This window comes from Ciconia boyciana, chromosome 3 (assembly GCF_034638445.1).
Source record: "Ciconia boyciana chromosome 3, ASM3463844v1, whole genome shotgun sequence".
Lineage (NCBI taxonomy): Eukaryota > Metazoa > Chordata > Aves > Ciconiiformes > Ciconiidae > Ciconia > Ciconia boyciana.
This window is the reverse complement of record NC_132936.1, coordinates 119,162,675-119,275,819: the sequence shown is the minus strand read 5'-3', so window position 1 is coordinate 119,275,819 and position 113,145 is coordinate 119,162,675. Positions and strand designations below refer to the sequence as shown.

At 39.4% G+C, this 113,145-nt stretch overlaps 4 protein-coding genes across 7 annotated transcripts; 3 read left to right on the top strand and 1 right to left on the bottom strand.

Moving 5' to 3' along the window:
* Window positions 1-10,333: 10,333 nt before the first annotated feature.
* PPP3R1 (protein phosphatase 3 regulatory subunit B, alpha) lies at window positions 10,334-51,281 on the top strand. Of its 3 annotated transcripts, XM_072857402.1 has the most exons (7): window positions 10,334-10,578; window positions 31,716-31,740; window positions 33,898-33,937; window positions 43,094-43,270; window positions 45,552-45,611; window positions 46,615-46,799; window positions 49,134-51,281. In XM_072857402.1, the coding sequence occupies exons 3-7, from the start codon at window positions 33,925-33,927 to the stop codon at window positions 49,179-49,181; spliced, it is 483 nt and encodes a 160-aa protein (XP_072713503.1). In that variant the 5' UTR covers window positions 10,334-10,578; window positions 31,716-31,740; window positions 33,898-33,924; the 3' UTR covers window positions 49,182-51,281. The 3 variants fall into 3 exon arrangements, with proteins under 3 accessions (XP_072713503.1, XP_072713502.1, XP_072713504.1); XM_072857401.1 differs by lacking the exon at window positions 31,716-31,740 and having other exon boundaries at window positions 49,134-51,280; XM_072857403.1 differs by lacking the exons at window positions 10,334-10,578; window positions 31,716-31,740 and adding an exon at window positions 23,181-23,234.
* A 1,506-nt stretch (window positions 51,282-52,787) lies between these two features.
* PNO1 (partner of NOB1 homolog) lies at window positions 52,788-58,396 on the bottom strand. The gene is made up of 7 exons (XM_072857399.1): window positions 58,062-58,396; window positions 57,721-57,870; window positions 55,806-55,889; window positions 55,064-55,124; window positions 54,148-54,265; window positions 53,533-53,603; window positions 52,788-53,078 (listed from the first exon to the last, which is right to left on the bottom strand). The coding sequence occupies exons 1-7, from the start codon at window positions 58,245-58,247 to the stop codon at window positions 53,011-53,013; spliced, it is 738 nt and encodes a 245-aa protein (XP_072713500.1). The 5' UTR covers window positions 58,248-58,396; the 3' UTR covers window positions 52,788-53,010.
* Window positions 58,397-58,456: 60 nt separating this feature from the next.
* Window positions 58,457-66,693, top strand: DNAAF10 (dynein axonemal assembly factor 10). Its single transcript, XM_072857382.1, has 8 exons — window positions 58,457-58,645; window positions 59,635-59,735; window positions 60,778-60,908; window positions 61,369-61,470; window positions 62,798-62,913; window positions 63,273-63,407; window positions 64,916-65,013; window positions 65,779-66,693. Exons 1-8 carry the CDS (start codon window positions 58,457-58,459, stop codon window positions 65,984-65,986), a joined length of 1,080 nt encoding a protein of 359 aa, XP_072713483.1. The 3' UTR covers window positions 65,987-66,693.
* An 11,527-nt stretch (window positions 66,694-78,220) lies between these two features.
* On the top strand, window positions 78,221-94,063 carry C1D (C1D nuclear receptor corepressor). Of its 2 annotated transcripts, none has more exons than XM_072857381.1 (5): window positions 78,221-78,375; window positions 87,453-87,599; window positions 88,948-89,014; window positions 89,503-89,558; window positions 93,139-94,063. In XM_072857381.1, the coding sequence occupies exons 2-5, from the start codon at window positions 87,453-87,455 to the stop codon at window positions 93,235-93,237; spliced, it is 369 nt and encodes a 122-aa protein (XP_072713482.1). In that variant the 5' UTR covers window positions 78,221-78,375; the 3' UTR covers window positions 93,238-94,063. The 2 variants fall into 2 exon arrangements, with proteins under 2 accessions (XP_072713482.1, XP_072713481.1); XM_072857380.1 differs by lacking the exon at window positions 93,139-94,063 and adding an exon at window positions 92,455-93,012 and having other exon boundaries at window positions 78,222-78,375.
* The last annotated feature ends 19,082 nt before the right edge of the window (window positions 94,064-113,145 follow it).

The window sequence follows — 113,145 nt, the reverse complement described above, 5'->3', positions numbered from 1 at the left end:
AGATGTACAACAAGATAAATGTACATGTTCACTAACAAATTAACCATTTAAGCAGTAAAATGTGCACCGAATGTTACTAAAATACCAATAAACTAAAGGACTTACCACTGGGGAGGCAAGTTCTTCCTTAACAATTATACAAACCAGATACTTAATTGAACACTGCACAAACAAGATATATTGCCAAACTTGGAGTTACAGTACTGCAAGTTTTTTTTCTTTTTTTTAATTCTTATACACATTTCACTCAATGTTAACATGAATTAAAAGATGGCATAGTCCCTGGTTAAGTGGTATTTTAGTTCAGTTAAAGAACTCCCAAGAATCTAGTGCTTTATCTACAGATCCCAAGCACTTTAGAAGATTCCAACTCTTACTGCTTCAATGATGGATGTTTTTCATCTTAGTACCACAACCTTTACTGGCTTTAGACATTCTCTTCTCTTTTTTAGCACCTTCAGGGGCCTTGATCAGGTAGCAGCATTTTGTCTTTTAAAAGTCCATTTGCAGGGTCACTCAGACTTTGCAGGAACTGGGAGGCTCTGAAAGCAACACAGCTCAGATGCGGGCAAGTTTTGTTTTGTTTTAAAAACACTGCTTACTCCACACAACTATTTCAAAGGCTCCGACCTCCCAAGGTTTGCAACAGTTTTAGGCTATATCCAAAGGCTTCTGAGTGTTGACAACCAGGTTATACTGAAAATTATTTCCCTGGAGAATTAATCTAAAATATGCTCTATTTATTGCACTCAGAACAGCAGTGCTTAAAAAAAACCTAACAGTCCACACAAGAAGGGCTGTACGTTGTTCAACATGAAAGGTACATCTCCATTTATGTGTCTGAGAAAAAGAGGAAGCCTCCATACACACTGGACAAATTCTCTCACTGTACCAGATGTGGGTACATCTGGCACGCCATCGATCCAGACTGTCCTGGTCAGCAGAGGGAGAAAGGGGTTCACTTCCAAGAGGATTATACACATGCTCTTCCTTCTCCCAAACAGCAGTCCTTCTCTCTTCCCTGACCCTAAGCTAAATCCAGTAGTAACTGCCAGAGTATTTGATCAGCAGAAGACTGGGTATGTATTCCCTGGTACTGAGGCATTAATTAGTCCCTTTCATCCCAGGGTATGATTACAGGATGGAGGCAATGAAAGCTTTCAGTTGCTTGCTACTGAGGGCTCAAAGTATTGCTAGAGCTGGAGAGTTCATATCCAGCAAGGCAAGATAGTATTGATGACCTATATTTATTCTTTGCTATGTATGCCAAAATCAGTAAGTAGCCTCACCATGCCATGAGGGGTGTTTCTCAGAATGGTTTCTATTTGCAAGAGGGACAGAACAAACATTTCCCAGACATGTCCTACACTTTTAGCTCTGCTGGTTAGCAACAGGAAGGTAGCAAAATACTCCTGTGAGCACAACTCAGCCAGAAAACTGCAAATTATGTTGACCAAAAAGCCACTACAGTGTTTATTCTAGTCCAAAACTGGTGTGAGCTATAACAGGAAAAAGACACTGACTGCAGCTACACTAAGGTTTGTCAGAATGGCAGTACTGCCTCATCCACAGGCTGCTGCTACCTTGGGAATAGTGGGTCCAACAGAACTGTATACACCGCAGTAAATCTTCATCCAGTTTCAACCCATACAGTTGTAACATTATTCAGAGGTAACATGCTTATTACAACACTGAACAAGTTTCCATATATTTTTTTAATACTGAGATTTACATGCATTAAAGAGCTCTCAGAGCATTGTGAATACAGTTGTGTACTTCACCTATCTGTGTATTAACTCTCCGTTGCAATTTTACCAGCTATCCCTAAGTCTGCAGAGGGTCATGTAACAACTTCAGCTGAATGGGTAGACACTTAAAGTTGAAGCTTTTTACATGACAGTATGATTTTTTTTCAACACAAGTAGTCTCATCTCATTAGTATTATCCTGATAATCTGCACTATTGTTGTGTGACTTCTTAAACCTCTGTTTGGTTATTTATGCATAAACACACACAAAATGCCATAAAATGTTCTGTTGAGTTCCCCACCAGCTGAAAAGCATTAGAATCACTACTGGTGTTATTCTTCCTGCCACAGACAAGGCTTACAGGAGCGGGTTTTCTGAAACTAGATTTCACATTGAGGACAGCCTGGAGTATCTCTTGTTCTATGATATATGCTGCTTAAACTAGGAACAGCACATTTGAGATTATCATCCAGTGGCAAAATTGTTTGGGCTGTAGTAAAATTCCAATGGTGGCGCTTAATAGTACAAAATCTGAAGTTGTCTTCAGTGTGCAAAGCAGGCTGCAAAATAAAACTCTCAGTTTCCAGAGAGCAGGATTCTTCCCTGTTGACAGAGGGAAGAAAAATACTACTGTATGATTAAGTCACACAAAATTTCATGGTATTTACTTAGGAACTTCACTTGCATTATGCGTACCTTTTGTCTGCAGGGAGACAGAAGCAGTGGGGGAAGTCTGATATGAAAATATGAGCAAATGTCTTTATTCTGACTTTTGAAATCTCCTCTGGAAACTCTGCAGATCCTTCCAGAAAAGGAAAATCTCCATTTTATTTCTTGTGGGAGAGTTCAGCAACAACATGATTGGTCAGAAGCTAATGTTAAATCCACTGAAGTTATAAATCCATTCCACACCAGAAAGTAGATGGTACTTTGCCAAATACGTAGGAGGCAGAAGCATCATGACTTACAGCGTACCACAGTAACAAGCTGCACCCCATCCCTGGCAAGTGCCCCTTTTAATTAGGCAGTCTTTTGCAAGATGAAGGCCCAAAGACTTAAATTGCACAAGATCATTAGATTAACACAGATTAACAGCAAGTCCAGCCAAGTTATAATTCCTGTAAGGGATTCTTTAACCTCTGTGCAAAGCAAGAGCTCCTAGCAGCTGCAGCGACTCTGCACAAAAAAAGTTGTGGTCCTTCAAGTACTCTTTCTCTGAGGAAGAGGACGATGCCAGGAAGGTCTTTTTATGATTCCTTAGGTGACTGTACTATGCTAAAAGTGCAAAGACCAAGCATTTGGGGGCAGAATCTATCCCTTCGGGCATCAGGGTGAGAGGATAAAACCTAGGATGTCCAAACACTTTGGATTCAGGACCTGAACCTGCTTTATGGGAACAAAACACAGAATCCCCATCCAGCAGCGTGAGAGTAACTTCACTCTTCTACTGAAAGCAGCAGACCAGAACTGAATCTTCACCCACCACCAAAGAGCTGAGGCACTTTTCTAGTCCCGTGCTGCAGATCCAGAATATCTGAAGACTACCATGGTAAGAAAAAGGCAGTATCCAATGATGATCCAAACACTGACAGACAGGCACAGATGACAGACTAGGTGTTTTACTCCTCGAGAAGAGAGCATCACCAAAACCAGTTTCACCATGTCTAAAGTAGTCAAACCTGTCACAGCTATAAAAATACAGGTAGTATTCTATATTAACACCAAATTAGTTCCTTGGGAGTTCTTAGATGCACTTCTGAATTCCCGTGGGGGGAAAAAAAACAAATCACATCCTGTGGCAAACAGACCTAGTTGGCATATGGGGTTATACCCTCTCCTATTTCTCAAATTGAAACGACAAACCACACAGTCCTCAATATAAACTCCCAAGAAAGTCTCTGCATGGAACAGAGGCACAGAGTGGAGAATCACACACACGCGGTGCTTACCCTCAGTGCGGTCACATCTCCTCAGCTGAGGGGGCCTTGAACATTTACATGAATACATGTGATCATGCTGCATCATGTTTTCCTTGAAAACTCTAACAAGCTACTTAATTTTTCACACAGATACCAGCACTGTAAATGAAAACAGATTACATGAGCACTGAGATCATGGCAATCAAAGCTATGGAAAAAATGCACAGCTAAGATGGATGCAATTTACCATATCATACCACAGTCAGCATTTGTTAATGCAATTATTTTTATCTTCTATGACAACAAAAAGGGTTAAGACACAGAACTTCACACTACATTAAACTCCCCACAACACATACTGATATACTAAAAGGTAGTCCACATGACAGCAACATCTATTTAGATTAGTTTTGAAAGATTCAGGTTATTTACTGGTATTCAAAATTTGTCCCCAACTCAAACTGTTAGGGGATCAACAATCAAGCAATTCCCCAGTTTTGCCTCTGCCACAAGAAAAAAAAGAACAAATTAAGACCTTTGGCATTGTTTCAGTTCAGACTCTGTTGTTTCACTATTAAATTATCAGTCTCGTTTACTGCCTGAGTCATCACCTTTAGAATTTGCACTGGCCCAAACCTGAACCAGTCAGCCAACACATAGAATCACAGAATCGTATAGGTTGGAAAAGACCATTAAGATCATCGAGTCCAACCGTAAACCTAACACTACCAAGTCCACCACTACACCATGTCCCTAAGCACCTCATCCCAACGTCTTTTAAATACCTCCAGGGATGGCGACTCAACCACTTCCCTGGGCAGCCTGTTCCAATGCTTGATAACCCTTTCAGTGAAGTAAAATTTCCTAATATCCAGTCTAAACCTCCCCTGGTGCAACTTGAGGCCATTTCCTCTTGTCCTATCACTTGTTACCTGGGAGAAGAGACCGACCCCCACCTCTCTACAACCTCCTTTCAGGTAGTTGTAGAGAGTGATAAGGTCTCCCCTCAGCCTCCTTTTCTCCAGGCTAAACAACCCCAATTCCCTCAGCTGCTCCTCATCAGACTTGTGCTCTAGACCCTTCACCAGCTTTGTTGCCCTTCTCTGGACACGCTCCAGCACCTCAATGTCTCTCTTGTAGTGGGGGGCCCAAAACGGAACACAGTATTCGAGGTGCGGCCTCACCAGCGCCTAGTACAGGGGCACAATCACTTCCCTAGTCCTGCTGGCCACACTATTTTTGATACAAGCCAAGATGCCATTGGCTTTCTTGGCCACCTGGGCACACTGCTGACTCATATTCAGGCGGCTGTCAACCAACACCCCCAGGTCCTTCTCTGCCAGGCAGCTTTCCAGCCACTCTTCCCCAAGCCTGTAGCGTTGCATGGGGTTGCTGTGGCCCAAGTGCAGGACCTTGCACTTGGCCTTGTTAAACCTCATACAATTGACCTCAGCCCATCGATCCAGCCTGTCCAGGTCCCTCTGCAGAGCCTTCCTCCCCTCAAGCAGATCAACACCCCCACACAACTTGGTATCGTCTGCAAACTTACTGAGGGTGCACTCGATCCCTTCATCCAGATCATTGATAAAGATATTAAACAGAACTGGCCCCAACACAGAGCCCTGGGGAACACCGCTTGTGACCGGCCGCCAACTGGCTGCCATGTGTTTTATCACATGACCAGTGATAAAACAGGTACCACCTTAAAATAATTCAAGTGATTGTTTCCACAAGATTGAAGTTACATACATTAATAGCTCATTAATATCCTGTGCAGGCCAATCTCTACTGCCTAATCAGTTAGTGCAGGAAGATAAGAACTTCACAAGTCAGACCGATACACATATATCTCTAGCAGAGTTAAACAAAAGCAATAAGCCTTTACAACAGTGGCAGACAAGCACATCAGTGAAAAAAATCAAACACTGTACTCGTGCTTGCAGCACTTACCTCCAGTTGTTGCAAGGTCTTTGAGCAGTCGGCCCACAGCTCTTATCAGAGATCCCCAGAACAAATGTCTTCAGAAAATAGCAGCCAATTATACCAACCCTAACTACAGCTGGATGCCATCAAGAAATCTTATCAGCTGCTAGGCAAATAAGATCACTACATGAAATTATTATGCAAACAGCAGTCTCAAGAAAAATGTAACCTTTTAGTCTCAATCTTTCTTGCAAATTGTTTCCATATATTTGTTCTGCAGAGAGCTATCTGATACAGTGATACAATTACAGGCACAGGGTCAAAGATACAGAAAGCATTTTTATCCTGTTTATCCTAGCTAGAACTGGCAGTAAGTCTAGGAAATCAGAAGACCACTCTTTATAACCCAGGTAAGAAAAAAAAAAGTTTCATGCACTGATTTTCAGTCTGTGGCTTCCAGTCCTTGGGGGCCGTTAATTACCAACAAGAGCTGAAAAGGGTACCCAAAGAAATAATCCTACTATCAGGACATTTGATTTGCATCACCTTTTGCAGCAAGATCCATAGATCAGAAGCATTTACAACCACTGTTTCAGTAAATGCAGATATGCTAGAGACAACCATACATCTGCACTTGCTCTACCAATTTGAAATCCAGCATCCTGCAGTGACGCAAAATGAACCAACAGGTAACCAGAAATCACTCTATTAACCTACAGCTTCACAAGGCTTCCGTGGCCTGCGCCTTTCTTCTGGTCTCAAGGAGAGTGCTGTTCTTCATTTTCTAGGTAAAGAGAACGGTGTTCCCCTGTGTCCCTAACCCTTTCATTTTGACAGTTTTTTCAGCTGTGCCTTACTGGATCTGAAAAGTATCATTTTCCTCACCTCCCAAACCTTGGCAATTTATACACAGTCTCACAAATATGCAAGAAAAATAAGGGCAGACTCCCTTTGATTTCTTTCAACTGAAAGGACAGATGTAGGTGTACGAGTTACAAGGGGCACTTTATCTTTCCAACCGTTTGTCAGTTCTAGTCAGTATCGTATCTTTAGATTTGCTTGTTATTCTACCTGTTATTACAAATGAAACAAGATGAATAAATATGGTACATCGGTTTTACAGACATTAGAGTTCGGGATCTGCAGTAACAGGGCAATACAAACATGCTGAGAAAGGACAGTTTTCATGTCTATCTAAAAAGGCTTCCTCTTTTGCTGATTAAATACAGTTTCCCCCACCCACTGTAGCTGAAAGCACTTTCCCTCAAAGCCAGTTCATAAAAGGTGGCCTTCCTTTTTTCCTTCTAGAGCATTACAGATTTTATTTATTTTTATAAAATGCTACTGGAGCCCATAAGAACACACATACACTTAAAAATGGTATATTTTCAAGCTTTACTGCACTGTCCCAAGAGTTTACCTGCTTTGCTGGGAAAAGCTGCTTACAGCCTGTTTAGGGTCAGCGCAGAAGATTATTTAATTAGGTGGCAGCCCTCACCCTGGGTTAACAGAGAGGGGAATGCTCCATACAAATTGCATCCAGCTATGTTTGTAAGTAAGGGATGTTTATATGAAGACCAGCACAAGGCAAGACAAAGAAGGATATGCTTGGGGGATCAAAGATACATGCTATATTAAAAAACCTCAAAACTTAAGAGACAGATAAGGCATCACAAATAGCACTTTAAAAGAAGAATGCTATGAAAAGAACTGCAGCTAGAGTCCAGACACATAAGTAGGAGCACAGAAATTGTTTTCCAGACATTAGGTCAAGCACTATGCAAGCCACATCATTACTGTTAATAACACTGGAGAACCCAAACAGGTACAGAGTTTACATACCTGTTTATTTATCTGTAGCTAAACCAGCTTCCAATTACATGGAGATACATATTTATCATAGTTTGAATGGTTGTAATTATGCTGCAGAGGAGCTTTACTAAAACCAGAAACTGAGAAAACACAGCATTGTCTGAAACGTACTCTAAAAAAACCCATTCAAATATCAATATTTGCAAAAATACTAGTCAGAAATACAGCTAATATAACACAAAGTGTTAAATGCAAGTCATGGTTTTCTACAGACTCTTATCCACACACTAACAAAGGCCATCTTGCATTTTTAACTTCTTTTAGAAGTTGGATATAAAAGAAAAGCAACTTTGACACATTTGCACAACAGAAAAATGAATTAAAAATGAATTAGCTTGTCTTTGTGCTGCATCTAGAGGTTCAAAACTACTAGCAGTGACATAACTGCATTACAAGATAAAAATTATATTTTCATAAGTTCTTGGCTGTCTCTACTTAGAGCTTAAAAAGGTAACAATTAAGGTATTGTATTCCTCATTTCTGTTTATTTTAGTCCCATTACATTACGCAATAGAAATTCTAGCCATATTCAACTTCATTTAGCTGATTTTACTCCAGATTTGCATCTGCTAGATAAGGCTGCAGTGACAGGGATGTAAGCAGCAAGACTGTTTTACATTATAATTTATTTTTCTTTTGGAGATCTTGAGTTATTATTTTTTATTTTTTGGCTAGAGTCCAGCCAGTTTTAATACTAGTTTTCAGTGAAACCTAGGAATGTTTTATTCCTAGACATCCTAGCAACTAGAATTTTTTTCTTCCCTCAAAAGAAGAGTTGTCCTAGCCACCTGTATCTGTTAATAAGAAAAGGCAGGAAATTCCTTCCCTGGATCAGACCATTTTACCACATATAACCTCTCACTGCAGCCAGGCCCAGGTTCTTACCAGCAAGGCCTTTTTTTCTGATTTGCTATTAACTCAAAGCTTACAGTTATGCATTAGTGTTTGGTTTGCTTTCTTCTGGTGTAAATTATCTTTTGTTCACTACCACTTCGTTTCGCTCACCACCATGTTCTTCATTTACTTATTTTTGCTAGATTTTTCTGTGCAATCTCCCTAATCTACTCTTTGTTCTTCCTGGTCAAGCTCATCCCTTTCTGCAGATATGAAGGCATGCTGAATATCAGTTTCAGAACAGAACCTTCGTCAGTCATTAACAATTTCTAAGAACTGCATATTTATTGCCATGCTTTGCTTCAATCTTTTAGATCAGAACTTCTAACCTGTTCTTGAGCTTCGCAGTCACCCTTTATTTATCTAGTTTCCTGAGCAGGCTTCTGTACAGGAGATTCCCCATTCCTCTTAGCATTTGTGCATCAGCATTTGATTTCAAGATTTTCCAGGTTTCTCCGGGAACTCTTAAGGTAACCTTTGCTAGCCTTAGACCAGTTCAGACTTCCACAAACAGGGCAACAGTGATGAGACAGGTCCTTTTCCAGAAGGAGAGGAAGAGGAAAAATTCTTTCCAAAAGAGGAAATTACCATTTTAGACTGGAAAGCTCATGCTTGGCTATGGTCCTAAAAAATTAATCTAGTTTTAAAGTAATAATCCAGTCTTCCCTTCCCCCACAAACTAGGTTGCCATTCACCTTGAACTTGGCAGGATTGATTTGCATTTCCCTGGCAAAGTGTCTAGCTATTGTGAGCCAAACAGCAAATGCCTGAAAAACAGCATCAACGTGGTACTGAATCTTCTCTTTGGCAGTATTAGCACCACAATATTTTATATGTAATTATTATTTTCACATCACCACTTCATTTGTCACAGTGTTATGCACTGTGTCATGATGCTCCAAAATAAACACATTCAGCAGAGCGAGCACAGAAAGGGCAAAACCAGCAAAGGCAATATGAAATCAACCCATCTTTACTATTTTACTTTACCCTTGACAGAGGTTTTTAACGGTGTCATCTGGCCTCCTTAAAACTTTACAATATATAGAGATCACTCCCTGAGGGTCAGCCTTACTTATGCAAGCAGTTGCATTGCCCTAAATCTTGCCTCAAAGGGGTTACTCAAACGACATCTTTCATCTTAGTTTGCATTCAGCTGTGTCAGTCATTTTATTTTGTAAATTATCCAATGTACAAAGCATTAACTACCAGCATGAAACCACAAACATACACGCAAACACTTTTAAGAATTATCTCATCGCAGCACAATTCCTTTAGTTTTGTATAATTAACTATTAATACTACTGAAACACAATACCCTGAAATCTGTTAAGTACCAAGCACCTTCCAGCCTGGATAGCCTCTTGCAATACAACATTAAAAACCTGAGGAAAAAAACAGCCAGAACATAAGGAGAGCAGGCACCACTCAGAGCCATACTTCCAAAGGCCCACCTGTGGTGAGCTTTCTCCCTGCCTGGAGGTTTTTTTTTTCTTTTGCAGAGAGCAGAAGAAATACAAGGAACAAGCAAGGAAGCTAGCACAGCAAGGGCTCCAGCAGCACAGCTTATAAAGTGGCTGAGGGGGAATCTGCCTAAGGACAACCAGGAGCTCTGACAGCCCCTGGAGCACCGGAGGGAACCTTTCCCTGGGCAGAGGCCTAAGGGAGCAGGCACAGACACATCTTGTGGTAACATTCAACACCCAAGGCCTTACAAAAGAGACCTCCTGACAGCAAAGCAATACCTCAGCCGAGGCTCCCACGTCCCAACCTTCACAAAGCCTTCTCCCTGCTCTTAGGGAACCGAGCAGAGCACTCACAACTGCTCCCGCCTACCTACACCCCCACATCGACTCCCGCTCTCACCCCGCCGCCATTTTGTACTCCCCTCCTCTCCCTACCCTCCCCCGCCTCGCTGGCTGACGTCACGGCCGCGCCCCGCCCCCCCGCGGGGGCGGTGCTCGGCGCGGCGGGTGCCCGGATGTGGGAGGCTCCGCCCCCGCTGCCGAACGTTAGCGCCGCTCGCGCCCCCTCCCTCGCTCCCTGTGCGCCTTTGCGGGTCAGCCACAGCTACTGCCGCAGTGAGGGAAGCCGGAGCCGGTGGCAGCGGCGGGCCTGGGGCGCGGCGGCGGCGGCGGCGGCGACACCGAACACGCACAGCGAGGCCGGGGCTCGGTGGATTCAGCAGTGGGGGAGACGCCTGACGCCCACCCGCCGCCATGGTGAGGACCCTCCCTCACTTCCCCTCCCTGCAGAGCCCCTCGGCTCCCGCCCCGCCGGAATATTCCAGACCGGGCCGGGCCGCGGGGGTGGGGGGCGAGGCAATGGCCGTGCGGCCCGGCCCGACCGCCGCTCCGCCTCGCTGCTGCTGCCCTGCCTCTGACCCGTCTCCTCCGCCTCCCGCCCCCGAGCCGTCCACGTCCTCCTGCGGGCGAGCGCCTCGCTGGGCTTCCCCCTCCCTCCCTCCCTCCGGGCCGCCGCTGTGGCCGCCCCGCGCCTCTCCCTGGGGGCAGGCACGTCTCCCCGCTTCCCCTCCGCCGCCCACGGCCGCCGCTTCGCCCCCGTGCGCCCCGCTGCCTCCCCGCCTACTCCCTTCGCCGCCTCCCCGCCCTGGCAGCGCTCATCGGGCTCGATCCTTCCCTTTCTGTGTGTGTCGTGTCCCCCCCGCCCCGCTCTCCGGCACCCCCTCACCCCCACCCCCAAACGCGTTACCCCACTCCCCCTTTCCCTCAGTCCGGGGGTTCGCCCTCCCCGGCCTGCGCTTCATCTGTTTTCCAGATGTATCAGTGGCGGCCCTAAGCAAGCCCGGCATTTTGGTAGCGATGTCCTGTGGGGGGTTGTTTTGCAATCTCAGTGGGGTGTCCCCCCCGCCCTTGGTGCAGCAGCGTTTTTCTGTTCATGTGCAGACCGGAAAGCTATAATGCACGTAGCCCATGGCAGGGAGACAGGCTAGATAATATATACTTTAATTGGTCCGGGTTTAGAAAGCTGACGCTTAAAGTATGATAGGCATGTGGGTTTTGAGACTGCAAGAAGAAGGTATGTGGTATGTCCAGGTGTGTGTGTATTTGAGTTGCTCTGTTTTTTAAATCATGATGATTTAAATTCCCCTTTTGCTGCCGTAAAATTAACCCAGAGATACAGTATGGAGTCCTGTAGTATTTTACGTCGACACTAGGGGTGTCTCCTGCTTTTCACCGCTGCCAAGAAATCAACGCCCTTTTTTAATAAACATTTATTTTAGCCTAAATTATCCAGTACCCTGGCTGCAGGAAGACTCTGGCAATATTTTGGTTTTACAGCTGGAGAAATATAAGTGGTTTAAACTTTTTTGTTCTTAACCCTTTAAGAGCAAGGCCAGCTGTTTATCACATTTCGTGTTAGACCTCACAGGGCCTGGGAGCCAAAAATGGGTTTCCTTTTGTTTTTAAGCAGGGGATTGCAGTCTTTCTTTTAAAAAAATAAAGTTGTGACAGAAACTGATGCGCCATGCTCAGGCTGTCTTTGTGTGTACACTTTACTGTCTGTTAGATGTGCATTTGGAGAAATATTTTGAAATGTATAAAGCTTTGGTTTCAGTTGGGGACTAAACCAATGTGTTTACTGAATGCCTTCACGCAGTCTTGGAGTACATTAAGACTGTGAGAAAAGAAGGCTTGTGTTTTGAGAACAAGGTATTAATGAAGTCTAGACTTAAAAAGTTATGATTAGAAATTATGCCATGGTTGCAATACTTCTAATTGCTGTTAATATATAGGTGATTGTCTTCCACACAACAGTTGTGCTCATACTGCTGTTAGTTGGGTCTTCTGTGAAAATTTTGTTCTGAAGGACTTGCCTGATGAGATATGCTAACATGCATAAAGGGAAAGAAAATGTTATTTAACCGTGATGCCCATGTGTGCATTAGTGACCTCTAATTAACCTAACTTTCATGTATGATTAACTTTGATTACTTTTTTTCCTCTATTCTGTTGTAACTAAAGTTGGCCTAGCTTCTTTTGATGGTGTAATCGTGTTGATTGTTACTTCTTGAATGGAGTTTGTGTATGATCAATTGCAATGTGTAAATGCAGATGCTGGGAAAAAAGGTATGCTGGATTATTATCTCGACCTGTAAAGGTGTGTGTTTGCTCACATAACTCTCCTGGTGTTGTTACTGCTTTTCACTGTAGCTGTATCAGTATGCTGGTTCTGGTAACACCTGAACTTAGGTGCCTCGTAGTCTGAAAACCAAGCTAAAACTAAACAGCTGATAAACATTAAAAAAAAAAAAAAAATTTCTTTTAAGTTGCTATTCTTTTTACTGTCATTACCCTGTGGATGTTTTCACTGAAAGAGTTCACTTTTAATGAAGGAGCAGACCTTGTTTCAACCTTTATTAGAATAGAGCAATTCTTTTTCACAGTTTGGAGTAACATTTCTTTTGTGTTCTTACAGGACAAGAGAGCTGACAGTTATAGTGAAGAAAGAGGTGAATGTATTGTTGTGTTCATAGTAGGTAGCTTAAGATAAAACATAAACATCTAGTGAGTCAAAGAATGTAGTTCTGGATGTTTTGGTATAGCCAGTTCTAAAATAATCCATCAGGCAGAGCATAAGATGATGAGTCCATTACATAATGCTAGAAGTAATGTTGATATGCTATTTCTGTCAGAGTTGACTTAGTAAGTTTTTCCTATGAGTAGTATTTTCTAAGAAAAGGTAAATAGCACAGATAAATGCTATTAAACAGTCTTGGGTTTGGATAGATAAATTCTGTTTTCTTGGGATGGTCTTCATTCTGGTTCATATCCAGCCCTTGAGCTTTATAGTTGTAGGATGGAAGACACAGAATTCCACAGGAGTCACCCAAACCATGTTATATAGTGCACTCATCTTCATAGCTAGACTCTATTCAGTTGTTTTGACTCACTTTACTTGAGTAGTTATGCTTCTGGTGCATTTTCTCCAGCTGAAGCTGATCTAACAGTGTTTCTAAATTACTGAAGCCAAGAACCACCAAAACATTTTTTGCAATAAAGGGGAAAAAAAAAACCAAACCAGAAGACCATCTTGAATCATTGTTTACTATTTAGCAGGGAGGGTATTAAATGAGTTGGTTCTTAGGTGAATTAAAAAAACTAGTTATTCCATTACCAAATCGTAATTTCACTGCTATCATTACAAACATCTGAGTAGTCAGTTGAGTTCTGTAACAGGTGGCAGGAACTGAGAGGCACTTGCATGGTCTGTCTTGCGTCTTACAGCCTACTGGTGGCCTTCTGCCACAGGTGGAATAACTGGTCTAGGATTCAAACTGAGAAGCTCATGTGTAGGTCTTAAGAAGTATTTGGTAGGTGTATTTAAGCCAGTTTGTTTAATAAAAGATTTTATTTTGGAAGTAGTTTTCAGAGGCATAGTTTAGAGGCCAGTTTGAATATGCAAGTTTACTTTGTGATCTACAAAGAAAGATCCTGTTGATGGAGGAGGAAAGAGACTTTTTGAAAATAATTACATTTTTTCACTATTTCTGTGGTAGAAGTAGAATTCTGTCTTTATATGGTTAAACCATTAATTTAACAATAGGGAGGAATGAAAATTGAGTAGTTTAAGGGAAAATGGTTTGTGGTGGGCATACCTCAGGAACTTCAGAATATTCATCTTCTAAGGCACTAAAATGGAAGCTTTAAGGGAGTAAGATTAATAACATCTAAATTGGGTTCTTTATTCATATCTTAAAGGAGATGGGACTATTTTCTGTTGATCAGTGCCAGAAAAGGAGGCTTCAGTAATTCTGGTATTGCTGGGGAAAAAAATGAGGCAGAAATGCACATTTTGGTGCCAAACCATTTATTGGTCAGCTGCTGCCTTCTCATTTCCCTCATTTTTGTATGTCACAAAGACATACAAAAAGTTGTTAAGGTGTAGCCAGGCTGCTATAAGAAAATTATTTGTCAGTTTTGATTGACATAAAACATATGTCAGAAGAAGAAATGACTCTAGCAATGAAGATCTTACAGCTTTCTTGCAGCTGAGTGTGGAATCAGTGCTTACCTTGCAGTGTTGCAGAAGGAATAGCTTTTTTTAATTGCAGGTATGCTTAACAGTGTTCTCCTACTGTAATTCATAAATTACACTTGCATAAGATTTTTCAACATTGCTTTGATTTCCCTGCTAGTAAAAGAATTCTTTTGCTTTCCCTCCCCTTTTTTACTGCCTGTGTTTAGCTGAGTTTTATTAAAGAAAATTGTATCCTCTCCTAAAATGTTGTAAGTCTGAATAGTAGTTGAGCATGAAGCTGTTAAGACTTTGGTTTAGTTATATGAAATGGTGACCAAAAATTGTGTTCATAGGAAAAACTTTTTCGTAATTTGAGCTAATATGTGACCTCTTGAAAGCAATTTGCTCTTGATTTCCTTGCCCCTCCTCTTTCCTCCCAAGCCTGTTCTCCCTTCTCTGGGTAGTATCATTTGTGACTTTCTAATCGGGAGAAAAATTACACTGCGTTATTCTTTGTTGATCAGCAGCCAATTCATTTAGTGACATATTTCCCTATTTTACATCCTTTCCTTCTTCTGGCCTATATGTTTTTCTCTTTTCCTAAGCTTGTTTATTCCTGTGTGTTCCCTACAGAAGGACCACAGGGGCAAAGGGGGCTGGCTGTTCCCATGCTTCCTACATGCTAGTTCTTTGCCAGAATCATCAGCAGAAATAGGGAAGGTGCTACTGTGTGATGTCCTTGTCACAATCAAACTCCTCTGCTTCTGGAGGAGTGAGCACTGCAAGGATGGGGGAGTAAAGATTGAAGTGATGGGGAAGGAATGATGAGAGGCATGGATCTACATCAAAAGAGAGGGGTGAAAAGTGTTTATGCTTAAAGGTCATGCAGTTGGAACCTTCTGAGCGCAATATTGTAAGAAAATAAGTATCTTGTTTTACTTGCATGCCCCTGTTAATTAAAACAGAAAAAAGTTGAAACTCCTGGAAACTGTAAGAATTTTATTGCCTGACTTGATTATATAAATTACTTAAACTTTCCCAAATACCATAAGAGCTTATCTTGCTGTGCTCTTGTGAAGCTGGTAAATATTGTCCTTGTTCTACAAATGAAGAAGTTTGAGGTCATGGCAGGATAATAATTTATCCAAGGCCCTTTTTATTGTTTAGAAGCTAACATTAGTATGTGATGTCAGAAATGGAGAATGTGTTTGCAGCTCTGAAAATAAATAAGAAGTCTAAATCAAATTAAGTGCAACAAATTTTGAGGTCTTGGGACTGATCAGTTATTGGAGTTAGAGTGCAGCCACTAGAAAATGTGTTGTACAGTGTCCATTTGGCTTAAAGCATGTGATGCTGTGCAGTGGTTGAAAGCTTGGTCATACACTGTCTTCTTTCAACATCTTTGTAGCATTGTGTTAGCCTCTTAAAGTGACTTCTTTTAGAGATTAGACCTGGAAATGGGCCTTTTATATCCCATAAAAGCTATTCAGTTTCTTAGGTGTCACTGGCCTAAAGTAATCTTGACACCAGCAGTTTGAGAAAGATCTGCTACAAAGATTGCCTTAATGTGCTGAATGAAGTGGGACAAACTTGGATATGGATCAACATCTTTTAATCTGGAATAGGTAGATCTTTCAGTATACTGGTTTAAGTATTTTGGGAGTGTTTTCACTGCTGTTTCCCTGGATCAGTGATCAGGGAGTTTAAATGACTTGAAATTCATGATCTTGTAATGACTTAAGTACAAGACTAGAAGCAATATATTCTGCTTGACGGATGATGTAGCTAGATTATTTTGGTCACCATTTGAAATACTATATTTCCTTAGTAATATTGAATATCGACATAAGTTTAACCAGGGTTAAACTTAAACTGTGGCTGATCTTCCTATTCAGGTCTGTTTTATATAATTTGAATGCAAAAGTCTGTGGAGAGGTTTGTTTTGGTTTTTTTTTTTTAAGTTTCAGGTGTGTCTAAGAATAAAACCGACATCTTCCAAGTGAAGTAATTTTTGGAGTGACAGTCCTTTTAAATAGGAAAATTGAATCTTGACATTTTATGTAGCTTTCTAAATGTGTAAGTTGAAAATTTTAATTTGGTAACTATACTTTATTAGGCCTTTTCCGCATACAGAAAGGCCATTAAAGGGTTTTATATGTTGCTTTTAGATTGTACCTAGCACAGCCACAAGCACATTTTACTATAACTGCTTGCGAAAACTGCGTAGATGGTGCAAAACAAGCTGGAGACTATATCTGACTTGCTTGTAACTTGACAGTAAGTTGGCCCTGCTATTGATACTGTGTTCCACAAATAAGGAATAATCCCTAGCGATGTAAATAATAATCTTTAACTGTGTTAAAGTCATCTCAGAAACTCTTTAAATGCTTTGGATTAAAGGACAGCATTGCTCATGAACTGCCAATAAAAATCTTGGCTTCCAAGCTGTAAACGCGTTGTGTCAGTTAATACACTCAGGTGAATATTTGTGAAGTCTGTGTTGATGGACATTTTTAAGCAAACTGTTAAGGCAAAGAACCGGAACTCCCCCAGTAAGCTGATACTGTGCCTATTTTAAAAAGCTTATGCAGTCAGCTTGAAGTTCACAAACACTTTATATCATTGTCTAATTTAGGTAAAGTAGGACTTAAAAAATGTAGCAAGACATTTGTTAAAGAACGTCAGTCAGAATTTGGGAGGGGCAGGAGAGGGAGGGATGGGGTAACAGATAGGAAGCCAGGGTTAATATGTTTCTGGGAAGAAACCCAGTTACTGGAAAAGTGGATTCAGCTGTGATTCTCACAAAAATATAATCTTAGGATCATCTTTAAATGCTGTGGAACTTCTTTTCTTCCTCTGGTATATTTGTGACAAATGTGGAGGCTTTTTACCCTTTATTTTAAGCAGCTGGAAACTTTGAGAAGGAAGAGCTCAGCTAGAGTACCTCTCTTTCTACCCCTTCTCTCTTGTCACCCTGTGAATAGCTCCTCTGTGTACATTTATCAGGTGTTTTTGGTTTTTTTGTAATAGGTAGTAAAAGACAAAACAACTGTTGTTTCACTGCTGACTGCAAAGGTTCTGAATAGTATCACTGAAATTGGAAGAAGTCACTTGAAATTCCTTCTGCTCAATGGTACTATGGCTAGCTCTATTTGATACTGTAAGAAAGAGTTAGTTTTTTAAATTTCAGACAGTGCATTGAAAAAATCAGATTAGTGACAAATATAATTTATAAAATATGAAAGGTTAATAAGTTTGAATCCTGCGTAGTCTTGAATGTTAGAGTACAACTCTAGTGTTGGTGCAGCTGAGTTTGCCAGAGTTCAATTCTGAAAAATTCTCTTTTGAGAGGCCTTGAAAAAATGAACAGTGAGCTAGAAGGTGGCCAAATTCCCTTTCTTGGTGAGAAAACAAAAAGTCATGTGAGTAAAAGAGACTAAAATTGAGGGGAAGTAGAAGATGGTAGTTTAAGATTTAAGCATTGTATGTAATGATGTAGTAGTACTGTAATGCTCTATAGTGGGGGGCAGAGCAGCTAAAGATTCCAGAAAAATTGGGAAGAATTGGTTTGAGTGAGAGAGTGGGTGATTTTTAGCAATAGTTTTATCTTGTCCACTTTCTCAGAGGTATTGCTTAGCATCTGTGTAGTGTCATAAATGTCCTGTGAAGTCACTCCATATTACCCAGCATCTCACAAAGAGCAGTTAAAACACTTATTTTAAAGTTAGAAGTGTTCTTTGATTTGCAGTTCATATTAGACTGGTGTACAAATGTATACATCTTACATGCTGCCTTTAAGGTTTGCAAGCAGTAAATTTTTGGAAGTATAGCCTATGAAAAGATAAGATGGGAAGTAGCAGAAAGATGATAGCCTGCGGTTCTGTGGGCAGACTGTGTATATCTGCACAGTTGTGTCAGTCTTTGGGGTATGGATGCAGTTACATGTACTGCGCCTTGGACTAGGATGACTAGATTCTTGATTGTTGAGCCTCCAGAGCAACTGGTAATTATTACTGGAAGTCACTGGGGCTCTGCAGGGGTGCATCTACTTGACTTATTTTGGGACCTGTGGACCCTATAAACAGCAGTAATTTTTCTAATGCTGCTTTGTGTGTACTTTTATGCTTGCCTTTATGTACATTTACAACTTACAAAAATTTACTGCTCTTCAGGACAGCTGTTTTTAATTGTATTGCTAGTTATAGCAATTAATAAGCTTTGATTTCTGACAGGATGAGGGAATCTTCTTTAGCAAGTGCTGTGAATCTTTATCAAATAATGCTAACATAAGCGAGATTTTGGATAATTCTTCAAACATTTGACATATGATTTGTTTATAAGCTACTGAAACTGGGTTGGAATTCTAATTTAATCTTTTGAGTACCCTTTTATTAGCTTGTAGCAAAAGTGCTAGATGTCTCTATTTGATACTGAATGTTAAATATTTGCATTCCTGTACATAAATATAAGAAACAAGTAAGTTCCTGCCCTGAAGAACTTAACCTAAAATATCCTATCTTTTAAATTGCATTTGAATATTACTTCATATAATCAACTCCTGAATGGACAACACCTCAGCACTATGATTAAAAAAAAGTCAATGTTTTCTCCATGACACAGGTTGTATAAAGAAAACTGTTTCAAGATTTTGGAATATTCCATAGCAGTGAAAACCTTAATTGAAGGGAGTGTGGTGTTTTACTGTGTTTCATTTTGCTTTGCTTTGATTGGGAAGTCTGTGATAATGATAACTTGAAAACTTCGTAAATTTGCAGTGCATCTTTTTTAGAAAATAAATTCCTAATTTGCTGGAAATTCTAGAGTGCTGGAAATTCTAAGTATTCACTTAGAATGGAAGCTGGTAATGCCTGGAAGACCTGTTCAATGTTTTGTAAAATTCTTGATATTTTAATTACAAGGGTTTTGATCCCTCTGTATTGGATCACAGTGTTGGTAGGGCCTGTTTTCAAACCATATGACTCATCCTTATTCTTTACTGAATTCCTCATGAGTCCTTGAGTGGCATAAACTAAACCAGAGCTTGTTAAAATGTCTCAATTTAATAGCTGACAGCTGTAAGTTCTGATGAAGTTATTTTCCTTTTGAAAAAAAAATAGATCTAGGTATTAAGATTAGTGTTAACTGTTAAAGACGGTTAAGAATACTGGAATACAATCTCTATTTTGCAGATTCTGTATCTATGCAACAATTCTCCTCAGCATAGTCTGCTTCTTCCTTTGATTTGCACATCTTGCCCAGTTCTGCATCTTTGCCTCCTTGATTGTTTTCTGTTCTTGTCAGTTCGTGAAATCAAATCCCATTTTTGAACTGTCTTTTCCGTTTTCAGATACATGTCCTTTATGCAATTCTTTGCAATGTTCTTCAGCCTCTTTTGTGATAGATGCTGAATGACATTTTATTAATTTTCTACTTTCCTTTGTGATCTCTTTTGCTGTACTGTTTCTATTTTTTCTTTTCATGTTGGCCAGCCATAGGACACTTATCTCCCTTTTTTCAAACTCAGAGTTCCCTTTTTCTCACTAAGTGGTATTAAACTGTTTAGAAGTTTCTTAAATGGGAAGAAGGGCTGGTGACAGCATCTATTTATTTATGCAGCCTGTTTCTGTGCTCTTGTACCATTTCATTAAGTACTGTACACTGACCTGTGTGGCTTTCCTGAAACTTTAAGTCTTTGTTGGCATAGCTGATGTGAATTGGCGTTATTCTCTGAATTGGCACTTAAAATTCCCAGCTCAAGGATATTTGACTCTTTTAAACTGTTAGTAGACTGTTGTATGCTGTAGAGGTGCATCAGCTTTCTTTTCCCTCCAGGTCTTCTCAGATCCATTTAAAAAATACCTGTGCAACTGTTCCTAAAGCCTTGGCCTTTGCAGTTAACTTCTTACCGAATACACTGTTAAAATCTAAAAACTTAGGATAATCAGTTGGTAGAGAAAGATGCGCTGGTCACATTGTTCTTGAGTATTTCCAACCTGTTTCTGTGAACAGGGAATTATATTCAACTGTAGTATAGTCTTTTACACTAAGTAGTATAATGCTATTATATGATGCAGTATAATCTGTTATCTTCATTTCTAGAAATTATCTTTGCTGTTTTCTTTCCCCTCGACATATACAACTTGCAGCAGTACAGTAAACCCCCTGAAAAAATGAGGCCTTTTAAACTTATTTTATAACTGATACCAATCTCCTATTCTTCGCTTGCACAAGGCGGTGAACAGTTGTGGTGAGGGAACTTTACCAGATATGTTGGGAACAAATACATTCATTTGTATGTTTGTCGGTTGCTGTCAGAGGATAACATGCTCCGTTTCATTTCCAGCTATGTTCTCATCTTTCATATTTGCCTCAGCCTGATATATATGTGAGATATATCTGATCAGTCACAAGCAGGCCTGTAGCAGTTTCTTGCAGAAGTTAGGGAGGAGGTTTGTTTTCTCTACTGGGGGTTCTGTGACTACTGTAGCTCCTTCTCTGCTTTTGGAAAACCCTCTGCAAAGAGAAGTATTATTACTCCTTTTTAACGCTCATAGTGTTGCTGAGGAGGGATAGTGTGAAACTGATCTAATGATTACCAGTTTTCTTCCTGCTTGTAGAGTTAAGGCTTGCAGTGTTATATCTGATCTTGGTACAAGCAAAATCAGGAAGTTCAGAAACTTCAGAAGACTGAGCCACCCTTAGTTTTACTCACTTTTTTGGAGTGTCACAAATCATATTTTTAAGAGGTAGAGTTTTTGATTCTACAGATGTTGATAACACTTGCCTTTAGCTTTTTGAAAATTACTCCAAAAATAAGTTTAAATTTGCAAGCGTGCTAACAAGTACTATACCTTTAAGTGACAGTAATTTCCACAACATACTAAAGCATGTTTAAAAAAACAATGCAGAGAAAAGAAAGCCTACCTTTCATACCCCTCATCAATCCAGTGGCAAGAGTGCTTGACTGGAAGCATTACAGAGAATATAACTATTTTTTTGACTCTTTCTGTTAATTTTGGAGGGAGGTATTGAAATACCAATTAACTTGGCAGAGTTTTTACTGGGATTCTTCTAGAAAGCTGTTTGCTGAAGCACCCTAGTTCTTTTTGGTTTTATAGTACCTGGAAGTGCTGAGAATTAAATTGGCGTAATTGAAAGCAGCCTCATTAGAGTATATCTTTATATAGCAAATTATATTTCAATATGGCTTTAGGTCAAGTTAATATCTTCTTGTAAAGTAACTGTCTGTTTCTATGTAGGTCAGCCAGTGATTAATTCTCAGTTTTGCTGGACCATTGTTTTACTGCTTTGTGTTGGAGTGCAAGTTTTGAACATTGTCTGTTTTCTGGGAAGGTACTTTGGACAAAAACTGTTTTATCTCCAAATAGTTGTGGAGAAAGGGAGAAGCTGAAAGAGCTTTAATTGCCTAGTAAATATTTTACCTGTAGAATGGGTGTTTTGACTCTAGTTTTGTGTTTTCTTCATTTGACAGGCTATAATATGCTAAATAATAGCTTAAGTATAATCTGTTAATTAATAGTGACAACTGTGTGATTTTGTTCATAGTCCCTCCAGGTTCTCCGTGATGCTTGCATACTTTGGCTTAATGTTGAGAATGAAGTTTTATTTCTTTTGTACTATGTGTTACTTTATTTTTCCAAATCTGAAGAAGTTGTTCTTTCACACAAGTGTGTACCCAATTTGCTGTTTGCAGTTGCTTGAATTTTCTATGTTCATATTCACCAGTGAAAACATTCCTTTTTATTAATCAAATAATGAAATCAGAGAAGATTATAAATGGCTGATAGACAATTTATATCCATTGCTATTCCTAAGAACAAGATGAACATGATATGCTTCGGGTTTTGTTTCTCTTTAGTATCTCCTCAAGTGTAAGATGTCTTTGATTTTGAAGGAATTTGTGGTCTATTTGACACCCTACTTGTCATTTCTTTGTTATTAAGACGTTGACCCTTAACTCTGATAATCCCATGACACCTTAGTTACTTGTTCTAATCTTCAGTTACGTTATATGCTTTCTCCTATACTGTTTATTATATGCTTTTGCACTATATACTTACAAACAAAATTGCTGCCTTTGAAATGCTCTCTAAAACTCTTCAACTCCACTCTTGTTATGCACAAAGATTTATGTTTGGTTTTTTTTTTTTTTTAATTTGTCATTGATATGTCTGTTGCCTTGCAGTCTTCTCTGTATCTTCTACCTTGTTTTGTACTTGGATTACAAATTTTCTGGTTGGACAGCATGGTCTTGTTTTTGTTTTCACTAGCATGGTCTTTGTCAATGTGACAGCACAGTCATGGAGTGGATTGGTTGGGAAATGTTATTGCAGTTATCTTTAAAGTTGGGAAAGAAGGCTGCTGTGGTCTCTTTAGCTAAGGAAACTGAATAAACTGCAGTGAAGAGGTTTGTGTCGTAAACCTGGTAAGAGGCTTTGTAGGTGAAACCAGTATGTTAACATAAGTGGAACAAATAAATTAGTGTCTTGCAAGTATTTTTGTGACTTCTCCAGAAGCAATGGAGGACGAACCTGTCTCACCCCAAAGACTTTCTAATGTGAACTCTTAATTGCGTCAGAACTTACTTTGATTTAGTGGTGACAAAACTTTATTGTTCTCTTACTGAAGGTTGATTTGCTTCAGAATCTTTCTGGGAAACTCCTTTCCTTGGCTTTTGAAGAGTTCATTATTCATTTATGCACTTAAAATTACAGGGTTCTGAGAACTTTTAAGAGTGATGCAAGCTTTAGAAATGCCAGCTCTGTAGTGATTGCGTAAGTAGACTGAGTTGTTGCCTCTAAGGAGTAGTAGCTGGGAACTGCCAAAAGTGAAATGGTCTAATAGCACTCACGGAATTGTACCTTAGCTCATAAAGGTAACACTTTTGTTCCTGTGACTCTTTCAAGTTCTGTTTGCAGATTGCAGTGCTTATGCAAGTTTTTGCAATGAGACATTTATTATTTTGTATGAGTGTTTGGTTTCCTGTACATACGAGGTTTTGCTGTTCTTCAAATAAGGGAATTTGTTAGTTTTCTAAATGCGGCACAATCTTTTCTCTGCCTCACCTTATTTTAAAAACTGCGCTATGTTTTTCTCTAGCACTGTTAATTATCTCTACCTGACATTGCAAACTCTGTCAGTGAGGTCATTAGAGAGCAGAAAACTTTAATATCCACACATTACAGGTACAATAATGGAATTATGTTAAGTTTAAAGCAATCCAGTTATCCTTTAAGTTTTTACTATGTCTGTATCAAACTTGTGTAAGAGAACTTCTGGGGATAGACACATCTAGTGAATGATGATATCAGTGCTAACTGTACGCTTTGACTTAGTGGCTCCTTTTCTCCTCTAGATTCAGGAAAAGGACTTTGCAGTAAAACTGTTTTCCATCTACAATCATGCTTTCTTAAGTTTTACAAACTGTTTTCTTTAGTGTTTCTACTGGGTTCTTATGTCTCATTCTGTCTTAGGTGACAGTTTTTTTTCTTGAAGACACTTTTAGTTTATCTGCAGATGAGTAAATAGTGTTGTCTGTATGTATAGATATGTGATTAAACAAAGTACTTCATTGTACCTTCAAGGTCATGCAAGTTTAGATTTTTGCGTAAAGCTCTGCAATTGTAACAAAGTTCATATAGGAAAAGCTATGGCATTTATGTGTATGGATATAAATAATAGAATCCCTCCTATAACTGGACAGACTTTACAGATTGCTTTTTGGTCCTGAACACTTCAAATTCAAAACTTTAAAATTTGAAATGAATGTTTTTATTCTATTTGACTAGATATATGCTTTATTTTTAGATTTTCTTTAATATTAATAAAGCAAAATGTCATATTAAAGATAAAGGCTGATCCTCTTGTAATTATGCTCTTGATTCCTTTAGTTTTCCTGTCTGGTAGGGGCTTTGGCAACGGTAGCTATCTCTAATTTCAGGTTTGCTTCTTGCTTCATTGGTTTAGGGCTTCCCTGTGATATCCTAGAATAGCTACTTGACTGTGATGGCCTTAAGCCATTAATATCTCATTTTGGAGGAGACCCGTGGACAGTGGAGGATTTAAATAAAGCATAGCAGAAGTGACTGGCCAACTGCCAGCCAGAGGACAAGTGGCTTCCCTTAAAATGACTGACAGAGCTTGAGCAGAGCCATGACTGGATTAGATGGTGACTAAGGAGTAAACTGCAGGCTTTTCCTAAGACTTATTCAGTCTTTCTTGCCTCCTGCATCAGGAGGGGGGATGTGGTAGAACCTGATGGACATCTGAGAGGGAAGAATCTTCTAAAGAATCATCACTTCTTTTGTTATGAACAAATTGAATAAATGTATCCAAAATAAGGTTTTTATAGTAAGACTTTCTTTTTTTAAATGTGGTAAAGGGAATCGTAACACTTATTCTGCGTACTTGCAAGGAACAACAATGCCAGAATGCTGTAACAGCTTTAGCCTGACCTGATCTCTACTATAATCCCAAATCCGGCAATCCCCTTTGCCTTGGTTCATTATCTCTGATGTCTGCAATTTAAATGCCATGTTCAATAATTAGGTATTAATCTTTTTTTGAGTTTCTTCAGTACTGAAGGTCACAGAGTATTTTCTTTAGAGGCAGGATTAACAAATTTAGGCTACTTTGGGGATAACACATTTAAAACTTGAAATCTTCTCCTTCCAAAGGTAAGTTAAAACAAACTGTGGGTTTTTTTTTTTCCTCCAGCAGTGCCCTTTTTTGACTACAAAATGCTTGTAGCCTTCCTTAATGTTTGCTGTTGATTAGTGTTCAGGTGAGATACTGAGTTAGAATATTAACAGCAGCTGTAAGACCTGTCCCTTGTACTTTTGTAGTTTCACCTTTGAGTTAAGACCATACATAAAAACTGAGCACTGATACAAGTTCAGTGGTTTATCAGAATTATAGTAAACCTTCCAAGAAGTGTAACTGAAAGTGTTGGGCAAGAAGTTACCATAGCTTTAAGGGATGATGATTACACTCATCGGTAGGTATAGGGGAGAGCACAGTTTATGCTGTAGTCCCGGAATGGAGACTGTAACCAAAGATGAAAGTGGAATGGAAGAGTATGTTGGCAAGCTTATGTCATTGGTCTTAAACAGCTAGGTGGAATTGTAACAGAGGTGCTGAAGAGTTGTGGATGTATCATGGTGGGTAGTTGTATCCGCTTGAAAATTGTGGCTGCCAGATAATGGAAAATGCCTCCACCTCCTCAAAGGAAGCCATAAATTGATAGGACAACAACGTGTTAAGTGAATATAACTGTAAGATTTATTTTTAAATCCCAAATGAAACTCCTCCATTTTCTCTAGCTCTTTTAGATTTTATTTTTTTAAGAGAAAAGATTTAGACCTTCTAAAGCATTTGACACTTCAGTTATTACATTATCTGGGCCATTAAGAACATGCTTCTCAGGTTTTTTTCAAGTCTTGTAGAATCAACATTTGGATAATATTGCGTATGTGAAGAAAAGGTAGAGGAGAACACATTAGCAATCCCTTGGCAAATTTAGAGTTGAAAAATGTGCACATTTTTGCATTACGGTGCAAGAATTAGATGATAGCAATTTTCAGTTTCCCTCTGTTTATTGGACACGTTTGGTTTAGTGTCTTCAACATGAGGAGCTTCAAGTATTGGGTTGTAGCTGAGTCAGAGAAGTTAAAAATCATTAGAGAAATTCCTAAATAAACTAAACTCTGGTACTAGAATAAATGGCCTTCCTGCAACTTTTTTTCCCTCATGCTTTATGGGTTTTCTCAATGACCAACAGACATAGCTGGGAAAGCAAATGTGTCCCCAAACCGCTTGGAATAACTTAAAAGCAAGTTCAAGTGTGGGTTCTCTTTTTAATATTTAGGGTGCATCCTAAAACTTGGTGGCTATTGAATCCATTCCTCATCTCTGTATACCTAGGGAACTCTTACTTTTAACAGCTCATAGGAAGTACTAAAGAAATACCAAGATTTAAGGTCAATACATAAATTTCATAGTTTGCTTCTGTAGATGTATCTTGTGTTTGAAGGTCCAGGGGAAAATACTGTAATACATTACTGTAATATGCACCTTATTTCTGGTTGACTGAAGAATTAAAGGAACAAATGGTGGATACTCTTCCGTAACAATACCATTTATTCTTTTGCTAATGTAACATTGCAAGATTTATTTGGTAAAGAACATGTTCTGTGTTCTTCATGACCCCTGCCATTCTGTGAATTCAATATATGATGGCAATTCTAGCTGTTGGAGTACTGTTAATAATAGAAATTACTGATCTTAATGGGAAGTTTTACTTGAAGAAGAGCAGGAGAGCACAACTCTTAAGTACCAACAGAATGCCTGAGTCCTTTATTGTCCCACTTGTGGTCTGTGCTACTTACCTGTTACCATTACTGCTGCTTCTATGTTTTTCTTCCTTGCCTTTTCTTTCCTTTTTTTCTGTAATCCCTTGCTTTCCTGGATACCATGTAAGAATTCCTTGCTCATTTGTAACCTGTTTAATTCCTTCTGTTGTGCATGTGGACAGCCTAACGTTCACACTAAAGGGTAATGAGGTGCCCAGATTTGACAGTCCAAATACCAGAAGGGACATGCGATGGTTTCCAACTTCCAGGTACTATGTTGGACTTTTGGACAGACAGGATCATGGCTATGAAATATGTGGTGGGACTCTTGCACAGCTTTGGTTACAAAAATGAGCAGGGCATAAGCAGAGCTGAGGTTGTGAAAATTGTGTAATTGTGAAGGTTCAGTAAATTGTCGTCTTGGTTGGACTCAGCTTGGAAGTCTTGCATCTTAAATTGCTGTCATACTATTTTAGCATTAGGATTAGAAGGGCAAGGAATTAGGCTGCCCCTCAGAAGAGTGAATGGATTTGTTGATGGCCTGGAAAAATAATGTAAGATTGGGAAGTGTAGTACAGCATACTGCTAGAAGATACTTAATTTTGGAACTTACTGAATGTGAGGAGGGTGTCAGGCATTTTTATGTATTTCTTTAATTTCTTCTGTGGGTCATGATCTTAGAAGCTAGGTTGAGAATTTGGGGTCAGCAGTGAAACTGTCACTGCTCTGAAGTTGCTCAAACTTCTACATGTCTTCTAATTTAATGCCCTCTCATTTCTTGGCTTCACTTAATTCTTCTGCATCACAATATCTGACTCAACATTAGTATGATCATAAGAACCTCAGAGGTAGATTTATTCTTTTAGTATTTGAATAGAAGTCTTGTGATAGATTGCTGCTAATTCCAAAGAGCTAGTATTTGGGGGAGTTGCACACTGTGCCTCGAATACTTTTATGCAAAGCAGCTACTGAGTACCTGCTTTGTGTAAAACAATGTAAAAGTCACCAAGTTGTTTTAAATGTTATTTTTGAAATTTTGGCAGTTAGTCTGCACTATTATCAGCTCTTTAATTAAGTCCGGTCTTGTTTTCAGGTAACTGTTGTGATATCCCAATTTTAAGTAGATTTATTCTAGAGGCTGCAATGAAAAGCCTAAAAGGTGAGTTAATTACTCTGAGTCAACCACAAATGCCAAATTCCCTAGCAGTCTTATCTATGACATCTCCTTTACAAGTTTCCTTCTGTAGTGTACAAATAGATATTCCTGTTAAATACACTGGAAGATAATCAGTAACATGTTTTTCTTGATTCACAGGCTCCTCTCGGGCTAAGACACAACTTCTCTGTATTGAGTAGTTTGTTTGATGAGGGTGCTTTGTTTTTTCTAATCAGATTTAACCAAAAAAGGCGAAGTATATTCACACTGTTTCTGAATGGGGTCGGTGAAAGTGTTTTTATTGCTGCTTTTTTTCCAGTCAAACCTTGTTCCTGTTTGTCTTGTTTTAAGTCATATTTGTTGTGGTGTCTACAGAATCTTTGCATGTCTTTCATCTGTGCTCTGGTGAACTTCTTTTAGGCTTTAGTTGCTCTGTTAAGTTGCATATGAAGTGTACAAATTACAGTAGGTGAGATCTTGCATATTTTTTTCTGACCATAAGTTAATTCAGAAATTCAAATATTAAAGTGTCTTAAAGCCTCTGAGCTTTGTCTGAAATTCACTTTAACAAATATTTAAACCACTGTGGATGTGCGTGTGGCATGTTCTATTCATGCAAAGGTTTTTGCAGCCTTGATAACAAATACCATCCTTTTTAGTTTGCTATCTTGCCTGGTGGTTGTTGATGAGGAATACAGTGCCAGTCTGTGACAGCCAAAGCTCTAGTAACGTGTTAAACAAGGGCCATTAAAAAAACCCAAAAAACCAAAAAAACCACCCACAAACGCCCCCCCCCCCCCACCAAACAAACAAAAACAAAAAACCCCACCAAACAAACCAAAAAAACAGACTTCTCTTCACCAAGCTGGCAGTTCTTCATTGTTAAAGCTTTGAAAATGGCAGTGCATGGAAAACAAGCTCCAAGGAGGACTAGGAGGAGGAAGAATTCTCTGCAACAGGTAACTTTCATTAATCATTAATTTTGGTGGTACGGAGAAGAATGAGAAAAGATAGAGAAGCATTTTGTGTGTTTGTGGAAGAGGAAGAAGGGTCTTTTGAGTAGGCTCTCTTAAAATGCTGACTGCTAGCCTCTGCCATCTTTCTTAACACTCCCATTCTTTTCTAGTTGTAGTAGTGGATGATGGAAAACAGCTTTTTGTGTAACTTGAGAATTGAAGTTGATTATCTCAGTAATCCCTAGTTCTGACCCCCAGCTGACATGGCTTGGTTAACTGTTTCACTTGCACACTGTAGTTTCTTGTGATAACAAAGATAATTAGTTATGTAGAAGGTGCAGGAGCAAATGCAGGAAACACAATGTACAGCATGTTGACAACACCCCATGAGGTGCCCACACATCAAAAACACAAATGCAGAAATGTTAGTATTGTTCCGTTTCTGTGGGAAGCTTTGGTGCATAGGTGTAACAGCCAACTGCAATGTCACAGCAGTTTGCGTGTTTAAGGCCATGTACAACAAGAATGAGCTTATTACACTTCTTTGTATGTTGCTGCAGAAATTGTAGTAAATCTCAGACAACTACTCCTATACATGTACTAAACAGATTTTAGGAGACCGCTCTTGCCACTTGTTGAATTAGTTTATTATCCGACTATGGAAACAAATCAAAAGCTTTGAAACAATCTAACTTTTCAACTGTTCTAGGAGATCATTTGTATTTGTAGTCCCTCACACGCCACCTTTTGAGAACTAAATTTGAGATGAGTCCTAAGCTGACATTGTGGCATGCTGGCATTTAAACACATTTTCTGCTTTTATAAAAGCAGAAGACTAATTGAAGGCTGACACTATAATTTAAGTCTCTGAACTATTTACAAGAAGATGTACATCCTGCAGAAAAGTAACATACAATTAAACAGATCTAGAAAGTGTATTCTACTAATGTATGCCAAAGAACTGTTTTGTGGTCTGATGTTTTACTGTGCACAAGCTGTTTTGTATAAACAACTTCAGCTAAGAATTTAGCTTCTGTTGCTAGTTTTGCTAATTGCAAATTTACTTTTTTATTTTCTATCCACAGCTCTTCATGTCTTTCAGTAAGAGGAAACTTGTCAAGATAATTGCTACTATCCTACCTCGGAGGAGCACGTACAAAGCTTATCTTAAGAAGAGAGAGTGATTTAGTATTTGAAGTAACTGCCAAAGAAAGAGCAATCAAGAAACACATTTTTATGGATAATCTACAGAAGAAATAAGACTAAAGTCCATTAGTAGGTTATCCTTAATCAGTGAAAAGGCACAGCTGCTGAAAGGAGAAAAGAAAAATAATTAATAGATAATAAAATTGCAGAGAACACTTTTATTCTTAAAGGAACAAACTACATGTCATATGAACTTCTGAAATACTTTAGTGACATGGTTTGACTTCTCTCTAGTGAACTGATATTTCTGCAGTATTCAGAATTTGGTCAGCCTTCTGTTAGCAGACTCTGGACTGTTCCCTGATCTGTAATTATTTCTGTCTATGAGCCATGATTTTGCTGCTGTTTAACCAGGAATTAATTTGTAGGATCTAACAGCATTCAAAAAAAATTCGAGACTATTCTAAAAGGGTAAGGGTATTCAAAATATCTGTTGTATTCCGGCTGCTTGTTCTAATTATGTAACTCAAGAGAAGAGAGTTGAACTCCAGCAGCATGGTAGTAATACCCAGCTGCAGCTGAGGAAAGCATGTTTTATACTAGACGTAGCTGCCAAGAAAATCTGTTGTGGAGTGTTGATGCTGTACAAGCTGCATTTCTTCAACAAACCATGTGTCACTCGTTTCTAAATGTGCTAATATGGTGTATATGAGAGGATACTCTCACTTCATGTGAGGTATGCTAAATATATATCTGTCAGGAAATACTAATATTATAATGAGTTTTTTTAAGTTGGCAATCTTATGACAGTTGTATCAGAACCTTGTTACTCTACACATTTATTTGTATAAATGAACATCTCTGCATCAGAGATGAAATAGAAGATGCTGTTTGGAGATTTTACAGTGACTTTTGTCTTTACAAATGAGTATCATTTTCTTAAAACTTCATAAAATAAAAAAATATATGTCAATGCAGTGTTCTTTTGCTGAATAAGGTTTATAATTATGATGTAAAATCTTCTGTTAGTACATCCAATCACAAAGTTGTATTTTTCCAGCAGTCTTTGGAATGCTACCTAGTCCTGGTGTTAAAATTTGGTAATTCTGTGCATTAAAACTGTACAGATGACGATGTACCTGATTTTTTTCCTTTTCTTAAAGGGCTCATTTGATAATTTATGAAGTCTCATAGCTGTGCTTCCCTCCACACTTTTTTTCGTAACACATTAATGTGGATGTAGCTAGACCTTCCATCTTACTGACTACCTACCTATTCTTAAACATCAAGAAAATATTGAACCTATTTAGCACTTGTGTTTCAGGGCTTATATTGTATCTCATACAGCGTGTACACAAACTGATTGTATTTGGGGACAAATAAGTGACCTTTTTGTACTGCTGTTCAGAATACGATGAAAAATGCCCACCCCCAAGACCGTATCATGAATCTTCATTTCTGAGGATCAAGTCTTTGGTATAGAGGAACACCTTTGTGTTTGTCCTGGTCACAGCTGTGCAAACAGGAATCTTGGCATGAGTAGCTTGAACATTTATTTGCACAAAAAAAAAGGATTAAAATATCTTTAAAACAGTATACTTTTGGATTCTCCTGTGAAGATGAACACTCAGCACATCAATAGCAGGTAACTACTTTTTAAAATACCTTATTAAGTACTGTGTAGCAAATATTGAATAATCATGTAATTTTTATGTTGTCACTTACTAGATTTTTCTAATTTTTTGTAGATACCCAAGTTCCAGTCCTGGATAGGTAAGTATTCTTAACACTTCTTTTTAGCAGTGACAGTTTCACAGAAAAACTAAGCTGAAGTTTATTCACTTTTTTCTCTGCTCTCCAAATATTTTTTTTTTAGGCTACTTCATGTAGATAACTTGATTATGGCTTAGCATGTGCATCTAGATGCATAGTAAGACTCCTTATATTAATGAACTGAAAAAAAGTTATTCCTGTTTTTATTTTTTCCTGCTCAATTTTCAGAAGCATTTTATGCTTCTTTAGGCAGATTGATTTCAGTAGCCTGTACTAGAAATTAACTTTCTCCCAACACCTGAACAAGGATGTAAGTGCCCAGAACAGTCTTCTGATATAGTTATGATTGTGTATTTGTGTGTGCATGTGCATAAGTGCACTGGTTTTAATTCAACTTTCTCCTTTAATTTGCAGCCTTCCAGTCTGGTGTTTTTCTTGCCTCTTCATGACCTCGTGTCTTGAGCAGCCTAGCTGGATCCCCTGGTTCCTGTTTCTTCTTGTTTCAAAATTCTGCTTTCCACCATTTTAAATCCCCTACCCTTTTATATTCATATACATACACTAGGCTTTTACTACCTGTTTTGGTCTTCACAGTTTTTTTTCTAAGACTTTGATTGGGTTCTGTCCAAGATTTTCCATGTGGCACTGTTCTCCTGGCTTCCTCGCCACAGTGGAATAAGTTTCTCTTGTAGAATATCTCAGTCATGCTTTTGAAGTTTTAGGGACCTGATGGTCCTTGTCTACGTTTCTATTCTGCTACTTTGTCTTGCTATAAGTAGATATTGGGGAAGAAGTTTAGGCTGTATCTTTCGCTGCTCTACTTACAAAGCAAGTGTATTAACTTTTTTTAACGAAGCAAGAGAGCTTGTGGATTGTGGGGGATAAGCAAAGTGTATGTGTTCTGAAGGTAAAAAAAAAGCAAACAACCTCCCCACAACACATCTCCTCTCAGACATGTTTAGATTCATGAGATGTTTGTTCTGCCCCTTTCTGTCCTTATTAGGAAATGCAGTCGCATACTTCTAGGCTAAATGTAGTTCTTTCTTTTTTTTTCTTCTGTCAAGAAATCTCTGTATTTCTGTTCAATTTTGTATAATTTTGAGGAGTCTTTCTGTGCAAGTGCTCAGCTATGGAATACCTTACACTCCACACTGTAAGAGAATCACTGCTGAATAGATTGTGTCTTAGACTCATTCTTAAATGTGTTTTGTTTTCTTGTATAAAATACTCCCTTAAAAATAACTTTTGAAAATATTTGGTTATGAATCTCTTCAGTTATGTGGTCACTCTTTTGCTGACTGATTCTGAAAAAATATTAAGCATGTGTGTATTTTGATCTCTGGCTCAAAGTGAGGCATTTGGGAAAAAATACCAACTTTTAATTTGTGTCTTTTGGCGTTCGTGTTGCAGTAGTTGTGGATTTCAGCATGTTCAAGTTCAAAGTGACTGTACACTCAAGAGTTTTAATTTTTCTTGCTATGGCTGTTGTAGTGCAGCAAGGATTTAAAATCTTAGTTTAATTTTCCATTAAGCTACAAAACAGGAGCATATTAACACAGTACATTACAAAAATATTTAAATGTAAAGCTGTTACCTCCGAATGTCTAGTCACGTAAACCACTTTTTTGCATCACTCTTTCTGTGTGAATCCTTTTTGGGGGGAGTGGGCAGGTGGCTCTGGGGAGAAAAAATGCTGCAATTTTCTTATGCTAAGTGAGTAAGATTTGTCACGGTAATTCATAAGGACATGTCTGTTTCTGCGTATAAAATGGTCAAGCAGATTATGTGAAGTCTTGAAATTAAATGTTATTTTAACTTGAAAAATAGCATTTGCACAATATATAAGTAGTGAGTTTGATTTCTTGAGTTTAGAATATGGGATTGAAGTTCTTATCATCATGTGGGCTGCTGATATTTTCATGGGAATTCTCATCAGAGGAGGCCTCTTAATGGTTTTGTATTTCTTCGTATGTTTTGGTAACATAGACCTATCCAAATAAAGCACTGTCCATGGTTGTTGGGTTTAAAATAGATACATATTTTTAAATAACTGTGTAACTTGTATTGCCCGAGATCTTCACAGTGCTGAAACTTAAAATAGTTCCTCTAAGCTAACTTGGGAATAATTGCAACTTTGTTCTTTTTTTTGTGTTTCAGGGAAATGAGGCAAGTTACCCTTTGGAAATGTGCTCGCATTGTAAGTTTTTTAATTGTTACATTATATTGTTAGGAGGTTAATCTTATTTGGAGGTTGATATGTACAACTTTCATGTATGAATTTACTGCTTGAAAAGTTACGCAGCGTATATACTAATCAAAAGAGTAAAATTAAAAGGTGAAAATTTAAAATAATAGAGCTTTTGCTGTTAGATTGTAAAATAAAAAAAAGTCCATCTTTAAAAAAAAAAATCACCTGTAAAGATTTTCTGATTTTTTTTTTTCATTAGAATACAAAACAAACATGATAGTTTTGATGTCTGTACAGTGAGGCGTTATAACTGGTGGGGCTTTTCCATCAGTCCCAGTGCCAGTTCCTCAGAGATGTGGAACAGCTTGTGGTGCAGTATGTGCTATGTTACGAGCAAAGTATATTGCCTAAGCTGTCTTTGCACCCTCGGAGGAAAGAGAGGTTGAGGCTAAAAGAGCATTTTTTTCCTGCGTATGCTTGCAGCCAGGCATTTAGGTGAGAAGCCACTTATTGTTACTTGCTTTTGACCACGTGAGCATAAAATTCATTGCTCTGCCTCATGGGGTTAGTCTACCTTGTAAAAATAACAAAGTATTTCTTGCCTAAAGCTGACCAAAGAAAGGGTTGTCTTGTGAAGAGTCCCTGTGGTGTTATGTTAAGCGTACTTATTTTTAACTGGTTTTTTCCTTGAATGTTTTTCTTCAGCACTAAATCGTGTAGACCCGTGTATGTATATACAGACTGCTTGATAAAATTCCCATTCCTCGGTTAATCAGATCTTGTTCTTACACAGGATAATAAATTCTTCAAGATAGGGACTATCTTCTAGGTTGCTTTCACAGTGCTAGTCATAACTGAACTCCAGCTCTCAAGTCAAACAGTAATACAAAATAAATAATCATGGAGGAATCTCTTTCTAAATAAATTTTTCAGGTTACTTAGGCAACCTGATCTTAAGTTCAGATCTTCAGATCTTAGGTTACTGCTCCATTGGTCAGTCTTTCCTTAGGGACAAAAGATCTGAAAATTTTTTTTTTAACTAGATACGTCTCTGCCAGAGTTGTTAGTAGTGTGTTGCCATCCTTAATTTTTGGTTCTAGGACAAGCTATATTAATTGGTAGCTATTGCCAACCTAGAGTTTTATTACTGAGCTTGTTTGCCCCCTTTTATTGCAGAGAAAGAGAAGATTTCCGCATTATATTCTGTGGTTAAACTGTATTTTGAGGATATCGTTGTGTAAATCTGAGGTTTCGCATGACTAAGGCTTTTTCTGCTTTGGTGGACCTTCTCACAGTAGAAAGTCAGCTGCTTCTCTGGGCAATGTAACTACATACACTAGGGAAGATGTAGTTATCACAGGGGTCCCTTTGCTTGATTGTGCCTAATCCCTGGAACGATTGCAGCGTGCTTAAAGATTCTGCATGCCTGAATATCCTGAAAGAGCAGGGTTTGTTTCAGGCACAGGTGCACACATGCATGTCTGTGAATAAGTCCACTAGGTACGTATTCACCTTGTTCTTCAAATGCTAAATGTTCATGCCACTTCCAAGTAGTTGCCACTGACAGGACAAAAGCTTTTCAGGGCAAGACCAGACAATGTTTTTGAACATCATTTGATAAGGATTTTGAATGGTTAGGCTTTTGGGAGACTGTCAGTTAGCAATGATGTATTTATACTGTCTGCATGGTGGCATTGGGTCATAACCTCTGCCTGGCACTGCAGTAGTTATTTTGGTGTCTCGTTCTACAAGAGGAATTTTGTTTTAAAGTTGGCAGTTACAGGAAGCAAATTCAGGATGCTATGCAGGGGATGCACACCATCAAATAGTCAAGAATATTCTTTTTAACCTTCATTTTAGAACATTAGTTCTTTTCAGTGAGTGAATTAGTGCTGTTGGATTCCTTAAAGCAGTATGTGCTTGTTTCTCAGCTGTGCTGTGTCTGAGAAATTACTGAAAATCTAGTGCTGTTTTACATGGTGAAAATTTGATGTCAGCCAAGCTATGTAAAATTTTACCCATAAGAAAATTTTATCATTGTAAAAAGCTGTGAAGAAAACTATTTTACAGTATAGTAAACAATATTTTATAGTATAGTATTTCTATAGTGTAAAATAGTTTATAGTATAAAAAATATTTTACAGTATGCTTTGTTTTTAGGATAAGGAGACTAGTATATCTTTCCTAACTTAGGAAATTGTAATTGACACATCTGAAGTCATGAAAAGGATTAGGCCAGCTGCATGTAAGCATATACAAGACAAGTGGTTGAATGTGTTCTCAAGGGCGTCATCTTTTTGAAATCTGATCTCCAAGACTGAAATGGCTGTCTTGGTTGCTACTCTGAAACATTATATTCGTGAATCAGACAAGACTGTAGATAGAGGTGAGAGCTTTTGCTGAAGGTCTGTTTTCTTTTGAGATCTCTGCAATCCATTCTTATGGGGGAAAAAACCCCTTTTTTTTAACCTGGAAACATTTAAAATAAATTTCAGAACATGTTTTATTTACAAAAATATTTTTTCTAATACCTTAGCAATATTCTTGTTTATAATGATCTAATATTTGAAAAATGTGTGGAAACTAGGCTCTCTGTGACCACACTCTGCTCTGTTTTTTGTTAGTTATAACTTTGAGCCAGTATTTTAAGAGTATCTGAAAAGCCAACCTTTTAAATACAGGTTTAAACATTTTAGGTAAACACTTAGATTTCAGAAGTGCTTAGCACCGCTTTGCTGAGAGATATACAGCTTTTCTATGGTTTGTACACTTTGCAGATGCCTGTGTAAGTGTTGTGTACTCTGCAGCAATGGATGTACAGTGCTTCTGAATACATAAGCAATTCTCCTGTTAATATCACTGAGATCTATATTTTTAAGGCGTTCTTTACTTTTGACTTTCATATTAATAGCAATCTAGCCATGCACCTTTATGTTGATTAGAAAAAATAGAATTAAAACAAAATTTCTGAAATTACATTTGTCGATGTAGAGCACATTGCACTCCAGAAATTTGCTTTTAATGAAGCTTTTTGAGTTGCCACTTGAATGCTTTTTACAATACTATCTGAGAATCAGTTATTTGAGTAACAGCCCAAAACAAACAATTGTTTTAAAACATCGTGGATCATCCTCTACTATTGTTTTGGGGGAAAGGAGTGGGGTATAGAGAGTGTCCAGCTGAAAGATAAAGCTACTGTACTAAAATGGGAGTGACACAAAGCATTTGCATGTGGTTTCTTGGAAGCACGGAGTTCTTGTATTTTAACCTGATTAATCACATTTTCAGATGAACGCAAATCAATTCAAGATATGAAGCAGGTCTTGTTGGCTCTAGAATTTTAATACTTGGATGGAAGAGGACTCTCTTGAGAATACTGATAGTTCTTTAACAAAAAATCCTTAATACCTGAAGTGCTTAAAAAACCCCACCTTGTTGTGTTAGTCACAAGGTGAATGAAATTCAAAATGGATTATGAAATAAACATAAATAATTCTGTGTGCTTTAAAACAGTGACTAATTTGATGTTTCTACAGGGTTACCAGCAAAGCCTTTTAAAGAAAAACATTTAACAGGTATTATTTCTAGCCAGTTAGTAAGCTTGTAAGCTCAGGCATCAGTGCCAAGCTGATGGGATACTTTTTGATTCTGCTGAAAAGCATAGGAAGCATAGAGCCTTGTGTCAGCTGGTGAGCAAAGCGCAAAGAAGACTAATGAGTTTGAGGTTAGAGGAACACTCACTCTGTGGCCAGAGCTCAAGGAAGCTCAGAGCGCTGTGATGAGCCACAGGCAAACTCTGCCTCAAATGATGTAAACAAAGCTTGATCCTCCTTATTTTGCTCAGTGATGTTATCACGCTGTTTACACTATTGTGGACTAGGACCTCCTTGGATTTCCTAGTGTTTTCATCTCTATCCTGGTCCCCTGAGCTTGTCTTGTAAAATTCTGTGTGCTACTGCCACCATCAGTCCTTCTGGCTCACTGTATCTGAGCTATCCTCTGCCTTGCGTTTCCAGTATAGCTTCAGGATGTTTGTGTGGGCACTAGGTTGCCTGTAAGGAGCCTTTAGAGAAGAAGGAAAAGTAGTATTTTGTTCAGGCTCTGAAAACTTAATTTAGTACTCTGTTCTTCAGTGATAGCTATGTGACATTTTAAGAAAGTCAGGCTATAGTTAAATACGGAGGAAAAAGCGATCTTGTAAAAAGGGGCACATCCATCATAGACGAGGACTGTTGTATATGCGCATTCAGGGAGGAAATCTGAACAAGAAATGAATAGGATATTATTGAAATTTGGTGTTACACATAAATGTATGTTGTTTTCATTTAAAAATCCAAATCAAATAAAAAAAAAAAAAACCAACCCCAAACCCAGAAAACCTACATGGTTTTTAGGTAAGTTCAGCCTAGGCAGAGAGAATCAGCAGAAATGACAACTGTGAATTGAAGGAAGAAAGAATAGACAGAAACTATGCAAATTTAAAATAAAGCTTATACTGTAATGCATTCATCCCTTATTTTATGTTCTTACTATTTTATTTTTAAAGCTATTTTATAAAGACAAAGATGTTACTGAAATATGACATTTTTAAGTGTATAAGCTTTTTAAATTTCAGCTTGTGGAAAAGATTTTAAAGGTAGGTGAGGTGCTTGCAATATATTTAAGAAGGAATAATGAAACTGTTGTGATATTAAACTCGCATAGTCAGTTATGAAACACTCATCTGCAAATGTTGTTTTTATCCATATATGTTCATTACGAACAGAGGCTTTTATGCTTGTGAACTATTAAAGGAAATTTTCCTATTCCTGTAATTACTTTGATTTTTCATTGTTTTCTCTTCCCAAGTTCTCTCATCCATGGTGCGTCCGTTGCCAGAAACAAAACGTTGGATGAGATTGATATTTGGTCAGGTTTTGGCAGAGATACTAATTTCTTCTACTGTTCTTTGACTTGTTCTTCCAAGATCAGAACCTCTCTTAGCTCTCTAATGCAGGCAAACCCTTTGCTTGAATGCTTCAAGGTTAGGAATGAGACCTTTGTAATACCCATTTCTAGTAGAAACTGCTGCTCAGCATCTGTACCTGGACTCTGTATTGCAGGTGAACTGGAATTGACTGTAAGACCTGTGAAATTGGATGTGAGTATGTGTGAAGAAAGAGTAATTTACATTTGTTAAGTATGAAGAGTTCTTTAGTTTCATAATTTAGGCAGTTGTTGCTTTGCTATAGTTCAGCAAAACACAAAAAACATTATTGAGAAATATTCTTACATGCCTCTCCAACCTCTTCCTCTTCTCATCATCTGATTCTTGTCTTTATCATCCATAACCATGACCTCCTTGACTATGATCTTTAAAAGAAAAAAATAAATTAGTGCTTTATCTTCTCTTAAGCATTGCTGGTTTGTAAACTTAAGTATCTGGCTAATTGCAAATGCAAGGCTGGTTAACTGAACAGTGGTTCTTATGCCCAGCAGATGATGGCAGAGCATCACAGATTTTCAGTGTAGCATCGCTTGTTAACCTTGTGTGCGGTGGATCAGTTTCTGAATGTCCCAGTAAAATGTTCTTTTTAAATTCATATTGGTAGGTCCTGCTAGGGATAGATTAGCTCGAGACAAAATGCCTTTCTGGCAAAAGTTTATTTTCTTAGCACATCTCATGTGGAAGATCTTAGCTCTCTACTTTAGCAGGCCAGTGTGTTGGCAGAGTTGGTCTTGTCTGTCTTTTGTGCCAGCTGTAATAATTTAAAGCTATGTAGCAGTGTTTGGCTGACTTGCATATGTGGTAATTAGCTCCACTTCATAGCAGAACATTGACAGAACTCTGGGTCTCACTTTCAGTCTTTGCTTATATATTTGTGAGGAAAAATAGTGTGGACTTTAGCTCCCAAACCAGGAAATGGGCTAGAGTCATGAAATAAGACTTTGCTTAATGCTACTTCGGGGTTGTGAGCAAATGATGCTATCTAATGACTGCTGGTCTTCAGTCCTGGCTCAGGCATCTGTTTGTTTACATCCTGATTTGTAAAAATTTCATTGCTGTGTTCTGATACTTAGGGTTTTCTGAAGTGTAAGTTAGAAATGTTTCAGAACTTGCAATTAGCTAACTCATTGTGTGGCAAGGGAGAAGAGATCTGGCTATGTTAATGCTTCTTTCATTTTTCTCCATTGTGATTTTTGTTACAGAACTATGAAATATTTCAGGTTCCTTGGGAGGCTTTAATCTTTCAGATTAAATTTGAGTCAGTTCTAGTCTTTCTATTAGTATTGGAAGTGAGATTTCACTGATCTGGTAAGAGGAGGACAGTGCATTATATACATTATAGATAATACTTTCAATTTTCTCTTTAGTTGTTTTAAAGTGAATTTAATTTTTCTAAAGAAAGATATGCATGTACCATGTACCTTTTATTTTTATTGTTTTTTCCAGTAGGAAATAGTCCTAATAGTAACCCTCACAGAACTTCAAGGTTTTCTAACATGAGTTCTAGATGCAATTGCAAACTTCTGATTTCAAAAATAGATAATTTGTGAGGGATTTGTCTTGACAAAATAATGGCCAGTTACTTGAAAGATGCTAGGATTTCTGAGTCTGGGTAAGGAAGCAGGAGAGTTGTGGTTGGATCAGGACATCGTTTTAAACATGACTAATAAAAGTAGAGAGACTGATGTCATGGCTGGACAAGTCCTTACATACATTATTGTAATATAGGTATAAATTATGTCTATCCATACATTCATTTTACATTGGAAAATGTATTTACATATGTAGTGTGACAAGCAATGCTTAAAGTTTATGTGCTTTTTCAAATGCTTATGCTGTGAGCATTTTTTTAGGATATTAACTCTTTCTATATGAGTTGCAAGTCTGGAGTGGAGCTTGCAGTAAAAATGAGATTCCTGTGTTAACCGCTTGCCAAGGTGCTGGCTTTGCATTAAACTGGAGTGGGTCCAATAACTTGAGGGTGGCAGGACAGGGAGTGAGCATAGATAGTGCCTACCATTTCAAAGACTGACTGACTCCATTTACAGTTTTAAGATTTTGAGGAAAATAGGAACCAAGGAGTTTCTGTGGACAGAACCAAGAGTTGGCAAATACCTCACCTATATTGGTGAGAAGAAGCATTTTGTGCTGGCGGAACTTATAAGCAACTATTCGGGCTAATTGCCAGTGGAGGTCTGCTTTTCCATTCTCTTTTAGTACTGTCTTTTAGTCTCGTGATTATGTTCTACATATAGCTTACCATATGGTGATATGGCTCCTTTTGCATGATCCAGAGGGGTTTCTGCGTAGCTATGCTGACAGTAATTGCTCTTGATGCTGCTGTGCAATGTCGTGCTGTTAAGGGTCCACCTTCAATCATGTTCTAGGCTTCCGTGTAAACTGGTGGAAAAAGGAATGCAGCTTTATTGGAGTCGAGAGTCTAATTAATTGAAATATACCAAATGGCGTACTGGAAACTGAGGAAACTACTTTAAGCCTCTGCAAATGCTGTTTAGCCTTATTTTTATAGCCCTAGAGGCAGAATCAGATCTGTCACTTGCTGACACAGCAAAGGGAAGATTGTTCTGGGAGTATTGACCCTTTTTTGCCCTCTGCCTCCGTAGTTGCAAGCAGTTACCAAGACTGACTAACTGCAGAATGTCAGAATTTACTATTCAGGCAAAAAAAGTCTTGACAGAAAATCACCTTGTGCTTCTGGACTTCTGGCACGCTCTCTCCCTTTCTGAAATAGTGCAGTTGTGTGTATCTCTGGATTTGTGTCTGGTTGGTTTTTAGACAAGAAATTTAAGTGTCAAGAAATTTAAGTGGAACTTTGTTACTGCTTTGGTAGAGGATCAGGTCTCTGCGTTGGCTACAGTTTCCAAACATAAAGCTCTGCATATAGGCTACCTACTAGAAAGACTAAGCGCTGTTTGGTTTTTTTGCTGCATTTTTGCAAAAACCTAAGAAGGTATTAATGTGATGTAAAGTGGATCAGGTGGTATGTATGTGCCTTGTAGAAGTTAAGAAACAATTTCTTTTACTATTGGAGCAAATGCACTAAATGGAGCTAAGAAATGTTGAGGAGACTGTTCATGTTAGGAAAGAAATTGTTATGGGGAGTTCAAAAGCTTCAGGTTCTGTAAGATGCTTTTGCTGTGGTTTGCTGTATGCTTGCCACTTTCTAGGACTTCCTAAGAACCTCAGTTCGTCCTTCATACCCAAACATGGTGAGCAATTTGTGAACTAACTTTGGTCTCTTAAATCAAGCTGCTGATAGGGAATTTTCAGATAGTTGAGGGAAAATTTTTCAAGCTTTTCAGCAGTAACAGAGTACAAGATTTCTTTCAGTTGTTTTTATGGATTCACAGATTCAGTCTATTCCTGGCAAAATCAGAAGTCTAAAGTAGGGTACTAGGTAGATGCTTTAATTGAGATTCTCTTTAAATTTGAAGAGGATAGATGAAGTGGTACTGCCGCAGAACCTGAATCTGCTTTAATTTCTTGTACAAACAAAAAAAATAGATGTATGCAGGTCATGGCTACAGGTATTTCCTGTTTGAGATGGAGGAAAAAAAAAACATTATCTTATGTCTATCTGGGTGATGTTTTGAGTAGGTGAGTGATAACTGGTCAACGGTGGGGCTATGTTAACCTGCTTAACTTGGCATGTATCCCAGGAGATCTCATATGTTTGGTGTGCTGAAGAAGCACTAGTTCTGCTAATATGTTTACTAATATAACTGTCTTTCTAACTCACTGTGTTAGTCTAGTGTAAATATAATGCTAGCTCCTACAAAGAAAACTCAGTCTCTTCTTTAACTTCTTCATACCTGGTATTTGTAAGAGCTGTCTGACTAAGAACTAGCTAAGCATCCTCAATCCTTAAAAATGTTGTGTCAGCATGTGGTATTCAGTGAGTCACAAGGCTAACTGTATTATGGCTGGTGCAGGGAGGAAAAAAGGTAAGGTTTATTTAAAATAAAATGAACAAGCTTGTATTTGCCCTCAGAATTTGATGTTGTCTTTATAATCTTCCATGAGTGTTTAATAGTTGTAATAAAGTAGGAGAAATCCTGGTAGGAAAGCAATGAAGAAGTGTGCATTGTGTTTAACTTGCAGAGGGTTTATTGAAGCATTTCTGAGAATAGGTGTGTGTTGGTTTTTTTTCCTTTCAGTTGATGCTGATGAGATAAAACGACTAGGAAAGAGATTTAAGAAGCTTGATTTGGACAACTCTGGTTCTTTGAGCGTGGAAGAGTTCATGTCTTTACCTGAATTGCAACAGAACCCATTAGTACAGCGAGTAATAGATATATTTGACACAGATGGAAATGGAGAAGTGGACTTCAAAGGTAAGACACAGTGGTTTGTGATGGGTGGTGGCATTTTATCAGAATTCCTGGAGCTTTAGAATTTAAATTTTGCTTCAGCTGAGAAAGGAGGGGTGATGAAAACTTGTTAATCAAAGTAAGGTGCTAATTCCTAGTAAAACTGAATACCAGTAAAACTAGTTTCTCTGGCACATTAGGGCACTCCTGAATGAAATACTTAAAAGAGCTGGTTGTTTAGTAATAGCTTTCCAGGTCATAGGGATTTAGGACTACTCATTAAGTATCTCTTAAAGTACACTAAAGTACACTAATTCAGACCCTTAATTGTGGTGCTGTCTGAAGTATATTCTTAGGCTGAAGAGACTGAAAAAAGTGGGGTAGACTCTATAAGTGGTGTGCCTGTGCATAAGTTGTATTTATGCAAATGTTATGAGATCTGTCTTTCCTTGGAGCATTTTGAAAATAGTTTTCTAAATTGTGAAAGTGGTCCAGATTTTTCTGCTGATACTTCCTTTACAGAATTTTTTTTAGGTAGATCTTAGGTGACCACTTCAAGTGAAAAACAAAAGTTTTGATTTAGTACATTCCTCCAAAATGTTAGACTTATTTTAAATATTAATTATTAAAAGGGCCAGCAGGTTAAAAAATCTTCATTACGAGTTGATGTTAAAACAGTCTCTGACCCTTAGAAGTGATAATGTCTGTAACTTCTGTTCAAGGTAATAGTATCTCTTGTTGCTCGTGACTAGAAGAGGTTGATCCAGTTTTTCTTCAGGGTTTTTTTGAACTGGAGAGAGTTCTTAAATCTCATTTATTTTGACAGGCTGACATTTTAAATAAAATGTTAACATACAAAAGCTGCTAACCTTTATAAAACCCCTTAAATTTCTATAGGGAGGACTACAGCATAACTGGAAAGTTGAGTTTTTGAGACTTTTTCTTGGTATCAGTTTCCAAAGCAGTAATTGTCTGTAATTGTTCAAAATCCCCTTGTGAAAAATAGGCAGTGATGAAAGATGATGCTATATTGTATGTGACATTAAGCTGTGATTAATATAATTATCAAGAGCTGTTCCTCTTGGGTGGGAACAGGAAGTTGTCAAAATCAATTTTCCATGGTAAAATGATGCTGCTGCAGTAAGTGGCAATGAATTCTGTTGTTGTCGTCTGGCCAAGTTTGATTAATTTCTTTATTTCTGTCTTGGAGGGAAGCTCAAAGGAAAGATTTAAACTGAAAGAGGGTAGATATAGATACGATACAAGAAATTTTTTACTCTGGGGGTGGTGAGACACTGGAACAGGTTGCCCAAGAAGTTGTGGATGCCCCATCATTGGATGTGTTCAAGGCCAGGTTGGATGGGGCTTTGAGCAACCTGGTCTAGTGGAAGGTGTCCCTGCCCATGGTGGGGGGGTGTGGACTAGATGATCTTTAAGGTCCCTTCCAACGCAGATCATTCTATGAAAAGAAAAATTACTAGTGTGAGGAAACGCATTCTTTTGTTGAAAGACCCAAAATTTAGATTAATCTTTCATAAGCATAATAGTAAAACTCAAGTTATCAGTCAGGCATTTTGTTGATAAATAACATAGGAATTGTTGACTTAATTTCACAAAACTTGTTGAAACTGTAGTAGGCCTTTCAATCTAATGCTATATTGCTATACCTCTCTGTTCTTTCTATACCATAGTTTAGCTTGCAGTTTTGCACTGTTGTCATTTTTACCACCCAAAGTTCTAGGAAGTCTAGTTACAGGATCTCATCCAGACATATCACATCCCAGGGTTTTTGGGGTTTTTTTGGCAACTTGAGAGTTTGCTCCTGGGATAATGACTTCACTGTTAAACAGTGTAAGTTTTCTTTTTACCCTGTTTCTTATATTAAAGTATTTTTCTTTAGTTTTTTTACTAGAGCAGTTTTCACTTTCATGTAATTCTTGCATTACGTTGAGAAACCAATCTTGAAGAGCTCTACAATGAGAATCCCCGCTGGAGTAGATTTAGTAGAAGTCTCAATGGAGTTTTATATCAGATTCAGGTGAAAGTCTAGTTCAAAGTTACTTAAATACTCGTGTGAACAAGTCTGTTCAGTGAGTGCAATATTGGATTCGAAGTACTTCCCACTAAAGAACATTAAAGTATCAAAGTATGTGGACACTTAGGTGTCACAAGGTAGGCAATATTTTAAAGACTCTAGGGTAATTTAGATTCTTTTTACAATTTCTAGAAATTTCTGAATGTTGATTTCCTTGGTTTATTTAAAAAAATTATTTTTTTTTGTAAATGTTTTTCTTGTATTCTTTAGAATTTATAGAAGGAGTCTCCCAGTTCAGTGTCAAAGGAGATAAGGAACAGAAGCTGAGGTGTAAGTATTTTTATTTTCCTTAACAAAAATTTTTTGATACTCAAAAATATACTTTTGTTAGTTAACATTGAGAAACCAACAAATCCAGATTCTTTTAAAAAGCGGGAAATCATGAAGGTAGATTGCACACATTGTCATTTGTGTGACGAATTTGCCAGCACTCTCTTCTGCAGGGAATGTTTGAGGAGGTTGCCTTCTGAATATCTTTAGTTGCTTCCCATTTAAAAAGAAAAAAAAAAACAAAACAAAACCAAAAAACGTTTAAGGATACTTATTTCACAAAACTGTGTAGCAATGTGCATTGCTTTATGGGAGCGTAAGAATAACATTAAATTTTTTGCTACTACAGTAGAACAGCACTAAGCTCTTGTTTGAGAACTGCATCTCAGGAACACAACATGGCCCAAGCTTTTGGAGTGGGGAAGGGATAGGTTCAGTCACGGATGTAGCTTTCAATAACTAAGACATGATATAGGTTTAGGAAAGAAATCTGCTGTACTGAAGTGTTTAAAAATAAATTCAGTCTTAATGACAAATTGTTTGCAGCAAAGTAAGCAGGTGGGATTTTGATTCATCTGTTCCCTGGAAGGTTGTCATTTTTTCTGCTTGCAAATGAGCTGCTACCTGGGTGCTTTACTTGGGGTGGTGAAGATTTTCCAGTTCAGTGTTTATAGAGTTCTTTTACTGCTGGTGCTAAACCAAACTCGATTGACATTTCTAAAGTGAGTTTTTTCTTTTAAAATTTGATAGTATTTAAAAGTAGTATTTAAAAGTAGAATTTTAAATTCAATAGTATTTAAAAGTATTTACACCATTCATTGTATTGTTTCTGATGTTTCGTGTTTTTCAAAATGAAACTGAAAGGCTGTTAGAAACCTCACTTAAAATGCAGTATTTTTCTCAGTTTGTGCCGGATTGTTAATGCGAAGCACATGAATGTATATTGCTCTTTTCCAACCACATTTGTTACTGAAAGTTTTACATACATATATTACTTCTGCAGTTGCTTTTCGCATTTACGATATGGACAAAGATGGTTATATCTCAAATGGAGAGCTCTTCCAGGTGCTGAAGATGATGGTTGGGAACAATCTCAAAGACACTCAGTTACAGCAAATTGTAGATAAAACCATAATTAATGCAGATAAGGATGGCGATGGAAGAATATCCTTTGAAGAATTCTGTGCTGTAAGTAACCTCTAAAGAAAACTTTGATAATTTGGAATTAAAAAGGAGGAAAAATGGTAAACAGTATAAAGGGTAAGATTATAAAAGCAGAGTGTTTCTTCTGAGCTGGCAACAGCCACCCTTTGACACAGCTTTATTACAGATGGTATTTTTGTCTTATGGCTTCCAGTAGAGCAACATGTTTTATGACATAGGAGCAAGTCATGAGCAAGTTCCTTCAGGATGCAGACTTCCCCATTGAATCTAGCGTGCCTGAAGAAGATTGCTTAGTTCAGAGCACAGCAACTTTTACAAAGTAATTTCTATGTCATTTTGTGACATACTAAACACAAGACCAGTCCTAATTATTTTTGTATATAGACAAAAAATGCTAGCGTGACATGAAGACGTATATTGGATTCCAGTCTCTATTCTGATAGGAAATACCAGCTTTAAAGATGAGTTGCGAGTGACTGGCTCGTCATAGCAGGCTGGTTTTCCTTGTTTTCAATGGTTAAATTTGATTAAAAAAGAAACAGCATTTTGAGTTGTCTTAAATGTCTCTAGCTGCTTAATAGAATACACTGAGTGAAAAAAAAAAAAACAAAACAAAACAAAAAACCAAACCAAAAGAACCCAAAGCATGGTGGGTAGGCATGTCCAGTCTGCTGCGGGGGGGGAGAAATGCTTCAAACCGTCTGAAAGCTGTAAAACCACAGTAGGTCATAGCAGACCTCTCTTTCAAAAAGTGTCACTATCAGCGGTGGTGCGAGGAGGGGAGAGGTGTATTCCACAGAGGTGAACTTTAGGTTAATCTCCCAATCTCTAAACTACGTGTCTGCTCCAAATCACCCTTTAGAAAGGTTTATCTTTGCAGGGTGTGGAGAGAGCCTGGGGAGATTATCACCATCTGCAGAACAGGGGGATTTTACAAAGGCCAGGGTAGCCGGATTTGTGTCAGTTACAGGGATGGTAACCCCTCTAGTGCTGCTCTTGAAAAGGCACCAACAGTTGAAAGGCGCATTTTAAAAACTCTTTGGTATTACTGAGCAGAATGCTTGAATGTAGCGCTTGAGACTTGAAATGGCTGATTTTCACCCATGTCATATATTTGTTCCATTAGTTGACAGCAAGTTTTAAATTCCTTCTCTCTTTCAATGTGTCATTTACTTTTTTTTAAAACTTGAACATTTGAAAATTGCAATGAGTGTTAACACATTAATTTTAAATGGTGTCTTAATGAACATACACCTGGGTAGCACAGTTTGAGTCCATAGGTACTCAAGCATTGCTTTTGTTTCCTACTCTTTGAATTTGCAACTTCAGTTCAAACATAACTTGTTCATGCTCATGATCAATGCAAGTTCTAAAAAAAGGGGGGGAAAAAAAAGATCTGCCCTCCCACAAACTATTAAAGCAAAAATATTTTTTTCATCTGCTTTTTTTTTTTGGTAGAGTTTAGTTATTTTTGTGGCATCACGTGAAAACGTATGGTCATCTGCAAAGAACTCAGAATGAGTTGCAGCCTGCAAACACCTAGATTAGTGAAATATCTGTTTATTTCTTGCGCTGGGCTGTTGTCTTCTAGCCATCCATAGAATATGATGTTGCCCTTTCTTTTCTTTTGTCCTTGGGCTTCTGCCTAGACTTCGTGTCTTGCACTACAATTTGATTTTCCTTTACCTTTCTTTTAATTTCTTCAGTTTTTGTTGGCCTCCTGACAAGACACCTTTCATTCCTACAATCTCTTATCCTCTTGTTCTTGCATTTTACCTTCTTTGAATTTTGTGCCATCTATCTACAAAAATACTTTTGTGTTTGTGGCATCTGGCCATACCGTTTGGCCTTTGAATTTTGTTTCCGCATTATAAAAAGTTCCTCTGACATTGCACCTTTTCCTTTCTTTGTGTGTGAATTGTACACCTTTGAACACAGGTAATTTATTTTTTGGGTGCATGCAGTTTTGTCTGAAATCCTGCCGCCTTTCCTAAGGCTCTTTGCTTCTCATGTAAAGATGCATGGTTTTACAGGGTGTTTTAGAAGTAAAGTTAGCATTTCATTTAACATGCAGAATACAAGGGCAGAATATGAGATGGGGGAGGAAAGCCAAAATGGTGTAACTTACACTGTTTTTCAGGCCCGTGAGTGTGTAAATTGTGCTAATATAATTACCTTGGCTCATACATAATTCATTCACGTATCACACAGTATTTGTGAAATGTAAATCAGTTTGGAGGGGCCAGGGAAGTACTGTAATTATGATTGACCTGAATGCGTCTTCTGAATAAAGTGTGTTCTTTGTACCTTGCTAACTTTCAATTATCATCTATTTATGAACACTTATTTTTCTCCCAGGTTGTAGGAGGCCTAGATATCCACAAAAAGATGGTCGTAGACGTGTGACTCTGTAGGGCACCACCCAACACTTTTGCTTTCTTCTCCATCTCTGAAGATCTGCTCAAGACGTCCAGCAATGCTCTCTGTGTATTTAAATGGAAGTATTTTTCTCTGTGAAGCCACATTTTCCAACATGAGCCTCATGAAGCCAACTAAGTGTTATTGAACTTTTATTCTCTCAATAACTCAGTGTAGCACTTTAAAGTCTGAAGGACAGCAAAGATGGAAAGAGCATATCAGTGTGGTGGAGAAAGGGAAGGGGTTGGCTTTTTAATTTATTTTTCTTCATCTTTTATAACAAGGAAATATCTATCTATATATATATATGTGTGTGTGTATTTATATATAGATATATATGTAGCTTTCTATATGTAGTAGCTAGATGGGCTTTAATTTAATATACTTGATTCAGAAACAAAACTAGAGTACAAAGTGCCAAGCAGAATATTAACAGTTCAATATATGGATATACATCCTTACTTTTATTTCACACAGTTTTATATATATAGTAGAAGAATGTAAAATTTTAACTGGGTGTTAGGTCAACTCTTTTCCTGTGACTGTTCAGATGTTTCTATATATTGACTGGCTGACAAAGCATTGCTTCCTATTAATTCACCTTAATTACATTTTTTGTAACACAGGAGACTAAGTTTATTTATACCTGTTAATATATTACCAGGGACTGTGTCTCTTTGCTAAATAACTTAGTACAGTTCTACTTAATATGAGAATATAGTTTAATGCTACTGCCAAGAACTAGCCCTCATGTGCATGTAGTAACTGCAGAATGCTTTGATGGCCGCTAGATTTTGTCACCTAGGAGTGCAGAGCAGTTACAGCTGTTCTGAAGTTAAGGCAAATCTGCTGCTCTGGATTCGTTTTAGATACGGCTGCTCAAGGTGTTAGATGCGTTCATGATTTTCTCTTGTGCTTAGCTTAATGAAATTAGGATCGACAAAACTGTGCAGGATTCCCATCTACTTATTTTATACAGTACTTAGATTATAAAAACGTTCTTGCCATTTAAATTCTGTTGTTTCAACCATGATAGTTTCCCCTCTCCATTTAAAGAATACTACAGGTAGCATAAATAACTGGTAATATTTTATATTATATATATGTATATAGGATTCATACGGGGGAAAATCTTGTTAACCTATGCCATAGAGGAGGAAAACTTCACACTATCTAAATTTATACCTCTTGCAGTTCTCCAGTCCTTTGTCTGGAGAATTTTTTTCTTTTCTAGATTTGTCCATATCATAATTTGTAACGGATGGTAACTTGATACATTTGTGTGATATAAAAGTAGCGAGCCATGTTTCACAACTTTATATCATCCCTTCCCTTTTCTGCAATGGTACTATTGGCTGGAAGAAAAACATTTGCTAGATTTTTTTAGGACAGTACATCTTTCCTGTATAGTAGTTTTTCTATTTTAAAAAAATGGTTTTATAATCAGCAGTGGAAAGTGCAGGTTGTCTGAACCCACTTCAGTCGAGCACCTGTCTGCCATAGCTGATCCTTCAACTGAGTGCTGCACATCATGGGCTCTGTCTGTGAGAGAGAAATCCAGGTGCTTGGTGTCCTTGCATGACATGAAGTTTTGCATGTAGATCGATTTGAAATGTTCCTCTTGTTTACATAATTTGCATAATTTAAAAGATAATGTTGCCAAACTTTGGTAAATGTTAATGTTCAAAACAAAAATCTCCACTACATGTAACTTTTCTTCCTCTGGATCAGTACGTGGCTTATAATCCCAGCCAGTGGTTGTATCTGTTCCAGTGTCAACTGCCATGTGCTCTGCTTCAAGGGGGAACTAGTCTTTTGTGAATTTTTTGTACATAAGTATTTGTTACAAACATTTTAGCAAATGCTTTCGATTTCTCTTACTTGCTTGTGCATATCTTGGCTGGCATTATAGAAATTAGTGCTAATGTTATTTCCTTAGGGGGATTGGAAGGGGAGGGATGAGGTGGTTTTTTTTTTTTTTTTTAGTTTGTGTGGGGAAAAATGATTTATGTTGAATGTTTAGTTTTTCCTCTGCATGCTACATCATATGTTGTGGGAACTATAAGAACCTTCATACTATATGAATACAAAATAAAATATTTGAACCTTGGCTGGGGTGTTCACTACTTACCTAGACCTTTCCTGTTCAACTTAAAGCAGCTCTGTGCCCTGCTCTAAAGAGAAGGAAATTTGCTGTTCATAGTTTTTGTCCCCTCTCTGATTATAAAGATTTCTTGAAAAACTGTACAGGGTGCAGACAGTCCCCTGAATACATCCAGGCTTCACTTCAGTGTTTCAAGACCACTTACATATTTTTTTTCTTAAAGGCACATCTGGTTCTCTTTGCTACGTGTCCAAATTGGATAAAATACCTTGTTTTAAATCCTACTAAATGCAGAATGATTGTGGTAAGTGGAAGGTGGTTTAAAAACCAAAACAAACAAAAAGAGCCCTAACCTTAATGTAGGTGGAAAATGAAAGGCAGCTTCTTTCTCAAGGAAAGGTCTGAGACCTCTGATGGTGCAAACACCCCTCCCTGTAGGCAGGTATGTTCTTTACAGAAGCTGTTTGCTGTTGCTGTTCATGTTGCAGTTGTTTGGGCCTCCTCCTGCTGCCCTCTGCTTCAGTGTCAGTGTGCACCTGCTTTAGGATAAAGACTACTCTTGTGTGTCCTCGCTCTCCCTTATCTTTCAAGCTAATTGAGATAAATGATGTAAGCAGCCAATGAACAGAAAATGTGCTAACCAGGTAGGTGCACGGTTGTACCTGGAGCTGCTCAAAATGGACACACTCTCCCCTATATAGCTCAGACTGAGAGCTGTACATTTAGGAAACTCAGCAAGTCTTAAATCTCTTAGCACTTGAAGGCTTGAATGAATTTGGCTATAATAATAATCATTCCATCCTACAATGTGCTGCACTGGAAACTCAGGCATTGAGAGAAATGCTTACTCAATTTGCTAGTGTTTTTGATAATCTCACTTCAGTTTTTGCTTTCCTTCACAAACCTAAACAGAATTATTTTGCAAGAGACTTGGTAACAAGTTTGGCTGGCAGGGTCAGGAGAAAAGGGCCCCCTTTTAAGTCAAATCGGGACTGTGGCCAGGCTCTGTCATCTCTCCCCATACTCTGTGTCACAGGAGACACAGCACTTCACAGTTGTTTGTGCTCTGGTACACTGTCAAGTATTTAACCTGGAGGCTCTTAGCTTCACTAGGCTGCCCTTACAGATCATTTGTGAGAGAATAAAAAAAATAAAATCTATATAGGTGCAGATTCTAGGAGTAAGTTCAAATACACTATTTACCTCTGTCTTCTTGCCCTTCTTGGTGATACATGGTCCCATCAGCAGCAGAGCCTCCTTGGGCAGCCTGCCATTGAACTCTGCATTCCAGTTGATGCTTCCTTTTTCCAGGAAGACACTGATCCATGATGGGTGGTTGTGAACTGTTAACTAAGCTGACTCCTTTAGGCTAAAACTCAGAGGCTTTCCAAGGTCCTCACAGCAGACTCTTTTAATACTTTGATGTTCAGAAAGTCATTAATGGAAGCATGTTTTTGTTTAAGTAAAATCAGGTATCCATACTTCTGATATAGGCACAACCAATTTAAAATAACTTTTAATGACTATACAGAAATATTAAATGTTTTCAAATCAGCATGTCTAAATGAAATTAGACTGCACAAACAGTCCCAGTTTTCTTCTGGGCTTCCAAATCAAGCAGAAGACCTAGTGCTTGTGTAGCTCCAGGCCTCTCGCGCATATGGAAACCACGACTCCCAGCCCCAGTCCTCGGTGGTGCAGCTGTGCTGCAGCTCAGAATCTTTCTGCTGCTCTGCTGGCCACTGCCCGAATGTTGCCATAAACTTTTGATGGAGGACTTCCTGCAGAAGAAAGCACAAATTCAGTCGGCAAACAAGATATCCGTTTCTGTGACATACGTTGTTTTGCTCTCATGTCTGTGTTAAAAGCGCACGGGTGAGAAGGATGGTCAAGGTTAGCCACCCTGTCTGTTACTGCAAACGCAGGGTTAAGCTGCTGCTGTGGGCATGGGTTGCTGCCTTTGGCTTTCTAGACAGTGCATTCAAAATAGCTCCTCAAGGAATGCTGCAGCTAAAGCAAAAAGCAGAAAATCTTCCTTCTGCACCATGGAGAGAGGGTTTTGGAGCCAGAAACCACCCCAAACCCTTCTCTTAAGGGCAACAACTCCCAGCAAGCTACCTGCTCCAAATACAGATGCAGACATACTGGGGAAGAAAGTACGACCCACAGAAAGCAGTTTATCAGACTGCGAGATCTATTTCTATGTAATGGAGAAGATTAGGTAACAGGACTTACCTAAAATTAGATTGCAAATTGCTGTTCGTGCCATTTTAATGTTCTGAAAAGATCCCAAAATATGAATTTTCCTGTAAAGAGCAGTCAAAATAGCATTAGTTAATGGGGAAAAAAACCTCCCTAGGATTACACAGTTAATAGAGTATCAAAGTTGGAGGTGAGAGATGAACATGGAATTTCAGATGAGTGTACTAGTTCCTCTTCCACAGCTGTAATGAAAAAAACCCAAACACTCAAAAATCAGAAAACCTACAACATAGAACCTGTGCTCTTCCAAATCCTTTAGAAAATAGATTTACCATTTGCAAATTTAACTGTAGCAGCTTTAGGGGGGAAAACATTGTTGCAGGGTTGGTGGGTTCAACTTTCATTATTCAGAAGAAATTCTTAGGCTGTGTAGAATCTCTCCATTCTAGGTGTGCTGGTGACTGTGTTGTTCTCAAAAGGTCAAATAAGTACTCAAACAGTGTTCATTAAAAATACCGCTTAAATAATTTGTCTTACTACTGCTCTACAACTGTTTCAAAAAAATTCAAGTTATCTTTGTCCCTGGAAGAGGACATGGATTAATTTAGGGATTGTGCTCTGCCTAGAAGGAAGGAAGTCAATACTTACGCATCAGCCAGAACTATTCGTGTCCTGGTTACGTTTTCTATAGTGAATTTTGTTTTTCCGCCTTTCCCTGCTATTCTCCCTATTGCTCTTGACAGATGATCTCCTTTCAAAGGTTTGACTAAAACGAGAATAACGCAGTCAGTAAAACAGCGGTGGAGTGTATTTCTGTAACGCTTCCCTTGTTCGGGTTACTGGAAACAACTCATTTTAAGTAATACAAAAGCAACTTTGCTATAGGTGAAATATATATACGTATCTATAGTCACCTATATGACTAGAAGTGAAAATCACCTCCAGTAGTACATGGCCCCTGGAGAGAGATGATTCTCATACAGAACCGCAATGGAAGGCATTCTCTTCATTACTGAGCAAGTAAGATTGAGGAAAGAAACAGAGCCAGAGCGCACACAACACCAGCAGAAATGGAACAGATCCCATTTAGATGCTGCTCTCCTTGGAGCCTGCTCCAAGGAGTCCCAGTAATACTTGAAATAATAAATGTTTCTGCTGCCTACTTCCCACCCCTCGCTGTCAGGATAGTGGGAGGAACAAAGCCCATCCCAGTTAAAAGCCTAGTGGATGTATTCCCCAAAGCACTCCATGTCACCTTGAAGTTTAAAACAACATTTACACTGTGACAAGAAAAATCCAATCAACCTGCCAAAGGGACATGCTTTTTAGGGATGAAGGGTTGGGGGGTGTTGTTGGGACATCTTGTAAAAACAAGACTCTTGTACATGTTGTAAAAGGACAATCCTTTCAAGCCGCCTGTACCTAGACAATAATTCTATGTATTGGCATGAGGGTTTTCCTGATCCCTAGGGACAAGTGACACAAGTGTAGCAGAAAAAAACCCAAAAATGTATTTGCAGGTAGTACATGCGACTACTTGAATACCGCAGCAGAAACTACTTACCGTCTGTAACTTCAAATGATTCTAGAAAAAGATCATCTAACCTGATGAGAGCAAGAGCGTCCTACAATAAGAGATTTGTTATCAGCATGAGTGTTACAGTACCACACCAGACTTGCAAGCTTGTATGTTTTCTTTACGCATACAAACAGATGACATCAGCAGTATTTCCCCACTTAACATCTCAAACCATAGTCAGCTCAAGTGAGATCAGCTATTTTTTCAATAGCCATACAAGCAGTTATTTCTGTGTAGAGAACCCTAGAAATGCTTAGACCCCCCCATTCACCGCAGACCCACCTATATACTAGTGAAGTCAGTACAAGTCTGCGGCAAGGAGCAGCCTGTACGATGCTGCAAAAAGTGGTTTTGTTTTCTCCTAGTAAATGTGGAGTTTTGAACAGACTGATGGTTATTGACTGGGACTAAAGCAAAATGAACAGTCTCTAAGTATGCAGAGCACCTCAGAGCCAGATGGAATATAATTTCCTGCTTGCCTCTCACATACCGTTAAATATTTCCTCCATTTCATAATTTTAATTATGTGCTGTTTGAAGATTAGCTTTTTATTCTGCATTAGCTTAAGAAATTAAGACTTCCGCTCCAGTCACAATTTCAAACAAATTTATTTCTAGAAACCCCCCTAAAGATTTATATTTCTCTCTTACTGTAATTTGCAGAGAGGCCAAAGACTTCATGCAAGCAAATTCAAGCAATCTCACAACTGAGCTGTCGGGAGACTCACCTCTACTTGAAACCCAAGTATAAATGCTTTCACAAAATCAGCTGCTTTCGTTAGAGCACCGAGATCCTTTGTCTCTTGGCAAGTCTGCAAGACAGGAAGTTATGTTTGCAAATTAAGACCACACAAATAGGACCAGGACTTGAAAAATCTAAGAGATGAAGGCTAACCATTAAAAAGCCACATTTAGGTAACGCTCCTATATTGTGTTTTACTGAAAGACCCAAGTGATAAACTTTGTGCTTCCTTATAATGTTGATGCTCAACCACAAGAATGCACCAACTACCAGAGCCTGTGTCTGGAGGTGGGGGGAAAGAGAAACTGCTGAAAATCCCCAGCACCAGTGGCCAAGAAGAACCTTGTTTATGAAAAAAACAAACACCCCCCCCCCCCCCCCCCCCAACTAAACTGCAACACAGAACAGCAAAATAAAAGAGAAGGATGGCAGGAGACAGCTTGAGGAGGGAAAGTTATTCTAAGGACAATATCCCAAAGATGTTTTAGGAGGTGATTAGAAAATCGACCTGACACATCAGCAAGTGTTGGAGTGTTTTAAGTTTTATACTCCCCACCCCGCCCTGCCAGCAGAGGCCACAGGATTTGCTGCCAGGGGGCATTTCTTCAGCGCATGTTCTAAAACTAGGCCAAAGCATTCCTCTGCTACCCGTGGAAAAGTCTGTGCACATTGGTGTTTACAGCTCCTAACAGGGACACCTTAAAAAAGCGCGGTCTTTGAAGCTTAAGAAAAAAAAGCAGGAAACAGTAATTAAGGAAGATAATTATGTTAATGTCTGGAATACATCAAAGGTGTTCTGAAATGTCATTTACAGCTTCCACACCATGTCAAAGAAATGATAGAAACTCATTTCAGAGTTGCCAATTGTTTTATACTCATGATAGCTATGGGCAAAATTCAGTCAGCTGGATCAGGAACACAACTACCTGCTTGTCAACCAGACATCATTCTGTATCAAAAAGCAGTGTGAAAATCCCAGGTTTTTCACCTGTGTAGTTATTCAGTGGAATTGCAAGAGTATTCCTGCTCCACCCGAACTTTCCTTCCAGTTATTTCTAGGAAGTGTAAATCTGTCACCTTTCCTAACAAGCTGGCCGACTCTCACTAACGATACAATTTTTTTCCTCTAGTTGCTACCATCAAGCCTGTGGGAAGATTTCAAGGTCAGGAAGCCAAATTACTGTTGGTGTCTATATTTTCACCGTTACTTTGTAAAATCTCATACACCAACATCGCTAATACAGTAACTCGTATGTAAAAGGCATAGCATGAGCTTTGGGTATACAATTAAAACCAGCTACTCTGAATATTCCTGAGGGAATAAGAACGAGGAATGAGCATCTACCAGATTTACAATTATATATTGGTGTCTGTGCCCTCAGCTATTCCAGTGCAATCCATTAAAGAGAAATCACAAGCTATTAAACTACAGGCCCTTGTCTTCTGCCACAAACAAAAGACACTACAAGATTTGGTGTCCCCCTCAGAAGACACTGTTAACTCAAAATTGTCACGTAAGTATTTAGTGGCCTTAAATATCTGGAAAACATTGCATTCCAAAATTATATCTAACACAGAGACTAAGGTTCTTCCTTAATTCTCAAGTACATAATTTTCTCCTATAAAAACTGACACCACCTCCCCCAGCCCCTTCTAGAAGAGATTAACACTTTTGAGTTTTACTTACATTAACTACTCGTTTCTAAGCGATAACTGACAGATTTATTTTGATTCCCAGTGAGGGTTTCCTGGTTAGGCGAAACTAGGCCGTTTCCATTTTTCCAAGCGTTACGGGGAATTTAAAGCGCTTGCCTAGTCCTTAACCCGGGGGGAGGAACAGCGCTGAGGAGAGGCACGGCATGGCGGGTATCAGCCAGGGAAGCAGAAGGAGCTCTCTTTACCTTAATTTCAACGTTTCTTGTCTTCAAATTAAACCGGATTTGAAGTTGCAAGTGCTCCACGATAGGCGTGAATATTTTCATCCAGTTCTCCTTCAGGGGAGTGTACCTGTTGGCCGGCACGGGAACCTTCCTGATTTCGCCTTTTCCAGCCTAGCGGGGGGGAGAGGGTGGTCAAGCACGGGGAGGCCGGGAACCGGGCACCGTTCCGGGGGCCAGAGGGCTGCTCGGCCCTCCCGCGGCTTCCCCGCAGCGGCAGCCCCGGCCCTGCAGGCCCCGCAGGCCCCGGGCACTCAGTTCCTCCCGGCACGGCGGCCAGGCCGGTATTTCCCCGCCCCGCGTACCCCGAGGGCCTCGGCGGCCACCGGCGGGAAGGCCGGCCTCTTGCTGGGCCGCGGCTCCGCCGTGTCCATGGCGGCCCCTGCCAGCGGCTCCTCCCCGCCCGCGGCCGCCCGCCGCTTCCGCCGTCTCCGCTTGGACAAGACGCTGGTGAAGCCGCCCTCGCCCGCCGCCGCCGCCTCGGTCTCCATGGCGACGGGAGGGGAAGCCGTTAGAGCGGCTCGCGCGGAAGGAGCGAGGCGACGGTTGGAGCGCGAGCCCACGTGCCTCCCGCCGGCCGCCGGAAGGGGCCCAACGGCCGCTTCCGCCCCGGCCGCCCGCTTCCGCCCCGGCCGCCCGCTTCCTGCGGTGCCCCCGGCGGTGCCGGAGCGCGGGGCGGCGGGGCGGGGCGGGCGGCGGGATGTCGGCGGGGGGGCCGGAGCGGCCGCAGCTGGTGGCGCACGTGCAGCAGGCGCTGAGCTACACCCTCTTCGACTGCAAGTGGGTGCCCCGCAGCGCGCGCCTCCTCTGCCTGGGCAGCGCCGCGCGCGGCACCGGCCTCCTCCAGCTCTACGAGCTGCAGGGCGGCCGCCTGGCGCTGCTGCGGGAGGTGAGCGCCGGGGCGGCGGCGGCTGAGGCGAGGCGGGCAGCCTCGGGACGGCGGCGGGGGGGGACTTGTGGCGAGGCGGGCAGCCCCGGGGCGGCGGGGGTGCCTCGGCCCGAGCTCACCCATCTCCTCCGCGGGGACGAGGGCCGCTAGGCCCTGCCCTGGCGATATGGGCCCGCAGCCGGGGGCAGCGCCGGCCCTGATCCCGCTCGGGAGGGGAGATCCAGGCGTGCGTCCAGAGGCAGCGGGACTCGCTACCGGGAAAAAATGAGAAGAAGAGCACTGTACTGGGCCTGGTTTGCCTGTGAAGTTTGCTAAGCCCGTAACTTCTGTCGCTCCGTTTACTGGCGCTAGTCTGGCGCGCGTTCCTTGGGCCGTTGTCATGGTTTGCGTTACAGGGAAAGCCGGAGGCTCTGAGCTCCGCTTGTGTTTGGTTTAAGGGGGTTGTTTTTTTTTTTTTTAACTCAGACTGACCTTTGAGGATTTGCTGATTTTCAGGGGTAGCAGCACCTCCAGTGCCTGAAGCCCCCTAAGGCCACAAGCGAATAAATTTCGTCAGTTAATGTAGTTCTGTAGGGACGAGGCACTGGGGGTGCATACACAGTATACGCAGTACTGCTACAGGTGAACTGAAAGAATGGCGTCGTTCTCCCTTTCCCACGTACCAGCAGGGCTCTGGGAAGAGCTGGGGCTCCCTCTGCCTTGTGTTTGCAAATCAGTAGAGACAGCAGCCTCTTGAGTATCATTAGCAAGCTGAGGTGAGAGGGTTTTTTAAGACCATTAAACCGAAGTCTCTGCTTTTCTGTGCACAAAGGAATAAACACAAAGTGTAATTTGCCCTTGATAGCATTTTGATTGTATTTTATGCTAAATCTCCTATGTGTATTTCGCTGAAATCTGCCACCCGGGGACTCAAGAAACTGCTGCCGCAGTCTGCAGTTGTGTTGCCTTTTTCCCATGTGCTGACACAGAATGTATCCTTTTTTTAAAAGATTGAAAAGGCTAAACCTATAAAATGTGGAACTTTTGGTGCTACATCTCTGCAGCAAAGATACTTGGCTACAGGAGATTTTGGTGGAAACCTTAACATATGGTAAGCACGGCTATTCATTCAAATCTTTTTCATGTGATGTTGTGTCTGTTGGAACTGGTGTTTCTGTATGTGGCTGGCTTTGGTATAAAATGCTCTCTGTGCTGCATGTGGTTGGGACCCACTCCTACTGTATTGGAACATGCCTGTTTTGTAAAAGCAACATGAATTCTGCAAAACAGTTTAATTTGGTGCTGTTTCACTTGCCTCTTCTGTGTGCAGCTGCAAAAACCTGTTAAAGTTCTGCTAGGTCCTCTTCTGAAAAGAGGCTTTTGAATGGATGCCTGAATACAAATAAGAGGTGGTGTTCAACCTAAATTTGTCTAGATCAAATACACTATTTTTAATCTTGACATTTCAAATGCTTTTTCAGGTCCCTGAATGATTTGTATAATTAATTTGTGTAGGTAAATTGATTATCAAATAAAGTTATAGGGTTAAAAAGGGGTTGTTTGTTGTTGTTATTATTATTATATTTCCCTTGCCAAGGAACTATTGGTTCTATTTTGTGGGAATAGTGAGAATGACATGGATTAGTCACTAGTTGAAATCTAAAATAAAATTCTGAAGGATTTCTTGAAGGATGAGAATCAGTGGGAAAGAACCATGAAACCCACAGTTGGATGCAGCTTTCATTTGAAGTTGAAGAGCAGTAGTCAGAGCTAGGTGGGGATCAATGAATAAGGTAATTTTATAAACTTACTGAAAGTAAAGCTCATATTACTAGAGAGTATTTTGATCTGTAGCATGATCCATTTTGAGCCCAGCATAAAAACTGGTTGTCGAGGGTTGCTGTGGTGAATCCCACAACTGCCTTTACACACAGGGAAGTCCAGAACTGAGAAAAACCTTTCAGATCAGTCTAAAGCAGTGGCCAAAGAAGGAATCAAACAAAGACTCGTGGTTCTTAATGGTGATATCCCTATTTTGTTCCCACTGTTAATCTGAGCTTATATAATTTGTGCTCAAGCTTCCTCTCATTTTTATATGAATCCTGAGCGTCAAGGAAAATGCTGTATTATCTGTTCTTTTCTTTCTTGCCTAGGAATTTAGAAGCTCCTGAAATACCAGTGTATTCTGTGAAAGGTCATAAGGAAATCATAAACAGTATAGATGGTGTAGGTGGCTTAGGAATTGGGGAAGGTGCACCAGAAATTGTGACTGGCAGTCGAGATGGTGAGTCAGTGAACTCTGAAAGTCTTTTCAGTAATTCTGAGAAAGTAGTCTGCAAGCTTTGACGGCAGGGTGCAGTCTGCCATCTGAACTAGTTACAAATCTGCTGCAACTAGTTCTTCATACGCTGTCTTTTGAATCTTGCTTGGGATAAATTTTCTCTAATTCTTTTAAACGCTGTAGATAAGCAAATATACTGTTGTCCCTGAGCATGGGACAGAAGGAATACAAAGGAGAATAAATGCAAAGTATCAGCCAGAGAAAATACATCCTTAACAAATACTTTTGCTTTATTTCTGTTTTATTTTCTTCTGTCCACTAAATGCAGTCTGGCTTTCTGGAATTGAAAGAGGTGCTCCTGTGTTTTGAATGATCAGGCTGAAAAACAAAGGCCTTCCCTGGGGAGATGAACACAACATGACAGTGTATCCATAATACAAAATCCATTGTCCTTCTTTCACAGGAACTGTGAAGGTATGGGACCCGAGACAGAAAGATACTCCTGTCGCTAATATGGAACCTGTACAGGGGGAGAGCAAAAGAGACTGTTGGACAGTAGCATTTGGTAATATATCAGATTATAACCATTCCTCCCTTTAATATGACTGTGCTTTGACAATTATCAAAGTATTTCAGGATGTTACAGAGTAGTTTATTTTGTAGGGACCAGTCAGTAGCAGGTTTTGCTTTTCAACATTGTCAGATTTATGTTTTTCAAAAGAAGCCAATTTTGTGATGGCTGGGTTTTGGACTCATTCTCTTATCACCTTTGGTCAATCATTTCAGAGATAAGCTGTGCGAGCTTTATCTCTATGTCTAGGAATGTAAAAACAGTATATCCAGCTGCGTTGTCCTGAAGGACAAATGTTGCAGTGCACAAGGAACCAATTGCTGTTGTAGCGTAGTTCCAACTAGCAAGCATTAAGGCATTCATTTAAGAGAAGATCCATGAAGCTAAGAGCTAATTAAAGACAACAGAGATGCTTGATGTCTGCTCTGCATTTTTCCTTTGGAGAGAACAAGCTGCTTGTGTTCTACACAAGCTGGTATTTCTGGATTAGCTCCATTTTTGCCTCCAGAGTCAGGGAGTGAGTTTTACAAACTGCTAATAAGTGCATGGATTATAATAACAAAATTGATAGTAAGGACATTTGGCAGTAATTGATAGTAATTCATAGTAACTGACATTTCCAGGCAAGTAGGTGCAACTGTAATGCTCATTGCTATTGATATCTTTGTCTTCTGCTTTGACGAACGGAGAAAAAAGTGGCCTCATATTTTCTTCAATTTTCTTTTGAATTACTGAAGCTTGAGCCAAGGCCAGGTTCATCTTGAACTACGAGCTCTGGGCTAACTTCTTTCAGACACTGATGTGCTTCCTTGATCCTGTCAGCCGAGAGTTTTTGGATGCAGGCTTCTGCATCTCTCTAGTGATGGCCATGGTAACATGCTGGGCCTCCCTACGAGTCTCTGTCTGCAGAAAAGTCTTCTTGTCCCACTAACATTTCATGCTTGAGAGGCTGGTTAAGGAACTGCTTTCTGCCCTGGTGCCGTCTGGGGAGCATGGTTTGTAGCAGATGAAGATTTAGGGTAGGAATGTATTTGTATAGGTTTACAAGACCAGCATGCAGTACTTAGTCTGTGCGGTTTAGGCAGTACTTGGCAGGGAGAATAAGAATTTTGTTCATATTTTTAAAAGAAACAGGCTGCTGGTTTTGAAGCTGTATTTTCTATACCTTTCAGGTTTGAAAACCAGACTGTTCATTAAAACTTAATATCCCAATAGTAATTTTCTGGCATAAATGTAAGCTGAAATTGCAGGCTTAGGGGGTCTGAAATTTACAGACTAAAGAGGGTTTCTGTATTCTGATCAATTCTTTCTCTGTGTCCAGGCAATGCTTACAATCAAGAGGAACGTGTTGTATGTGCTGGATACGACAATGGCGACATTAAATTGTTTGACTTAAAAACCATGTCACTACGATGGGAGACCAACATTAAGAATGGGGTAAGGAAACCATAAAAGTATTTTTCATTCCAGCTCCTATGCAGGATGGAAAAATTAAAAGGACTCTGAACCTGAAATTTACCCAGAAGACATTTCTGCTGAGATTGTACCAAGGAATTGTTTTCTTTAAGTTCACCAAGTTGCACCCCTCAAGTTCGTGGTCTGGATAGCGTGGGCTATTTTTCAGTGGATTCATGTTTTCAGATGATTTTGTTATTTCCAAATTTGTGATGTTGGCATTGTAAAAATAACCAGTGATTAGTATACATTTACAAATCACAAAGCCCCCATTTTTTTTTTAGCAGTGGCTAAATTTCAAGGCTGAATGTTTTTTTTTTTTTTTTTTTTTATATTTCCAGGTTTGCAGTGTGGAGTTTGACAGAAAAGATGTCAATATGAACAAGCTAGTGGCCACATCGCTTGAGGGAAAATTTCATGTTTTTGATATGAGAACTCAGCATCCAACCAAAGGTTTTGCTTCTGTTTCAGAGAAGGTATGGGGAGATAGAGAATTTCTTAATAAGAGACAAACTTTTTGAATATATCCTGCCAAAGTACTACAGGTCTAAAACTATTGTCTTTGATAGGTAATAGATGCCGAGGTTACTGGGGCACAAGCTGTGTGGTAGCATGGCTGGTGTGGCCCCAGGTGCAAGCAGCAAAAGAGCCTCTGTGCATCCAGCTGCCAGCACTCACCCAGGTTTCCTCCCTTTTATATCCTGATATTTGGGCTTCTCTGGTCTTTGGGTCCTGTTGCAGTTGCACCGCTGTGTACTCAGCTGTGCCCGTAGTCTGAGAGTCACATTTATTGGAGGCCATATTAAATTGTCATGAGCATGCAGATTCAAATCTTAAATATATCCCAAAACAAAGTGAGCCTTCTGCAAACACTTTTCATCCTGCAGTCACCAGACCTCATATGAGACATAGAAATCATTATTTTTCATCAGAACCAAACATTTTTTGGATTGGGATATTGAGAATGAGTGAAAGGATATATAGGAAAGACTTAGTGGCCTGGAGGCTGTTAAATATGGAGAACTCTTATAACCTTTCTTCTTCCACCTGTGACCACTGCATTGATTAGTTTAAGTTCTTTATAAAACAGTATTTATTTTTTTTGTGAACAAAATCTGATGATAATTAGAGAAAAGGAACTTTTGTGATTAAGTTCTCCAGGACCGTCTAAATTAGAAAAAGCTGAGTTTCAACTTAATATCTTTAAATTACTATTTTCCATACCACCATTCAAAGCAGATAAGATGTTGGAAGTACTTTGATTAGATAACACAAAAGTATTTACTGAATTTGTGTTTGTAATAATCAAAATGTGAAAATGGAATTTCTTATCTCTTATTGACTGCATTTAAGCTCTTCCTTTTGGACATTTTCAGACAGATAGGCATTAAGTCAGAGTATGTGTGTTGGGGTTTTTCCCCAGGTGATTTCTTTTGCTATGTGATGTTGCTGTTCCCTGGCTGAGATTTAAATTTGAATTGTAGATTTTTTGTGGTGTTTGCACAGTGTTTGTAGTATATTCCCCTCCAATAATGATTTTGAGATGTCAGACATTGAAATTAACCTTGTGGTGACTGTGTCACCTAAGAGCCTGAGAATCCTGTAGTTCTAGAGCAGTTCCTAAAGACATGCTTATGCAGCCACTTTACCTTTCTTTAACCTTGCTCACATGGCCAGTCCCGAAGAAGCTGAAGTGCTAGTGAGTGGTAGCCTTGGTAGGGCTGTTGCCTTATCCCTGCAGAAGAATGGGGTGTGTTAGAGGCCTGGCTTGGCTTCTCCTGTGCGGGAACTGGCTGCTCCTGTGGCAGCAGGTCGCAAGGCTGGAGGAAGGGAAGGTACCTCAGAACGGACGTTCCAATATCCACCATGAGAAGGGCTGGGTTCTCTTCATACAAGTGATTGCCATTTAAGATTCTGCGTCCTTTCTTGTGAAGCTCATCCGTAGCTGACTTCTATCCAATGCTGATTTATTTTTTTTTATTAGGCACAAAAATCTACCATATGGCAGGTTCGGCACCTACCACAGAACAGAGATATATTTATGACGAGTGGAGGAGCTGGCAGCCTTCATCTCTGGAAATAGTAAGTGATCACTCTCCAGCCTGCAACAGGGGGAATAAGAAACCAACCATTTATTGTTTTAGGAAAGAATCTTCCTGAAAACAATGAGTGGGGTCCTGCTTCCAACCTCAGAATATCTAGTTAAAATTACTGCTTACAAATGCAGTAGAAAGGGTGATTTCAGTGCCAGTACTTGATCTGGAATCCTGAATTAATCCCTAAAAGAATGTGACAGCAGCACAGGTGAATTTTGCCTTTGTCACTTTTCTTAACATAATCAAGATCTAATTATATCCTCAGTTAACAAGGAGATAAATGGAAGAAAATTATTTCTTAAAATTCTCATATAGTAGCAATTATGTCTGAGAAGAATATTGAAAGCCTGGACTTTTAATGATTCTTAAATTTACACTGTCTTACATTACATGGCAAAATAATTTAATCATCCTCAATGCAGTGAAGTAGGTGCATTAAGTTTCAGAAAGATAGCTGAAATGAAATTTTCTTGCCTGTGGCAAAAGCCAAACAATTAAAAAATGAAGGGCTGTAGGAGAGAGGTGTCAGGATTCAAAACTTCCTGCCTCATTTTTTCTTTCATGAAATATTTACTAAGTATGCAGTGTGGATATAGCTGGGTATGATTATTCATTATTTTTAAGACATTTATTTGCCTTATCTCGAGAACAGAAGAAACCCTTCTCTGTGTTGTTCTTAAAATAAAAATGATAATGTGTTTTTATCAGTAAATTCTAAGTGCATGTTTTACTTTTCTTTACTTCTTGCCAGTGAGTACCCAGCTCAGCGCTCGAAGAAGGATTCTGAAGGAGCTGAGATGGGGGTGGCAGGTTCAGTCAGCCTCTTGCAGAATGTGACTCTGTCAACACAGCCTATTTCTAGCCTAGACTGGAGTCCTGACAAAAAGGGACTGTGTGTTTGTGGTGCCTTTGACCAAACTGTGAGAGTGCTGATAGTTACGAAGCTTAACAAAGTTTGACAGGAAAACTAGAAATTCTGATTAGAAAGCAATGAGGTTTGCAGGCTGTAAATATGGGAGGGAGAGCCCTCCTGTTTCTAATTTAATTTCTCCCTTATTAGAACTGGATTAAAGAAATAGAAACCAGATCTTTCTATTGAAAGTTCAGATACATGCAGTTAGAGTTGTTTGACTGATTGTGCCACAATGACTTGAAGTTGCCTGGGCACAAAACTTCTACCTTCTAGAAATGTGAATTTACATTTATAGTAAAATGTGCCTTTGTGTTAATGCAACCTGTAATTTCAGAAATCACTTTAAATTGTTTGTGTTCAGTTCAATCACAGTGCAAATCTGTTCACACTTGTTAAATGGTTTGGCTTTTTTATATATAGTATTGTGCGTATGCACTCATGCAGTGGAAGCTATCATCTACTCCCTTACAGAAACTTATGTGTTATTGGATATATTAATTAGAACGTTTGTTAAAGTGACTTAGGATTCTTTAATACACTATAGAAGCTATAATGAATGCTGAAATATATTCAGGTTTAACGGAGCAAGCTTTTTATTGAAGACCGTATTGAAATTAAACTATTGAGCAAAACGCACTGTTTTATTATTTTAGTTTGTTTTTGTAACAAGTTTCTATGTTCTGTTGTTTTTATGTCTGTAACTTGGTACTCTACAAATAAAATTATACGGAGTGTTGTCTTAATATGAACAAAGTATATTCTTCAAACCTCCAGAGATTTAGAGGAGGAATGTACTTGTATAGGTTTATAAGAACAGCGTGCAGTACTTAGATAAAACTTAACTCATTTTGCAGCAAAAGTCATTAAAACTTACCTCCATCGTGAAAAACTTTATAAGGTAGCCAAAGTACTATCTTTTTTTTTTTAAACGGATTAAGTATTTCTTCAAGACCCGATGTGACAGAGTAGCTTTGTTACCGTAGTTTCACCTGAACGTCTCGTTGTAATTCCCCTTATCTCCATTGTGTTTCTTTCCTGATTTTACCAGTGTGTGCTGCTGCCCATTCTTTTTAGCAGGCACATCCAGTTACTGTTCTGTATTTGTGGATGTATGGTTGGGGCTTTCTTAGTTTTAGTAAGCTCTAATGATTTCATTTGTCACTTCTTTATCTGGTATTAGCTTTCAGCTGACTTGTATGTGCATATGCAAGTTTCAGGTAAAAGTATTTAACTATTTCTGAAACCAGATTGTGATGGGAAAATGCCCAGGTTAACAACCAAAAAGCCCCTGTGTGGCCATTTGCAAAGAACCTCTGTTTTCTTAGGCTTTGGAATGAGGAATTGGTATCTGACAAATTCAGGTGAGTCACCTGCACTGCATCAAGCCTGACCTTCCAGAGGCTGCTCTGCAGGGAGAGAGGTCCCAGGGCCTTATGTCTGTACTGGTCCTGCCACCAACTGGTGCCCAAGCAAGATGGAGGAGGAAGAGGAAACAGCCAAATACTGAAGGTTAAGGTAGAGAAAGTGGCAAATGGGCGAAGCAGTGTGGAAGCCAGAGACTACTGAAAGTAGAACAGCAAACTGGGTTGAAAGCAGAGGTGAGGAGCTGTGGCAGAAGGGCAACACTAAGGCTGCAAACCTGGCACTACGTGATGTCTTCAGGCTCAGACTTTTTCCTCTAAGATTCCAGCTAAATACAAGTGAGATAGAATTGTCCTTACTAACTCCTGGGTATGTTAATTGATCAAACCAGCTGAGGAAAAAGAGAGCAGGCACCTGTGGGTAGATGAGGCTCACAGGCTGTTAAACCTTAAACCTTGTGAAACAGATAAATCATTAATGCCTTTGTAGCAGAGAGGGGGCAACAGGAAAATTGCAATAGACCATAAACCCATTGTGTCTGTGGAAGTCCATCGTTTTAGTAGGTCAGTGATCCTTGGCTCTAGCCTGCCTTCAAATTTAGTCTCTTGTATCTTGGGTTCAGCAAGGGCCAGCAGGGATGAAAGCACAGTAGCTGACAGGTATCTGAAACTGTAACAAAAGTTTATTTCCAGTAAAGCAGCTCTTAGGTTTGATCAGTGGGAATCTGTCCCCCTGTGAAGGAGGCATCTTGTTCAGTGGCTTGGGACAGGGAAGGTGCCCCAGCACAGCCAGAGCCACGGGGATGCCCTGGCGAGGAAGGTTCCCAGTGCTGTGGGCTGGCACCAGAGCTGCGAAGGCTGAGCCCAGAAGCTCAAGATCCCTGAGCAAGGGCTAATGACATCTGTCCATCTGTCAAAAATGTGCCATGCTAACCTCTGGTGCAGGTGTACATGCAGGTTGCACTCTGGCTTGGCAAGCAAATGGCAGGTTGTGTAGAATGTTGGATGTACATAGGCTTGCAAGTGCTCTTTCAAGGAATGTAGGCTAAATATTTGGTGGAAGGCAAAGATTTATGAGATCCAGCTGTCTTCCCTAAGACTTGATGGTTTGCTTTCAAGTGTAATATTTAGTATATGATTTTTTTTTTTGACACAAGTAATACCATCTGCTTGTGAGCATAGCATAATGCTGAGAGCATATTCTGAAATTATTTTAAATGTTGCCCTTCTTAGGGTGCAACCCAGCAGGAGGGAATAGGGGGAACTACTGCTCTGCAATCTTGACTGCAGCTTGCTTTGAAAAGCTGGGAGTGTGGAGTTCAAAGAATCAATTTAAGTGCTTTGAGTCTAAAATGCACTGTTCAGAGATGGGCTCCATTAGCTTTGGGATGTAAATAAAATATACTCACTGAAAGGTATGCTAGGCAGTGGAAGTTTGTGGAAATATGGTTTCTCTCTTTAATAGTAATTCTGAGTCAAGCACAGAGTAAGGGAAGAAAAAGCTCTCAGTATAGGTACCTGTGAGGGAAAACAAAGAACTCTGAGTGCAGGACTGGGCTCTTGGTGGTATTTTTATTACGTACTTGGCCTGCAGCAAAAATGTCCCTTCCTTATACAAACAACTCCAGGGAGAGCTCCTAGTGAGCCTACATGGTGATGATATAAGTTAGAGCAAGAGCTAATAAACAACACTTCTTAAAGTTTCAGGGGCCTCCAAAAGACGTAATGTGTGTTACCTCTGGGTACTTAATTTTGGGATTCATTTTATTTGTTGTTTTGAAAATGAAGGAATGCATTTCCCTCATGAGCAGCTGGTTTAATGAAAATACATGACGGTTTGCATAGCAAGAGTTTGCAAAAAGCTAAGAGCTGGAGGGGAGCGTAGACGAACGGTAGTGCTGTCCTTGTTCAGGAAAGGTAAGTGGCTGTATCTGTGTAGCTAAAAAATGAAAGATAGTTACTGGCTGGAGAGAAGAGCTGTTGCTAGTACCTGTACTATGCTGTATCTCCCCAGCAGGTTGGATTTCTGCTTCTCCCAGGCTAAACAAGAAACTCCAGCCGACCAAAAGCTGCCTGTGGCAGCCTAGCCTGCTCTATTTATAGTCCTTCCTCCTCTTGCTGAAGACTGGCACCTTGCCTCTGCAGCCTGGAGGCTGAAGAACTGACGTGTGTTCTAAATAAAATCATAATGCATCAGAGGTGAAATGCACAGGGCCAAATCCTCTCTGACACAGCACCAAGGAGCACTCTGGAAAACCCCTGCCTTGCCCAGGGCCAGGGAATGGAATGTGCTACCGAGTTTGATGCCTCTACCGCAAGTGACCACATTTAACAAGCATATCTGCTTGGCAGCTATCGCTTGTTTCCTGTGCAAACCATCCCTGCACACTCATGGAAGAGAAAAATCTGTTTATGGGCATGACTGCAGCCAGAATATAGGTACGTGTTACACAGTTGTTTGGGGGTTTTTTAACAGTTGTTGCCCAAATCCCTAGCTACTACAAATCAGGGCTTTTTCTTTCACATCAAGATAGTTACTTGGCTTTCACAATTTGTAGAGGTCCTTGGACATTACAGCCCTCCAAGGTTTCTGTGCAGGTAGTCCATATTTGGCCTACAGTATATAGTGTTCATCACAAATATAAAAAGTTACTTACAGCTTAGCCATGACTTGGATTGAATTTTAAGCAAAGTAAGACAAGTTATAACTCTGTATGGGAAGCTACAATACAGTGCACTGTCAAGGTGGGTGAAATATCACCTATTATCTCTGATTTTTCCAAAGTTCAGCTGTGATATAGAAGGTATTAAAAACCAGAATCGGCAACAAAAGAGCCATGACAGAAGAAAGGACTGAGGAAAAAGTTAAGTAGCATGCCAGCATTTGAGAATTTACCCAATGAAGTCAGAACAGCTCATGTGTGAATTGTATTAGTTTATAATTATGTATTGCTTGTGCCATCCAAGATAGCAACTGTAACTCTGAAGGGCAGACTTGAAGCAAGGAATAAATGGCAAACCTGTGAGGTGCACAACATATACTAACATTTGGCAGTGCATGTGCCCTTGCCCCTTCACAACCGCTGATGCTGTTAGGGACATCACGGAATTGGTGCACAGAAGGAAGACAGGGAATTGCATGGAAAAAAGACATCTGTCCTCCAGGGATAACTTCAGATACAGCTTGCCAATACAGTTCAGTTCGTCTTCCCTAAATTATTGCCATCCAATATATTTGACAGCAAATAGGGATTGTTTGGCTAAGCTGACTGATTTATAAGTAAGAAGCTACTTTTGTGGCCTGCATATTCATCACTGTAATAAAGTTGTCTAACTGTAAAGTTGGTATCGACAAACTGCCAGAAAAGATGTTGATTTGCTACTTTTTTTTTTCAGTTAAGCCTGCATTTTCTTGCTCCTGATGCTGTTACTGCTGTATTTTCAGTAGTAGGCACGCTGAACAGAACAACTGCCTACTCCTCAAAGAATCTCCAGATCACAGTCTGTATGTCTAGAGTGTATTTAAAGCCTTTGTGCATGCAAGATATTTTGCAGTAGCAAACAACTCCCAGCACTTTAGGCAATGGCAGCTGTTAACTCAGGCAGGAGCTGAGAGCTGAATCATTTTGTGTAAAGTATGGCTATGGGACTGCCTGTGGCAGTGCAGGTTCAGCCCAGAGGAAAGACCAGACGGGATTTTTGTGAACTGGGCCAGGGATATTTGGTGACTTGGTGATGTGGCCAGTTCTAGCCTTGGCCGTAAAAGGTTTTCATTCCTTGCTGGCCTTTCTGGGAGGACCTGCTTCTCGCCGCACAGCTTCCCCTTGCAGTCGCAGAGCATTGTCCACAGAGGATACTGGAAGTGGGTCAGTGTTGCCTGATGGCTGCAAGAGTATCTAGGGTCTCAAGGGCAGTGAGTAGCTGCCCTGTGCTCTGGCCTTCCTCTTCCTCCTCAGCCACCAATGAAGCAATTGCCAGTGAAGAGGCAGAGAAGTTTTGCAGGACCCTGTAGCAAAGGGGATCCGAGCAGAATATCTCTTCCCTGTAATATTCTGTGTTACACTCTTAACTAGTTGATCTGGGCCAACTAGCAACCGTCTCAATAATTTGCTGGCATGATTCAGGACTAAGCAGGAGCTGTTCCCAATAGGCAGCCTGTGTGTGGCAGCCTTGCTTTGGAGACCAGCTCAATTTAGCAGTACGGTCACAAGCTATGCCAGTTGGTGTCTGAGCCAGAGAACAAGCCTGTTGCTGTTTAGCTTAGTAGTACAGCTACAGCCTCTGGGACAGATGTGTCTGCTCCAGTTTTCTCTACTTCCAAGAGATTTCCTTCCCTCCTGCCTGTACTCCCTCCCTCCACAATGTTAGTAAATCTTCATGTCTGGGGATGTGCAGAGAGAGCTGAGCTGCAGAACCACGTGGAGGCACCTGTAAAAGTTCCCTCCTCTGTTGAGCTTGGCAGTAAAATCAGCCTGTGCAGAATGCACAGACTGGGGTTCCCTTCCCAGACCAATGGCTTCTTCCTCTCTTGTTAATGTGCAAGAGGCCAGCCAAGGTTGCCAGCCTTTCAGGGTATTTCCTGATCAGAACATTACACCCTGACCTTCTTAAGCATGGCACAGTGAAGCTGTTTTTCGTCACTATGAAAAGCCCATCAGCAACATAAATAAAACAGGCACAGGCAAGCTCTCCTAGGTTGCTTGGGATTTTAAGGTTATTAAACATTTAAGACATTCTCTGAAGCCAGAGGACATGTGGGTTGCAGAATGGCCGTAAGGCCCACAGAACTGCATAGCGATTGAGACCTGATGGGACCTTTTTGTGCGGTGGTGATTCAGAAGTAGTAGCTCAGCCTGTTTACCAGATTGCATTGTATCAGTTGCCCACTGTTTGACTGTTACAGTCTTGCAGTTAAAACTACTCTTTCTTTGAAGTAAATTACTGGTTAAGTCTCGAAGTCCCAGCTGCTTCCAGTTCCTTCTCTCACAGGTGGAGGCTGCTTACATTAAAACCCACCACTGGCAATATTTGTATTTCATAAAATATTGAGGACCTGATTTTTTGTGCGAACATTTCCATCAGCACAGAAATGCTACTTTATCCTGACTTTGCACAGATGTGAATGACTACATGTGGTGCAAAGCCTTAAGTTGTTCTTATTTGTGGATTTGCTGGGAGGGCTAAGGGAGCTGCACCCTCTTGCCCCCTTCCCTGTGTCACAGAGCATAATGGAACCGTGCACCTCTTCTTACTGCAGTTGTAGCTGCTTCTGGCTCTGATTATGCTGGGATGTTGCTCCAGCCCATCCTGCATCTGTCTGCCAGAAATAATCCAACACTAGCGATGTCCTCTGTGTACTAAAGGTTTTTTCCTCCTGCTCTCTTCATCTCTTGTCTTTTGCTTATTGTTTAAGATTTCTGAGATGGAGACTATCTTCTTAGGAGTATTTCCAGCTTGGAGCACCATGAGGCTTAGGTTTCTAGGCAGCGCTGCAGCAACAATGAAAAATAACAATAAAAGGTAGGTGCAGCTAATTAAATCTGTTCAGTTCAGTTGCATCCCATGCTAAACCTTTCATTTTCTGAATCACCAATCTTCCTGCAGAGATGACAGAATCTCTCCTTCGTGTTTCTGGTGTAGCTCAACTGGGCAGGACTTTGTGGCCTGTTCAGCAGATGTGGGGAGCAGACCCTTCCTGCTGCCTTGCAGAAGTGCACAGTGGCACAGGCCTGTGGCATCTTCATATCCGGCAGTGTTTTTCCTTCCTGACATTCACATTCCCTTCCTCCCACATCCTGCTGTTGCAGAGTGTGTGAAAAACATAAGAGCAGCCACACTGGGTTAGACCAAAGAGCCTTCCAGTCCTGTATCCTGCCTCCTCAGGGGCCATGTACAGATAAATAATTATAAAAAAACCCTTTTAAATGACAACTGCAATTTGGGTCCTAAGTTTAATTTACTCCTAAAGTTGTCCTAGGCTTCCTGCTAAAATTAAGTTGGAGTATGAAATATATGGTTCTATTGAATTTATGCACAGAATCTGTGAATGGTGAATAAGTGAGAATGGTGGATCGCTAATGCATTTAGAAATAAACCTCAATTTCTAATACAATTTACTTCCACAATCTTAGTGAGAGAGGCAGCTATAAAAAATTACAGCTTTACATACTAATTGGAAGAAATGCAATCTTATAACAATATCAGAACAAATACTCTACACATGGTAGATTGCTTTCAATTTATTTCTACAGTTTCCATATATAAACATATATAACCTAATAGATATATCTACATTCAGCGAATAAAGCTTTGGATGTTAAGTAACCAGATATGGTACCCAGCACTTCATCACATCCTGTCATTTAATCTAGTTGGCAGGAACACAAGCTCTTTTGATCTGTACTATCTTTATCTCAGTGTAGATCTCATCCTCCTTATCTGTTATGTTAAAAAACCTTTAATCAGAGGGTTTAAGCTAGTCTTATTGAATTATATTATTTTTCCTCCCTAAAACAAAGCTACATCAAGCTCAGTTTCCTTCTTTCCATGTACTTTTACATCTGTATTTTGATTAGAAATGCTATGTTTTCAGAAAGGAAAAGAGTCTGTGTTTAGTAGGTTTTAAGTCATTCTAATTTAATTTGAGCACAGAAAAAAAGACATTTCCAGAGCATTTTAACTGAAAGGTGAGTCTAAGTTCACCTGGGCTTAGGCTGCCACATACGCTGTCCCCAAGTCCAGCAAACTGTATCACAACATGGAAAATTTTGGAGGTTACACTTCTTTTCCACTGTCCTAAGTGCCACTGCTACAGTTTTTTTAGTTCCTGAAGATGTGAGAAATCCCTGTGGGTTAGCCTCAAGACTCTATTCCCCTTCTTACCCTATCTAGTGGCTGGGGCACAAACCTGACAGCCAGATATCTTGGGCTCTCTTCCTGGACTCACCATCTGCCTTGCAATAAATCACTGTAAACTCTCTATTCCTGCCCTGCCTCCCTGCTCCCTGCATATATCTGGTCTCTGTAGAACACAGGCAGAGACATAAGTTACCATAAACATGCCATTCAGCCAGGCAGCTGCCTGTAACTGTCCTTTTGCAAGTATTTGTCTTCTGATATGCTAGAGGAAACATCAGGTATTTGCCCCTCTTCCACTGAGTGGCAAGTGCACATAGGCAGGCAGGTACTGGTGTGCAGATGGATGTTCATGCTTCAGCTTACTCCTGCTACACCCTCTTCTGGTAACTTGCTGGTCTGCCCACACAGCACATTGCAAATTCATTAGATATTACATTGCAAAGAAACAGGCCTCATAATCACAAAATGCCTATCCCAGAAATGCCCAATGTGGCTGAGGCCCTTCAGACACAAGTGAACTACAGATACTAACATCTCCCAAACTGGTCTGCTTGCTCTGACCTGGGATTTTAAAAGGTACCCTCTCATACTCTGCTTTTTAATTACTTTGGCCATAACTCGACTTTAAACATGCCAGATCAGGAACTGTCATGAAATGGTCTGCAGCTCAGGTTACCCAGGTGCAGACTAACTCTTGAAATAATTTAAAATGTGATGTTGCACAAGTTTAGACCAACACTTTTTAAACCCAAGTTATAGGCTGACCAGAGGTAACACAAAATTTGTCAGTTTAGTTTTAACGTAGCGTAGCTGTATTCTCACTGACTTATTCTCATTTAAGCCTGCATTGGTTTAGCATTTTCAGCATGGTTGCTGAATCTCTAGAGGTTTAAAACAGAGACTGACAGAATAAAAGGGAAGGTTCTCTGTGTTTGGATGTACTGGCTTTCTAGTAATTGATCGAAAGGGCTTGTGGTGGACACCTGATAAAAGTATCTACTTAGAAAGGTTGAATTATTTAATGAAGTATCTCTGCAGCTCTCATTAAGACTCACATTAAAAGGTCAAAAAGAGTGTTTAGTGTCAGAAGAAGCTGGACTTGCAGACAAAGCAATTCTATTGCTTCCTTTTCTCCCTTAGGATGACTGTAGATGTTACAACCACTTTTTGCTTTTGGTCTGATTTTAGCATCTGTATTTTTATTCTGCCAATGATTCATTCACCCTTTTGTTACAAGCAGCTTCTAGCATCCTTCTTTGTATTCCCACCTGATTCACAGCAGAAGAATCTAGGTTATATTTTTTTTTATTTAGCTTGTCTTCTACATGAGGATCTCCAAAAGCGTTTTCAGTGGCATTGTTTCTGTGAGTTGGAGTTGTCACAGCTGGTCTGTACGTCAGGCTGTGGTGCTTTGCATGACCCAGGCTGTAAGCATAATGTTTCCAGTGAGGTCAAGGCTACAGGATTTGGCCTCTGTGTCTGCTCTGCAAAGAACATTGACTCCGCAGGAGTCGATATATAGTATGTACAATGAACGAGATACATCATAATAAAGGATTAATTATGTTAAAGATGTCTGTCGTTTTGACTACTTTGGAGAAAATATTCAGGATTGTTTTCTGTTGTTTTGGGAACAATAGAGAAAAAATCAATAATCATTCATAGGCCTCTCAAATGAAATGGCTTCCATTAAGTACCAGATGGCAGTATAGCTTTTTTTGGATAGATTTTTGTAGAGATATCCATGTATAAAATCATAATATATTTTCAGAGTGGCACCAGCATAAACCAATTGAATTTATATGAGCTGTATCTCAATCAGATTTTGGCTGGGATAAATGTAAACCCTTAACTCCTCACTCTCTGCTCTTGAAAACCAAACAAGCAACACAGCCATTTCAAGCAGAAAACAAATGCTTATATACCTAGTAATCCGCTGAGTGAACTGCCTCAAGAAATTCCAAGACCTATGGCACTCAGTATAGGGACTTCAGTTAACTGAACAAAATTATAAATCTGTAGTAGTTTGGAGTCAGTAGCAAATCTATAACAAATGTAAACCACTAGGAGGAGACAAAGAGCCACACTGTATGATCATGAAATACTCTTGAGTCCAACCTGTACTGCATTAATGCTATATGCGGTTACAATCTTCTACAAACAGAGTTGGTTGAATCTGAACATTGTTCATGTGTTGCATTTTCCTTTGATCTTGTAATTGAAACAAAATATTTGGTTTAGGAAAGAAGACTCTGGCAGAAACTTCCTACCTAACGTTTGGTAAATCAATTAGTCTATGAATCAACTTCTCTCTCTGTATTTCCCAACCTGTGACATGTGAATACTGAGGTAAGAATGAACTAAACATACGTCAAGTGTTCCAAGGTCCTTGCAGACACCTGGCACATTGGAAGTGCAAAATTTTACTTTATTTAGGAGTTCAGGTCTTCCTATTTCTCTGCTACCCTTCAGACTGTTGCATTTCTGAATTTTATAAAAAAAACCCTCCTAAGTTCCCTGTTACCTACAATGCATAATTCTGTAGTTGCACTAGTAAAAATGAACAAGATAAAATAATTAAGACTGTATTTTTTGAAAATAAGAAATGGTTATGAAAATTCAATGAAACATTATTAAACTAAAATATTATCAGACAGCAGGGATACCATTCCCTACCCCAGTGGTTCTACTATCCTTATGTGTGTCCCACATAAAACTGAAAGGCTCTTAAAGAATCCCTGTGTTTGCTGCTTTCATAAATACTCTGTTATTAAAAACCATATATAATTATATTGCTTTTTCAGACATTTTTGGTTGAAACCGAAAACCTAAACCTCTAAATCTCCTGGAGGAAAAGGAGATGACAAGATGTAAACAAGTAACTGCTCTACCTGAAGATCTTTAGATATGTTTCCAACTGGGGGTAGGGAGAAAGGCTCTCATTTGCAGTGCATACTGATTTAATTAGAATAAACAGAGTATAGCACTTAGATGTAAACCAGCCTATTAAGAGGAAGCTCACTTTTGCAATATTTTAAATTGCATTGAAGGCACAGAGAAGTGCACTGAAGCTAGATAAGGCCCCAAACTTCTAGTCCTGTTCCCCCTACGAATACACTCTTGCACTTTTCCCAGCCTTGACCTCATCCTTCTTCAAACTGGACCTGTTTTTCCCTTCCTTGAGAAACGCTGATGCTGAGTAAGCTGGCTCAGCACATTCCCTTCAGGCAATCAGTCACGACTTAATTGGCCACATACACTTCTGCATAACCTATAGTTGAGAACAGGCCCTCTTCAACCACACTGAAGGATTCCAGTGATCCTATCTTATCCCCTTGGAGGGGATAGGCTGCAGACTGTAGTTACAATCAGCTTCAGATGAGATTGTGAACGGAAAGGAGGCGAAAGAGGTCTTTGGCTAGTAATGCCAATACTTTTGATGTGGATGCTGACTTCTGTTTTATTATTTATCAGAATGTAAATCTGTAAAATGCGGATCTTATCTTTGGGAGCCACAGATGTGTTTGTACAATCTTCCAGTCAGCCAGCTCTTGCAGTGGACAAATATTAATCCGCTGCAGTTTGAACCCAGATTTATTTGCCGAAATCTTGAGGAGAAACACAGTGGAAATTACAACCAATGATGCTATTAGAAACACCCATTCGAGGATGAGGTGAAGATGTGCATCCTCAGTCAGGAACTGATGCCCTCCCCCTGGCATGCCTCCGTGTCAACAAGGGACGTCTGGCATTAAGGGACCATCTCTAGAACCAGTTTGTGCCTCCCTTTTTCCAGGAAGCAACTGGAAGTGTTTGGGAACAGCCGGAGACATGCCGGCTGTTCACCTCCTCCACCTAAACCTGCCGGCTGCTGAAAAGGATGTTTTCTGCCCTAAAAGAGCGGCCCCATTCTTTTTGTTACTGACGGAAACCGCTGTCATCACTGTAACTGGCACGTCACCGGCATTCCGGCTACACGCGGTGAGCACCCACAGTACGGGGAGGGGCGTGTGAGCGTACGAGAAGCGGTTACCTGCCGGGACGCGGCACGCACCCCCACGCTGCTCGGAGCCGCCCCACGGCGGACACGCCTGTGGCGACGGGGCCCCACAGCCCTGGCACTGACGTCACCGCTGCGCGCCGGAGGAGGCCCCACCCCCTCGTCGCTCTCCCCCGCCCCACGCGCGGCGCGGGAGGCCAGGCCGCCTGCCCGGAGGTAAGAGCGGCTCCTCCCGCCTCGCCCTTGTCCTCACCCCGCGCGTGGGGCTGCATAGGCATTCCCATCCCCTCTCCCCGAGATGGGCCGCCCGCTTCCCCCCGTTCCCCGCCCGCTGGGTGGTACGGCTCGGGGTCTCGCGCAGCGGGCGGGCTGGGGCTGGGGCTGGGGCTGGGGCGGTGGCGGGCCCGGGCCCGGGCCGTTCAGGTCCGTCGTTGCGGTCGGAGTTGCTGTTCATGCAACCGGGTGGCTTCGTGTGGCTGTAGGGTTTTTCAGAGGCGTCTGAAAAGAGGGAAGCGCGTTGTCGGGCGTCAGGGCCTCTGATGGCTGTTCACAAGCGGGTTATCTCGACCCCGTAGGTTTTCAGTCTGTTGAGAAGAGACGCGGAGGTGAGGTTGGCAAAAAGTTAGCGTCAAAGCGCGGCGGTGTGCTGCGAGCAGCAGCCCTGTGTGGGCCTTCAAGGGTACCTCCGGCTCCTTTAGGAAACCGTGTGACCGAGTGCGTTCGGGAATTCGGCTCAGGTGCCCAAATCCCATTACACCATGTCTCTAAAAGATCGGTAATGTGTTCCATCTTTCACAAAGAGGTGTTAGAACAGGAAACTTTGGTTATAAACTGTTCGGAAAGCCTCGGTTAGCACGCATATCTACTTCCCCTGGTATGCATGTGATCAAGCAACCTGCGTGTGGTTGGCTTCCAGGGGAGCTGTAAGTCAATGTTAAACAGTCCAAGCTGTTCCGTTGTCACAGCCCCAAATGCGTGGACACTCCTCTGTAACTTCCCAGAACTGAGGGTCCAGTTGTGTGCAGTACCGATTCTGTTAGTGAGCATAAACACAGTTGAATGCATGACTTGTTTAATTACCCATGAGAAAGAGAGTATGGATTATAGGCTTTCAGCTGGTGTCATGCCTTGAGGATGGTGGTACCTAGGGAGGTTGCACTGTAGGCAGTAAATGGTTACATTCCTATTAAAAGTCAGTAAAATAGTGTTGCAACTCGAGCAGCCTTGAAGACTTGGTAGTTGTTGTAAGAAGAGTGTGTTCTTCAAAGAGAAGATACAGCTTGCGTGTACAGGCCATGGTTAAAATAGTTCAGCAGCGCTCTTTTCCCTTAACAGAAAAGCAAGTGATACTTCAAATTACTAAGCTCAAGTACTTGTAATAAAGTAGATCCCGTTACAGTTCTCTCATATTGCTGCAAAGGTGAAGATGTTCCTTTCCTTACGCTTTGTCACAGCTTTCTGACTGCAAGGTTAGTTGCTGCTAGCAACTTAATAAGGGACTTTGACTTGCAAATTAAACTTTAGATTATGCTAATTAGAAGATCTCATCTTTGAGACAAAAATGGAAAGACTTGATTGTAAGATAAATCAAAATTGAAAGGTGTCTGGCACATTTCTTGGTTTTAAAAATATAAAAGAACACTTCCAATCTGAAATACTTGGATATTGCTAATCCTGTGGCAGTATGACCCTTGCTAAAGAAATCAGAAAGTACTTAACAGAAGGCTATACCCCAGAACATGAGAAACTTGAAAGTTCTTGTTAGAATTCTTAGGCTTCCTATCAGAAATGTGGTGCAGAAATCACACAAACCTTTCTGATAAGCACATTTCTCTTTGAAGTGGTTTAAGATTTCTAGAATCAATTCTTCATCTGTGCACAGTTGGTCTGCTTTTCATATGAACTGCCAGCATTTAGTAAAGATTGTTTGCTTCTTTTTAGTGTCAGCAGTAGAAAATTGTAGGAAGTATACGGAAAGGAATGGTGAACTGAGACAAACATCAATTCCTTTAAATAAATAAACAAACAGTGCACTGGAATGGTACTGGTCACCACAAATCCAGGTAGATGTTGCAGAACCAGAGCTGGAAAAGGCAGCACAGAAAGAAGAACCAAAGGGGATTGACCAAGGGGTAACAATGAGAGTGAAGTTTGATATTGTTAACTTTCAAGATTATGCCAAAGGGATCTCATAACAGACTGTGAAAGCTTTGGGGTTACAGACTTTATTACCTTTGTCTGAGCTCTCGTTGTTCACTACAACTATTTGCTTTTCTCCATTCTTCATGCAGGCTTGCTATGAGCATTCTGCTGGTAGTGTTCCCCAGGCATGCTGTTCTATATAAGCTCAATTTTTCTGTGCTGGGAAATTGCTCAGGTTCCTTTTTCCCGTCGTCTTCTATTCTTCTGGTTCTTTGTTCTCCCTTCCGTGTCAGGCTGTGGTTACTGCCGTGCCCTTTCTTCCTGTGCCAGGCCAGAGTGCATCTCTGTTCTCCATCCTACAATGTTTTATTTCATCTATTTCAATCCCTGTGAAAACTCCATGTCCCCAGCTGAGTTTTCCCTATTACTTCTTCACTTCTGTGATTTTGTGCATCCCTTTTTTTTGCTCATAGTAGTTGGTCTCCTTTTTTTCAGATTATCAGCTGTTAAATTCTATTTAGGGGATAGGTAGAAAAGATTTTCACTGTTTTTCTCCTGCATGAATAAGATTGATGCTTAAAATACAAAATCCCACAGTTACCGCGTTATGTTCAACGAAAAAAATGGGTAAATATGCTTCTAATAGTTAAATAGAGTCTTGTTGGCACAGTCAAGTAATGAACAGCCAAAAATAGATTGAGGTTGCTGTTCTAAACAGTAGAGAAAGGTACTGCATGAAGTGCAAATACAGGAAATTGAATTCTGATAAAAGGAAGTACTTTTTCACACATTGTGGAAATAGTGGCTAAGGGAAACAAAGGAGGCCAGCAGTTTAAAAGGATTAAAAAACTCCTTGGCTTTATTCTGGATATTCGTGGTGCTGATACCAGTGGAGAGTGGCAGCAAATTTTAGAAGAGGTAGTAAACTCCATGGTTTAGAGCATACAGGAGCTGTAGACTGGAGGCAGGTTATTTCCTGTTTGCTGCAAATTTGGTAGGACAGAAGTATTCAGTATTGATTGCTGTCACGAAAAAACCCCCACCGGAATACAGACATACTGAGTTTCATCCATGATGTGTAAACTGTTTTATGCAAGGAGACTATTTTGCTGTACAAGAAGTTCTTGCTAGGTTCAGTGCAACCAAAAGTATATGTTTTAAAGACCGGTTTAGACGTACAAATTTAACATCACTTTAAAACCCCAGTCTCGAACTGAGCTGTGGTAGCATAGTCTGAGTGTGAGAGCTTTTATGAAAACATCTCACTAAGAAGTGTTCTGGACATACCTAAAGAAAGCTGTTTTTATCATTGTACTTACTGAAGGGTGTACTGATAGGTTGCAGTTGAACAAGAGCCAAGGTATATTGGATTTGTTCAGAAGAGGAAATGACTATGTCATCAAAGATGTGGAACCCAGGACAGCTGATTACAGAGAATAAAAATGTTTTACGAGTCATGCAGATCGAGTTGAAAATTTACAGCAAAGTTGGTTTGTGTGGATATAGATGGGGCTGCAGTGAATATGGGTTGTTTGAGCCAACCTGAGATATGCTTCAGCCCATGGGGAATATCACATGAGAAAACAGGTAAGTGAGCCTTAAAAATACTACCCCCTCCCTTTAAATTTTAACAATCTTTTAAGACAGATCAGAATAAACTTTGCAAATCCTCTGAGGCTGAAGAGCCTTTATCTCAGTGGCATCAGCAAGAGCCTGATGGCTGTGAGCTGTTCTGTAGGGTTCTTCTGTGTATGCTGGGATGCTGACTGGAGCCTAGCTTTGAAGGCAGGGTTAAAAATGATTGCTTGGCTGCTGCCCATTTGTAATATAGTGCAAAGAGTGTATTGGATAACTACTGTGGCTTGAGTTGGGATATTTTTAAGGGGATCAAGATAAGCCCATTGGTGCATACTTGGTATTTCATGGTAGGCATAATTACTTTTGCAATGGAAATCTTTCTTGCAAACAAGATTGTGAGTTGGCGTTGCAAGAGCATTCTGTCTAATTGTACTAGATGTGCTCTCCAGCTGCCCCAAGCTGGCTTGAAAGGCATTAGTAGAAAAAACAGATCTGTGGACACAGCAATGACTAGCAGGCAACTAATTATTTATTATGCAGCAATAATGCTGAGGAAGCTCTGTCACAGATTAGAGCCTATCATACTTAGAGCTTTGTAAACATGGAATAAAGTGGATTTCTTTTCCCAAAAGAGGTTTGTGATCAAATAACTTAGTCACGATCTCTGGTAGCTTTAAATTTAAGATGCTTGTTCTTTGTTACTCTGTTATCCCATAGCCACAGCAGTGAACTACAGTGTTAGAGCAGAAGGGACATCTCTGCTGTGCTTGCACATCAGCTACATTCACTGCAGGTTGTGAGTCAGAACTCACGAGAGGGAGGACAGTGTCAGTTTTTAGGACCTGACAGAGATGTTTTGTCATATTGATGTTGCTAATGCATTTGTTTTGAATTTGAGAGCATTTTTATATGCCCTGACTAAACAGTTTTGGGTGTGTTTTGGTTTTCTTTATATAATCTGTAAATATCCATGAAAAGGAGGAAAGTCTATCTGGTTTTTGTTAGATGAACAATCTGAAAAAATAAAAGATCTGAGCTCAGTATGAAGACGAGGCCTTCTAGTGCTTAAGAAATAGGTTAAGAATTAACATGAAGTGTTAAGTGAGTTGCAATATTAAGCAGAATGAAGGATGATAAATTACTTTTGTGTCTTCTGTTTGCATGTTACAAAATATTTGAAATACACCATTTTTATCCTGAACTTGCCAGTTTTAATTCCAGATGAAAACCATATGCATGACACTGAGCATTTTTTAATTCTGTCTTTTGGGGTTTCCTACTGCCACGTTGATATATGCGTGTAGCTTCCATTACTTTCACCATGCATCTTCAGCAAAATCTCTCATAGAGCCCTAATTAGAATTTGTATCTTCCAGTATTACAGATAGTTTTGCTGTGGGGGTGGGCAGGGAGGGAGGTTTGGTTTTGCTTTTTAAGCAAGCTGGCTATTACTTTCCAAGGCTTGTGTTAAAACACCAGATATATTCAAAGATTATTCATAAAAGCCACCTGCAAATTGTCTGCAGTTTCCCTTTTTCCTTTTCTTACCTTTGTATGCCAGTCATGGGTGTGCTTTTCTTGAAAGGAGTCTGCAGAGTTCTTCTCTTCATTCTCCTGAAAGATAAATGTGAAGATGGATGATTTTGCTAGTTGTACGGTGCACAATCATCTGTATTTTGTTTGTTTTTATTTAAACTTCCTTAATACAGAATTTACTCAGTTGGATCTTAGATCAATAACCACATTAGCACAATGGCAAACTGCTTCTCATTGTCACCCGTTTAGTCTTTTTTGTACAGTCTGCAGATGATGTGTTTTCTCTTGCTTTCTCCTTTTCATATTTGTGTCTTTTCTGTCGTTCATAAGGTCTGATACTTCCCTCCCTTTCCTTTTTGCAGGTTGAGTGTATTACTTGCTCTGATTTTTACTATGTTGACTGGAGAGAAAACAAGGTGTTACTTGTTTTCTAAGCAGAAGTTTACATAAATGTGGTGATGTTTCTGAATAAATGAGAATTTATTTAGAATTTTTCAGAAATTTCAGAATATTCAGAAATTTTCCACCTGTGAAAACTCATAAGACAATTTTTGATCAGACTTAAATGCAATGAATAAGTTTTCTCATGAAAATGGTTTACTCTTGTGATTTAAAGTCCTTTTTTTCCTCAAATATTTTTTTATTTTATGCTGTTTTCCCAAAAACTACACGGCAGTTTTTGAGCTTAGGGTTAAAAGGGAAAGTTGTTTCTGGTAGAATGATGTTATGAAGTTATACCACGTTTTTCATCACACTTTGTTTGCCTCAGTGTCCTTAATCAAAGTAGGCCTTTTCTCTTCTATTTTATGTTCATGGGTTTTGAACTTTGCTTTGCATTCTCAAAATTAAAGATCTTATAAAGTATTATCATCATGCATACAACCATAGATTGTGTTCTGCATCGTAAGTGTTATTACTTGATAATGAAAATGCTGTCCTATCCTTATTTCCATTAGACTTTCCCATTATTCACATACTTACCCAGCAAGTATTTTCATAACTTCTCTTATCTGAATATTTGTATGGTCCTTAGTTTTTTTAAGCGGAATCTCTGTGCCAAATAAAATTTGGTTGAAAGTCAGCAAATCCAACAGAGGAAACCTGTGTAGTAAACATCGACTTCAGGAACTGCCTTAAATTTCTGCTTGTTCAAAATATATAGAGAAACACTTGTAAAAACTTTGTTTGTGGTTTAATAACTGAAACATAACTATTGAGGGCAGTATAGCCTTTAGGTATGTTTAGAGAATCACTGATGTGGTCTTAGTTCCTCCCATCCTTGGCCTTGTCATGCTGCAGGTGTGATTGTGCAGTCTGTGTGTTGATTTTGGCAGAAAAAAATTTGTGGGGTTTCCGGTATACACGTTTTCTAATGTAGTGTAAGTTTTCTCTTGTTGATTTAACGTTATCAAAACTATTTTAGGCTGTTGAACGCTGCCTTGCTGTTGGCGTATGCCAACACTGTAACATATCCTTCTTAGAGATTAGTAATGCTGAAACAACAGTCTAATGAAAAGAGAGAGGTCCCTACGCAGCAGGAGTAGGAACTTTCTAGTTCCTGTTGAAATGAACAGAAAACACAAGTTCAAAAAATTCTTCCCCCTCCCTGGGCAGAAGGAGCAGACTTATCAATGAAGGGTACTGTACATGGGCTAATGTGCAGCCTTGTTCCACTGAAGGCTGATGCATTTTTTTCCCTTTCCTTGCTAATTGACAATGTTAAGTAAATACTTCGTGATACAAGGGTGAACTTAATTCTTTCTGGTTCATGAGACAGCAATTGTAGAAAAATACATTTTGGACTGTATCTGTTATCTTTCCTTCTATCTTCCTATTCTTTGTCTTATTCTTTAGGTCTACCTTGGGATATTGGAAAGAATATCATATATGCCCTAGTGACTGTTTATCCTAGCAACTGCTCTAAAATAGCTCGAGTTAGTTTTGATTGGTAACACATTCCTGCCACAGGAGTTTGTTGGTGTGTTGTTTTTTTTTTCCCCTGCTGGTGCTAGATGCCCTGATAAAGAGAGAGAGAAAAGTTAGAATTTATTGGTATGTTCATTTATGTCCATCAAATTAAGACCATAGTAGAGTAAGTATTGTAGTGATGGTAAGCTCTGTAGATGATTGTTGAATTGGATTACACATCTCTCCCTGTATGTGTAAATGTGTACTGACAGATACCTTCTAACCAGGCTTAACTGTATTAACAGCTAGGAAAATCTAGTTTCTTCTGTAGCTTTGAGTATTTTTTGTGCTGTATTATATGACTAAAAGTTAACAACAAACAGTGTTTCTGGACTCTTTTAATCAACCTAACAAGGGTGACTATAATGCAGGTGGCCAGGACAGAACAAAACACAAACGATACTATTGTAAATGGCAGAAATAATTGTATTGGTATTTTGCCTTTCTGTGGGCACCATCTTGCAGCTCCAGCTCAGCTTCCATGCTTAGGTCTGCTGCAGCTGACTGAAAACAGTATTTACATGTGTGAGTTACATGCTGGGGTAGGGAGGGGACCTTCAGCATGTCATGGTTAGCATTGTGATTCTGTACTCCATCTGAAAAACAGCTCTGACCAGGATGAAAAGTCATGCAGCTGAGCAGGATTATAATTCTAAACTGTGCAAATAGCAGTGGAACTGGGCTTGCTAACTGGCTGATCATATTTCTGGAATCACGCTGGTGCGGTTAAAACTGGAGTTGCAGACAAGCTTGAGTAGCTCCACGCTGTTTTTCCTCTCAATCTTCCTCCTGTTTGACCTCCAAGAGACAATATAAATAAAAAGAAATCTCTCTCACACATACCACGCTCTTGCCAGGAAAAGGGAAAGATCAAATCTTTATCTAAAACAAACTCCAGTGATGTGACAGCTGTTTGCTGTTTCCTTGCTGTTTGCACTGGCTGTGTGGCTTGGTGTTCATAGATCAAATTTTCAAAGTGCAGTTTCTCTGACTATGTTCCTGCCCTCTGTACTCAGTGCCTGGGTAGTGGGATTATCACACTGATCCTAAGTAGGAAGGACTGCAGTGATCCAGGTGCTCCCACTGTTCTTGATGCAGCTCACCAAATGGGCAGGAAAATTGTATATTTCTTCCTCTCTTTCCTTATAACGTTCAAAAAATTGTTGCTCAATCAGTAGAAGTTGTAGAAAGTAACATAGCTTTAAGTAACATTAACTCCCCAAGAGAATATGTGATTTATGATTTGAGAGGAATTAAAGATACTGATTGTAAGCCAGCAGCCAGATGGCTTGGCAGTAGCCATGCCATGTTACCATGAATGCCGGGATCAAAAAAGGAGTGCTTTGGGATTTTTCACATCTTTGCTTATCTCACAGTTGCTGTCCATAGATGCATCTACAAGATTTCCAGAGTATTCTGAAATCCCCAAATCAACTCAGCTTTGTTATATTGCAGATTATAATACCCCATAGAGAATTCAGAAAACTGGATACAGGGTTCACAAGAAGAATTTCTTGGACCGACTCCTATGTCTAGCGTTGGAAGATGTAACTGACCCTGACATAACTTGTGCTGCATAACTGGTTTAAAGCTGAAGTAATGTCTGTTCCTAAGACAGGCTGAAGCCATAGCCCCGTTTTTGTTTTGTTTTGCTTTGGTTTTTTTGTTTTGTTTTTTTAGTGTCCTGCCTGTTGCTTGGTGTAGCTCTTTATATACTGTGATTTATAGAGCACTTCTTTTAAACAAGCAAATAATTCCTTTCTATCACAGACCATAAAAGCAAAATACTGGTTTGGGACTGTTACAAGAATAGGTACTACAGTCATGTTGTTTGTAATGCTCCTTCATGCCATTTTGCACAGCAGTTAGGAGATATCCCTGAAATTATAGGACCTTTAACTATGTCACTATTGACATTACCTGCTAGAACTCTTCAGAAGTAGGCATTTCTTATAATGTTTAATGAATGAATGCTAATGCTTTCATTGATTAAACAATGTAAAATACAGTCTTTTTGACTCTGTAGGGACTTAATGAAAAGGATTATTAGTTTTGTTTCCTCTTTCCAGATGGAAATGTCAGAAGATGATATTAATATGGAAGAATACCCCACTGAAATTCATGATTATCTTGCAGCGTTTGAAAAATCTCTTGGTTCTGTAGATGAGATGCTGAAGACAATGATGTCAGTTTCCAGGAGTGAGCTTCTCCAAAAGGTAAATAATTTTCCCTTTTACAACCTTTTTGTTATTAATACAAGAATACCTGGGAACCCAAACTGCAATAAAAAAGGTCTGTTACGCTAGCCACTGCACAGAGAAATAATAAATATGACACTTCCTACCCTTGATACCTAATATTGGAAATTCTTACATTTCTAAGATATCCAGATGGTCTTACAAACTAAACAATGAAATATATGCTCTTCCAAGCTGAAAAGTGATGATCCTACTGGGGAGTCATTTAGGTAGAGGACATTCTAGCTTATTCCTGGCCTTCCTTAAAGCGCATGCTGAGTGCTCTTTCATAACGGAGAGGTCATTCACATTTTTGTCTGAGACCTTTTCACAACAAACTTAATGGAACTTGGTATACCCAGAAGGATGTAAAGGTGAATTGACAGCAGTGAGAATTTATCTGATTCTAGAAGTCTAGACTTGCAGAACCTGGTGCTTGAAAAACTGAGCTGTCTCCTCTAGCTATGTTATAAGCACAAATCTGTAAAATGTGGGGTTTTTTCAGGGCATAAAGACAGGGCAAGGTACTGCCTGAAGACTTCATACAAGCCTCTCTATCTTTTAACATTAAAAGCCTAACATGTAATTTCTTCCTTTAGGGCAAGTAAAGCCAGCACATGAGGGAACTTCTTTATCCTCTGAGGATTTCTAACACAAATAAATTATGAAGAAAACAGTCTTGACAACACCAATCTTTTGACAGTATCCATGTTAGAACTAGTGAGCTGTACAATGATGTTATCGGAGTTTCTGGAAATCCTATAGGACTAAAATAATAAATTGACTTTGACAGTCAAGGAAAAAAAACCCCTCATTACCTTTATTCCTCCTTTGCTTTACAGCCCTAAGTATTCCAGCATGCGTTGAACAGTCTACCATGGGTAGTGTTAACGTTCATTGATTGTCTGTAGCATACTATATTCACATTGGAGCTTCAGCAATCTTAAGACTTTTTCTTTTCTTCCACTGATAGCAACAATTATTTTGAATTAAGTTTCTGTGGAAAAATAGGGAATTATTTCTGACTATGGGAACAGTAGTCCAAGAGCTTCGTGTCAAGAGATTTTTGTGCTTTTGGCCATGTGGGACTGTGGCATTTAACATCAGACTGGGAAAATGACATGAATACTTGCAGAGGAGAGAATGGTTCTGTGGTGGCACAGAAATAGGCATAGACATGGTGTCAGTGAACTTGTGGTGCAAAAATGTGCTCATTCAGTGTGTATTTTTTTATGAATACACTCACAATTATAAAATGTGCATATTACTAAAATCTGTGCATATCTGCTTAAAAATGTGCAAATGTTTGTGTTTTTTTTAATTCTAGTTAGAGCCTCTTGAGCAAGCAAAGATGGATTTGGTTTCAGTGTACACATTAAATTCAATGTTCTGGGGTAAGTATGTGGTAGGAGGAAAAAGTAGTATTTATGATTGCCATTTGAACACCTTCTAGACAGCTGCAAACATTAAAAATCATATTTCATAGCTAAATAATTAGAAACTTGTAATTACCCTGAGGACCCAAATTATTGCCATCCGTAGGATAAATGATGTTGAAACTCCAAATCAAAAACTGGTATTTACCAAAGATGACTTTGTACATGCATGAGGATGTTTCTTTCTGGTTTTTTGTGGCAACCTTTTCTGTCCTTTTACGGACAGAAAGTTTAACCGTTTTGGTTTTTTGGGTTCTGTTTTTTTTTTTTTTTTTAGCGGCAATATTTGATGATAATAGTTTGTCAGATACTTAACAACACAGTTAACTCCAATTCTTATTAATGGTTTATGTGGAAACTACAGTTTTCCTATGTGACTGATTGATTGGGTCCTCAGTCATGACAGCCTTCAGTTTAAAAAAAAAATTTTTTTTTTTTTTTTGTAGTATACTTGGCTACTCAGGGAATCAATCCAAAGGAACATCCAGTGAAACAAGAACTGGTAAGATTCTTGCACTGCAATATCTAACTGGCCCAGGACAGTTAATTAATATAGAAGTAAAAAAAGCTTATATCTACGTTTAAAATTGATATGTTGCCATAATAGCACGCATACGCTACATGGTGTTATGTAACTGTTCATATGCCCTGCTGGGCTCTCTAAATTAAGAAAGTCATATGTTTAGTTCCAAACAGTACTGTTTAAAGCAAAGTTGTAGAGTCTGCTGAAATTAGAAAAGAACAAGATGATGAATGGTGTCATCTTATCTTTTCTTTTCTCCACCTTTGTTTGAGAATTGGATTCTGAATAGAGCAGCTTTTCACTTATATCTGTTAAATGGAAAAATGTTACATGTCTGATAATAATTTATAACTTCCAGTACGGCATTTTTTTTTTCTTATAAATACTTGGAATCATGTTAATCTCTGAGGCTGCCTTTTCTTACTTTTGTATGACTCTATAGTGTGGGTGATTTACTAGCAAAGACGGGAAAGAGCTCCCCTCCCCCTTCCAAGTCTTCCATTAATTCATTTTCTCAGCAGTAAAGAATCCAGTTCAGCAACAAAGCTAAAAGCTTTTTTGGCACCAGTTGTATGTGTATTGTCCAGTAATTCTGCATTAGTGACATATTTACAACCTATAATAAATCTTTTAGGTTTGTCTTTATATTCCATTTAGATGCCTGACTACAGTATAGAAGGCCGGCTATCTTGAAAATTCTGCTGACTTAAAAAATCAAATCATTTAGCCTGAAGACAAAATAGAAATCAAAACTTACAGCTACCTATTTTAATTCATGTATAAATGAAAATATTAAATCTGGGCAATCGTAAAGTACTTAGCTTAAATGTAATCCTTACATAACCAGCGGAATGGAAGATAGGACTGAAAAATGTGGAAAGCTAGCCTGAATAATAAGAATACTTCTATTTTTAATTTTGTGAGGTTTTCAGTAGTCTAGACTGTATCATATTAAAAAATGGATCAGTTAATATTTCATGAGCTTTCAGTCAGTTTCTTGTTCATCCTATATTATATAGTGTCTGAATATTGTGTTAATTTAGTGATACTAAAAAATAAATTTTATCTCTTCTGCTGTGGATGGTTTATGCTGGTATTTTACTTCACAATTGCCAGTTGTTTTAACCCTGAAGAACGAGTGAATTATCATAGGCTAGATTCTTATCCAGTTCTCTTTGCTTTTACAAGTGTACTTTTACAAGTATCTCTTGATACTTTTACAAGTATCAAGGTGAATGAATGCACATTCCTTCCTTCTAAGAGCATTGTCATGTTCTTATTCATATGGAAAGGGAATAAAAAAAGACTATCACAATTGTTTTTAGAATTGCTGCTCTTGTGTACATACAGGGAATACACGGGGATTCAAACTGTATTAATAAAACTCACATTCAAGCTATCAAGAGTTCATTTCTTTTGTCACGTTGACATTTGTCAGCTCCTTTTCCCCATGTTGATACATGTAGGTTTGCCATCTGTTCTCATTAGCCATCTCAGTCACCAAAGAAATATTATAGTCTATCATGATTTCAGACCCTGTAAAGCTCTCCTCATTAAAGCTATGTTTTTGATATGGAAAGAGTGGCCAACTTTTTGACAAATCAGTTGCTTATAGATTGGTCACTGAAGAATTGAAAAATCAGTTCAGTAGTGTAGGTCTCGTAACTTTTGTTCCAGATTCAAAAAGCTGTCAATGGCTGTGTGAGAAATGCGTGGGTTACATTATATCAACACTTATTTAGTTAGCAGTATCCATAAATGTTCTGTTAATCCACATTTATCATTCGGGTATGAGGTAGAGCACTGTATATATATGTTATTGTTGTTTGTATTACAGTAACACCTAAAGGCCCTAGAGTTGAAGGCCATATTAGGCTAAATATGTAGACATGAAATCTACCAACCAAGCTTTTATTTATTTTGCACAATTACTGTAAGTGTCCTCTCTAGTCAGTGAGAAGCACGCACTTAACAGAGGGTGCTTCCCATCTTAGAGGGGTTTAGTTACCCTCTCAAAGTAATTTTCTTTATTGATTGCAGAAGTAGATGAGGGTGAGTAGACACATAAATGAGATTAAGCTGGGAGGGTATACTTAGGTGGGGCTGAATCCAAGCCATGCTTTGTTCAAAAAAAAAAAAAAGCTCTAGACACCAAATGACTAGGGTAGGCTAAGATGGCAAGAAAGTATCCCCTTGCTTTACAGAATGGCAGTGGAAACAGGCATTTTTGTTATTTATGGTCATAAAAGGAACCTCTGGTACAGCTGGAAATTCATCAGGCTGCCTTAAATAGGTTCACTGATAAACCTCCTTGACCATTTCAGGATCTTAACTGCAAGACTTCTATGTAGTTGCATGTGTAATGCTTGTAACACCTTTGATTTTTTGTAAGATGCTTTTTGGCTTTGCTTGGACATGCTCAATTTTCTTTTTTTTCCCTTTTTTTTCCTAGATAGTAGTCAGACAGTATAATTCATCTATCAATATGTCAAATAGCTAAATATTATTTTGCCATCTTTATGTAGGCTAAACTCCAAATTGAGTTCAGTATTTTGTTTTCTAACTTCACTTGCAAGAACAATTCTCATCTCACTGTAAATTAGATACAGAGTCTTCATCTCTGTAGGACTTCATGTTCGTATGACAGTGGATGTCATGCAAATATTGGTATGATAGGTACCTGTGATGGAAAATCTGCTAAAGGGGAAGCCTCAAGTTTGCAAAGAGCCTGGTGTATATATATTTAAATGATGCTATTTTTCTAGGTATTATAGAAATGTACAGTGTGGAGAGCTTCTACTCATTGATTTTATTTTAGCAGCAATCTTGGGAGAATGGTGTGAAATATACTTTTCCTTTCACCCCCCCCCCGCAGGAGAGAATAAGAACATACATGAACAAGGTCAAGGAAATAGCAGACAAGAAAAAGGCATCCAAACTCGATAAAGGAGCTGCTTCTAGATTTGTAAGAAATGCACTCTGGGAACCAAACGCTGAAAATGAACATACCTTCAAAACTCCTGCTAAAGGAAAAAAGAGAAAGATGGACTAAATTTTTGTTTCCCCTTATATAAATTCAAGACACCTAGACCTTATTTCAAAATTTGTTTTGCATACTGTATGCATCTTGCAGAGGTGCTGTATAGCAACATCTTGTTATACATAAGAATTTTACAGGATTGTGTTTTGTCCAGAACACTTGTCACTGAGGTAATCACATTATATGTGTATCTGAAAGTGCCATTTGATGCGAGAGAAGCAATATTATTCAAATAATAGTGACCTGACATACACTTGATGGTAATAGATACTAGTGATGTTTTGCTCATAATGCCCAAGAATTCCGTGTTGGTTTTTTTTTTTTAAAAGCTGCTGAATGATTGACACTTTTTTATATGGACTTGATCTCCTGAATATTAAAAAGTCTCAAACAATGCTATCCAGTCTGTGGTCTTTATGCAAGAGCCATGTTTACTTTCTCATTACATCATTGTGTGAAATGCTGTATTTTTAGTGTTGTATAAGGTTTATTCACTGTGTTAAACTGTTTCCTTTTCAGCTTCTGAACTTGAACGTATGCCATATTCCCTTACTTCTGTTGCCTCTGAGAAAGCCGAGCTTCAAGGGCCACAAGCAAACAGCCTGGATTCCACTCTAAGCCACTGTGTCTAGTCAATGGAAAAAATAGATAGCCCCAAAGGACAATTTGTAGGGCCTGAAAAAAGGAGCAGGCTGGGTACTGCTATTAGGAAACAGCACACGCAGGTACTTGATTGGAATTTTGACCTCAGTGCTCATCCCTTACTGCTGACACTGACAGAGAGAAGTGTGCTCTGAGGTGGCAGGAGTGTGGTCATCCGTTGTGATTTCTCAGATCTTCATCAGGGAAAGCATTCTCTGGTGCAGTAAAAACTACTGCTCTGTTTTGCAAATATTCTATTTGTTTTCCTAAAAATGTGAAGCTTAGTCATTTAGAAGAGGTTGTGTGTTAGTTTCTTCAGAGGAACCTCACTAGTTCATTTTTCAATACACTGCAAAGCAAAACTCAATTATCATCCCAAAAGCTGTTTAACAGTTGGCAGTAATCTAACTACTTATGAAGGAAAAATAAACAATTTAGTTCACCAAAATGCAGTTGGGGTAGCAGTCTACAAAACTGGTTAGGAAATATTGTTAGTGTGAAAGACTAAATGATAAGAACCAATAAATCCAGAATACCTGTAGTACTGCAAGCTGAATGATGTACAGTGGATGGTTACTCCCCTTAGAGCTGTACTGCATCATGCAATGCAGAAAATGGACTAAATTGAATTAGGTGCTAAAATGAAGGTTCTCTTGTCATTGACTATCTAAAAATATATCTTTGAAAGTAAAAGTTCAATACATTGACAAGTTTATTAAGCGCGAATAATTGTTGCACATCTCTAGAAACTTTTTGAGTGACTGGTATGAATTTACATATTTTTGTTTATGATAAACTCTTTGAATAAATAGCAATTCCTTCAAATTGTATATATGTTCATGTAGGTACCTAACTTTGCTGCCTCAAATCTACAGGACTGTTCATGTGAGTACGCATGTCAAAGGCCCATAAACATTTTCCAGCTGAAAGCTAAAATGAGAATGCTTTATTTCTACAGCTTAATGTCATGGTTATGCAAAACAAAGGAGCTGTTGGACTCAGGAGTCTTTTTTTGTGCGATTAAGGTTAAAAATGCAAAGACCTTACGTGTGTTCCTGACCAAAGACAGTAATACTTGTGTAAAGCAGTTCTTCTCTTAGTGTGCTCAGTAAGTTTGGACAGAGTTTATTTGGAAGTCTGTGTGTCCTGTCCTTGTATTCCTTTCAATGTGATACTGCAAATGATATCTGTAGACTACTATAAACAGATTTCTGGACTTTGTGTGGATGTAGAGGTCTGCATGTGCAAAGCATGAGGTTCAAAATGTTAATCTCAAACCCATCAATTTAAAAAAAGAAAAAAGGCCAGGTGTTCTGTGAACTAACTGGGGAGACAATAGGATAGAAGTGGTCTGAAGTGGCACAAGCCAGAAGCACTTTAATATAGAGATTTTCTGGGAGATAATGTCTTGTACTTTTGAGAGGCATTGTCTTGAGGAAATGAGTAGCTCAGCTTGTATTTATGCACAGTGCTGTTAATTAAAAGGGGATTGAAGGACATTTCCATTATATGATTTTCTTCTTAAGCTTCAATTATAGCCTTTGTTTTAAAAGGATAATTTCTGAAAAGGATCATAATTCAGTGTCCAGTAAAGTACACAGGTTTCATTGGTAAATGTTTAAACAAGAATAATGCAAGGCTATTAGCTAAGACTTACTGAGGTAGAAGTCCATCTGGTATAATTAATTATATACAGATATTTGGCATTTGTGATAGGGCAGTTTAAATAGATGTAACAAATGCAACTTTGTAAACTTTTTTTTAAGGCTTGTATCATTCAGCATGGCTGTTCACAGCCTGCATTTGTGGCTTTTCTTTTCTAACACAAAGAAAACAACCCAGACAAATGTGCCACAAACTAGGAAGCATCACCATGTGCTTGTTACTCACTAACAGCCTTATTACAAAGAGGCTTGAAATACAAGATCATGAATGCTAAGTGTTTTTTCTATCACTGAAGAGTTCTTGGAACATCTAGACTTCAGGATAGGTATTTAACTTTACTGAGGTCTCAAATATGAAATGACTTGACTGAACATCATTCGTGAAAGTTCCTCCCTGGAAAAGCTACATGAATATTGGAATAAAAAATAACAACTTTCCTGCCTCAAAATAGGCAGCTGGCAAGAAGAACATTACTGCAGTGGCTGTGTGCATAAATCTGTATGAGCCATAGTTTGTAGAATGGTTTTACAGGGCCTGAAAGGGAAGGAAAACATCTGGGAGACTTCTAGTCTCATTGCTGCATGTGCTGAATATGGTGCAGAAATACCAATTCTGCATTAGTTAATGCCAGTGTAATGCAAAGAGTTGCTATTATAATAGCAAAAGTTATTAGTACCAGTGAATTAAAGTATTAATGAACTTAAGATATTTAAAGAGAACATTAAGTTGTGTGTGACACCTCCCTGCTTTGTCTTGATTTTACTATAAATATGTTATGAGTTAATATGAGTTAGACATACCAGCTAAGAGAAGCACTAACAAAATTGCTGTTTCTGAGAATGTTTTTAACTAATGCAATGACAAAATTATGTACAACTCTTAAGTTATGATAGAAATATATATATATAGTTGGACTAGAGGCTAATCGATGTCAAAGTTAGTGTTTCATGTTCAGGTTTTTAAGTTAAAAGTGAAAATAGTATTTATTTTGTTAAAGATTGTGTTTTGATACATGCATTTAAGGTGTTACCTGTTCTTGGAACTCTTCTTGCTTTCTGGTCTTTGCACCAAGCAAGTGATGAGGTTGGTAAGAGCACGTGAAGTTAGCAGCTATGACTAGAATTTGATACGAGATTGCATGGGGAATTTTCCAAGCTGACAAAAAAAACCAAACCAAACTTCAGAAGAGAAATTAAAACGCAACTCAGGATTTTAAGACCCACTAGTGTTAGTGTTAAATAGCTACATTAAAATAGCAAATAGCATTTGGGAGCATCCGGGAAGCTCTGTGCTTGGCAAAATTCGGAGGTCATTGAATAGCAGGGACTTGCTTTGACTCATTGACTTTAAAGTCAATGGGAGACTTCCCACTTGGTCCCCAAGGACTTTGGTCCTTGAATTAGCATGGCTTCATTGAACTGTTACAGTTGGACAGGAAAAGTAAATTACTCAGTTATCAAATCAATGGCTCAGGACTTTGTAGTAGATGTCTGGCCCACTACTTGGTGTTTTTTTGGTCAGCAAATTATCTTTTTCTTAGGTGCATCTTTAAATGTCTAACAAGATTTCTTCCTTACACACCTATGCTTCTGAAAAAATTACTGCAGGGAGAAAACTCTATGTCATTAACTGTCCTAGCCATGTAAAGAGATTCTTACCATAACAGAATGGGCATCTTTGACCTGAGAAACTAGGTCTTCCCGCTGTGTAAAGTTTCTGCAGATCTACTCCTAGAAAACCTCTCTCTCTGACAGAGAGTTTACTGTGGCTGTGAACAAAGGAGGAATCTTACTAGATCTTAAATTCCCACCCCATGACTTGGGAAGTCAACACATCACTGGTGCTCATTTCTACTCCTTCAGTATTTTTATTATTAGAGAACTGCATCCTCAAGAGTGGATGTTTTATTAAGTCATCCTATTTTTTCCTGGCCTTGAAAATCAATACTAGCATGCAGCTTTGTCAAAAATGTTGCAGTATTAATGTTGCAGTTTCATTGGAAATATCCTCAAAACATAGTTAATGTGGAATGATAAAAGTTAAACAAACTTAATTATCTCAGAATTAATAATTTTCTTGGATTTAAGAGGGTAGACCGAAATTCACTTTTTAACTGTGGGGCTGGGACCATTACAAATGCAAATGGAAATCTTGTTTTCCATAGTAAATGACATAGTTTGCCCAGGGATTGATGAAGATGTGGTTCTGCAGCCCCAGAAGAAGAGACTTTGGTTACTTGATTAAGGCTTCTATCAGCTGTTGGCCACAGGAAGGCTTTCGGAAGTCGTGAACAGCAAGCTCCAATCTGTAACTGCAAACACGGGTGGAGGTATAGTGGTGTAAATGGCATCCTGTGGCATAGGGTTCCTTCTGGCAAGATCTCACTGAACTTTTGACTCAATTCATGCAGATTCTCTTCTACTGAAAGCAACTGCAAAACCCCCTTATACCTAGAAAAAACTTCCATCTGTTTAACATCGCTACGAGCTGGGATAGGTGCCAAGTTATCCATAAAAAAAAAAAAATTAAACAACTTGATTGGAATGTCATTTCTTTCTTCTATCAGACATGGCTGGCTAGTAATGTATAGCTGCTTTAGAGAGTTAAAGTGTAAGGAAACAACAGCAAACTATTTTTGATGCAAATCTGGAGTTGAAAAAAAATTAACTTCAGCTAAACAGTAACATGCAAATCAGAATATAATTGGAGAAATTACCATGAGGCTTTGCAGAGATGTTCTGCTTCTTCGAAAGAGTAAGTATGACAAACTTCAAGCCAACGAAACTTTCCAACTTAAGAGAGGCCAAAATAATTGAAACTGGTTGCATCCCAAATGTGGGCAGGTTATTCCTTTGTCATAAACTGAGATGTAAAGATGCCAAAACAGGCCATTAGTTAAAAAGACTATATGAGTTTCTTAGTTAGAAGTTTACTTGCCAGTGATTAAAAAAAAGTGTTAGGCTACAACAATTTAGGGGAAATAATACAGAAAGTAAATAATGCAATTTGTAATTTTAGAATCATGTGACACATACTAGGAAAAAATGCATTAAAGTTCTGCAGTGTGACAGTGTAATTTTTCTTTTTGCTAATTTGCTTTGAGTGATATTCCTTGCAGAGAGTTCCAGAAAGTCCACATGGATGCATTTGTTTTGCACATCACTCTTGGCATCCTTAGCATTAGTGGTAGGGTTTTTTTGTTTTTGTTTTTTTTGTTTTTTTCCTTCAATTTCTACTTTCCAATATGATGCACTTTTAATATTTTACTGATAGAACTAACAGTTTGCTTTTTTGCTGACTTTTAACCTTCCCTGTAGGAGAAGATTACAGATCTGTGGAATACTTAGTGCTGGTGATCTAAGAAGCAGACCTTGAACTGCTCAGTTTTCATCAGCTGTACCAAAGGGAAAAGAGCAAAAGCTTGTTTTTACTACTAAGCTGAGTGAATATGGCGTGGAAATCTTGTAATGGCAAGGTATCAATTCTGTAAAGTGATATATTTCAGAGGGGATACTAAATTTGACTGTGAATAAAAAGCTTTATAAATGGAACATTTAAGAGGCTATCTTTTACTTTTCAGTGTAGGGTTGCCTTGACATGCATCATTTCAATTTGGCAGCCCCAGCAAGTGGATGGAAGCAATTCAGTATGATAATTCAGTATTGCCAAGAGGTTTCTTCTCAGTCTAGTGTGGACACATTCCATGGATGAATTTAAAGCCTATATTAAGTGATAGAAAATGGGTCTAATTCAGCACTATGTTGTTCCAGCTTTACATCAAGACAATCTTGATATGAAAGGTACCTAGATGGGGTATCCAAAGAGTACATGAACAACAAAATAATTTTCAAGCTAAGGATCACCTCAAATTCATGGTGATAGATCTTGCATCGCAATGATCCAGAATAGGCAGAAAAGAAGCAAAACTCAGCTGTGCTTGCAAATAAGCTCTTTTAAAGTAGTAATTCTAGGGACAAATTCTTTGCTGTTTACCAGCAGAGTCCGTTAAAATAAATGAGCGGCTGCTGAGTTATGCAAGTGAATAAGTTGTCTGAAAAAGCAGTAGTTTTTGATACTCTCTCATTCGATATGAATGTCATTTTCATGAATATATTGTAGTTTTTGTTTCCTAGAATGTTTATTTTTTCTTTGTCACTTTAGTGTTTTTTGGCCTCACGGGAACAAATTAGTCATTGTTTAAAGCCACAAAGTTATTGTCCCCATTATTAAAAGGTGAGAAGGAGAAATGCCTAGTAACAAACACTGTCAAGTTGGGTAGCATAAACAATCTTTTTAATTTGTTGCCCTGGGCTGACAAACCTACTCCCCAACTCACACACAAGACCAAACATGTCTTCTCCTGCAAAGCTTCCATGAAGAGAGCATTTCCTCATGGCAGTTAATCTCATGAGGTGCCATCCGTGTATGTACACATTACACATCCACCTGCATGTTATATATCTCCTGAATGGCACCAAGTTCTTCTCTCGGTGTGTAACAGAATACAAAGTGCATATTAGTGAAATGCTATTGTTGGAGACTGTGTATAACATCACAAGCTTAATTCTCTATTACTTTAAGCCAGTTTAACTCTTTATTTTGTTAGGGCCACAGTAGCAAAAATGCAGCACAAAAGAACTAAGAATTTGGCTTTATGTAGGTATGAATGTCTTTATATAACAAAAACAGTACTAAAAATCTAGCTGATTCTAAGTCACTGACTTCTAGTGATATTTACTGGTCTGTTAGTTAAAGTCCATTTCCTCGATGCTTTGACAGTGTTTGTTAAGCTTTGTTTACCTTTTATTATATAATGGGCTTACAACTAATATTTCCACACAGTGCCTCAGCTTCTTATACTAATGTTCTGTTCCCAGATGTTTATAATTTTGCCAGCTTTTAACTACTTGTATTGGACTTTTTCATGTTTGGTCTCTACCATGGCTGATTCCCCCCCCCCCCCCCCCCCCCCCCCCCCCCCGAAAGGTTGAGCAGTTATTCTTGTAGTTGTTCAAGAACATAGTTTGTAAAGTGTTGGCCACATTGGCAATGTTAGCTAAAACTTCTGACTGTGTTTTTCTAAAAGTTGTAACTCTCCTTCATTGAGGTAAAAATTTGAAATGCATTATCAGGATGTTAAAAGAAAAGTTATCCCAGTGAAAATCTATCCAGATTAGGGCTCTAGAGAAACCTCAGAGAACTGCATGGTAGATATTGGCCCTTAATTTGCTTGTGTTCCAGTTTTCCCATGCATGGTCATCAGCATTACTGAGCTCCCAGCACAGTTTTGAAGCCACAAATAGCTTAGGGAGGAATATGGGCTCTGTGATTAAGGTCCAATTTATCTCAGATGATGACAGGGCTCTGTAACATACTATAGTTGCAGAATTGCAGATCTAGTACAACTTTGCAACTTTTAACAGCATTGTTTCAATTTAGCTTTATTTGGATTTCAGAATTTAAAGAAGTTAATGTAGACAAAGGATGTTCATATGTATCTGATTAATTTACATTATAATCACACTTGAGTTCAACTTCACACCAGTTTAACTAAAATGGAATTAATTCACTTGTGTCACCTTCCTAAGAGGTAACTCCAGTGATAGTGTACTGTTTACTGTTATCACTGTTTAAGTATGCTGAATGTATTAGAAATCTGAAACTTAAATTTTTGTCTCAACTCAAACCATAATGAAAAGAAGAGTTACAGTTGTTATACTGGGTGGTTGTGGGTTTTTTCTTTTTTTTTTTCTTTTTCTTTTTTTTTAAGCTGTGAAGCTGCTCCAGGTTTAAGCTGGTAAAATGAAGTCTGGTCCATTTAATGTATTCTTTTTAATAGGTGTTCTTGGGCTGTGTACAATGAAGTATCCTATTTTGTGGAAGACACTCAGATCATTAAAGACTAAGAATTTGATCTCATCCCTTATATATAGAATTACACAGAAGAATTTTGGTAGATAAATGAGTCATTTCTGGGCATAGGTTAGTATTTCTAGAGGTACCTATACCTTATAGTGCCTCTTTTTTCTTTTTTTTTTTTTCATTCCTGCAACCAGGGCAAGCTGCCCAGATTGAGACTTGGCCCACTTAAAACATTTAGCAAGAACAAAATAAGCTTGGAAAAACTACTTTTTTTTTTTTGTCTTCTGCCACCTAGGTGAGGTTGTGCTATCAGAAAAATTAAGGGCTAGATTTTGCCCTTGGATTTGCTTGCACAGGTTTTCAGAAGGCAGAGAGGCCAGATTCTGACATTAGATACAGTGACTTCTGACTTGCAGAGTTTCCTGACCCCATGGCACTACCATTCCCATAGCAAAAAGCCAAGATATAATTGAGCCAAGCCTTCAGTGAATGCACAGTGGTAAGCTCATCTGTGCCCAAAAAGCATTTGAGGTTCAAAGTCATTTAAGACAAAGCCTGTATTGGGTAGCCTGCTGGCCTCAGGAACCTCAGTGGCCATTACCTCAGCTGGCAAAGATTAGTAACGATTTACTCTATTCAAGCATCTGAGCCAAAGTCCCACCAACAGCAGGAAAACAAAAAACCCAAAAGCTGATTCTCAGCTGGAGTGGAGTGGTATTAACTGGAGCGACTTTGCTGGCACTGTGTGTGTTAACACATCTGTGGCCCCCATGTTGTTAAGATATCTGAGTATTTCTTTGTGACATAACTGAAGAACACATCTTAACACTTAGGTTTTTGAAAACATCTGGAAAATGAACCAGACAACCAGAAGCTTAGAAGTTTGCCATTTTTCCCTATTTAGTATGTCTGATACTTCCTTATTTCAGTAGGTTAGATTACTTGTATTAATTTTAGAGAGGCAAGCATTTTTCAGTTTGATTACAGCACAACAAAGAAGGTGTGTAAATCCTCATGTTTAATTACTTTTGTGCTTAAAGGCCATTTCATCTCTTTTTCAGTCTTTCATCTGCTTTTCCTATGCCTGCCTTCAACATAATTCAACCAGGTGGCTCTCCTTCTGCCTCTGAAATTAGATTGAATGAAAGAAATACTGCCAGAAATTCTTCAGGGCTTCTCACAAGTTTGTGCTCCTTGGGCACATCTGTGTGATATTACCTAAATGACAGCAATTGCTACAACAACAAGATCTATTAAAACAGGGAGGACATCTTATAGTAGGTTAAATTAGTTTAAATTAAAAGGGAAGGTGAACAGCATATATATCCCTCGAAACCAGTATACACTGTTGGGATTCCTTTGCAGCATCTGCACAGATGTGTCTCTCCCAGCGTCCTCCACAGAGTCCTCTGCACCCCTCCAGAGTGGGCAGCATTCCTGCCCCCAAACCATCCATCCGTACATAACACAATAAAACAGATGTTTGTTCCTTTAACCACTTGATACATCTCAGCAAGAAGTGGTTGACTCATCAAAGTTGTAATACTATAGCTCGATCTTATCTTTCATGGAATATAATTACTGATGGTATCTGCTTTGGCATGGGTTACCTTGTTTAAATACATAGGTGCATCATGCATGGTTTAAGCAAACACAGCAGCCAGGTTAAATGGTTCACCAAAAGACTTATTTGCCCGTCTTTTTTTTTTTTTTGTAATTTTCTTTTTTTTATTTGAGCATAACAAAACTCATCCCTTGATGAGGCTGTTACTTGCTTCAATCACCACTGCACTTCCAGGCCATAGGGGAAGCTTAGGGGAAGCCATTTTCTTGTACCTCACAAAAACCCACCTAGAGGCCATGGCCACCACCTAACTTCTGCCCCTTCCTCCCCCAGCAGCGCCCTTCAGAGAGAGACACACATCCTAAAGGCATACAAGGCTAATCCTGAATTTGGTGGTTTGTGTGTGTGTGTGTGTGTGTTTTTTCCCCTCTCTGTACTCACCCAAAGACTAAAGGCTCACCCCTCTGCCCTGCCCAAAGTACCTGCGGCCTCTGTGCGCCACTTTGCGGTCAGTCACTGCCCAGCCCCAGGGCTAAAATGGCGGCGCAACCTGATGGGCCTCAGCTCACGTGAGCAGGGCTGTGAGGAGTTGTGTTTGCCTTGCAGTGTGTTTTGACTTGTCCTTCGGTCCCTCTACAGGAAAAAGGTAGAATTTACTCTTCCTTGCACTTCTTATATCTATAAAGTGCATCTGTGTCACTTACGGGAGGAACAGCTCTGCAAAGAGGCAAGGTGGGGCTATGTTACTGAGGAAATGCATTTAATGCTTGAGGAGCCCCTTCTTTACAACCTCTGTTAGAGGTGTTGTGTGGTGATACTGCCTATTTGTTATTTCCTTACTCCTCTCTTTATGTTCCCCCCCCCAGCATATGCCATGGGTGGGAGTGCTGTGACAGGCTGCTCAGGGTGGCTTTGCTGGGGGACTTCCCTGTGGTTAACATGGCGGCAGCTGTCACATCCCTCTCCCCGCAGGCAGCCCTGGAGGAGGCAGAGGCTGAGAGAAAAACTGGCAGGGGAAAGCGGGAAAGCAAGTTTAGACGAGGCCTTTGACACATGGTGTCAGCGACAGGCTCTTTCGGCAAATTTTAGCCTTGCTGTTTCATTTCCACTTGGTGGCAGCAAAGGAGCATCAAACAGGCCGGAGGCAGCGGCGAGAAGTGCTTTTTTTAAAGCCTTAGAAATCTCCTCCTGAGGTTCAGGGACAAAAAAACGAACGGAAAAAGAACCCAAGCTTTCAAAATCTTTAAAAATACAGAAATACTGCATTTCTAAGGCAAGTGAAACTGCTGCTCCACCCATCAGGTAGTCATAGTTAAAAATGCTGCTTTTCTTACTTTATTTCTTTTTAGCAAGCCTGTGTAGTAGACTGCACTGTCTTTTAACTTTGGTAGATTTTAGCAGCTTTTTATGAGCAACCAGTTAAATTTCTATATGCTCTGCTTAGTTTCTGTCTGATTTCTTGAAGAGGTTTTAAAACTGGTGTTTGTATATGTGCATGTATGTATATACATAATGTAATCTCTGTATGATTGGAAAGTAATATATTGACTTCTAAATTCAGCTGAGTTTATAGACCTGTTTCTACTCTCACTTACACCTGTTTTATACTCACAGAAGGCTGCTAATGCTGATGGGTTTGTTTCTAATTTACAATGGTGTAAGCAAGAAGCAGATCAGGTCCTTTATTCTTCCACTCAGGATCCTGATAGATTGCAAATATTGAGTGGAAAAGGGCAGTGTTTCTCAACTGCAGACTGGAGGACAGGACCCCAGCTGGTGCAACAAGCCATGCTCTGTGGACTCTAAAGGCTTTGCACTTCTTTGGGAATGAAGTGATGCAGATTTACCAGAAGGGCTAAGCAGGTGTTGACTTGTCTTCTCTGCTTACTGCCTATCAGTCCTAGCTGGCATGATGTGTCATGCTAGGTGTGTTGTTTGAGGTGAGCACATCTGTGTAGTGCCCCATTCAGATTAGGGTAGTGTCCCTCCCAGTGGCATGGAAAAGATGGTCTAGGGCTGCAGCCTCGGCCAGCAAAAGTGGATGTTTTTCTATTAATGGAATGATGCTGGTTTTCACCAGCACAGGATGGTAGCCCCCAATACCTACTCTTTTTTATAACTTTATCTGGGAAGCTTTATGAGGCAAGGTCTAATTTTCACACTGTTTATTCTCTGCTTAGTATCTGGTCACTGATGATTTTCATGCCTGTGCTTAAACTAGCAAATGAGCACATCACAGGTCCAAGAAACTTGTTTGTTAAATCTTGAACCTTGCTTTCACTTATACCACTGTAAATCTTGGATAGCCTGACTGATTCCTGTGGATGTACACCATAAAAATAATAAGGCGTTAGTAAAGACTTATTTTAAGGGCTTCCTTAGACCTGAGATTTGATTCTGCTTTGAAATAAATCAGGGCTGGCTCTAATGAGATCACCAGTATTATGTAGTTGTGAAATCCCGATGGGGGCAATAGACCTTGTGTTTTGTTTTACATTCCTTGAGCAAAACTTCTGGTGATTCACCCCTCCTGCCCCAGTTTCCCCACTGAATTTAGGAGGAATGCAAAGTCAAGTCCTTTAGCTTCAGTCACAGCCCATTGACATATGTACTTACTTGCATATTGGTCATTCCTTTTTTTCTCTCCAGAATTTTAGCAGTATGAGTCTCTTTGAAGATTTTGCTCCTGAATCAACCCATTGGTATAACATTACACTGGCCAAGTCCCAAGATGAATTCCCTGTTTGTATCTTAGACTGTGAATGCAAAATACTCAGCTCCCAGAAGAAACCCAGCAGAGAATGAATACTAGCTGCCAAAGCCTTTAGCTCTGTAATTTTTTTTAGAGGGAAAACAGATTATGCATATCCATTGAGAAAAAGGGATTTTTACTCTTTCTCCCCTTCCCTTTCCTTCATAAACAATGTGTCTATGCCTGTGCTGCCTTTAGTAACACTCCTGAGTAACACAGGGAGGGCATCAGTGTAACAGTTAAGACAGATTAGAGGACAGGGACACCAAGTCCTCCACTAGACAACGATGTTGCCTAGTCCTGTTAAAAAATCCTGTCAACATCCTTAACTAGTTAGGTTTGTTGGCCCAAGAAAGTTGATCTGGAATTGTATTCTTGTATTTAAGCTGTTAGTTTAATAGCACCTTTCTTATTTCATGTCAAAATGTGCTCATGAGCAACTTAAAAGCCATTTGTTTGTGTGTCAAAGTACTGCTTTCGTTTAAATAGAAAACCCACTTTTGCTCCAACTGAAGTGAATTTTCTCTGGTTTTGATTGACTACAATCTCTGTTAATCTTGGGTTTGCTTTGTGATGGAGGGACTAGGACTAAAACTGGTAGAAACTGCTCTGTAGGTGCTGAAAATACCACACTAACACTGCTTTGATCTCAAGACCCAAGCACAGTTCCCTGTGACTCTGGCTTAGGGTTTGCCATTGTAAGTTTCAAAATCCCTCAATCTCCTGGATCTGGAGGTGGGTCTCTGCCTTGAATGCAGAACTTAATTCACCTTTCTACTTTGTAGTGGCTGCTATTTTCATGTAGTGAAAGAAGTCATTGGACTTTTCAAGCTCAGCAGAAAGGCCCAAAACTTCAGTAAACACTGGATTGGGCCCATCATCATGAGTGATTGGAAGAAAGGGGAAATTAAAGAGCAGAACTTTTGAATGAGGCAATTAGCCGAAGGGGAATAGCAGTTTGCCATCTCATGAATGTTACAAAGTGAGACTTTGCAATTTTATCTACAGGTGCAGAGGCCTACCCCTCCTAAATCCCCGAAACCCTCCTGAAACAGCAAACAACCCTCCTGGGCTTGGATTCCAGCCAGTGGCAGAGAGAATAGAGTTGGGAAAAGAAAAGATTAACTCTTTTCACTCCATTTCCCTGGAAGGACAGTTAAGCTCAATTCTGCCCTGTGACGGTAAGTCCTTCCAGCCCTGTGGTGCCCCAGTAACATCCTGTAGGCAGAGTACATTGCCACTGTGGAGTAGGTTGGGGTTTTTTCCACAGTCTCTTTGAGGCCATTGTTACTATAGTTGTCTACTATAGACACACAAGGAAACTTTTTAAAATGTTATTACATTAAATCCATTAAGGAAAGATTGGCAGCAACAGTTGAAGTGATATCATTTTGATTTTAAGTTTATTATGCCTTGACGATGGATGAGTCAAGGAAACAGACATTTTTCATGACAGCACCAGGTTGACTTTCTGGTTGTAGCTAAATATAATTTTCCAGCCGTCTTCAGTGCTTATGGTGCTAAGGCCTTTAAGTTTGAAGGTGTAAGTTCTGCTCATATCACTGCTGGCTGAAGGAGCATTGCATTGAATTATGCTAGTTGCAGACGTGGACCTTCATGTATGGAGCCATGTTGCAGATGGAACAATCTTGAATGGCAAAGTTATGTTTTCCAGCAGCATTTTAGCCAAGTTTTAGCTGAAAAGCTAAAGCACTTTCAACTTAAAAACAGTGCCTTAAGAAACCTGAACCTTCTAGCCTAGAAGACAGGACATCTCCTTACATATGTCTGTCCTACATATGTAATGGGACCCACACAGTTGTGTGAGGGGAGGATGCGAGGGAATGGGTTTAGATGATCCCCCATGTGAGGGGAGGAGAAAGGATGGTTCATGTCAGAGGTGGTGTTTTTGCTGTGGAGGCCTTACTGATACTATGATTTTGGGGGAACTCTTAAACTTTGGTTTTAGTGATAGATGTCAAGCAAGGTGATACAGGCTTTAGCATTGTCCTTGTTAGTGTAGCCAAGGCAAGGCTTTTATTTGTGATACGTCTCATTCACATTGTGTTTCTTAATGCCTATGTAGTCAGTGTATGTTACAAGCTTCTCCCCTTCCACCTGTACAAGTTTGAAGCACTTTCTTTTTGAGAGAATGAGAGCTGTTTGGCCTTGCTTCAGCTTTGTTCAAGGACTGTCAAAACATCTGTCAGAAAACGGTGAGATAAGGTAATGCTTACATGCTGCTAGACAACCTAGAGTTGCCTTCTAGGTGCTATTGCTTCTCCTTGTGCTGTGCTGTATGCCTAACCTGGCCTCTTGTACTGCCTGTGGATATTGTTTCATTGTCTGAGGGTATATCCTCTCAGCAGCAGTCACTAGACCGTCAGAGTACTTCTCTGTAAAACTGAAAGCTGTAAAGAAGTCCTCTGTGGCCCTCCTCGCTCTGACATTTTTTTTCCACTCTTCAGATGCATCTTACTGTGTTGGGCTCTTGGTTGTGATTTAAAAAATGACAGTAACCCATTTCCTTTTCTGTTGGCTTTGCCTGGTGTAAGTGTGAGCATGGAAAACATTTTGCTTTCATGAATGTCATTTTAAGGCTCTTACATTTTTTTTCTGTGCATTTTTGAGTGTGAAACCTTGCACCCTACTTACAAATAACTGGGTGTCTGAATAGCTCCTCCTTCTTTTACTTGGAGGAGGTTTGCTTTCTGCAGTGGTGCAGGTGGGGATAGATGGTCACCAGAGCAGTGCCTTGAAACAGGATATTGTGTTGCCCTAGATGTGAAGGAGGGTAGAGCTTATTTTCTATGCAAATAACAGAATAGGTGTCTTAAGTTTTAATTTAATTGTCTACGAAAAGTGAGCCACACAGCTTCCTACTGTCATTCACAGAAGGGAGAGGATTGCTGGGTCAAGTTGTTCTGACCCATATGTCATTTTGTCTATATGTCATAAGAGAAAACACTGCACTTGTGGTTAGACTGGAAGATTTATCTTTTTTTAATCTATATTGTTCCTCTTTTTCCTTTTGTTTCCCTTTGTTCTCATTAACAAACAGAAACCCGTGATCTTAACAAGAAAAGGTAAATCCAGTTGATATTTTTTTGGGATGGGATTGAAGGACAACAATTCTGTTCTTAAGTAGTCACTAGAGATGAGGTGAAGAGGTTTATCCAGAGCTCCCCAATGACTCCTTGTCAAGGTGGGACCCCACTGCAGAGCAAGTAGTCACAGTTTCACTGAGACTGTATTTCAGACAAAGAGTCACTGAGCTTCTCCAGATTCAACCAATTGCTCTTTTTCTGTAAAGACTGACCATATTACAAGGGCTCCCTTTCAGAGATTATTGCCTAAAGATCACAAAAGATGTTGTAATACTAATAAGAACATTAAAAAGAAGAAAGTAAAGAATTAGGCAAGAAATACAAAAGAATGGAATACGTAACCACTCCTTTTCCTCAGTATTTACCCTGAAGCCTTTCCCTCAGAGATCATCCTATAATGTCAGCTCTGTTTACTCCTTGAGTAAATGTCTGGTGTCACTTTAATAAATCAGATGAACTCTGTTCAGAGAGATATGAAGCCTGTCATTTGATCATTAAGATTATTTACTATAGGGTTTGTAGTTGAAATACAGTAGTAATACAGACACACAAAAACTGAAACTCCTAAACAGGAAAAATTAATGGATGAAGCCTGCCGCAGTATGTTTTAAGGTAAAAGGATGTTGGAAGTAAATCAGTCAATACCTAGTTTAGATCATTGTGGTGGTGTTTAATTAGGAACCTTCTGAGTTGATCCAAAATAGTATAGCCTGTTTTAAGTAGATTGACACAATAGATAGGGCTAGTTATTATGGGCCATCTGGACTACAGGCTTCTTTCAGATACTTTTTCCTATACCGAACGCTATGAGATGTAACTTCCAGCTCACAGAGCAGTGTAGGCAGCATGAGCCTTGGGTGTAGGCATGTTTACAATAGCAAAGCTGTGCATTTACCCATGGAGTTTGCTTTCCTTAGGGAATAGCAACATGATGTTGCCACATTATCACCTGAATTTCTTCATTTTTCTTCATAGGTGCTTTACATTTTGACAAATTCATTTGCATCTTCACAATTAAAATGCTCCTAATAGAGATACGTCCCCAGTTGGCTCCAGATGTTGTAGTTAGGGAATATTAAAATTTTGGTTTGTGTGCTTTTTGCTTTCAAGCTGCAAATAGTTTTTCAGTACACTTATAAATGTTGCCAGCATGATTCCTTGAGAAGCCAACAAACACCGACAGAGATCTGGCAGCTCTAGGACTTTGTAGTTCATGCTGCTTAATCCTGATTGAATTCCTCTGTGGCTGGGCAAGGCTCAGAACAAGAGGAAGGCTCTGATACCTAAATGTGTAATGAGGTGGCACAGAGGACCAGCCCTCATTCTGAGGGAGGATCTGGCAGGGGTTTTCTGACAGTGATCTGTATAAGCTGTGGTCTGGTGTGCACCCCGATATTGTTCAGAAGGGACAATTTAACTGTGAGGGATCATGATGTTCCTAATGACTTCTTCAGGATAAGCTTGAGTGGAGATTGATGGACTAACGTGTGCACGTTAAGAGCCAGACTCTTGGCTCTTGCTCTAGGCAGCCTCTGTCTCTGGCCAGGCAGAAGGGGGACCTGCCTGTTTATTACAGGTGTTTCTTTCCCCACACCAAGAATATCATAGGACTTTCACCCTGTGATCTTCAGGTCCTCTGAAACAGCCTGGCCAGCCTATTCACCGTAGAGCTGGGGTGAATGCTGTCTTGCTCCCTAGATTTTTGTCAGGCCACTGGGGTGCAGTTAATGCCTTCAGGAGCTGAATTACGCCATGGATCTATTGCCTGCAGAACCTTGCACACTTGTGGGATCCAATTGCAGGCCTCAGTCTAAGCTGTATTAAGTTTCACATGGAAGCCTTGTTGTTCAAAGTCTTGAGCCGTGGTGTAGCAAAGCTGTTAAAAATGTGCTTAGCTTTATACATGTGAGTAATCCCCACCTCCCCTTCCATAAGAGCAGAGAGAAGTGCTATTACTCGGAGCAACAGAAGTCACAGTGAGCAAAACACTGACGTGTTGTACAAAGAGCTGTTTTGTAAGCCCTTCTCTATCAGCAGCACAGACTAGTGTCCTAATACATCTGTAATAAGTATGATTTGAACAGGATTTGGTTGTTGTAACTAAGCTAAGGCAGGCTGGGGAGAAAAGAATCCTTCTATTTGGAAAGAAAGCAGCTGAGGTGTTATATCCTATGTTCTTCTGTTGACATTTTCATGTTTGTAAAACCTCACTGTTTGATTTGTTGATCCCATGAAATCATCAAGGGAATGAAATGAAATAAAATACCTGGAAAGATTGTTTGACATGAAAGCAGATTGTGTGAAATGTACTGGACCACTCTGCTAGTCACTTGAAACAGTAAAAAATTAAATAAATAAAAGAGAGAGAAAGGATGGTGGGGAAGTGACACAACGAGCAATGGGAAATACCATTCTAAATTTGTGTGGCCTAGGATCTCTAATGATAGGCTTTTATCCCATTACATCTAATTGACACAGAACTTTATCATTAACAAACTGAGAAGTATTTACTCCCTGAAATATTTGGGACATTATAGTGACTTTCTTTTCATGATAGGCTGTTGAAAGGACTATTATGGCCCCGCTCACATGTAACCTGGGAAAATGATCCAGCAGTCTTCAAAGTTAATGAAATGTCATTTGTCATAGCCTTTGCAGGTGTGACTGTTTCTACATTATAATACATGATGGAAGTAAGTGGCTGGATTGCAGGCCTGTTGCCAAGTGTAATGCACATTCTGCGAGTGTCACTGGTGCAGCATTGCATAAATCTTACTAATAGCGAGAAGTCTTGAAATGCATGTTCTTTCTCTTCTAAGGTCAAGCAAGACTACTCCACAACTTAATTTTAGCCTTGCTATCTCTGCAGTCAGAGTGGTAACATTCGACATTTGCTTTTCAGTGTCCTCTTTTGAAGGGTTAATTTTGAAGGGCTTGATTCTTTTTTCTTTTTTTTTTTTCCTTGTTGTGTGTCTGTCCGTGTCGTCGTGTCGTCGTCCCCGTCCCCCCCCCCCGAATGGCTCTGGAAAAGGGTTTCTTGAGTAAGAAATTTTTTGGTATGCTCCCAGGCAAAGTACCATGTCAGAGCAGAAGAGATGGCATTTATTCTGGCTGCATGACTGGGGAAGGGAAAAATTTCCAGATGGCCAACAGTAGCTGTACCAGGGCTTTTGCTGGGAGACTGCAAAGGTTGAGATATGAAAGCTGCTGAAGTAACTTGCATACAGCAATGTGCTGTTTGCCAGAGCTCTAATTATAACAAATAGTGGTATGTTCCTTTTAGGGGCCAGATGTTTAGTTGATCTAAATCACTGACCGTAAATATCAGAGAGATGCAAAAGGGGAAAAAAAAAATTCCAACCCCCTTCAGTTTGTCTGTCTTGTGAAAGATCTAGTCTGTTATTTCTTGAAAATGATGTTTTCACATGGTTACTGTTTGGATTTGTTATCTCTGCTTGGTCTCTCTGACGGAGCAAGAAAGCAAAACAATGGAGAAGGGTAGGCTTGATTTTTTTGCTGTTGCTGATATGCAGGGTTGACACCCCTGTGTGCCATTTTCTGAATTGTTTAGTCAATTATACCCAAGTCTTAAAATCTTCCAAGCTTGAAGTACTTAACATACTTGTTTAAACATCCAATCTGAGGTACCTGGCACAAGTCAGTTCATTGAGAAACCTGGAAATGCTCACTACTCTTTTGCTTGTTTCTGCTACTGCAGATTTGTGTCCCTCTGTATGATGTTGACTCTCACAAATATGACAGGAACAGTTCACCATCTTGCTTTAATAACCTGTTTTGAAGGGACAAGAGAATACAGTCTCCACCACTCTTTTTTGGTATTATTTATTGCAGTATTACACAGGGGGTGGAGCCAGTCCATATTTCTGTAGGCTCTCATATGACTGCAAATGCATGGAAGTTTAATTTTGCTGAAGGCCCAAGCACTAAGCTTTGGGAGTAAGCAGTGGGAGTACAGCAGTGCCCTATTGCACATACTTTACCTTCTAAATAATCTTTCTAAGATGAAACTACTTCCATAGCACCCTTGGTGCTAAGTGTTGAAGGACAAGGATTGATTTTGGAGGTATGTTTAGCAGGGTCAGGTCTTGTGTTGAAATCTAGTTGTTACGATCAGTTATGTTGTTTTGGTCACACACAAATCATTATTTTTTCTGATATTTCTTTGTATATGTTCACTAATAAATATACCTTTAAAGATTCTTTTTTAGTTCAAGACGGCCATGGATTCTGTTGTCCTGAATTTTATTTCCTTTAGAGGGTCTGAAAGGATCTTCTAGAGCTATTTGGATGCTCTGCTTTGAAAGAGTCATGGAGATACAGCTTGCTCACATAGCCTTATTCTATCTTGTATACTCCATAAGCCTAATTCATATTTTTAAAGGTTTAATGTTACAGACAGCTCTTAAGTAATATGGTGTGTACCTTACAGGGAGACAAGTGAACAAAATACTCTTTTTTGCTTTCCAGTCATATTTGCCTCGTCTTTAAGAATCTTTGTCTGGAAAGAAAATTAAAAAGTTACAAAATATGTCCCCTGTGGCCCCCCACCTTCCTCCCTCATTGGTGTTGAGATCAAATTTCAAAAGAATTCTAGAAGGATATTAAATTTCAGGTTTTGTTTTCCCATAGCAGCTATTCTGGCCAAAAAACTTTTTAATCAAAAGGACCAACTGTAACCTTGTTAATAACTAAGAAAACAATGGCCAAAGGGAAAAGACCTGCCAAAAGCTACAAGTCATTTCTGTTGGCAGAATAATTGGTAGATCGTTATTTTGGTTGAAAACAATGTGATTTGTATTTCTAATTTTGTAAAATTACTTAATTAATAACACATGGTCAGCAGTGTTGATTGCAGAATGACTCTTGACAGGGGACACTTTTAAAGCAATGTTATGGGGGCAAAGGTAGGATTA

What these genes read in the sequence shown, in the direction of transcription:
- C1D (XM_072857380.1), top strand. Translation starts at nt 87,453, where the DNA reads ATGGAAATGTCAGAAGATGATATTAATATGGAAGAATACCCCACTGAA. An exon ending in GGAGTGAGCTTCTCCAAAAG is followed by an intron (nt 87,600 to 88,947) that starts GTAAATAATTTT and finishes TTTTAATTCTAG; the next exon opens with TTAGAGCCTCTTGAGCAAGC. An exon ending in ATTAAATTCAATGTTCTGGG is followed by an intron (nt 89,015 to 89,502) that starts GTAAGTATGTGG and finishes TTTTTTTTGTAG; the next exon opens with TATACTTGGCTACTCAGGGA.
- PNO1 (XM_072857399.1), bottom strand. Translation starts at nt 58,247, where the DNA reads ATGGAGACCGAGGCGGCGGCGGCGGGCGAGGGCGGCTTCACCAGCGTC. An exon ending in CAAGAAACGTTGAAATTAAG is followed by an intron (nt 55,890 to 57,720) that starts GTAAAGAGAGCT and finishes CCTGTCTTGCAG; the next exon opens with ACTTGCCAAGAGACAAAGGA. An exon ending in TACTTGGGTTTCAAGTAGAG is followed by an intron (nt 55,125 to 55,805) that starts GTGAGTCTCCCG and finishes CTCTTATTGTAG; the next exon opens with GACGCTCTTGCTCTCATCAG.
- DNAAF10 (XM_072857382.1), top strand. Translation starts at nt 58,457, where the DNA reads ATGTCGGCGGGGGGGCCGGAGCGGCCGCAGCTGGTGGCGCACGTGCAG. An exon ending in AGACCAACATTAAGAATGGG is followed by an intron (nt 62,914 to 63,272) that starts GTAAGGAAACCA and finishes TTATATTTCCAG; the next exon opens with GTTTGCAGTGTGGAGTTTGA. An exon ending in AGCCTTCATCTCTGGAAATA is followed by an intron (nt 65,014 to 65,778) that starts GTAAGTGATCAC and finishes ACTTCTTGCCAG; the next exon opens with TGAGTACCCAGCTCAGCGCT.
- PPP3R1 (XM_072857401.1), top strand. An exon ending in TTTGGAAATGTGCTCGCATT is followed by an intron (nt 33,938 to 43,093) that starts GTAAGTTTTTTA and finishes TTTTCCTTTCAG; the next exon opens with TTGATGCTGATGAGATAAAA. An exon ending in TAAGGAACAGAAGCTGAGGT is followed by an intron (nt 45,612 to 46,614) that starts GTAAGTATTTTT and finishes TTACTTCTGCAG; the next exon opens with TTGCTTTTCGCATTTACGAT.